Source organism: Electrophorus electricus, chromosome 6 (genome assembly GCF_041902795.1).
Source record: "Electrophorus electricus isolate QZ-2024a chromosome 6, ASM4190279v1, whole genome shotgun sequence".
NCBI lineage: Eukaryota > Metazoa > Chordata > Actinopteri > Gymnotiformes > Gymnotidae > Electrophorus > Electrophorus electricus.
The window spans coordinates 29829843-29974021 of NC_137502.1; the positions used below are offsets into that span (position 1 = coordinate 29829843).

Consider the following 144179-nt stretch of genomic DNA (forward strand, 5'->3'; position numbering starts at 1 on the left):
CCTGCACCTCGCTGCCTGAGCCACAGGTCACAACCAAACATTTTCGTTCCAAGCCAAAGAGCGAGCCCGTTCCAACGACCTGGCGAAAGAAGAAAGCCTTCCTGGCTTCCACAGGGCCAAACATGGCCCTCACTGTCTCTGGCCTCTCAGGCACAGCACTCACACACAGAGCTCACACATGACTGCAGCCAGCACAGACGAGATGAGGCCACAGTCATCAATAAACGACATTATGTTTATTGATGCCTGTCTAATTCAATTTCGCCCAGATTTCATTACGCGCGGCGTGAACCCTCCCCCTGGGGCATCTCTATAATGAGGAAATGATGGATTTCTGGGGCTGCAGCACTTCCAGTTAAGCTGTCACTCATGTCGTCGTTTCAGTAATAAAGGGCTGTGCGCTGTGGCATAGAAATCAATGGGGTCTATGGCTTTGCCACTAGGCCACCATGTTGCTGGAACAGAATACATGCAACTCACAGACCACACACACACATTCATGCTCACAACCACATATGCACATAGTTCTCTTTAACAATAAAGTGGAAGAATCACTGTTCATTATTATTAATGTGGAACTTTATTACACACTTACACCTTGCCTTTAATTCTATAGTCCATCTGTTGCCGCGCCACTTTGTGTTCAGTGCGAGGTCTGTGTGTGAAGGCGGAGATCACATGACCAGAGGACAGAAGAACCAAGCTTTCTGTGTTTTACTGCTGTCTCACCTGCGCGTGGGACTGCACAATGTGGCTCTGGACTTCGTCCATGGTATCCGTCCCGTATGACACCGTGCCCAGGTGGAGGCGCTTGAACACCATCTCGTTCTGCGTGAGGGTGCCTGGGGGGGGGGGGGGGACACGCCCGTGAGCGTAAGGGAGAAACGCGGGAGCAACGCATTAGCAGCAGCCGAGCGCGTAGTGACAGAGGCCCAAAGGCCGCCCCCCCCGGGGCGCTTGGGTGCTACTCGGGGAGCCCCTCCCTCAGACAAGGCCTGTGCATTGCAGCCGTACCCGTCTTGTCGGTGAGCAGGTAGACCAGGCGGCCCAGCTCTTCGGGGATGGTGCTGGTCCGCACCACGGTACCAGGGATGTTCTCGTCTTTCATGATAATCCAGCCGTACGCCGACTTGCCCATGTCCAGATTCACCCGCAGGCTGGTTGTGGAGCGCACACACACACACGCACGTGGAGTCTTAATTTCTAACACCAGCCAGATTTATAAAACTCACTTTCAGTTCTTTTACTGGCTGTGTTCATGGTTCATACAGATTGTGGCCCTGTCTTGGCCTAACAGTTCTGTGGATGTGTAGGTGGAGGGCGTGTAACCAAAGCCGTCTACCTGATGGGGATGATGTAGGAAAACAAAACCACAAAGCGGAACAGGTTCCGGAACCAGGGTCCGACGAAGCCCTGCAGTGCTACCATGACAACGGACAGCACCACCTGGGCCAGAAACAGTGCCTTGGTCAGACGGTTCAGCTCCAGATCCAGCAAGCCTACCTGAGAGAGGGAAAGAGAGTGGGATGGAGGGAGGGAGAGAGAGAGAGAGAGAGAGAGAGAGAGAGAGGGAGGGAGGGCAGGCGTGTACAAAGCTTTTACTTCTTTTCATGGCCACTTTAACATATGGATAATTCTGAAAGCACCAGGTATGTACCAAGTCAGCTTAAAGAATGCAGCTCAAATTCCAGCTCACTCACTCTCCCTGTCTGGGTGATGTGGAATTACGGTATGAATGTCTAAAAAAATTCTTCCCAACAGAATTAATCATCTTTCAAAACACATAAAGAAAAAGCCACTTATAACACATCCCCATACAATGAGTCCATCAACAACTCAGTCAAGTGCAAAACCTCAGAATTTCTCATGCTCTGTGTGTGTGTGTGTGTGTGTGTGTGTGTGTGTGTGTGTGTGTATAGGCGCGCTCGCACGCATATGTGTTTGTGTGCATAAAGACGCAGATGAGTGGCATTTCTGCATAAACCTCCCGCTTGTTGCTCAATCTCAATGAAAAGTACTAGAGGCAAAACAGGCAAAAAATAAAAAGTGGAACGCTTCCATATAGAGACGGCCCTTCCGACAAAAGCACTCGAGCTTCCCCTTTCATTTTCAAGTGCGCCCCTCAGCCAATGGAATATGTGGGAAAATTATGTCAAAAAGAAGTCCTTCCTCCGGCTGCACGGCCTCCCAACAACACAGGGCTCTTTCATCCTAGCATGCCAATAAAAACAGCAACACACAACGTGGCTCTCTGGGGGGAAGGAAAAAAACAACCCAAAAACAACAAAAAAAGAAGCTTCTTGAAAATGAGGGGGAGACAGGGTAGGACAAAAAAAGGGGGGTTGCTACTGGTGGCGTCCCAGTCTGAGCCGGGCGAGCTCGGGAGAGAGGTGTTGGCTGCAGGCGCACGCTGAGCGGCCCCTTCCTGCCTGCACCATGTTACAAGCTGGGGGTGGTGGTAGAGAGACAGGGAGGGCGGGGGTGGTGGGGAGAGACAGGGCGGGCGGGGGTGGTGGTAGAGAGACAGGGCGGGCGGGGGTGGGGATGGTGGTAGAGAGACAGGGCGGGCGGGGGTGGTGGGGGGGAGAGACAGGGAGGGCGGGGGTGGTGGTAGAGAGACAGGGAGGGCGGGGGTGGTGCGGGGGAGAGACAGGGAGGGCGGGGGTGGTGGTAGAGAGACAGGGAGGGCGGGGGTGGTGGTAGAGAGACAGGGAGGGCGGGGGTGGTGCGGGGGAGATACAGGGAGGGCGGGGGTGGTGCGGGGGAGATACAGGGAGGGCGGGGGTGGTGCGGGGGAGAGACAGGGAGGGCGGGGGTGGGGGGGGGAGAGACAAGGCGGGTGGGGATGGTGGTAGAGAGACAGGGAGGGCGGGGGTGGTGGTAGAGAGACAGGGAGGGCGGGGGTGGTGCGGGGGAGAGACAGGGAGGGCGGGGGTGGTGGTAGAGAGACAGGGAGGGCGGGGGTGGTGGTAGAGAGACAGGGAGGGCGGGGGTGGTGGTAGAGAGACAGGGAGGGCGGGGGTGGTGGTAGAGAGACAGGGAGGGCGGGGGTGGTGGTAGAGAGACAGGGAGGGCGGGGGAGATACAGGGAGGGCGGGGGTGGTGCGGGGGAGATACAGGGAGGGCGGGGGTGGTGCGGGGGAGAGACAGGGAGGGCGGGGGTGGTGCGGGGGAGAGACAGGGAGGGTGGGGTGGGGGGGGAGGATTAGAATGAAGCAAAATTAAGACACAAGACGCAGTTCCCGGCTGAAAGCGAGGAATCCCCCTTTATGAAGCCGAAACAATAAATCCTGGCGAGGCTGGGATCGGGATCGGATGAAGTCATTATTCATGCGGCCCGAGTTGAAGAAAGAGTCTCCATTACCTCGAGCTAAAGATGCTATCAATGAGCGCAGAGCGCATATTCCTCCCCATTCATAGCAGGCCGAATTCGAGTGAAAGGAACGGCCCGGCCCCCGCCCGCGCTCCTCATGTGTGAAATCCGATGACGACTTGATGCCGCATGAATATTCACGAGCTGAAATCCATCAACTATATTGGGCCTGAGAGTGTGTTGCAACAATATGGCATTGAACTAGTGAACAAGCAAAGTGTTGTGGATGTACAAGCGGATAATGATATGGTACACATCCTGAGGTCTGCACGACTGGGACAAGTCAGCTTATGGGGAGACCTATTGGACTACAATTTGCAAAAAAACCACAAACTTTATATATATATATATATATATATATATATATATATATATATATATATATATATATATATATATATATATAAAGTTTATATATATATATATATATAGGCTCAGTGTGTGGTCTGGGGAAATGTCTTGACCAAAATGTGTTGTGTTCACTTCAAACATTTCTCAGGTCAGTGTTCTGCAATCCTCAGTTCTGGCATCATGTGTATTCATGAGCACTTAAGTGGTAAACCAGAACTACGTCCACATTTCTTTCCAGTATTTTTCTTTTCCTTCGTTGCAGGTTTTTGAATGCTTTAAACGAATGTTTAAACCTGAATTTAAGTTTAGCATTTACTACTTCCCCTTTGGAGAAGCGCGGAGCCTCTGTAAAAGATAGCCATGCGTACAGTACCCACATTATGACACATTATGCGTGTGAGTGACTCCTAGAGTGACAAAACCACCCCACAAAAAGTTCTCAGCGGTTGTAGAGAACTGCAAAAGTGTCACGTCAATGATAAGCAGCAGGCTAAGACTGCACAGCCCTGTTTACTCACTCTCTTGTGACGAACAGACACTCTACCTAGAGCATGGTCATGTCACTCAAACTGATGGCAGCATGATCCTTATCACAGAGAACACCCTTCCATATTAAAGAAGCCACACACACACACACACACACACACACACACACACACACACACACACACACAATGAAGCAAAAGCCAACATGCTGTCAGCAGCTTCACGTGAGAGCTGAGCATGTACAGTGTCAAGACAAATAGTGAGCGGCGGGTGCAACTTCTGTATCGACTGCCGGGCCGCCATTTCGTGCTCCCCGTCGGCACGTCTGACACGGGCTCCCTGAGATATTGAATTCCACTCAGTCGGAATTCGTGGGGTGGTGCACCCCTCAACAGACCCCCAACCTCAGCGATTCAGCTGAAGTCTTTGCTGTCAACATAGACCCGACCATGGTGGGGGGGATGAGAAACGTGGATTCCATCCAGACCTATAGCATGCTACACTACACAGACAGGCACCGCTGTAACAGTTCCACAACCTATGTAGAACTTTTTGATCTCTGCAGTACATCTGAGACTGTCCTCGTCTAAATCTATCATTAAACGCAAGGACAGAACACCTGTCCAGACATTCTAGCTACTGACTCGGTTCCAGTGCAAGCTTACTGTGTTCTCTTTTGGCGAGAGGGCTCAGTGGCGGTGTGTGAAATACATGGGTGGACAACGCGGTAATATGATTGTTGTTGTGACGACCTGTCATGAGATGCTTTTCTTAGCATTTCGTGAACACGGTCAGTAGTTCTACAAACACTGACTATCAGCAAGTTTAATTCTGAAAGAATTACAGAAAGACTGTAAACAGAGATTTCACACCATCAAACTGAAACTGGATAGCAACCAAGTAGCCAACTGGATATATCTGGATTATGTCAATATTATATTTAGTTTATTTTTGTTGTGTATTTATTTGTTGTTTTACTTTTCCATGAATTTCATAAATAGCACTGTTATGTATACCTTATTAAATTCATAGCATTTTTTTATGTGACACTAAAACGCTACCTTTTTTTCTTGGTGCAAAGTATCCAATTTATTAGATCAACTCAGAAGAATTTAATATTGTAAAACAAATCCTGCATCGTGAAAATTAGTATATGATGTTTTTGTCAAATCACCTATCTGTAGTGAAATGGTAGTGAATCCACATAGAGAAAATACTTAATTAAAGATGTACCCCAACTGCCCCTGACATTCATTTGCAGACACCCTCATTTGTGAATACACACAAAAATGAAAGACCGACCTTGTTCTTTGACTGAGATGTGTTCAGCACACTCCTCGTCTCTTTTCCTGTATATATTACAACGCCTATTACAGTACCTGAGAGGGAGAGAACAAGAAAAAAAAACAGCAGACAACAAGAATTAATCAAAGTTCTCCAATTAGCTGATAGAAAAAGCATTTGGGTCAACAAACCATTTTGTAACAGCTGTTCCAGAGGCTGAGATGAAAACAAATGATCCAACAGGCCTGAGTCCTAAAATTGAGCAATTATGAAACAAGCCTAATAAAAGTCAAATCAATACTGCAGTGTGGTACTTGACAGATTCATTAGAGGAAACAAGTAGCAGATGAAACAAGTGACACCATTATCAAACCAAACACAAACGGAGCCCTTCAATCTATCCACTGCACTTTCCGAAACACAGAAGCCTTTGTCTTTGGTGTAATCCGCAGACAAATGTCTATTCTTTTTTCCAGGGTCTGACACCTTCAGCTGTACGCCAGCATGCACCGGAGTCGATCCCACAGGTTTTTTTTTTTTTAATGGCGCAGGACTGCAGGGAATATCGCTTTCCATCTGCAGGGATCTTGTGTTGAGTCTGCATGGAAGAAAGGATGATGTCAGGTGTCCAACTGTGAGGATGGAACGAGGGAGAGGGGGGCGGGGGCGACTCCGTCCAAGGACAGGGCAAGGAACGGGGGACTGGGGCGAGGAGAAACCTCAAGGCCCTGGAGAACCGAGCAAGAAGCAACCACGGGTCGATGTAAAGGTGATCTCTGACACAAGTAGGAGGGCTTCGGGGAGCGGCAGAGCTTTACTGGTCGATTGGGGTCGGGTTCCCCCTTCGCGGCCCTTGTAGGCAGCAGTGAAAGCGGAGTGGCCAGGCTGATCCCAGATCAGCGCTCTGGGGAGAAGAGGCAGCGGTGGCAGTGGCGGCGAGGGCGCTGCTTCAGCACCCATTAGCAGCTCATCATGTTTCTCTGGCTTAATGCCGAGCAGTCTGCGCTGAAGAGTCACGATCGTCTGTGAAACGCAGACGATTATGAAACCTTTCAAGACGCGCCGCATTGTCCTCAAGAAAACAACAAACAGACAGCAACTTGACCAATGCCGCCCATTCCACGACCCCGTGTTTCTGAAACTGAAAAGCACACCGGACTGTTTGCTTCCCTTTGTATGCTGGTATGAACGTGGTCGGCGTGTGTATGTGAGAGGAGGAGAGGAAGGGGTGTATGCTTACCAGATGCCACCACAGTACTAGCCCAAAGAGTGTTCTCAATACTCAGGCTCTCATGAACGGGAGGGTCACAGTCCTCCTGCAGGGCGAAACGAGAATGATTAAACAGCGCCGGCATCACAAGGGAGAGACTACCAATACAAGAGCACTTATGATTTCCAGAGTGTGCACTGCTAACCAGAATAGAAACACAATCCATTCAAAAGAAAAAGGAAGTTTATTTTACTTTTTTACTTCCATTTGCCTTGTTTACAATAGTGGCAAAGATTATCTTGGAAAGGATTCTTTAGCACAGCCCCATTGAGTTGGGCAGTTCATAAGTTTACTGCACGAACAGAAATATACTGTTAAATTACATTGTGTAATTAATCTGTCCACACAACATGCTGTGGATGGATGAACCCAAATGATCTCTAATTAGCAAGTGTCAAAAGGCTTATAATAGATAGTGAGAATGAGGCATACACACACTGTTATTTAGATACAAATACACCGACCCAGAGCGACCCGCCCACACACACACACACCCATACACACAAACACACACTCACACACCCATACACACAAACACACACTCACAAACACACACACACAGAAATGCACAGCTTTCCTCCTCTGCCTATATCTGGTCAGCAGATGTAGTAATCTCCTACTGTCAAATAACAAAGCTTCTTTGATGCCAAGTTTATGTCCAGCTAAATGAGAAGTTAATTCTGTTGTGCTCGCATTATGTTTCGGGGAACTGCGACTGACTAAAGCAGAGGTTGGCAAAAAGAAATGAAAGAAAGTCCTGACACAGAAGCTACAGACTTAAGACAAATTTTAAAAAGCTGCACAAAACAGTCAATATCTAAAGCAGAAATTCACACACATGAAAATATCCCTTTACAGGAAAAGAACCTCTTGGAGTCCTACAAGAAGGTCAAAACCCATCAAATGACAAAAGGGTTTCAAATATCGTATTTTATCGTGATATAAGTAAACCTTATCACCCAACCCTCTTATAAACCTGGTTATACCCATGATTAAGTCATACAAGATAGCAGTAACCTAGAGGAAGACTAAAGGGCATAACCCATGGAATCAACCCATACTAACATCCCCCCACCACACACACACACACACACACAACCTCTTAAATGCAGGAATCTGAAGAGAAAGCATCTGGTTCATTCAGGTTACAGATCGAATGGCCTGTCTGATATGATAACTATGACAGCTCAGCAGACATATACTGCTTATGCTCAAAACCATGAAGAGGGGAAAAAACAGTGAGGGACAGCTATGGGGATGGATGGCCACTGACATTCACGCTAATACAAAGACAATGAGCCGTCACCTCTGTACCATCAACACAAGGACGATGAGCCGTCACCTCTGTACCATCAACACAAGGACAATGAGCCGTCACCTCTGTACCATCAACACAAGGACAATGAGCCGTCACCTCTGTACCATCAACACAAGGACAATGAGCCGTCACCTCTGTACCATCAACACAAGGACAATGAGCCGTCACCTCTGTACCATCAACACAAGGACAATGAGCCGTCACCCCTGTACCATCAACACAAGGACAATGAACCGTCACCTCTGTACTATGAACACAGACAATGAACCGTCACCTCTGTACCATCAACACAAGGACAATGAACAGTCACCTCTGTACTATGAACACAGACAATGGACCGTCACCTCTGTACCATCAACACATGAAACACTACACTATAATGCAAATAGTCAACAATAAGGCTGCATTAAAAGGTGTTCTCGTGCGATTCTGTCCACCCTGTTACAAATAAGCACGGATGGCTGAAACCAAAGAGGTGAAGAACATCATGAAGGGGGTTGTGAGGGACTTGTGTGAGTACCCATGTGGGGCAGTAGGCAGCCGTGATGCAGAAGCAGACCAAGAGGTGTCGTGTGTGGGTTGTGCGGGCGCCAGGTCAGGACGGGGCGAGTGCTAGGCTGGCGACAACCTGAACCTGGGCTGCTGCCTTTTGCTTGGAGCTGACCGATATGGGCTCAGGGAGGGTGAATTAACACAGGAAATAACCTCCATCCTCTGCTTTCTGTGTGGCCAAGAGGAAAGACTCCACACAAAGCTTGGCTTTGTGTGCGGAGGCTGCCTCTCTCTCTCTCTCCTCAGCACTAATCTGCTGTTAATAAGCAGCACTGCTTAGATAATGGGACGGGGGGAAAACAGATGCCAAAGAACTCTGTCGCAGTTTAACATTCCTGGCATATTGTATAACTGATGACACACCAATTACAGTGCAACTGGTAAAAGTTGTTTTGTCGTTTAAGGCAAGGAGGGAAAAGTGTGATCTTCCTTACCCGAGTAAAGTTCCCTTCAAAACTGTGAATGTCCAGCTCAGGCTGCTGAGCATAAACATATGCTGTGATGGAGAACAAATCCTGCAGGAATACAAACACACATGCAAGCACACACACACAAGCACACACAAAGCAAGGAGACACACACAACAGTGAACATGTGCATGTGAATAAAACTCAAATCTGAAGCAGTTACCTTATCACTCCCTCTGTGGCTTTCGTCAGGTTTTAAATGACTGGCCAGTCAGACTAAAGACACAAGTCTGATTTACACTGCCTTGTTTCATAGAGCCGCACAGGGTTGCACTACCAAGCGTCCAAAATCTTCATCGGGGGGGAGTGTAGTGACCATATCTCACATCCTGCATCATAATAGTCAACTGTAGCAAAAATATAGCTAATGATTAAATAATAAACATCACAAGTAATGAGTAATTCTGAGCAAAGCAGCTTCAAAGCCAAGATGAAAGAAGCCAAAGCGAATAAAATCTAAAGCCCATCTTAAAAACCAAACCAAACAAAAAAGGTTTCCACCTTGAGAATATTTAAGCGTAAAGGCCTACAGAAACCCGACCTGTCCATTGCAGCTCCTACACAGCAGCAACCATTCGATGACTTGCTGAAATTTTAATTCTGTGATCACATTAAGTGGTTTCGGAAAGCCAAATACAAATCTGAACTCGTGCTCCAGGCGGGTGTCGTCTCCACGCGGGTGGCACAGTGAAGACGGCCGCTTCAACAGAATCTGGTTGTCTCTTTGGATAAAGTTACCGGCCCGTGTGGAATCATTCCGACTCTGGCCACCGAATCAGATCCACGGTGATATCAGACACGAACCCGGCCAGGTAAATGTGCAATGGAGGGCGCGAGAGCGCAAGAGCTGCGATAAAGTTACTGCGAAAAGCGGCCATGGCACCTAGCCGTTGCGTTACCGTGCTCGCAGCGTTAGTGCTGGGACGAGTCACGGATAAGTAGTGTCACCGACAGCACTAGTATATGGCTGAGTGATGGTGAGTTCTTGCTCAATTGTTAGCGGTGCCATCCACGAAAGCTGAGGGTGCAGTGACAATCTCAGGTCGTTACTGCACAAGAAAGGTACGCACCCCAACTGCAGGCAGCCTCTGAGTACAGGCTACGGCAACTTTCAGCTTCCAGTCTGTTTCTCCATCAAGCTGGTCCGTTCTGATAAAGCATGCACCTGGAACACACACACACACACACACACACACACAAACTTTATTCCTGTATCTTTATATTTATGCAGTTATGCAGTGATCTGCTCTGTCTCTGAAATTAAACATATATCAAGCCACAGTAAAGTTCTTGAGAGTGGATTGCCCTGTGAAAGCTTGTGAGTTCACACACCAAAGAGCTTCAACTCTGACCTGTCCACACACCAAAAAGACCTTCAACTCTGACCTGTCCACACACCAAAAAGACCTTCAACTCTGACCTGTCCACACACCGCAAAGACCTTCAACACGGAACCGCCCTATATTCTTGATATCACTCACAATTCCTGAAGAAGCCAGACAAAGAAAGATTCCAGATAGTCCAGACTAAAGAACAGTTTAAACCTCCCCTATGGAGTAGCCTGTAGCACTATTATGACAGACAAATGAAGAATAAACACATGCCACAAACATTCGGTTCCCAAGGCATCATCATGTGACACTGAGCCATTATAATTAACAGTTAAACAGAAATATGACAAGCAGCTATTTATAGATTTATCTATTAAAAACACTTCAGTGATGACTACATGAGTACAGTCTAAACCATCAAGGTCATCATAACTACTGTAAATCATGTCGATGTGCAGAAGTAGAATAACTTCATCACACTGCAGCCATATTGGCACTTGAAAGACTGATTGAAAAAGCTATAATCCCTTCCTTTGCAATAGTCCTCAATATAATTTATAGGAGTTTACTCTGCTATAAATTTACCAGAGGTTTTGCATTTTAGTCCCCTCTACTTCGGTTTCTGAATACAAAGCGATTGACTGTACCGGGGAAAAAGAACCAAGGACCCGTGTGTCCGTACAGAATGCTGATGGGCTGATTTTCAGTGAAGAGGCAACAGACCCTCAAAATGCACACTGGCACTTTTATCCATCTCTGTCCCTTTTTTCCGGAGCACTTCTACAAACACTCTGATGGGCTGAGAGCATGAAAACTATATTAGATGACCATAAAAAGAGCAAATGGGCTTGATCCTAATACATCATCACGATTGATTTACCATTCTCTGCTAATGCTACTGCAACGCAATAATCGCCGCAATAATAAGGCCACCTGGTGATATTTCACCAGTACAGAAAACATAGACGGAACAGGGTATTATGATTTAGTGGGTGTAAGAGAGGCCAATACAAGGCTTACCAGTCTTCTCTGAGGTTCTTAGAAAGATCATGTCAGCTGGAACTCTTTGATTCTGCGCAACAAAACCACATGGCACAGAGCTCATCAGTATAAGCCCTTCAAATACATACACAGAAAAAAGTACAATATATCACTTACTAATCATTATCGCAATACCTTCAACAGGTTGTGATATGAAAATGAGAATTCTTAAGGCTCGCTAAGTACTTCATTAGGACTGTGAACATCTTGTTTACACCAGTGCCAAGTGTTCTTAAGGACAGCTACGTGGCATTAAGCTGCTTCAACATCATGAAACAAATGAAATTACTTTTTCGCCCACCATTGTGTCAATCACTCATCTTTATATCATCACTAATTATGACCCAAACGATCAAATCGGTGGCACGGATGTCAATGTTCACCATTTTCTGAGTCAGAAACACTTGCTGGGCCATAGGTGTGGGATCAGCACAGTAACTTTAGTTACTATAGCATAGGTCGCTTTTGAATAATTGAACAAGGTCATGTGGCCCGCAAGCAATTAAAGTGACTGGGCCACGTGCCGTGAGAAACACGATGCACAACAAAAAGAATGACAGGTTGTCATGTGACGGATCGCATGGCATGACATAACGGCCCACGCTGACAGCATGGGGGGAGGGAGCCGGCAATGGACCTTCTCGACGATGATGAGGTCTCCAACCTGAATGTCTGAGCTCTTCACTTGGACTTTACCTGAGAAGAATCCAAAACACGCCATGAGACAATGTTAAGACCTTTTCACCAACTCCGCATGACTGAAAACCTGTTTCACAGTGATCATCCTCTCCAAGGCTAATGGTCATAGCATCGTTGTTATGACTACCATAAAGTGGAGCAAAAAAATGACTGTCACCCTTAATAATGGAAAATCAATACAAAGAGCTCTCAGTGTACATAACACAAACAAGGACAATGTTTAGAATCTGATCAGAATAGACATGTGTCAGACCCAGCATGTTCACTGTTCACTAGCAGGTTCAGGAAAATGCCATCAGACATGAGACAGTAACCATGGGGAATCACTGGCTGGCCCCGAGGCTGCCACCTTGGGCTGTAGTCAGTTAGTGAGTCACCTCGGACCGTGAGTTTGCTGTACAGCTGCGAGTTCATCTCTTTGTCCCTCCGATGGCGGCGCACCTCGTCGACGGCCTCCCTCACCATGGTGACGGCCAGCACGAAGCCCTGGGCGACGGGGGGAGGGGAGGAGAAATAAAGCATTAAACCTGTAAATAAGGGGCAGGCCTGTGTTAGACAGTGAGGAGTTCCAGTGAATGCTGGGTTAGCTGAACTCACCAGTGGGGCCCAGTAGGTATACAGGTAGCCAATCTTCAGCGATGGAACAAATTGGGAGCAAGCCACCACCAAAAAATACAAGTTGAGGAAAAATTTGAACTGCTGGTACAAAACCTAGAAGTCGGAAGACAAGGACAAACAAATGACTGCATTTAAATTTTATTTTTTAATTTTCGCCAAATTTGAAATTTGGCACCCCGTTGTCCAACAGCAGGACTGCATTGGAAAAACCCTTCACATACACTTATTTTCCTTTGCGTTTAAGAGCCGACCGGACTAAAGCTCTCTATCCCACCTGCTCCATTCACACGCTGTTCAGTTATGTTCTGCCTGCTGTTCCTGGCCCCCTCAGCTACAACAGCATCCCTGGCACTGCTTCACTCGAATAGCTGCTCTCCTCATACAAAATTCATAGTACAAGCTGAAAATAAAGTTGCCGGCCAGCGCATACTGGATGAGAGGAGCAGGGCTTTGAATAAGACATCAGCCAGCAGTCATAACATAGCAGATCGGTTACACACATTGGGCGGAAAAAGATCTGTTAGAGTGTCGCTGCCTCTTCAGTTCACAGATAGTTGCACATTAACCTGATTACAGGGGAAATCTGTTCTGAGCACGACGGGTAGAGATTTCACTCTAAACAGTGGTAGGAGGGCGAGGGCCTTGCATTAGCTAGCTACTGGGTCATGAGACTTACCCCCGGTACGAAGGTGAGGATGTTGTATTTCTGGTTCTTGATGCCATTTTTTGGGTACTTCTCCTCGCACTTCTCCGGGCAGCCGAGCCACACCGTGCGGGCCTTCAGCTCTTTCCTCCTGCGGCACGTGCGGAGCAGGCAGTCGCAGCAGCTGAGGTTAGAAAGGGCAAGAGAAAGCACAGCGTCCAATCAGGAAGCCCGAACACAGACTTAAAATATGCAAACTATAGCATCCAATCAGGAATCCAGAACAGGGACTTAAAATATGCAACATCTCCTTAGAAAGTAAAAAGCTAGAAATGTAAAGATGGGTGCTGACGAACAGTAGTCCTGATTTGCAGAACAACTGCAGTGACGTAGGATCTCCTTCAGCCAAGATCTAAAGGCCTCCAAGACACCTCATGTTGTGTGGGCTGAAAGTGGGAGTGGGGCAAAACCCTCAAGTTCAAGAGAAGTCATGTCAAAGGTCACACACCAAGCACACCTCCATTTCTACAAGCTGCCTTATTTTGCCCCCTTATTTGTTTTGTTTTATAGCAATGAACAAAACTAACTGTCAATGCCCAAATATTATTTGTCAAAGGCCTCTTAACCGACATTCCCTGCCGGCTGTTCGGCAATGCTTTACCGCCTGCACTAAAATAACCAGCTCACACTTTGAAGGTCAAACGGCAGGCCGAGCACTGCGTTTGTTGACCTTTTCGATCTGTTTTACATTCTACCTGAAGTCTGCCGCACGCTCTCCTGCTGCTGGCATCGGGAGCCAGCCCACTGGATAGTGTACACAGTCATGCTGATTGGTTTGGCTGGCATTAAAATAAATTACATCGACTCTGAAAAAATACGATAATATTTGCATTGGCCTATCTGCCCTCTGTCTGCAAGTGCCAGTGCCCTGATTCATAAGAGAGATTATTTGCTCAAATGAACGTTGTTCAAATAATTGGCCCGTTTAAATAAGCAGAATCACTCTGCTTGAATTATTTGTTCGTTTCATAATCCTTTGCCTAAGCACAGAAAATTACTGGAAAGCATCAAACTGGTGAGCTGTGCGAAATCCGATTTGTTCATTACAGGGGGAAAAAAAAAATCTATACGCAGCTTACAACTGAGATGCAGAACTGATAACCACGCACAGAGTCAGTCGCGTTACTTGAAGGAAAATACGAATCTCCTTAAATTCGGTAATTTTTCAATATTCAGTAAAACCGAAAAAGTCATAATCAGTAATTCAATATTGTAAACTTGAGTGGATAGGCACAACCTTTCACTTTAATTTCAGTCCCAGTACTGGGGCCAAGAGTCTCTTTTGACTGACGGGGGCTAAACCAAAAACATGACCTTAGCTTGTGTGTGCGTACTGCATGCACAGTTACCGGTGCATTGTAGAGGTTCACAGCCAACCTGGCCCTAGCTCGGCCTCTCTCTCTCTCACACACACACACACACACACACACTCACACACTCACACACACACACACACACACACACACACAAGGATGAGGACATTTATCATTCCAGGTAGAGTATTGAGAACAGAGTAATGTAATAAAACACAATGATGTTCATCTGCAAAGCCATAACTGGACCAGCACCCACATACCTAAAAACACCCATCACACCCTGTTCTGTACAATGCTGCCATCGAGTCCTCTCGTAGTGCTTGATATGAACCACCATCCCCCAAACATAAAGAAGACATGCAAAAAGACTTGACCGACCAGGTACCTAGGTGGTGGCATGAACTTCCACAGGCCAGCCGTCTTCAAAAGGAAGACTGCCGACTCACCTCTTCTCTGAGTCACTAAGCACGACCTTTCCTGTCTTCTCTTTCACTCTAGCCAGGGCTTTAGCGTGATAGCATTTTTGACACTGACCTATATACGCTCACATGAGGAACTGTATTTGACTACAAAGCATTTCTGTAAACTGCTCTGCACAATAGTGTCTGTCAAATGCTGTAAATGTAAATGCAGCGTCATAGACCCAAATTCCAATGCCATATTTAAGCTACCATAACGTCATCTGCATAAACCTCTAAAAATAAGGGTCCTTAGAATTAATTTTCCACACATCATCTTCCCTCTGTGAACCTCTCCCTGCCCCATGTAGATTCCAAGTTTTCATTTTACTCAGTGGTGCTGAGGCTACCTTCCACACAGGACCTTCCAGCCTCCGCAGAGGAACCAGCCCAGGCCTCTACGTCTGTGGCCGACCCTGGCTCGGGGCAGCGTGTGGTAGTCGCTCTCCTCATTCTCGAAGGCCTCCTCAGACATCATTAGGGGCATCTCATCCAGGTTGGAAATGTCGTCTTCGCTCTGGTACCTGCAAAGAGAGCATGGCGCACGAGTCACTCGCGCTTCAGCTGAAGAACAACATCTCAGTTGACCTTCAACCAATATGTGTAGGCAAATTATTGAAGATCAATAGCTTGGTTGCAATATCCTTGAATTTTGCAAGAATATTTGTATCTAGGTCAGTTGTACTCTGGAATTATGAGAAGTGAATGCACCTCGCAGCACAGTAAAACTGCTGACCGGCAGTAATATCGACCTATGCCCTGGTAGAATGAGGTAAAACTATTTTTTTAATGAACATGGTATTTGAAACATGATCTGACTCCTCTAACATGGCTCCCCCAACATCATGTCCTCGTTATCTTATGACAACCAAGGTTGTTTTTCAGCCCCGCATAATGCAGTCTCGTTTGTTGTTTGCAGATGGTGCTAATAAATCTAGGAGCTAAAGGAGGCCTCACAAACCCAGGCCTGTTTCTCTAATCCTCAGGCACGAGAATACAAGTTGTCCTCATCCAGCAGCAACCCCTGCAGAAAGACCTAGTCTCCTGAAAGTGTAACCTCCGTGAAGTCTTGCGTTTTGCCCTTTGTGCTACCCACAGAATCGCTCATTCCGAAACATCGCTTGGATTAAGAACGGCGAAGTAGGCAGATTTAAATACTCTACATTTAGCAGACAAAGAGAAACAAAACAAGGGGGGAAAAAGGAAAAAAGAAGAGACGCTCGAGTGTTAATTTGAGAGCACTTTGCACACACTCTCACACACATCTCCAGCATCGTGCGGCAGAAAGCTATTGTGACACAATGAGACAAGCCAGAGTCTCCCGAGGATATCAGATTCCAGCCACACATCAGCCTACCGATTAGAGCGTTGCCTCCACTTAAGTCCTGTAGTTCTGCTCTCACTTAAAGCAGACCAACTCTCTATTAGCTCAATTTAAATAACCGCCACAGACAGCTTTCTCACAGACCATGGAGAAACTGGACAAACTGATTTGAATAGATGCGTAAAGGTGCAAATTGGCCACCTCAAACAACAATAACTGCATAGAACAAGAAACAAGCAAAAATAAATAAATCAAAGAACATTTATGGCCTCAACCACCATTATCCTAGGTACAGTGTAGGTGCCGTAGTGTACATCCTTACATTTGGGCCTATATTTCAATATTGCATCCAATTATTCAGTCTCTGACCTCCTTCTACTGTGATTTTATTCAATAGGCATGTGAAATATCAATGTCAATTCCTCTGAAAATTTTATATTAGAACAGATAAACCAATTTGAAGTCACAAAAATGACTCAGGCAAACACTTAAGGTAAACATCAACAAGTTCTGGACCACCCCTTAGTCACAACATTTAGCCCAGATTGGAATTCCTTTCACCATTTATCTAGCAAAAGCTCAACAAATGCCTTTATCAAATATGATCAGAGTCAGTTTGGTACACTGTGATCAGTAGTTCTTTCCAAGCAACAAAAGAGCGCATACCGACGTAGTTTCACAGCAACAGGCAGAACACTCCACATGATCAGACAAGACACTGACTTCACCCTGCTATAATGCTATGATGAGCTGTACTAGACTGCTGACTTTGGAGCGGTCGCTAGTGAAAAGCTTCTTTCTTGATATTGGAACCTACTGCGATGGGTGTGGAAGCATACATTGGCCTTTGCCAGATAAATGGTGAAGGAAGTTCTGATCTAAATTTTGCACCATACTGGTGGCATGGCTGCATGCCCCTTGCTACCATGTGTACGTAAAAGAGCTGCACCGCATATCAGACAGTACATTCGTGTAGACAGCTCAAAGTCTCAGCCGTCTGGCTGCTTTTCAAGAAAAAAAAAAAAAGCTTGCAGGCTTAGCATTAACCATAGCTCAGGTGCGGTGGCAGCTGTAGAATATCCTAGCATTGTTAAAGAGTGCAAGCTAGCTATCTAATTACACCAAACATGATGGAAACTGAAATGAAATTTGAAAACCAACTATACATTAGGCCCACTGTCAGGAGTACAAGCTCTACAACTGACCTTTTCAAAATGTTAGTCTACATCTTGCCTTCAAAATGAGTGCATCCACATCCAGACTGTAGCTGAACTGTCCAAGATTACATTGACTTTTCCCAGGGTTGTAACTCTGTTGAGCAGGTAGTTCAGTGTAGTCAGTGAGGGTGGGATGCCCTCAAGACGGAACGAGGCTTCAGTGTGGTATGACTGTCACCCCTCCAAAAAGGCCACAAGCAGAGGAGTGGACACAACCAGTAGTCCACAAAAGCACAAGTGGCTGTGTTGTCGCTGGGTGAAAAAAAAAAAAGTTTCTCCCTCCGTATGGATTCAGAGCGATGCCAGCCAACTGCAGTCAGTCACCATAAAGCATGCTGTCATACGAAAGTATCTGAGTGCCAGCTGTAGAAGAAGGCATGGCTGGCAATGTGCATGTTTGACACTACTCTGAGAGCATTCTGGCATCAAAGGTGATGTCTTACATGACAATATTCCCCTCCACTAAGGCTCGACAATAAGAATAAAACTCATATCAGCAATAAAGAAGCCTGATGTTTTCATGGCAAAACATACAAATAAATGACATTCAACTTTTTAGGAAGAGCTCTGTTTTGAGCAACACAGGGTCAAACATATGACACTGACAAATAATTTATCCTTAAGTTTACAATGAAATACAGTTTATCAAGTTGTCAGACACACAACAAATAATGATACAAATTGAAAAGATGATTTAAGATCTTCAAATTACAAGATGCAGATTAATTTCTTCTCTCCTTTGAACACATCAATAAAATTGGCTTGTGCAAAAGCGGATCAAACCAGTAATTGAGAAAAAGAACAAAAGATTAGCCCATAGGTCTACAAAAACACTCCTAGTGTTGCAGATACAGACATACTACATGCCTGCATCTTATGAGAAACATAGTCTGCATGTTAGATCTGCATGCATTAGTACTATAGGGTCACTATAGATGCACTTTATTTAGCTAGCTAGAATAAATCTAGCACCAGCTGCTTCTCGTTTAAGACCTTAGCAATTTATAAACGACGCATCATTCACAAGGCATCCATGCAATCAGAAAAACGTAGGGCCAACACGTGCTCCTTGCTTTGGTGCTACACAACAATAACATGATCCGTTTATTTATTTTTTGTCGTCTACAGCACGAGATGAGGCCCGAGTACGACGTCTTATCATTTGTGCAAGTAATGGTCCGTTGAAGAAATTCAATCTCAAATGCTACCCTCGACTAAAGTTGAACGCCTCACTGTCTTGTCCTCAATCACAGTACGGCCAGGTAGTTAACTACCTATCTACCTACCTAGCAGTAGCACACTATATACTACATACTTGTGCGAAAGGTGTAAGTATGGTCTTTGGCAAGCGACAGTTGTAATGACAACTCATGTGACACTCTAGGATAGCTAGTTAGCTAGCTAATAATACTCGAAAAAAAGACATTAATCACAAATATACTGCGAAATGTATTGAACTATATTGCCTAGTATGAACTTGGGTGGTCTGACAGCTGGACGTGTTGTGAGCGGATACCGAGCCAGATGAAGCCAGCAACGGCTATAGCTTAGCCAGCAAGCTAGCACCCCGGAACCGCAACAAACACTCTTCAGTGGCGGTATAGCAACATTTAAATGTATTACAACCCAGAAACACATTCAACATGTGTTTTCTCGGTAATAAAAAAAAAACATGTGGTTCTAACCTGACAGGTCTAGCAGCATTGTAATAGGCGGCTTTCTTTGAATTGTTTCGTACTGGATTCAAGGGAATGCTGTCAGCCATCTTGGCTGCGTACGGAATTACGTCATGTGGACGTTCCCGTGACAACTCCTCTCCCTCAGACGAGCAAAGGTTTGTTCTGCGGGCAGACTGAACATTTCTGTCGTTACTCTATCGTTTGCTGTGTGTTAGGGAAACTAATAATAAAAAGGCTGTTAGATTTGATCCTAAATGTAATTGTATCTTAAATCTAGCGTTAGATTTTATCCTATATATAGTGTTAAATGTAGGATAAAATCTAACAATAAGTAATAAGTAAGTAAAACTAAGTACAATCTGCTTCCAGAACAAACTTTTCCTTGGCTCATCTTAAAGAAGTTGCTTCCAGAGTTACTGTCTTACATGGAGCTTCAAGTATGACGATAATAAACTGAGAAAAGCTATCAATCAGCATACACATTTGGACAGGTTCTGCAATAACATCTCTATTAATGTAAGATCTGGCATTTTATTCAAAACGGACCAAACTGTCCGACGGATGTGGTGGCTGTGGTATCTGTGTCAAGCATTACTGCTTGTGGCTTTAAAATAATCTTAGACCACTTACTGTCTTTGTTGGTGAGGTTGCCTGAAGAGGCTACACTGTTGCTGGTTTGACACAGGGCTGTAATATATTTTTAAAAATAATTAATTAATTTTTTAAAAATGTTGTTTTAGAAAGCTTATTTTGTTTATTATTTGGGCTAATAATTATTAACTTGATTATGATGTTTTAACACACCCAAAGTACAAATCAGTTTTAAAAACATATTTACTGTAAACCAGACATTTTTATTGAAGAAGGCAACATTATAGCAACCTAGAAATAAATCTGATTCAGCAAAAAGGTTTGATTTTTGCCTCATCATGTAAAAATACTGTCAGTCCAGCAAAAATAACAATATGCTGCTCCTTCCCGAATCCATGTAAATATGCTGTAATATAAAAATAGTGTCTCGTTTCATTCAAAGGACACAGCAAATATGGTTTTATTGAAACTGTGCCTTTGGTTTTGGAGTTAAATCTAATAACAATGTAATCTAAGAGCACAAAATATTACTATAATGTAATCAGCACTTAAATAATCAAAACAACTGCATCAATACATATAAAGTAAAAAGCAAAGTCTCTACAAATTATTCCGACTTCTTTCACCACATATTCTTAATTTTGTGCTATAAATCTTTTGATAGAGCTTTTCCTCCAGGCACAGGCAGGAAAACATATTTACACATTTGAAAGATAGAGAATCCTAACATATGTAACTGTACAGTAGTCACGAAAGAATCCCAGTTTCTTTTTCCGACAGAGAGCATTATGCTCTGTGTTGTAGAGCACCACAACTGGAAAGTCATTTGCAGGGATTCCTGATTGGGGCTTTAAGACTATACTTAACGTCCCATGCGTCAGTGTTAATCTTCAACGTGAACTAAAAAGGCAGGCCACTATTGAAAAATGTGTATTTTCCCAATAAGCATCAGTGCATTATGATGTGCCATCTTTTATTTTGTTAATCACAATCAGCATAGTGATGCTGCCTTATATTAAAGATCAATTCTACATGAAAAATAACAGGATCACAAAAGATGAAGTCTTTATTTTGAACCTTAACTCTGCTAGCTTACCAAATATACACTAAATTATTTTTAAACTTTTTTTACTACAACCTTACATATGTATTTTTTACTGAAAGTAATCCTGTCAAGTGCAACCTTCATACTCATTGGATTGTAAACCAACATGAGAATAAATTATTCCTTGAATATAGAAGTACATTATCTGCCATCCCAACCTTCATCCAGACCAACGTCAGGTACAACTGCTCACTGTAAATCAGTGAAAACCCAGCACATATACTGAATGATCACCTTAGCACCACTTTCTCTCAGCAAAACTCACAAAGTATCTATTTATTTTACTTTCATCCAAGGAATATTACAACTAAAAACAACAATTCACCTCTCATTTAACTTAATTTAATTCTGATTACTGGGCTGTTTATTGTCACTATTTTTGTGTTTTAAATGTTGTAACTGACAAAGATACCTGTGACATGAGAAGAAAGTATTTTAAAAGACAAAAAAAATTCCCTTAGTAATTATCAGTAAAGCCTGATAATAATAAGTATCTGTTTCAGTGTGTGACTCTCAGTACTAATTGTAGATGTCCTCCTTAAATGTTACTTAGCAAAAAGGAAAAAACTGATTTAGTAAAAATGCTCTTATTGAGAATGTTGGATGACAATTAAGTGGAGTTCTAAATTACATAAGTAGACATTGAACAGCAAGAATGCTTTCTTTTCACCTTTAGAATGTGGCCTCAACTTTATTGTAGTAAAATCACAAAGTGGACCTTTAGCATGGGGGACATACTGAACACATTTGTTTTCAGTAGTAACTAGATCATTGCTATACAATCAGAATCATTTGATTTTGATTTCCTTCATAGATTGTACACCCTTTCTTAACTTGTATTCAATACAAAGTTTAAATTGAGCTGCATTTTGCTTATAAATTATATTCTGTGTTACTGCTGGTAACATGTTTGTTCACTTTTACACTTCCCAACCATAGATTTTTGTACCATTAAGTGCTCACAAGAAGGAGCTCACAAGAAGGAGCCATACCTAACCAGGAAATTGAGTAAAATTTTAAACATCTGAAAATCATCCATTCAGATTAAGTACTCCATGTATCTCTTTTCATATGAGAATATTTCTACCCTATTGAATTCAGTTGATTCTAATCTCTTTATTTTCATCTATCAGCATAGAAAAGTGCCGTCCAGTCCCGAGATCTACACTCGTTTTTCCCAGTGTTGTGATTGGTGGGCTGTTGCCAGTGCTGGCCTTGTCCATGGCCATGGTTATGGCAGGGAGCTGACCCAGTCCTCCATTCTGAATGACTGATATTTCGTTATTCTTCATGGCTAAGCCATTGCTAATGGCCGCAGCATATTGACTCCAAAAGTTCTGGTCTACGTTCATGGCCCGTGCTGCTAAGTCCTTCTGAAGCACTTCACTGAATTTAAGGGCCTCGCCACCCAGAAAGGCCAGCGGGTTTTCCACTGACAAACGCCTGCCTCTGCGGGCAGGTGTATTATTCCACATGTGGGTGCCCATGTGCACCTGCGGTTTAACAAGAAAAGAAACCATAAGCAAAGATCATCATTTGCTTGTCACACGGATATACAGTATACAGTATATATTTACATAGTAGGAATATGTCAGTGTATGAACAGTACATAAATGAATATAACCCTTGTCTCTTACATTTAGGAAGTGCATGGATAATTTATAAGCATTTTTTTTTCTTTTTGAGAATCATAAAAGATTAGGTTAAACATGTCAGTGTCAAATAATGTTACAAGGTTCTAAGCGGTCTTCTACATTTCTCTGTTCCCTGCCTCGTGGAGAACAGTTTGGCACTGCATGTTAACATACCTTGAGGTTTCCCTTTGTTGTGAAAGCCCGGCCACAAACGGAGCACGCAAATGGTTTTTCACCGGTGTGTGTGCGCTCGTGGATCTGCAGGGCACTCGCTGAGGAGAAGTTCTTCCCGCATACATTGCAGTTGTGTTGCTTAGAGGTTCGTCGAGGTGGTGGATTTCCGAGGAGTGAAGTGATGCCTGGGATGGTTGCTTCAGAGGCTCTATGTGAAGACGGAATGGGTCCAAATGGGGAAAAAGTTCCTTCTTTCAATCCAAATGACCTACTGTAGCCTTCCACTTCCATTTTAAAAGAGGCCTGAATGTTGTTAGTATCCATATCAGAGGACCTCTGGCTTCCTCCTGAGAAAGCAGCAATACACCATAAATGTACACTACATTAAAAATCATTATCAACATGTACAAGTTAAAGATTGCAAAAAAAGCAATGAATTGGCTACTGCATTACCTTGATGCTTACTGGAAGTATTATCTGTTATTATATAAATGTTTTCAAATATTCTTTGGATAAATATGTATCATTGCAACATATACTATTAAAAAATACTATCATCTTACCATGCTCCTTGCTGAAATACTGCACATTAAAACTACTCTCCTTTTTAACTGAAGACTTGTTCATATGATCAAGGAAAGCTCCATTCATAATATTTGGGACAGGGGATTCTGACATTTCACATTTAATTGTAGCCACCTTCTCTTGGGTATCTGAGGTGAAAAGCAAAGCTGGGAAATTGCGATGGCACTCAGACTGCGGTTCAGCTGGGGGGAGAGGCCTATGAATGGAAGTGGCTGAATCTGGCATGAGAGGTCTCTCTAAGTCTTCTACAAAAGGTGAGCCATTAGTTGGACGATCATTGTCCAAAAAGTCACTCATTACTGACTTGTGTCCAGTAAAATGCTTGAGACTAACAGCTGAGTCACTGGTTGATGTGTTCATTTCATATACAGCAGGGGGTATTGGTGAAATTGGTGATGAACTGTCTGAAAAAGAGTTAAATGGGTCTGCAATATCCCCCTCCTCTTCATATGAAATGTCATCAAGGCTATCATCCTCATAATCATTAATGCTGTCAAAACTCTTCTCGTCAAAAGTCAAGTCAGAGTCTTTTTCCAGGACAGTGTCTGGTGGGAGAGTTTGAAGGTTATTGGGAATCTGGCCCCCCATGTGCATGCGGATGTGCTGCTGCAGCACAACAGCGTTGGTAAACTTCTTCTGACAAATGGGGCAGGAATGCTGCACCTGAAGAGGAGGTTTCACCCGGTGAACGCCACAGTGGGTCTTCAGGTTCCCCTTTGTTGTAAAGGCACGGCCACATACCTTGCATTTGAAGGGCCTCTCCCCAGTGTGGATGCGATAATGCATCTTCAGTGCACTCTGACAACTGAGCACACGGTGGCAAATTATACACTGATTGGGGTCCTTCATCTTTTTGTCAATGTTCTCCACAAGCTGCTGAAGTTTTGACGTCTCTGATGTGTGGACAGAGTCTGGGATGATGCCTCCAAAAGGAAACCCAGATTTGAACTGTTCTGAGTTTAGAGGAGGCGTAGAGGATTTCATCACCGATGTGATCACATTAGCAGTCTCTGATGTATTTGTTGTAGTGTGGATTTCTGGAGATATAGATTTGGGGGAAGTGTTGCAATTTACAGAAAGGTAATTTTCTGCTTGCCTGGTTATAGATTTTGTGGCCTGGTGAAAATCCTCTACTTTTGAAACTGGTGTGGTCTCTCCTCCCTTGTTTGACTGGAGGGTAGCAGTCACCTTAGGTACACCTGCCTCATTGTCTGACTGAGTGTATATATTTGATTCATGGCCTAGAGCCTTCGGTGACAAAGATCCACTTTCATTTCTGGCTGGTGAAATCCTTTTTGGAAATCTATCTGAGGGCACATTAAATGAATCTTTGAAGTTTTCTGCACTGGTCACTGTTATGGGCAGCTGCCGGCCCACCATAGCAGGTAGTGTTGGTAGAACAGGTTTGCTGTCAAGCCATGTTGACCCTGCTTTCTCTGGAGGCAAAGACATTCCATAAGGTATACCAGAACTGGTGGGAATATTATCGAGATACTCTGGCACTGGATATGGGTTCATCTGAACATGAGGGTATTTTTCCTTGTGCCTTTGGAAGTGAACTTTAAGGTTTCCTTTCGTGGAGAAACGGTTGCCACATATGTTGCATTTAAAGGGTCTCTCACCTGTGTGAGAGCGTAAGTGGATCTGCAAGGCACTGTCACTGCCAAAAACCTTAGCACAGAACCTGCATTTGTGTTTAAAGAAGGGGTCTTCAGAGCTCGGCTTTGTGTCAAATATGGAGACGCTTGCCATTTTGCCCTTGCGATGCTTCATCATAGCAGTCAGTGGGTCTAATGCATTAGTGGTAGCTGCAATGCTGGCAAGTGGGTTAGGGAAGATTACTCCACTAGGAGGGCTTTGAGGTAGTAGTGGCAGGTTGGCAGAAGGGGTTACAGACAGTGGACCAGGAGGGGTCAGAGGCTGCGTATGACTAGCATTGGAAAGAATACCATTATAGGATGGCATTTGTGAAGATATCGCTGTGTATTTGGACAGAGGAGGTTTGGGGTTTGTTAAGGAAATGGAGGTACTGTCAGTATTTTTAGTGATGGACTGTTCACCACTTGACTGTGAAGGTAGACATGGTGGGTCCTCAAGTATGGATGTGTGGGTTATAGAGGCCTGATCAGTCACAGTGCAAGGCATGACTCCAGATAATGGAAGTACAGGAGGAGGGGTCATGCCTTGCAAATGGTAGGTGGAAGAGGCAGAGGCCAGTCCCTTGGAAGCTGGATTTAGTGCGGCCTGTGTAGGCTGCCTGTTCATCACAGCAACCTGACTGCGAATCTGTTCAATGAGTTGCAGCTGGTGGACCTGCTGCTGCTGTAAAGCCATCAGCTGCTCTAGAATCATGGGTATTGCCAGTGAGCTCGTCTTACCACCAGATCCATCACCTGGAATACTCTGGGAAAACTGGGCAACAGCCACTCTGGTACTATGGAGGATCTCTAAGGTTACATTTGTGCTGGGGATACCATAGTTTGTGCTTAGAGAAGATAACGGTAGAGAAGTGGCACTCTCATTGGAACCAGATGGAAGAGAGCTGATGGAAGGATCTGATGCTTTATCCACAGGTGCATTAGTTTCCATAGGCTCATCTGCCCCTGCTGCATAAGTCCCCTCAGGAACACTGAGGTTTCTTTCACCCTTTTCAGCTAATTCAGACTCCTGCTCCATGTTTTCATTCTCAGCCAGGTCACTTTGAGCACTTAATGGGGATTCCGTAGGAGACCCCTGAGGAACAGGAAATCCTTCATCCTCTTGCACGATCAGCACAGGGGGCTCCTCCGTACACTTTCTCTGGTGCTCCAGCAGCTCTGACCACTTGAAGAACTCGGCACAGCACTTCGGGCAGACGTGAATTTCCTCGCTCCCACTCTGGCTCTCGCTGACACTGCTGTTGTCACCCCTTTTCCTCAAGAGCTCTGTTGAGGAGAACCAGAGAGACAAAAGAGTATGAATGGAAATTCCTACGGTAATGGATTCCTCACAGCTTTTTCTTCTGAGCGAACACTACAGATAAAACTAATCAATTGTACCATTTGACCAATTACAGTGGCTCTCACTCGGCATTGTCATGTGCCCAAGACCCAGCTGATAATTTTCTGTGCACAATCCATTAAATTATGTGACTTATTTATTAAGGATCCTGAAGCTTAATGAAATTCCATAGGAACTATTGATTTCCAATGTTTTCATACAATTCACAGCCATCCAGTAGGTCCAGAACAAATTGAGTCTTTGATTGACCAATCAGCATCTCCATTGCCATCAAACACTCTCATTTCCTGGATAATGTGAAGAACTAATTCTGAAATTCTCAACATTGGTAAACCAGATATGAAATCCTCTGTGCCTGAATTACATAACCTTGACCTCATTGTTTTCATTTAAAAATAAACAAAGACACAAAATAAATTCTAAATCATTCTAAATTATTTAATGTCTTGAAATACTTCAGAATGAGAATGAATAATGTCCCTTAGAGAAAAGTTTGCATATCTATTGCAAAATGTCACTACTCTTACACAATAAGAGATAATACCTATTAGCCACATGTAAAGAGATTAAAGAAAGCCACTATCCAGATTCATAGGATATAAGATAGGTTTATTCAGATTTTGAAACTTATTTGTAATATTTGGTTCAAAATGACCTCAGTGCTATACCAGTTAAATTAAAAAATGTTGAAATAGCTAAGCCATGAGGTCAATGTAAAAATATTCCCAAAGGCAAATGAAAGGGCCATATTTTTTTTCTATCACAGGTCACATTAGCGATATTCAGTGTTATGCAGTAATACATTTTATTTTAAAAAATTATACATAAAATTGATTCAATTCATTTTAATTTTATTTGTGAATATTTCAAATGAAGTTAATTTTATTTTAAATCAAAAGAACACAGATCAATCATTCATTTAACCATTTTTCTTTCTTTCTTTTCATCTTTCTTTCAGATTACACACTTTGCTTTCCCAACTTGGCACTACCAGCCAAAAACGAGAGAGAAAAAGAAAGATTTTTTCAGCCTGTATTGTGATCCCTCTTCACTTTACTCACACATAGCATTTACAGTGTGGGTCACTGGCTCATCTCATTCCCTTAAGCGTGTGGGTGGTCCGGCATAACTCTTTACCACAGAAAGGTGAGACCAGACTGCAGACTGAAGAATGCACGAGCATCTCAAATGAAGCCCCATTAGCGAATGAAGCAAGCCAACGCTCCAGTCATTCAAATTATAATGGCAACGCTCACTGGAGCCTACCAAATTAATGATTTGTTCACCTTACTGTCGTACTAAGTGTTGTTAACTGCCTGGTGCGTACTATCTCTCAACACACAAATCAAGGGGAAAAACATCCTATAGGCATGCAAAACGTTAGCCTGTGTCCGAGTTGGGTAAATGCACCCAAACAAGTCAACACGTCAAGGAGATGGTTTTTTTTCTGTAACGGGCACTATAAAGATATAAGTTTGAAACCGTGAATTTGACGTTTAACGCTGGATAAGGATGCTATGATAATGATATGCAAAGACATCTTTGCAGAAGATGTCTCAATAAACGAGCCTTTACAAGAGAATACCGTCGGCGTTAGGGTTTCACTATTACATTTAAGTTTACATAAAACCTAATTATAAAACATAGAAAACTCTCTTAGTAATTAATTCTAAACTGTTGATGAACAGCCAAAAACAGGGAAAACTACATGACATGACTGAAAAGCAGATTACTAAAGTCTTTCAGCCTAGCATGTTCCCACTTAAAATATCTTCAAACGTGAACGCGAAAAACGTGAACCTAAAGAGTGTAAAAACTAGATGTACCGAAAAGCTGTGTTTTTCCGTGTAATCTTTGTTTTCCCGACATAAGCATAAATATCGGAATGTGTTTTCAGGCTTGGCTGAGACAAGACAAGTGGCTTGTTAAACAAGGCCTGTTGTTGATGGCGCAGCAATAGAACTAAAGCCATTACCCTAATAAGCTTAGTGACTGCTCCCCGTGCATATTTTACTGAATCAAAGGCGTTTTAGAATCTATGGATGCATCGTATTTTTCAGTAAACAATATTAAAAACGCTCTTCGAAAATATACGTCTGAATTTGTGCTTTTTTTTGTCTTACGTACGAACTGATGAAACAGCAACTTATACACATATCTGGCACATATCTGAATATACCACGACCTAACCAAGGTCATATTAGTTGCACACCCAGTTAGACGTAGCCTACAAGCATTGTTTGTGCTATTATTTGACTATTTCGTTTGAGGCATTAGCAGTAAAATATATAAAGATCATCGAACGTACACTCTCGAGGAGTTTTAGGCCTGAGTATGGAATGATTGGTTCATTCGGGCTAATTAAAACCCATCTGAAACTCAACCACAGAAAATCTGTATTTTAACAAAATACCATAGTTTGTTGGGCTAAACATAGCTGGTTTATGTATAATCTCTTATACGGTTACCATGGGTGCACTTCCAAGGACGTCTGAGCAATTTGTGAAGTCTAAAAAGACGTAAAACTATTTGAACTGATCTATTATTAATTTATATATAAATTATTTCAAAATTCTAAGTTGGCCATTATATCAGCATCAACAGCAATGCGAATCAACCTAAGATATGCACATATAATTTCCATTAAGCCTTTAAAAATGTTATATATAAATATTAATAATGTACACGCTACTTTTATTCTTATTCTTAGTTTCATTCGAATGAATATTAGAGTTGTTAAATATCGCTAGAAGACCTAAAAAAATCTAAACGTTGATTATTATTATTATAATTCCATTCTTCTTTTTCTTCTTCTTCTTCTTGTAAAAATATTTGTAGATCTCAGATGGATCACACAAATTGGACTTCGGGAGAATTAGGGAACACACGCATACGAGATTAACACAAGCGAAAAGAAAATAAATAATTTAGGCTACAAGATGGTGACTGATGGAAAACCAAACATGGAAAGTTAGAAAAGGTCGTCTCCCATTAAATGTGTATTCAGAATCTCAAAACAAATAAAATATTAATAAGCCATAATAATTCTGTATTCGCACAATATCGTATACCATCTCACTGGATTGATACTTGTTCATATTTTCTATTTATCATAATTTCTTTCTTGTCTGCATATACGTCTAGGAATTTATATGCTGCTATTAAAAAGTTTTTTTTTGGTTGAAAACTTTTTCCCTTGGTCTGTAGTCCCACTTATTCAAACTCCATGTCCACGTCTCCCAAAAGAATGTCAGATAATTGTAATAAGAACCGGTCATGAATTATTGCACCTAGACAGATGCTATAACATATAACATAAGGACATTTGTTAGGGCTAACCGATCCGCACATATCATACGTTTTGCCATTACCGCAATAACCATTACACCCGGAGCGCACGTACCGTTGTCTGGACTGCTCTGTGATTGTGTTCCTTCCTCGTCCGATTTGAGATGCTGAGGGTTAGCTTGCTTGCGCCGGGACATTCTGGTGCGCTGCGCGTCGGCACGGGTATCTCTAGATACATCGGTGCTGGACGGATGCAATACGTACAGTACCGGGTCAGTGAATATGGGATATTAGATGTTGTTACCGATGTGCAGTTTGCGCATGTCGGAGGTCTATCCCGTGAATTTGCACTGCCCTGCGCGCGCAGAGGGATTGGCTGCGTTCCAGCGGACACACTCAGGATATGGAAATGAAGGATGGACTGGCTAATTAGCCGTTCCGCTTCCTCGCCCCTGCCTCTGCTCTCTGCCCACGTACCAAAGAGCGACGGTATACATGGGACACAAACAAGCACCTCAGACGCCAAAGTGGTCCTCATTTCATGTCGCAGAGAGTTTGTTCTTTAAATGTAACAGCAAACATAGTCTTAAACTGCATTTATACTCCACTTCATTTCTCAACCCCTTTAAAAATTGCGTTTGGTTACTTCACCGATCTGCAACTTTCTGTCGAAATTACATCGACATTAAACTGACTCTGAAACTGAATTCGTCACTGTTGCAGTCGAGTATCTTCCTTCGGGCTATGTAAAATATAATTAAATTTTAATGTCGATGCTCATAGTAGTGGGCAACAGAACCAATATATGATGGACACAAGTCAACAGTCTCTGACAGTTTGTTGTTCAAAGTAATCCACGGCGGCCATAGCGCTCATATCCACTTTCAAACACCGCGTGGGGGTTCGTGCGCTCTTGACTGTCGGTTAAGGAGAGGACGATTTTATACCCGGCTTTGCTGCTTTCCAAAAGTGATCTTAGACTTCAGAGTTTCATGGCTACAGTGAATCTCAGCACAGAAGCTTCTGTCACAAGGGGATGTTCGCTGCCTTTTGTTCGTCTCTTTGTGCATAAAAGCGGGCATAAGTCCCTGAGAGCTGCGCCGGGCTTCATCGGTCTCAACCTATTGCGCAAGGCGACCACTAGGACTCATCGTCACAGAAACCGTTAGACCGTTCTGTAACATTCTTTTATGGGTGCGTTCACTTTTCAATTAATGTTCAGGAGTAGCCTATATACAGAACTGCACTTATGATATGACTCACAACTAAGAATACAAAAAACAAAAACAAAAACAAACAAAAAATTAAACCTAAAACTTGAAAATAGACTAAATTGTTGTTAAATGATCACACGAGATCAAAAATCACTCCTATTGTTGTTGTTTCCCAGGATTCAAAAGACCGTAAATCAGAATCAGACCGTTTCGTTACAACACACTTGCAACAATATGTAAGCTCATTGATCCGCGTCTCTGTTACTCTCCTGCCGTTGGGAGATAAGAGAACCCTCTGAAGCAATATAATTCTGTTTGACCTATCTGTACGGCCAAATGATGGATTGCCAGGATGAGTAAAAGACCAGCTTATATAACACAACATTTCCAATGATGCATTATCGATTCCCTCTAACTAGCTCTGCTCTCAAAAATCACAAGTGCCTTGTTTAACCATCTTTTTTGTCATTAATCACAGAAGAGCTAGGAACGATCTTCTTCCGCTTCCAAGAGAGGACTCGCAGTCGGCATTTGGGTTATCTGGAGAGATGCCCTTGGAAAGTTGAGAAAGCTGCTATGGCTAGGAAATTACTCATATCAATTTTTGTTTAACAATGTTTTCAAAATTTAACAGTGAAAAGTTAAAACACTGTCATTTCTGAATAGCTGAGGAAACTTGTTATTAAGTTCACCTAAGTGATATAATCAGTATGTTCTCATGCGTGACTAGGACCACAGCTACATCTGCCTGGATTTGGGCATTTTAATATTTGTTAAAACTATATTAGTCTATAAAGGATGTGATTTTCTATACAGTGAAGTTCACCATGCATGAAATAATATTTTCTGGGATGTAGACAGAAGTTTCTGTCAGGAGTCAGGTATCGGATTTCTGGTAATTCTGTAATATATAATGTTTAAGTATTACTTTGAACATTTTAAAGGTAGAGTTAAGATAATCTTACAGTGATTTTAGAGAGATCACTGAGCACATTGTTTCTAGTTCCCAGTTCTATGTTTAAAAACACCACATCAAATGTAAATGTGTTTTGTTTGGAAAGTGTTATTTTCATGAACCAAAGTGATTGATTTTAAATTTGTTCAGCAGGAAAAAATATAACATGGGCTACTTCAGCAGACCTTAGACCTCAACACACATCACTGCTTCTCTTAAAACAAAAAGGTCTGAAGGAACAAAACCCTTTTTCATTTTGTATTCATACAAGAATCATTTTGATTTACAACACATACCAAAGCCTTTTTCATTTAGTATACATACCAAACCCTTTTTCATTTTAGTATACATGACCAAAAATGTGGCAAAATGGTTTCTGATCAGTTTGCGTAGTGTACACCCTCATATCCACATGCTTGAACTGAAACAGGCCCTCAGCATAATTGCACAAGTTATGGTGCTCCGACCAGGTGAAGAGCACAAGGCCAGCCAGGGATGGCGACAGCTGTGACACCGAGCTGTTTTATGTGCTGAGAGGCTGGGGGTTATTCCCGCTCGCTTTGATTCCCCACGTCTAGCACGGCTGCTCTCCTTGCCGACTGCTTTTATCTAACTCACCGAGCTTCCATTGATTTCTTCTCTTTATCTTTAATGCAGGACAGGGACACAGAAGGCAGCAAGAGAGGCGAGGCTGAATGGAAGACTAGCCCGAGATGGCGGCTATTCTCCGCCTTATTGCCTCCTGTCGACCGCGGTTTCACATGACGTCCACCGAGTCAGGGCAGCTTCCCTGCAATAAAGGCTGAGATTGACAACAAAGAGCAGAGAGTAAAAGTAAAGCGGCAGCCCCTAGATGGGTGAGAGGGGATTCAAACCAAAGTATGAAACGGATGGAAAATGGCTAACCCCTGGCTCAAAATGGAACTTATGGAATAAGCAACTTTTTGCAGATGCGTGTAATGTGGAATTTCTCACCTCCTTTCTTTCTTTCTTTCTTTCTTTCTTTCTTTCTTTCTTTCTTTCTTTCTTTCTTTCTTTCTTTCTTTCTTTCCTCAGACCATTTAATCCCAGATACCTGGTCAGTGAAATCATACCCGACTTCATCTGCCATATGTGCTGCTTACTTTACCTTGTAAATAAAACATGTTTGCCACAAGCTGCCATGGCAATGAGCATGTTTTGTTTTTTTTTTGTTTTTTTTTCATAAAAGAATTTGTGGATTGCAGGCACAAACAGGATACTGCGTATTCCACCCAATCCCCATTAATAGGCAATCACAACAGAGGGGCCATAAAAAACAGTGGTTAAGTGTGGCATGTGTGTCGACTGGGAGGTGGGGGAGAGAAGGTGGTTACAGAGATTACATACATTACATTTATGACCTGAAAAAGAACAGATCCTGTTATTGTCTTTTAGCTGAGCTAAAGGAAAATGCAGAGGAAGAATGAACGAGACATTCAATTATGGCCGGCTAATTTATATGGAAAAAGCAGCTCAAGTTTCTCACATGCAGTGTCTCTACATCTAATGTGATGTGAGGCAAAATCCCATGATGAGCAAATAATCTTACAGATTATGATGGAAAAACAAAGGTTAACTTTCTAAATCCAGTATTACATGCCCTGCTGGAGTTTCGGGATGAGAGAAGTTGTAGGAAGCACTCTGGCCAGACATGCTGAGGCAGCCCCAGAACTGAGCCGAGATGCCCATCCATCACCCACATGCTAACAGGCAGAGCATCGTCACATTGCAACAGGCGCGTGAAGTGGCATATCCCCTTGCCTGTCGTCACAAACTTTTGAACTACTTCCAAGCTGTCGGCGTGTTCGTGATCGAGTAAAAGTGACATTTGTTGACCTCTAACATCTGTCAGACCACTGGAGCACAATGATTTTGCTTCCTTTCTGTTCCGTCTGACAGAATCTGGGTGTGTGTCACCGCTGTTTACGCGCCGCTGGCCTTAAATCACTGACGCCTGTGACTTTTACAGTTAGGACGGATTGGACAAAGTCGTTTGAAATAAACTAGACACTGATGACCATATGTCTGGGCAGACTTTATGAGTCCGCCTCCCCTAGGAAGTTCCCACTACCATGCTGTAAAGTCTAGAGATGAGGTCTTGTAAAATAAGAGGCACTAATTCAGAACACTCAAATGCTACAGTTGTCAAGTGTAACTTGTTATGAACCTAAAAATGCTCAGAATTAGTTGGAAACCACTTGTTTTAAAGTTTCAGGCAGCAGTGGATAAACACGATATACCAGGGTTTGCTCAAAATGAACTAGATGAGGACACGGGGAACATGCACGTTCTACAGTGTGCCTCAACTCACAAATAATAACAATTACAATAATGAATGACAAATCATTTTTTGTTTGCTTCTGTTGGAGCAGTCAATTGCAGAATCAATTACAGCATTTTAAGGGAAGGGCCGATGGCTAAGTCTTGTCTTTGAACCTCAGTATCTAAAAAATGGCCAAGTAAACTACACTAAAATGAATAAAAACAAATCTTTGCTGCAATTGTTTTGTGAGCTTTCACTGAGGAACGGATTCCATCTGTGTAAACTCTCGAAGACGAACTCTTCCCCCCTGCTTTTAGCCCCGGGCCTGAGCTTATCCTCTATGGAAAAGAACTACAGAGAGTGTCTTCAGAACACTCCAGTTGCCTTCTCAGATATCACCGGAGCCATTTAAAATGACAGGCTTTTGGCCATTCTGCCACTGCCCCAGAGATCAAGTGTTCGTGTTGCTGCAGTAGCCTATAGCAAACTCTTGCATATTAGGATGTACCAGTCTGCTTTTTGCATGTTTAAAAATTTTATCTAAATGGGACAGTTATCTGGTTTATGGCTATTTAAGCGCTTCGAATGATTTCTTTCTGTCCTTTGGAAATCAAGAAGTGTTATGACTTTGTTCTTAAAGAGTTTGCATCCTCGTTCATCAAGTGAAATCTATAAAGCAAAAGCCATCAGAGGTCAAAGGGCTGGGGACATAAACATGCCAGTCCCTCTGTTTGTTACTCTACTGTCTGAAATGTGGAAAACATTGTTTATTTTATGAGCATAAATGTTCAATTTTCCTTGGAAAAAAAACTGAAAGGAAAAAAATGACGGTTTTACTGTGTCCGCCTTCAAAATGAGCCTTTGACCTTTGTGGTTAAATAAGGCTCATGTGTGGGTCTAGTGGGACGTTCTATCATGAACAAATTCTTAAGCATATAATTTATGTTGTGTGCATACATTTACCTTTCACATGCGGATTACACTGGATGGTTCCTAGTGCTCTGCAACACGCAGCATTTAGCAAATAAGCTGTCAAACAGTGCAAACCTGCTTAGACGCAGTAAATCAACAGTGTGCTGTTTGTCCTGTGTCTGGTTCTGTTGTAAACTGGCAAGCCGTGGTCATATCAAACTGTCCCTAACACTATCGACAAGTCACACACTTCACTGGCTTGTCAGTATGGTGCCGTACCTCATTTTACCCCAGAATGAAGTCCCACACGCAAGACACATTCGTGGTGTAGATGGGCGAATAATCACTGTCAGTCTCATAGAAGGACATTTGGAAGGAGAAGCTTTTCAGAATCTAAAAGTATTTATCAGAACCCTCTAGGGAGGCCTGGTGTGCCAGCAGGTCTGTGTAAGGTTTGATAATTAGTAAGTGGTATCATTTCAGCAGATGATCAGTGTAAACTGCAGTAGGATTCAGTGTACGTGATCTCATAAAGGTAAACGGCCTGATTAACGTTTTTAAAATTCTTACATTTTTCGATTATTATTGCAAAGGAACTGCATATAACTGAATCTAAATAAAATATTCAATTTTCTCTTTCTTTTGCTCTTTCATTTTCACACACGTGCACACACACACACACACACACACACACGCATAGACACCTGCACACACTCACACACATGACCACCCTGCTCACACACATACAGGACAAACAGCAGTGAGGGCTTTGAGCTCTTCAGGCCTACTTGAAGCAACTCTTTAATCGCTGCCTTGGCTTTGACTTCCTAATGGCTGTAAACAAATGCAGTTTTGCATTTCCTGCAGTCTAGACACACCAAAGAACCAAAGAGAGCCCTGGCAAACCAAGCCTGAACATATGGCGTTTGTGTAGCCAGAAACCAGCTATCTGGAAGTGAGCTTTAAAGGTTGAGCCACAGGCTGTTTTGTGCTCAGTATACCATTTCCTCATCTGGGTAACTGTGCTTCTAAAGCACCTTAGATTTACTGACCAGTGACTCACAAAAATTTACATATTCAAGAACAAGGAACGCTTTTTGGTGGACTGAGAAGACACTACTGAATGAAGCTATTAGATCCCAGCAATCTCAATTTGATTTTGAGCATGACTATAAAGCTGGGTTCTCTCAGCCACTGCTGTGGTAGTGGTATTTGTGACAACACAAGTTTAAAGACTGCCTCCTTTCCCCTGTTCTCCATGGTTGTGCATGACTCAGTATGGAGGCATGCGTCCCTATGGTGAAATATGTCCCTACTGCGCAATTAGCGATATTGACTTTACCCACCATGCCCCCGAGTTCTATGGTGGAACCTTTAAAGAGTATGTATATGTACCAGTTTTACATAAGAGAGCAACCTGTGTCCGTCTGAATTATCTCTGACAATCTCAGCTCAGCACTGAGCTCATATGATGATACGGTGCAGTGCATTCTGGAACGGAATTATCTTAATGACCAGTTAGACCAAGAATGAGTACAATGCAAGATTGTGAGATGAAGTTTTTACTCTCAAAAGTATGCAATAGTACACATAAAATCATCTACAATTACACAGCCACAAGACCGATTCTCTGGCTCCCATCTTAACACATTAATTGAGTGCAAATATATTAATTAATTATAGTGGTCCTCAGATTTCTAAGAAACTACTGAAAGATCTCCAGTTTAATTTCTATCCTACACTATGATACTGCTAAATCATAAAGTGGATTATATTATATTCACTTTTTTCAGTCATTCTGCTATTATTGTTTTCCAACTGTCTTTATTATGCTGATTTAGAAAGATATCTTGCCAGATTAATTTTATGCTTGTATTGCCATAAGACTATATTATGTTAATTACATGTTAAAGTTCTATGACTCAGAGATTTATGAGATCACCAAATGTTTATCAAGCTTAAACAGGTTATTTAGAGATAAACATTTTGGCTGAGGTATTTTAACCTGAATTAACAACAGAGACTATAGTACCACAATTGCCATAATCACAAATGCTAATAAACCCGTTTCACATTACACCCATCCTCTGTGATATGGGTGAATGGCTTAATTAGATAAAGCCTTTTCTTCCATTGTTCAGTTAGATTTGGAATTGTGATTGTGTTCATTGCAGAAAAATATTCTAAAAATGTAATGAACAAAAAAACCCCAACCCAAAACCACATGAGTTATTACACTTATACGGACCAGAAAGAAGTAGCTGCTATGGAGAAGCTGAACGCCACCTGATGATGCGCAGAATTCCAGCTCACACAGAACTACACCACTTCCCAAGACCTTTGGACATTAACATTATAACTGTATAGGACCAACAGTGAAAGGTAGAAGAGCGCGTTCACCTTTCTTTGGGCCCACAAACAGAGAAAACGAAAGCCTCTTGGGTGGAAAATATAGCCCTGGGAAAGCTTAAGCTAATATCGGCCATCAAGAGCACAAGTATTTTTTTGGAACAGCTCTGCGTTGTGCCTGAACAGAAAAACTAAGAGAGAAAAAAACGGAGCTCTCCGGTTTGGAGGACAAAGCCATGCTGCGGCTGTACATCTGTGAGTTTTGAAACAAAGCTTTGTTTGTAGGCCTCAATCACTTGCGTTCATGAAAGCAGACACTTGCTTGAAAAACTTCTCTTTTTTCAGGGAAACACTCTAAACCAACATCCTGGTATAAATTTGCACAACGTAATACTGGCCCAATTGTGTACGGGAAAGACGCGGCACGCATACAAATAACGCCCCCCCCCCCCCCCCCCACCAAACCATAAATCATTTTGTTGTAAATTAACAAAAGAGCATTAAAACCACCATTCTGTACTTTTTTTTACAGTATTTAATCAGAAGGTCCCCTTGAAATCTTACACTCCTTCTTCAGATGACTTCTCTCCTAAATCTAAGAAAAGATTGATAAGAATTTCTTTCTTCCCTACCTTAAATCTCCATAGCCCCCCCCCCCCCCCCCGTTCTCTCTCTTTCACGATACACTGATTTTTTTCCCCCCTCTACCGAAGGGAGAATAAAGTTTCAAGTGTGTGGCATTTGGAGGTAAGAGAGTGTAATCGGAGGCTTCTTGGTAAGGATAAGACCAGGCTGGGAAAGAGGGAAGCTGGCAACAGTGGCAGGTCAGCATCCTACCCCCTGAGCCCACCCCCCCGTACACCAGGTGTCTGCTACATTTAAATGATACTATTATTCATAGACAAGAGAGCAGGGTATTAAAAGTCCCCCCAAAAATCATTTGCAATTGAATACAGATATAATCCTGGAAATATAAGTCTCCATTTAGGTCCCGCCATTAAGCTAACAAGGAGCCCTTTGTGCAACATGTGTGTATTAATCACGGTCGGGGGGAAAGGGGCAGGAAGAGAGAGGGAGAGAAGGAGAGAGAGAAAGAGAGAGAGAGGGAGAGAGAGAAAGAAAGAGAGAGAGAGTTCCTTTTGCAAGTGTTCAGATGCAAATTGAAACGCAGCTCCGACTGTCTTTACGCCCTTATCACTTTGCCACTTGTTCCTGCCAAGCTTGGGGATGGATATGAATTTAAAGCGTTTGCGCTGTGGAGAAACGCATGCATCTCGTAAAAACCCGCACTCAGCTGAGAGAGTTTACAAGTGCTCTGGAAGCCATAATCTGTAATCTGCATCTTGGTGGCACGGAAATAAGAAGTCATCAAAGAAGTCATCATTTATTTATTATGTAATTGATATAAAAATCAGAACAAAAATAAAGGAGACTTTGGGATCTGAGTTCTGGTTTTTGAGTCAGATCTTGAGCCAGTTTTCTTTTGCACCTCACAGTCTTCACTCCAGTGCGGTAAACTGAAGCGGCGACAAGCCCTCTGTTTGGTGCAGCCTGTTTGTCCTCTTTGCTAAAATCTCTTCTCCATCAGGCATTACATCACTCTGCCTCTAAGCTAATTTGCAGAAACCTGGCCTCAGTTAATAAAATCATAATTATTTTTGCTGGCCTGTTAAAAAAATTTTTTTTCCAAGGGCTTCTGGGAAGACTGAAGAAATCTATCCCCCAATCCTCAGGAGTCCTGTTTAGCAAGTGTGTTTTGATGACTGAGTAAAGTCAGGTGAGACCTCCTGATCAATCAGGATCCATGTGAGGAGCATTTGATGGTCCGGGGTCATGCACCGGAGCTGACTGACAATATGCCTTACCAAGCTTTAATTCAGAACTGCCAAAACTGAACATCTCAGGGGCAGTTGGTGGACAACGTAAAGGAATCACAGATCCTATCCAGACAAGCAAAAAATGTTCTCCCGAAGAAAATATATGTGACAATATAGTGTATAGCAGTTATAAATTACTTTTGTCAATGTGCCCTTTTCACCTGCTAGGACTAACTGAACTTATGTTTGAGCAACTAAAAAAAAACAAAACACTGAACATAAAAATATGATTTGATGTCTTGGTGCCTTGTAGAACATTTCAGACTTGGTCCAAGTGTGAGTCACTGCCTCTATGTCCATGGAAGTACAAATTCAATTACAAACTATGTCCCTCCTCATGTAAAATATAACAGGTTGCATCAAGCCTATAAGTTCTGCTTGGCGGGGGACTCCAGAGTGGACTTAAGCAAATCTGGGATTGAGTCCAAACCAACGAGTGCAGCTCTTGAAACGCAGTGCCGAACTGGGACGGCAAACGGAAGAGGTCAAAAAGTGAAGGCTGGGCCTTAGGGGTGGGGGTCAGCGATGAGAATGTGGACCTTTCCATGTGAGAGCCTTTTCCTTGGAGCACCCAGTCATGTTTGAAATCCAGGCTGGAGAAGATTGTGGGCAAACACAAATGGATAAAAGTTGACTTTGGGGCCCCTGGAGCGTCTTGGGCATCCCATCCACCAATAAGACGCCATTGTGAAGCCCTGAGAATGATGGGCCGAAGTCTTTCAAAACGATGTTTGCACAAGTGCAGTTATGCTAGAAATGTTCAGGGAAACAAAACACAGAGAGGGATATTATTGTCGTGGTGCATCTGAACACAGATGGAAAGTCCCCGGCGTTATGATGGACGTTCTGTTTGACTTCATGGATTTAGTCAGCTGGTGTGTTGGAAAGAAAGACAGAAAAAATAACAAGTGAGAAAACATTTGCCTTGCTCTAGCATTAAGTTTGTTTTTTTCCACACACTACTTACTGCTGAAGGAATAAATCTGGTCTGTGTCAGGCCAGGATGAGCATCCCTGACATTTACCAAGATCTATAGTGTCAGAAACACAGCATTATTTTTAAATGTAGCCATATCTGTTTCTAAAACACACATTACAAACGCTCTTTGCCTTTTTTTTTCTTTGGAGACGACATTCATCTTTCATGATATCGAAAAAAAATATAGTAGCACTGTCATTATTTATTTGTAACCATGCTTGGATAAATACCCAGGCCAGACATGGATAGCCTAGTTGTGTCTAAAGAAGGCCTTCAATTCAATTGCGCCTCAATCAGCATGTGGGAAAAAGTACTTAAGTATGAAATTTTTCAAACTTTCACCTCTTTGCCCCAAGATTATTACTTTTCCCCCTCACATCGGGTGCTGGCAAAATGGGGGGAGGGGGGCACTTGGGGTGCTGTTGGGGGTCAATCACTGTGAGGCCAGGACAGCAGTCACTGAAGGTTTTAAAAAGGCCTCCTCAAGCAGAAATATCTGATCTCCTTTCAGAAATAAAAGAAAGAGAAAAAAGGATGACAGAAAAAGACGACTATCAGTGGGTGTGTTCCATTCTTTGTTACACCTAATCAAAGAGGTGAATGTCATATTTAGCTTGGTACAGTTTTCAGTAATTTTAAAAATAATAGTTTTTTTTGTATGGAAAAAAAATAGATAATTGTTTGGAGCTCGAACTACTGACTTGAAAGTAGATCCAGCACTGAATTCGAACACTTGACCTAAGACACAGTGCTTTGGACACACAGGCTTAGAATGAACCATGAGCCAGACTAACAGTGCCAAACAGAAGCACAACATGGCAATTTAAGATTTTAATTTTTACCAAGTCTAGGGAAAACTCATCTGTGTTCTCAAGGAATAATTCTAAATGCGATTTGTTTCCATATGATGTCTCATCTTCTCTACCTGCTGATGTTTGAAAATCCTGTTATGGGTGCCACAGGGTGTGGCAGAGTCACTAAATGTAAACTATAACTATATTTAGTTTATCATGTTATATAAATATAAACTGAAATATAAACCAGAGCACTCACTTTATGCCTTGTTTAGTATGAATGACATTTTGGGAGGCTCACCACTTATCTTTATGATGTTTCGACTTTCAGTAACTTCATTATTAAAAACACAGTTAGTGAGGACCATGAAGTAAGTGTCATGTGATGTTCAGTTTCACTCCCTGAGACGGACGATTTACCCTTAGAACAGCTGTTTCATTCTTTCTCCTAGAGTCAGAACATTTACCAGGGTCATTGCAGACATGTTTCACCAGTACGTTCGGGCCTGCCAGCACCATTAATGGCCACCATGGACATAAACACTCTGGTGGCTGCCAGACCCCCAACTCGCTTGGCACCGCGGCACGGGGTGCGGTCAAAGTCTTGCCGTTTGGGCCAATAGGAAGTAGGCAGATCCTGAAAGAGGGCATCGCTACGCCCAATGCCAAGGAACAGCTGGCGGCAAGCCTGCAAAGGTGGGAGGGTTGTGTACCACTGAGCGTTGGTGGCGGGCGGAGTTCCTGCCCCGGTGGAAGCCTCCGCTCCACTAACAACCTTGAACTACTTTACAATGTTTAAAACACAACAGAAAAGCTTTTATGTCCACAAACTATTTTGGGTAGAAATATAATTGGCAATAAATATTCTGTGGAGGTGCAAAATATATGTTTGAGTAGATATCGAAAAATAATGGCCATATATTTCTGAGATCTTTCATAAATGCCACAGATATTATAGATATTGGATAGATGTCTTAGCTATCGTAAACATTTTTTGATATAATTATGAAATGATCACTCAATAATGTACCGTTTAATTAGTAGATGACCACATTACCACAGCTACTGTAGCTAAATTCATCTTATGAGATGAATGAACATAAATCTGCCATCTAACATCTGTGCAGACATGCCTACACCCTGTGCACTGTCTATGGTCAATTTAACACAGACAGAATCTCTCTCGCTTTCTCTCTCTCTCTCTTCCTCTCCCTCTCTAGCTGTGTCTACAACATTTTGTAATTAGATGTGTCATCAGGCTCTCTGAACGTCTAATCGGTAAACACATTTCTACACATTAGCCAGTGCAGACAGCTTTGGAAGGCTTCCCTTACCAGAGCCTAATAGCCCTTTTAATAAAATAAACTGATACTAATGGAAAAGGTGCAAGCCGAGGGCAGAGGGAGAGGCTAACAGATTAGCCCCGAGTTTGGATTGATCATCCACACGGTGTTGTAATTAGAGTGATTATGAGGACGCAGTGCCCTGCTGGAGACCAGGCCCAATTCAGTGTGAGGCCAGAAAGGGTTTAACAACTCTAAGAACAGTCTACTTCAGTTGAAATTTTGAGGAAAAGACAAAGGGGGCAAAATTAAGGTGCTTTTATGTTACGAAATGTTACAAAAAGGACTCAGCGTTTAAAAAAAATGCAACTGAGTATGATCCATATTAAAGTGGAAATGGCCATGAAAAATGTCAGTTCTAGAATGAGTCTATGAAAGATTTTCAAGATTTTTGCCTATATGAAAGATTTATTTAAATAAGCAGTTTTTTTTTTTTGTTTTTTTTTACATATAATGATCACAGATAGTGTCTAGCACTTCATCAGTGTGACATGATTCGATGCAATCGTCTCCTGGGTGAATGGGTCCAGGGGTGGGGTGGGGGATCCAGGGGGCCGGTGCAGCCCATGGAAATGAGCCCCATTCACGGCTGGGCGCGGGGCATATGGCACTGTTTTGTCCCTGGCCACTGAAGCAGAAGTGATGCAATTTGTTGGCATGTCCCGTCATTTCAGCGGCTCCCCCTGCACCGCCACAAGTCCTGGCGAAACAACAGCAGTGGGGTGGACGTCGGGGGAGGCTGGGGGGGTGGGGAAGGGGTCATACTCACGCTGCCTGCAAGCCTAATGAGGGGGAACACACGGGGAGCAGGGCACTGGAACTACAGCTGGCTTCCTCGCCCTCTCTCTATCTCTCTGTCTCTCCTTTGCTCTCTCTCTCTCTCTCTCCTCCTCTCTATGTTTGTGCCGGGATTGGTGCCTGTCCGGGAACACACATCACACCTGGGCAGAACTGCAGACCGAAAGAAAGGGAGGTGCAAAGAATGAAAACTTGGTTGTGAGAGTGGGAGGTACTTCGGTTTCACTCCGCTTTCTGCTCGCTCGGGCAACAATTGGAAATTCAAGCATTCCGTCATCAAAACTAGCAGCTGCAAAAAAGTGAACTCTTACTCCATACTCACTTCTTTCCTATAATGCAAATGTGATCAATTTGCAAAACTATATATTCTGTATGCTTTATAACATAGCATAGGGCAGACAACAGGAACACAGTCAGGACTTCTTTCTGATTAAGATTATAAAACCTCCTCGAGCAAAGTGTGAGAGCTTGATGACCATTGTACTCTGGGAAAATGGAGAATGCTTTGTGAAACATTAAATCCACTTTGAACCATTACTGGGGCGGGGGTGTTTGCTCATAGTTGACCTCACCTTCTGGCTGGATCCTTACCCTGGGAGAATGTCTCCAGAGGCTGTGAGAATAAAGAGGATCTCTCCCTGGGACGCCCTGAGCTTTGAATGGCTCCTGGCAGGATGTGTCTCGTATAAACGACATTAGGTCTGCTTGTGGTGATTCTAGAACCAATATAACTTAGCGGCAAGAGAAAACTTCAAAAGCAGCCCTTCAGGCCTGAATTCCCAATAAGCCTGCAAGAAGAGGAGTGGTGATCATGCAATCAACCACTCTGTGAACTGCTGAACTGTTTAATTACAGCGCTGTTGAATTAAAAATGTCCAGAGGCACTTAAAAAACAGATCATCAACTTGGTGATCATCTTCCAGCAACCAAAAAGGTCGCAGGTGTTTGACTGGATGCCACTGTCTAACTGTGCCCTCATCACTCCCAGTGAAAAAGGAAAGAGATGTGTTGAGCCCTGGGCTTGTCTGACAGCAGATGGACGAACGAGCGGGAGACAAATGGCTTTGCTTTGTGCTCTGAATGACCACTGGGTGCCACGGCACTAGTCTCTGTGGCACCAGGACGCGAAAGAGCCAATCAGAGGGTCATTGTTCAGGATCACTGCCTGGCAGCACTTGAACCTGACCACGAGCCTTTTGCACGTAGAACAGAAATATAATATGACAAGTTATTTTCCTGTTCTTGAGTATGTGCGTGAATCCGCAAAAAGCTCCAGGTGGATCCATTGAGTCTAAAGAATATATTTTTCATGCCAAAACAAGTAAGTGTGTATGTAAGCAAACTTAATAAATAAAAAGGGTTTAGAAACTTATATTGGCAAAATTTCAGTTTTCAGATTCAGATTTCAGCCTATCATATCAAACCAATCAGGAGCATTATGAGACTTGACTAGGTAGTTCTAGAAGTATTATTATTATTATTGTTGTTGTTGTTGAAGTATTATTATTGTTGCTGTTGTTGCTGTCTCTAAGGACTACGCTACGATAGCCTTTAAAAAAATAGCCTGGGAAAAAATCCATTAGGAGAGCCAGTGGAAAGTGTTCAGACATGGAACAGGCAGAGGGACGCCCGTTCAGTGCGCTGTCCTGTTTTCTCATGACGGACGGCTGCTGCGCATGCATTTCCGGTTTTTTTGGAAGAATATGCTGATCACTCTCGAGAGTTTTATTGCACATTCTGAGCAAAAACGGGAGGTTCGTGGAGACAGCAGTGAAGGGTTGGGGGTCTTGTAAGTCATATGGAATGTGACAGACCGCTCTGATTAATGGAGTCCCATTGCGCCACTTTGTATGGTAATCAACAAACAACCAGGCCCCGTTACCCACCCGCCGGGCTCTTTCACAATTCACGCAGGCGCTCGGCATCTTAGCGCCTTGTCAGGCAGCATGGAGACGGGCTCACCGTCAGGGACAGGAACGATCACGGCAACACGGTATCCCGAGGAGCAAATTCTGTGTGAGAGTTAGAGAAATCATAACCCTAATCCTAATTTTAATCTTGTACGCATACCTCTCTTTGCTTTGCAGGCACAGTGCTGTGTGAAATAATCTGAACAAGTCTTGAAGATACTTTTTTGGCAGATTTGGTAGTGGAATTACTATGATCACGTACCTCTCTAAACGTATGTGACAAAAATCACTTAATCAGTTAATATTTTTGGTTTTCATCTTAATTTAATTTCATATTAATTAAACTACAATGATGTTGAATTTCTAAATTACTAAATAATTAAAATAACTGGCACAGAAAACAAGGAACTGGCGTAACTTTCTTTATAGCGGGATACAGCACAGCCCGTCAAATCTCAGCTAAGAGTGAGACTGCAGCGCCATCATATGGTATGAACAATTCTTACGTCCATATTTTTATCGGCTGTGAGAAGATATCTGATAGCTTCACTAAGTCAAACCGTTTATCTCTTGGTAAAAGAGGCGAAAGTAAAAGGTGAATTGAATTGTCAAAAGTAACTTTTAAAACACAGACTGCTAAAAGCATCTATGGTTTCCGGTGACTGCTGCATATTTAGTTGTTTTTAAGTTTTTACTTTACATTTTAGACACCAATTATCTATTGTTCTCTAAAAGCAGCTTGTGATTTGAAGAAGTTATAAGTTTCATTTATAATTTTTGCTCCGTATTTATTCTTTAAAAAGGGTTTTATATTGTAGCATGTATAATAATAATAATTAGTCCAGTGGTTTTATGTGCTTGCTCATATAATTAAAAAAAAAATTTTTAAACATAATTTGGAATACATATATAGCCCCTCGCGTAGACTGAATCCTGAGACTGTCATAGGCATCCAGTAGCCACTGTGTGTTTAACGTGCGAGTCATTACTTTAATTTGATAAAGGGCGGAGGTTATATTTGTGTCCGTTAATGGATGCGCAAATGGTGCACAGCTACAACAAAACAAAATGTCGACTAAATTATTTGATTTTTTTGTTGTTATAAAGTAGTACGTGGTAGTTAAACGTAAGAATGTGTCATGCCTGTACACTCCCAGCCTGGCTCCAGTGAGAAAGCGTGCTCAGTCACAGGAGGGACGGGAAAGACTCCGGGGCTTTATCCATTAAATTGAATCCAATTTTTTTATGTCAATATGCACAACATCTGATTCATCTTTCCCTGGTGTGTTACATTGATTTCTTGCATTTTGGATGACTTTATTTTAGAGATCATCGGTCCTTCGATGTGACCTCACAAAAGTATTGACTTAATTTTCAAACTTGAAAATATAACCAATAAATCCCACGTGTTAGTTTCACGTTTCGCATCCTAGATTGTCACACGAAATTGATCGGACTGGTTCATGACCTTCAGGGTCATCAGAGCGACTAAATGTCCCCGAGAAACCTCTGCATCTCAGCCGTACTCTGAGTGGGATAATGTTTGTGGAGCACTAGTCATCTCCGTAGGAAAATATATGTTAGCTGGTGTTTAAAGCTAAAACCACGATGCGTGGGGTGGTTGGATCTGGGAGTATATCACAATGGAAGCCTCAGTAAAGGTCTTCCAGAGCTTTAATTCCAGTATTTCACTAATATGTGAAATCAAACATGCTTTGAAAAAAATAATTCCCTTGTTAGGGGTCTTTAAGTGAGTTATACTTTGCTGGGTGGCCAGGGCATCAAAGCTACTTAAAAGTGCATTAGAAGAGCATTATCAAATGGGACTCCATATAAACCCAGGGGGCCATTTCAAACTGATCAGAGAGGGTTTATGAGTATGGCTGTTTAATTCCAACGCAGCTTTTAGATAGTGTCAATCCTTTACAGCGCTAAATACCTCACGGAGGTAATGAGAGTCCGATCCCAGCGTGTTACATAGGGTGAAGGGCTCCTTGTTCGCCTCATTCGGAACGGTGACCCTAATTAATAACGATCAGTCTGTCCGAAAGGTGCAAATGGAACAATAAATACAGATCACTAATTAACCGCAGCCGCTTTCTGCTAATCGTGAGTAAACATTCTCACTTTGTCACTGTTACGTGAAGGTGCGTGAGGAGGCTAATGAAACTGGGTCAGCTCGTTGTAGGACATAAATCCGGCAGTCATATTGTCGTTTACAGAAAGGCCAAACGTGGCGAAATGAGGCGAGAGAGAAAGATAAGCTCCTTTAGACGCTGCACACAGCCATAGACTAAATGTTATAGCGGCACGTGGAAATCAGAATGTATTCTACAAATAGGCATGGAGCGTAAATCTTTTTTTCTTGGCAATAACTGCATACAAGGCAAAGTCAAACACAGAGATTCGTTAAATAATGATGACCATTTGGACTTCGATTACCCTAAATCAGTGCCACTTTAGAACAGTGACATTGACACAAAGAGTGACGAGTTTAAGAAGTTAAAAATGGTGAACCTAGTACGTAAATGGCAATTAAAGGGCAAATAGTGCTCCAGGCACTGGCCTTGTGTTAAGTGTTTAGACAGAAGTCCAAACGCAGCTGCCTAGTGCAGTCATTTACCAAAACAGAGAAAAAACATCCTAAATCCTATCAGCACAATCTAATCAATCATGCATAATGGACACAGTGTTTTGGCCAGTGACTGCATATGAGAGAACTGACCTATGCAATGTCATTTCTCCAGCTGAATCCAATTAGCGGATCTTTAAAACCCCCATGTCTGCACTGTAGACAATAGTCACCGACATCATCACTTAACAGCAAATGCCCTCATCGGCTATTGCACAACTTCGCGTAGGTACATCGGCAAGCATTTATGAAATGGTGCTTTACTCTGATGCTTGTGAAATAAAATAGCATTTTAGAATCTGAGTTGTTTTACATCTTCTGCAGTACAAAGCTCAATTAATTAGGCCTGGTTGCATATTTCCAACCATTATCACGTGCGTTCGTTTGGAAAATCGTTGTGGTAAGGGACTGAGCGTAAACCAACAACAGCTTGTATACAAGCTCAACACAGCATTTTCCCTCGTCCTACGCAAAGGCCAGAGGCACGAGCTTCTTAGTAGGGCCTCGATAAGAGAAGGTGGTTGGAGGCGGACTATGCAGGAACAGCAGGGTCAGGGATTCGGACACAGTTCACGTGCCCAGAGACGCCATGGTCAACACGGAGCCCATCGAATCACCCCGAACGCTGCATATCACTATGCACCGCAAGTTAAAGGTGGCCCCGGCAGTGCTCTCTCTCGTCCGCGCCTTTTATGTACACGCTGTGCAGTTGCGGGAGTCTAACTACCTCGATAACCTCCAGCCTCCTCAGCACTGACCTCAATGATTTCCCTATCAAGAGCGGCTTGATGTACTGCTCCATCTGCACCCAATCCCTCCGCGCTATCGATCGCTCACAAATGAGCCTTCCCAAGCGGGGCCCACGAGCAGTAATTCAAAAGAGCGGCGCATTGATTGAACCTAATGTTATGAGACCTGGATGTGCACATGCTAACAAAACAAAGTGCTAACAATGGCACTTCGGCTGATGCCCCCAGGATAACATCGGTGCGCGTCTGAGTTGTTCAGCCTGAGAAAGGGGCGTGCGTGCATGGTTTAACCCTTCACCCTCCTGCGCCTCCGTCCCCCCACCCCCATACATGTTTGCGTTTGGAGCAGATGAAAATTCTGCACATTAGAAGAAAAAAGGAGCAAAACATTGTTCTGTTTCCTAAATTCTACAAAGGATTATATGCAAAATCTCAACTAGATTGGACAAAGTATAAAAAATATTAACCATATTATCCAATATTCTAAAAATGGGGGCAGTGGAACTATTTAATCAACTTTGCCATGCTGAAAGAAAATCAGACCCAAGGACAAAATATTCAGAATAACAGCTCACACTGATATGATGAAAAATGTATTTCTGTTTCTCTGGAAACCATGGGTACTACACTGAAATGTTTACTAATTCTCTCTTTATATATATTTTGATATATATTACAAGATGCAACATGTTTAGGCCTAGTGTTAAAGAAAGAAGGTCCAGATTTCCCAAGAGCACCAAAAAGGAATTTTAAGATTCCTAATTTCTTTTTCACTTCAGAAGTTATTTTCCAGAAAGCTTTTTATGACACTGTTCATGAATAACAAAGTAATCTTCTGCAGAGTTTTTCCTTTGCCTGCCTACATGAACAAACGGGCAAGCGACTCCGTGGAAGAGATATTCCTAGATGGAACTTCTGTCAGGTTAAAATGACCCCACTTGGTTCAAAATAGGTATATCTCTTTCGAAAAAGGCCCATCAAATTGCTCCATGAATCACTGTGATTATGATTTAGTTGAGCTATCGTACTTGTTCTAGGGCCGAGTGGTGCATCTTCCATTTTGCACGCTGCGTGGTGCATATTCTCCATTTCCTGGAAAGCACAGCAGCAGTGAAGCAGGTGAGCGGAATGTCCCGCTTCCCCGGAGTAGATGAAGTGTCATATCTGGCTCTCAAAGCACCCAGCAGGGTGCAGGCATGCATTTAAGGAGGTTGGTGAAAGGGCTTGGTTGTGATGTCATGGGTCACATCTATGAGCCCCATCTGAGGTTTGAATATCATAAGTGCTTCTTTTTTACTTGCTCGTTTGTCTACAGAGGTGAATATATCATTTATTAAGTAGTGTTTTATTGCAAAAAGGATGAATGTAAGTGGATGTGTGCTGTGTAAGGTATTGACATGTTATGTAAACTATCTGTACTGAGCAAAGTAAAACCGATGATCTGAACAAGGTCATCTGACAGGTCACAATTGGCGAACCAACCCCAACACAAACATACACTCTTTTTTTAAATTTAATTTATCAGGCCAAAATAGCCAGGACCAAAAGCCACCAGCTTAACCTGGAAGTGAAACAGGAAAGATCTGCTGCTTTCCCCAGTAAATAACAGACTCTGGGAGCTCAGCCTAAGGGCTCCTTTCAGAACCTTCCAGAAGAGCGTGGTTCTACGGCTGGGTAATGTTTGTGTTTGACTTCATTGTTCATAGTTGATGGGATGTCTACTGTTATCTGATGTAATTCAACAGTGGGAGAATAAAGTACTCTTGATTGATTCGTGGAAGAAATCCCCCTTAGTCAACACTTTCTGAATTTGTCAGTGTCTTAAGAGATGATGGGCATAATCACAGCTAAGGGAGACAGACAGCACACTGCAGAAATCAATATTTACAATTTACTTCTTTCAAAGTTTGTTCAGGGATACATGAGCATGTTATCCTTCCTAAGATTAGCTGACCATATCTCTGTCAGCTCTGAAATAAGGCTTCCTATTCTCTCTCTCTCTTGCTCTTATACACACACACACACACACACACACACACACACACCGCACACACGCACACACACACGCACACATGCCCACACACACACACGCACACACACCCACGCACGCACGCACGCACACACACACACACACACAGACACACACACACACACACACACACACACACACACACACACATTCTTTCTTTCTCAGCCATCCAGCATCTGACATCTGTGTGTGTGTTCTATTCTGGCCTTTGATGTAAATGTTTATCTTAGAAGTGACACCATTTTCTTTGTGAGTAAAGGCAGATCACTAAAATCTCTCTCTCTCGCTCTCTCTCTCTCTCTCTCTCTCTCTCTCTCTCGCTCTCTCTCACACACACACATACACATTTCATGTTTGATTAGACATTCAGCAATTTGCTGCATATCTTCATGGGAATGATTTTTCATTTGTTTTGTTTTATAATTGACTCAGAAGATAGAAGGCAACTTGTCTTTCTCTTGTGTGCCTCACACATTAATTGCACTACACTCAAAGTCAGAACCCTCATTTGACTGTACATTGAAATATAAGCATTAGACAATAACATCGTGTGATATCTAAGTGCTGCCACAGATTACTGGACCTGCAGTCCCAGAGCCACATGTGCAGGGAGTCAAGCAGCAAAAGCTGTTATTTGTTGTGAGAGCTCTTCATGCTGAGAACGATTGGATGGGCATCTATACTTTTAACTTGCAGGATGAAAATAGCACCCTCCCACATGGAATCAATTCATATCGTGTTAGTGTTTATTATTTATGGCAGTGGTAATGAAAACAGGAGGGCTCCCTAAAGGAAAATATAGGGCTCAGTTGGGGACCAGTGTAATGACAGATACTCCAGCTAGTATCAGCAAAGATGCACAAGGTATAGGTAAGCTTGGAGAGCTATTGATTTACATGGCTGTAACACAGAGTATGGAGTAACACACAGAGTAGGGAGTAACACACAGAGTAGGGAGTAACACATGGAGCATGAAGTAACACAGAGTATGGAGTAACAGTATGGAATAACACACAGAGTATGGAGTAACACAGAGTAGGGAGTAACACATGGAGTATGAAGTAACACAGAGTATGGAGTAACAGAGAAGGACTCCATACTCTCCATACTCACACATGGAGTATGGGGTAACACAGAGTATGGAGTAACACAGAGTATGGAGTAACAGAGTATGCAGTAACACACGGAGTATGAAGTAATGCATGGAGTATGGAGTAACACACGGAGTATGGAGTAACACACAGAGTAAGGAGTAACACATTAGTCTGGCATGAGTTTTTGTATACTATAATTTTTTTTCTTTTCAAAAGCTTTTCAAACAATATATTTCATTCAAGGGAATCTCAGACCAGGTTCTGTGTTATGTAATTAGTAACTGGTAAAATAATAGTGAACACTGAAATAAAATAATGGTGACATACAAAAAGTATTTGGTTTTAATTTAGTATAAGGCTGCCCTCTGCTGTTAGAGAGTGTATATCGCGGTCACACAAATAAATAAATAAATAATTAGACAGATACTTTCTCATTTCTATTATTTCTGTAAAAACATATATATAAAAGTTTTATCTGTCTGCTCTTATGGTACTTGTAAAAAAAGTGACATTTGTGTTTCATTTGCTGGATGGCATTCGATTACAATCAGTGTGCTGTGTACTAAATACCAGGCAACAGTGAACACTGTGCTAACCGACGTGTCTTGTGGCGCGGGAAGTCTTATTCCTTGCTTTTCCTACGCAATAAATATCTGTAAATCCCGCGTGAAAGTTGCACTGTTTGCCTGCTTGTTTGGACCGGTGTGTTTGTCCCTGCAACGCATCAAAATCCAACGAGTTCTTGATTGTTTGGTTTTGTTCTTGACGTGCACGCAGACCTGTCACACCGGATTGCATAAAGCGATTTTTAAAGCCAAAAATCATCTCGTCTCGTTTGTACGGTCTGCTAGCCAGGCCTGGACCGGTGCCAAGGACACGGCACTCTCGGTGCGACAACGGGGAGCGGTGTTTAAGTGCACCTGAAAATGGTGCTTCTACCCCTGTGGTTATCAGTAGGTAACTCACGCTCGCCGTGACATCACAGTAATCACAGGCCTCCTGCATTTCTGATGAGAGCGACCTGGGGCTACCTTTCAAAGCACGGGGAAGTTACATAATCTATTATACTCCATCAGAGAAGAGGGGAAAAACGGCTATTTAGGGCCTTCAGTTACTTAGTGACTTTTTTCCCTTACTATTTCTGGTTCAAAGAAAAATAATTTAAGTAATTTATCTTAATGGACAGAGCATATTAATGAAACGAAAGTTCATATTCTCTACCGAATGAGGATCAAGTGCTAATAACAAGCCACTGGAGCAGAAAACACAGATAATTACGTTCAGACTGACATTTTAGACTCATGTATTGGTTATTGTCTTTGTTCATTTTAGGATTAAATTGTGTGAATGGTGTAGGTCTATTATAATACTATAATACACAAACAATTTATTTTTAACTGTAAAAAAATGAATGTATATATTAACAAAAGTGAACCAAAAATATGAGCAATTGTGAGGACTTGCGGTTTGTTGTGTGGATTACAATTTTATAAGGTCTATGCCATAGTGACCATTTTGGCACTGACAGAGCGAACCGGGTTAAAAATCTCTTCCATTTTTGAATCATGTTTTCCTTAGGGCTACATGTGCATGATTCATTTGTTTCAAAATGAGGCTTGACTTTGATGGTAAAAAGCCCTGCAATGCACTCGTGATTTGTAGAATGTTCAGGGGAACACAGTGACCCATTGCTCGCACCCTCACACACACATACACACATTTTAACTGTCCTGCTGCTGTTCACTCTAAAGCCTGAGAACACAGGGCTCTGAACTCCAAGCTTCCATCCAACTCCACGCACGTATCCATGACAACGAGTTGCAGGATATCTCAAGACAGGATCTCTACACACTCCACAAACATGAACTTTAGTATAGTGCACAACAGCACATAAAAAGTGTTACCAAACAAAAATCAGTGTGCTCTGGGAAACTCTTATATGTACTGCATTCACAACTTTTATCCATTCTTGCAGATACAGTTTAATGAAGATTGAAGGATTGCACTATTTTTTACTTCTGTTTTGTGCATAATGATATAACAACGTTAATTAAATGTTACTCACGTGTAATAGCAAAACTCCACTCTAGTATTCAAATCAGATATCTAAATAATGACACCAGTTGCAAAAAAAAAAAAAAAATTAGATTTTTTTTTAAGACTTGCATATGGCACAAAGAGTATAGAAGAAAGTGTACACACACCCAGATATACACATTTCAGACACACGCTCACACCTACACGCACACAAACACATGACCACTCTATCAATGGGCACATTCTTTCATCAGTTGTGACTGAAGCTCTGAATAAGTTTGACTTCTTTTTTAAAGAATCCTATATATATATATATATATGTATTTTTGTATTCCCTTTTTTAAACAATACACATAATCAGCAAAGACCAACTCAAATACACATCAAGCTTAGTCAAAATGTCCGTCTAAACTAATCTAGTGCAATGTCTGAGTAAAATCAAGCTATCTAATATTCAAGCTAATGTCCTTAGTGGCTAAATACAGTACAGATAACATTTCTCCACTCTGTTTGGCCACAGCATCATACACACACACACACACACACACACACAGAGTAAATCACAGGTATCCACAGGAGTAGGCTATAGGCTATTGGGGGAAATGTAATGGTTGTAGGCTTGACTGTAGGGCCAAGGAGGAATTCCTAGGGCCTTTATTACATCTACTTTGCATGGGTCTGCACCAGTCTCATTTCCCTGCTGCATCAGGGCAAAGCCTCACTAATGCAGAGTTGCAGGGGGGCGTGCTCAGACCCGTGCCGACGTAGGCAGCTGTGGGAAATCAGACGGTGGTGCAGTTGGTGGAGAGTACTGCCTCCGCCTTGTCCCTCATCTCCTGGGCAACGCGCACGGGGCACTCGCTGCCCACCTGGCAGCGGAACACCTGCCGGTAAGCCTGCCGGAAGTTCTCTGACAGGAAGGCATAGATGACGGGATTGACAGATGAGTTGCTGTAGGCCAGGCAGTGGGCGGCCACCCGCAAGAGGAAGGAGGCCTGGGTGAGGGGGAAGGAGCCAAACTCCACCCACAGGTGCACCACATGGTGGGGCAACCAGGACAGGCAGAAGACCACCACCACCACCAGAACCGTCTGCGCCGTCTGAGGACGTGTTCACACACACACACACACACACACACACACACACACACACACACACACACACACACAGAGACAGAGAAATGCATGGCTTGTGAAACACCCAGCCATTTGAAGCTCAATGCTAAGATAATGCTAAGATCACTCATTCAACACTATTGATTCATGTGATGCAGTGACTTAAAAAACTAAGAGGGGGGATGTAAACTACGCATGACTGTGTGTGGTTATACTCATGCCCACATCCTTCTTACCTTCTTTTTGGATACATCAGACTTCTTTGATATATTCTTTAGCTTTTTGTGTAGGTGATTCAGTACCTGTACAAATATTGATTACATTGAAATTTATGAAAGCGCCTGACTCAGAAGTTTTACAGTGATATCTGTAAATGCACAAACTGACATCAACACAGTTCTAAACGCATTCAGGACTCACCTTTGCATAACAAAAAGAGATCAGAATTAAAGGTAGCAGGTATCCAAAGATAAACGTGAACACCACGTAGATTTTTCTCCGATTGTGATCGGGCCACACTTCCCAGCAAAATGTACTGTTATCGTTACTTTCAACGATGCTCTGGTGGTAGGCGACCGGTGCAGCCATGGCCAAAGACAGTACCCATATAACGACCACTCCAATCAGCGCGTGTCTCACAACCCTGATGGAAGACGACTTCCTGCAGTGCACAATGGCGATATATCGATCCACGGACATAGCCGACAGTGTAAAGATACTAACCAACATGGACACCGTGAAAAAGTAGTGGATGAACTTGCAGATGAACTCTCCGAGGATCCACGTCGGTAGCATATACACGGTGGACTGAAAGGGGATGCAAAACAGAAGATAAAAGAGATCAGCGATGCTGAGGTTGAGGATGAAAATGTTGGTGGTGCTGCGTTGTTGGCCAGGTCTGCGCCGTGCCAGAACGGTGATGACCAACGAGTTTCCCAGGACGCCAAGAGTGAAAATTAGTCCAAAAATAAGAAGCGTAACAAGATTGTCCGTTCCGATGCCGAATATTATTTTTTTCGGCGCCTCCAGGTCTGTATGGCTTTCGGGCATATCTGTGCCACTTTTGTTGTGTATATTCATTTTCCTTGAGCAAACTAAAGAAAAGCGCAAAAATGTTTTGCTGTTGCTTTGCGTGGCCAAACAGGCTCAAGTTTTGCCAGCGACTCAAATAAGCCTTTTCCCACCGAAAACACGTGTGGCAGATCCAGGAATTATTTGATTGAACGGGAACCCGTGCGCTTTCACGCACGCGCATTACAAAAGACGCACGGTATGTCCAGCGGTTGATTTGAATAAAGAAATAAGAAAAGGAACGTCAACTGCTCGCATTCATGAATCAGTTTCTGCTCTATGGTGTGCGAGATGCTTTTTGGAACGCACTCTTGGCATGCGCACACTGGTTCTGAGAGCAATCAAATATCATCGCCTCGGCTCTACTACGAGGACGTCACAGAGAGTAATGCCTCGCAGCTCGACAGCACACCCACCCATAGCCTCAAATTATATGCAAAAGCAGATAATGCAAAAAATTACGATCTGTTGTGAAAAAACAAAAAACAAAAACAACCACAACAAAAAACTTGCTGGCTTGGCTATGCATTTTGCAACACTGTGAAACAATTGATGGGAGATCCTACTTCTGTCCGGAATGATCGCCACTGGTAAAGCAAGATATGAAAAAAAGTGAGAAAACTCCAATCTCAGAGTAAGGAAAAAATATTTAAGAAAAAAAAAAGTCTATTGAACATAATTAATGGCATCATTTGAAATTCTTATGAGCAAAATCTAAAATTTTGACATATTTGATATTTCTTTTAAAGATCTGGAGATATTAAGCTTAGGTCATTAGTAAACCTACCAGATCATTAGTGAGTTTAGGTCCTTACTGAATCTCCCAGGAGGACAGTGTTCCGAAGCAGACCTCTCAGTGCACCCATACAGTGGTCCGCTTAGCACAAACTCAAGCTTTTGCAATTGAAAAAGTGAGATGAGATGGCAAGGAGAGTCCACAGGTCTTTTTGTTCAGGTTTATCAAAAGTATCTGTAATTCTATAGGCAACTGCAAGGGGTCATGTTATGAGGATTGAGGACACGCTCACTAATTAATAACCCTCAGCACATGTAACACGGTATCTGAACCCTGACTGACTACAAACCGAGCAGCACTACGCCCTCAGCAACCGACCCCCGGCTTTGATGGAAACCCTGACCTGGTGTTTAGAGCCTGTGTTGAACAGATGGCTGGGGTTCTCACTGATATTTTCAACCTTTGCCTAAACCAAGCAGTGGTCCCCACATGCTTAAAGACAGTGGCAGCTATGCCAGTTTCAAAACATTCTTGTGCTTCTACCCTTAATGGCTTCTGTCCTGTTGTGTTCACGAAGGGTTTCCCATCTGAAATCCTGCCTGCCATCTACATTGGACCCTTATCGGTTCACCTGCCACTGCAACACGTCTACTTGAATGCCATCACATCTGCCCACCTGAACAATGAGCAACTCCTATGTTAGCATACTATTAATGGATTTCAGCTCTGTCTTTAACAAGGTCAACCGTTCCAAACTGATTTCCAAGCACGCAGATCTGGGCATCAGCTCCGTTCTTTGTAATTGGACTCTGGACTTTCTTACCAACAGGTCACAGTCTGTTAAGCTTGACAGCCACAGCTCCTCCACCCTTGTACTGAATACCAGTGTGCTTTTCCCCTTCTTGTTTTACCAAACAACTGGGTACCTGTTTGTGGATTTAATGCCATAATCAAATTTGCAGATCACACCACAGTGATAGGCTTGATCAGGAATGATGACGAGAAGAGGTCCATCACCTGGCGATGTGCTGACAATAACCTGACCACCAAGTCAAGAGTCAAGTCAAGTGGCTTTTTGTAATGATGAGACGTGATGAAGAAGTGGGTTGCCAAGGCAAGTCTCTATGATAAATATATTTATTTACAAAACAAAACAAAACCAAAACAAATCAAAAAGAACAAAAACAAAGCACACTAGATCTAACCAATGTAGCAAACAGCAAACCTGGAAACACTTGTGATGAATAGAACATGTAGAACACAAGGGGTCAAACACAGACAAAGCACAACAAAAAAACACGGCACATAATACACAATGTTATACACATAATACACATAATAACAAGGAATAAAAATAGTCAAAGTCAAAGTCATATTTATTTATATGGTGCTTTTTACAACAGATGGTGCCACAAAGCAGCTTTACAAATGTTTGAGTCCAAGCCCCCAGTGAGCAAGTAAAGGGTAACACTGCCAAGGAAAAACTCTCTAGAGCATGAGAAACCTTGAAAGGAACCAAGACTCAAAGGGGGGGGGGGGGTCCATCCTCCTCTGGCCAGCAACAGCCACCACAATATTAACAATATAGACAATAAGGAGCAGAATAAATGGTGAAAGTAATAAATAATAGAAAAATAGTGAAATTAATAAACAATAATAAAATGAAAAAAATAAGCGATTCATGTCTACTCCAGTTTTCTAGAAGTCCTAGTCTGGTGCCAATGGTGTGCGTGTGTCCAAAACCCATCACATATGAGAACTTCCATCAAGGGCAACAGAGAAGTAGTTAGCTAGGGTGGAGGTGTGGTGGACTACAGCAGGAGACATCAGGGGGTGGTGGGAGGAGCCATAGCGGCTGAGACGGGTTGAGGCTCAGTAACATCATGACATCAGGTGTAGGTGTACCTCGGCGGAAAGAGAGAATAGATTATTAGGCATGTCCAGGTACAAAGGTGCGAAAATGAGGGAAGTATAATGTGTAAAGATGGATTCTGGCAGATCTAGCTATGGCAGCACAGCTCAAAGGAAAGAGCCAGAAGGAAACACAGACATGAGAGCAAACTGGAGCATCAGCCAACAAACCTGAGTGACAAAAGAGAGGTGCAGTGACAGCATCGTAACATTCCAGTTTACCAGTTACGCTAACTAGGTACAGGTGTGACACATGACCAATCAACAAGTTATGGGTGTGATGATGGCGACACACACACACACACACACACACACACACACACACACACACACACACACACACACACACACACACACACACACACACACACACGTCACTCAAACAGGGAGGAGTCCAGGAGGACGGGGCCATGCTGTGACACTTTGTATTGTCATTCCAGCTATATACAGTTATACAGAGAAACCACATAATGTTGGTTTCCACATGGTGCAATACAAAAGAAAACATAAGTGTAAACAATAAATCTGAAATACAGGGCCAATGATAACATACAGGGCAACGCTGACCAGTGCTCCACACTAAGTAAAGTGATGGATGTGCAAAGGAGGTACCATACTGTGACATTTTAACAGATGCACTTACAGTGCACAGCAGTCACTGGGGTAACAGCCAGTACACTAATCTGCAAGCACAGAATTTGCCAAACACCCAGAAGATCAAGAATTGCATTACATTCATTACATGAGACCATCTCTATGTCTATGTTCTCGTTTATGGTCACTGGTCTGTTTTTGGATTATATTAGTCCAAGTCTCTGGCCTGGGTCACCTGTTTTATCTTGGAACATTTTAATCCAAGTCTCTGGACTCATTTACCATTTGCATGTCATTTACACTTTACTGTCACTCTTCCCCATCGACTTTTGCACTACATAATACTACTTGTTATTTTGCACTTCGAGTTAGATGCTAACTATATTCCATTGGCTTTTTTTTTTTTTTTTGTATCCTGGTAAATGACAACAAAGTTGGACTTAATTGAATATAATCTAAAATAAATACCTTTGAATTAACACTCACATTCTGCAACCGTAACCTCATTATCACTGTTTCATTGCAAACCCCGCATGCTAGAGGAAAGAGTCAAATCAAACAAATTATGTAATTTTGCTACAAATACCACCATTAGCTGTTCACATATGTGTCATATAATTCAAACAGTCAGGGAGGCTCGGACACAGTTATAGGAGAAAAATGGAGCGAAGACTGATTCTCTACAATCCATTTGTTCCACAGCAGCAGACACAATCCGTGGACTTGTGTCTAAAGGCACCCTTGTGAATAATTTCTTCTGAGCTGATTGGCAGTGCCCTACACTTGAGTGATTAATTACTATATCTGTGATCTGTTTTATGTACCTCTGAAATACACAATCCTCCTGTACACTGACAATGGCTTGATGCTGAAATGTTTTCTTTTTGTCTGCTGCCATGGATTAAACTTGTTGAAGGTAGCTAAGGCTGGTTTTCCCTCATTCAGAACTCATGAGCTGACCTTTAATTGTTTTTTAATTGTTGAAATGTGTGATACACCTGCTTGCCTTGAGAACAGTGCAGCTTTAGATACACACACACTGTCATACTTATAATACCACAGCAAACACATGAAATGTGTGCGCATACACACACACACACACACACACACACACACACACACACACACACACAGACACACACACACACACACACACAGGTATATGCAATGGGTCATTTTTGGGTCATCCAAAAACTATAAGGTATTCATCTGGTCAGTATATAAACATTTCTAGATATTTCTAGAAAACATAAATTGGGATTTTTTTTCTTTTCTTTTTTTCTTTATAATATTGTAGTTTTACTTTGTAAATTACATTAAGTAAATTCAAATGCACATTTCCTGTGTGGTTTAACTGACTTTGGTAACTGCATTGCAATTTAACAGCAACATTAAGAAAAATGGGGCAAAAAATGGATAAGCGCTATTGTATAAGTAACAGTGTGTTTGATAGATACCTGTACATTGGGGCTGTCACCATACGGAGCAGTGGTGCTTTTGTAATAGGCCTGGAGGAGGTGAAAAAAAAAAACTTTCATGGTTTCACAGCAGTGGAATTGTAGTTCTATTTTTGGCCGGTTCAAAGCTGCAAACCACTCTAAGGCCCCGCACTCCTGGGCCCCGTCTTGCAGGCACGGCAGGGAACAGGCTGCTAGGGGGCAGGTCTTCATTTGAATGATGCGGGGGTCGGGGGAGGGGCATGGGGGGGGGGCGTGATGAAAACACCTGTGATTCATGAACAAGAAACGAGCTGAGAACATCGATAAAGGTCACAGCAGCCGCGTCGAGCTCCAGGAACAGTGCGCTGGTGCTCGAGGCTAACCGCTGGGGCTGCGACGTGCTACGTCTGTCCTGCCATTATGTGTACCTAGATAATCTCTCCTGCTCTCCAGCGGAAGATTGCCAGTCATTAGTCATTAGTGATTTATTTCAGTTTGTTTTTTCCATCGTGTCATTTATTACATTGGTTCTGGATTTTAATAAGCATATTACAAAAAGAAGCTATAATGTAATACATTTTATGAAACTATTAATTGTTTATTAAACTATTTTGATTGAAATGAGAGTCATATATTCATATATCCCCTCCCCCATATGCTTCCACAGTCAGGATCCAGATCTACACCCCAATGATACGGATCACCACAGCAGTGCTTTTGCTTTTGAGTAAAGTTTTAATATATTTCTGTAGAAACAGAAAGAGACCCACAACTGTAAAGAGAGAAAGAGCTTGTTACAAGAACCTTTGTAATATTACAGCCAGCCATGGTTGGATTCAAGAACTAACTGGAAAAGTAACTTGGAATCCTTTGGAATCTTTACTCACATTGTTTCTTTTGTTTTGTAAAAACCTTGAATAACAAACTGCAGTATTATGTAAGCTTCTCAATGAAAACACATCAAGTGATTCATTTGGCACATCTTTTTAATAAGTGAATGCCGGTTTCCATGTGCACATTCGATGGCTATTAAGCTCCTGTTTTACTCCATTGAGTCCTTCAGCCTTTTGTATTGGATCTCTGCAAGGTAGTGATGTTAGTCTTGATGTACTGATGTTACCATGGTGACCAGTTGCCTCTTGTCTGAGATCAAAACTCTCTCTCTCTCTCTCTCACACACACACACACACACACACACACACACACACATGTATGCGTGTTTGGTGTGTTGTGTGCAATACAGATCCTGAAGGAGCTGATCATGTTTTTCTGGGTCAAGTGAATCACATAGAATGGATCTAAACTGTTTAAGAAGTCATTACTCATACAAGGACCCGTTATAATCTAGGCCTTATTCAAATGTGAGGAAAATGGTTGCTTTTGGGTTGTAATCATTCCTTAGAATTAATAATTAATAATATTTCTGAGTATTTTGAGGCTTGTGCCTGTTTCAGCACCATGGACAGTGTCTGTGCATGGCGCATCCTCCCAAGGTGACATGCTCCTAGATAATCTTTTTTTTCTTTTTTTTTTTCTTTCTGCAAATAGCTTGATGTCTGAGCTCCAAGGCAGCACTTATAAAAGGCTTGCAGCATAGATGCTTCGCCCACTGTGGTCGTCATATATTTCTTGCCTTGAAGTAAATGATTATTAAACTTCACGCCCTATTCCCACGAAAGATGAACATGCAATCAGCAATACTGCATTTTGAGTGAATGCATATTATATGATCTGTATGAAAAATGGGTACAAAGCTAACAAGCAAACTCTGAATAAAGTCTATGTAGTACATTTCATTTTTTTTGCATAAATGAATAACACATTCATTAAAAATTGCATAAATGTGAAATGGCCAGGCCTTTCACCGGCTCTTTTGAGATGAGATCATTTCTCAGCTCCTGTATTCTGAGCTGCAATTCTGACATAGCCTCTTGTTAAGAGCAGGGCATTATGGGCCATTGGAAGGTTATGTGAAGAGAGGATGGAGTCCCCGCCAGAGCCACCAAGAGGCCCTGTGCTGCAGATCCTCAGTCAGACAGCAGAGGGAGTCAGCGAGTAGCACCGGACACCGGTGTCCATGCAATCATATTCTCTTCAGTTCAAGGTCCACACCTCTTTATGGAGAGAGATCCAGGTAACGAGACTGTGATAGACAGAGAGAGCCAGAAAGGGAGAAAAGCAGAGAGAGAGAGAGAGAGAGAGAGAGAGAGAGAGAGAGAAAGAGAGTCAATATTATGCTGAAGTTTTTCATCTATTCTTACACTTGGGTGTCTGTGTCTAGCTAACTTACACCAGCCTGCCATAATTTGAAATTATGAATAGGCCACCAGCCTCCCAGTGTTTTCCTGGACAAATAGTCTCCCTGCACAATACCAACATGTCTCATATTGTCTCATGTAATACCATTACCCAAAGAGTTAATGTTAGAGGAAAGTGTATGGAGTTCAAACAGGCCTGGCTCTTATTTAATCAAATAGATTTATGTTTGAAGGCCCAGACGCACCTTCTCTGCAGCTATGCATCTGGCTGTCTGGGTGAAATCTGATTAATGCCCAGGAAAGACCCGCAGGTCCCCGAAGATATCAGACAGACCAATAGAAATTGGTTTAGCACATTGCAGTTTGGCTTGTTCTATTATGTTCTAGTGCACTAGCAAGTCATAGTCCAAAGATTCAGGATGAGCGCTTATGAAGGCCATTTTAGGCCACAAAGGGTAAATCAATGTGCCCAAGTAACCTACATTACAATGTTAAACATGATGTCTTGCCATGTTTTGTAAGTCATAATTAGAATTCAGAAAGTAAACATATGGGAGCGCTGGGTCGATGCTCAAGGCCATAGGAGTGTACAAACCTCTGCCTCCCTGATGATGTTGTTGTTGCAAATGGGTGGGATGGGTGTGCCTTTTCACATTCAGTGTCTCCAGTTGCAGTATTAACACCCAACTTTCAACTAGATCACCTTTCATTTCATATCTTTTCTCAAGACACATTCTATCCGGTCGGATTAAATGAATGTCTTCTGGGATGATCTTTGAAGCACCGAGTGACAAAGAGAACAGGATAAATGTTACCACAGTGACCACGTTGTGCCTGCGGAGTTAGGCAACATTCAGACACATGGTTTCTTTCTTTGACAAGGGCTGTGGTCCATGGAGCACTCTGTATCCTATAGACATCCTGTAGACAAACTGGTTCTATTCTGACATATGTTACACTGTGCACAGCTCCTGGGTTCCTGTAGTATGTAGTACATCAGGTTTTGATTGGGCGAGCAGGACAACACTGTGGCAACAGACCGGGATGATGTAACTGAAGGGAAACTAAGGTCACACCTCCTGTGTAGATTCTAAACTGTCTTGTGTTTTAAAATAACACCACCACCAGGAAAACAATATTCACAATATTTTAGATTAAATGGTGTTTTTCTGAAAAGGCATAGGATTAGGACAAAAGTCCTGATGTACTATAAGGCATATACTAGCACAGACAAAATGAAAGGTTGAATTGCATAAGACAGAGAGTTGTCATCATGGGTTTGGACAAAGGCATCACAGGTTTTCAACATTTCCATTCAGTAAGCACATACACCCTTCTCAGTTTCTGAAAAACAGCAGCTTCTGATGTCAAGCGACAATCAATAACAGCATGCAGTAAGTCGAGCAAGTCCGGGTGTCTGTGAGTCCTCTCTGCTGTCGTGGTGTCTGATCTCAGTGTGCAAGAGACCTGACCCTGTTGTTCGTGTGGGCTGGTAAACAAGGCGATGCTAATTCCCCTGTGAGAGCCTGCCAGTGATGCCATCAACACTTGGCAGCCACTTTCTGTGCTGGACATAAGTATAATGCCACTATTTGTTTTATGTGGCAACACTATCGTTGCGTCTTGTTTAGCCTTGGAGATCTGCATTGTGATTTCAGAGGAATGTTCACGCAGTGATATGCAATTGCAGGAGTCCTTTCATTCGACATCTTTTTCACACCTATGACCTGTACCTTTTGTCCTTTTTTTGAACCAACATACCAGAAGTGGGTGGTTTGTTGCAAAGTGGTATGTTATAGTAAAGGCTCCCTCCCACAATGATTAAACCGTGCATTAAATGACACCAATAGTTCGGTACTTATATGGTTGGCAGCAAAGTTTGGCGTTCGAGTGAACCACCTCCTCAGAAACACAGAGCACAGGGGACACAAGTACAGAAGCGCTTCATGTTATCCTTACCGCATTCTACACTCCGCCGCAGTCTTCTAATGAGGAGACGTTTCTCCAGCGCTGCCTTGTGCGAGCATTTTCAGCTGCTCCCGTAGGCGGCACGGTCTCGGTCCACATGCTTCTCGTGGTTTCGGGCCAACTCGCCGTGTTTGCCATGCTTGTGTCCCACAGCTCCATGGCCTGTATTGTTTCCTCTCCCGTCCCTTTCACCCCTCGGCGGGTGACAAAGGCCGCCGCCTTCGCCGCACTCGCGCACTCGCGCACTCGCGCTGCAGGCCGCCTACTCCAGGCATTCCCGCTCCTTATCTCTCACGGCTCCGTGGGAGGTTTCGAGATAGTGAGCTATTTGGTCAACAGATGAGCTTCTGTAGGCATGACAGGACGGGGCAAACAGCACGTCGTGGTCCATTTATAGAGCCGTGGAGAGGACTATAAAATGAGCGCGAGGAAGGTTTGGCCGCATGGTTTTGAATAATGGAAGAGCGATGTATCCGTCGCGTGCATGGCAGGTATCTGTGTAAATGAGAGCTTGGTTCAGCCTCGCTGCAACGACCCGGATCGTATACATCTGCTTGCGCCATCACTCGATCCACTGCGTTTACAGCAAAACAGTCATTAAAGCGAATGATACCTACTTCCACGTACAGCTATATCACCTTAGTTCAACCATGTACAAATGCATCACTTCAGTTTAACAGTCTGCGACCAACATGACTGCCTACTGCCATTGGTGTTTCTGATTCTGTGGAAGCACTACTTAAATATTCACCTTTGCTTGGCTCAAACCTTTTTTTGTGTTTGAAATGCTCAAAATCTCCTTTTAAATCTCATACCTAATAACCCATTTACATACACATTAAAACACACTTATTTAAACAGACCTTTTCTTCTTGGTAGCTTGAAAAGAGGAACGAGGTTGGCAGACATTGTTATACTTAAAAATCAAAGTAAAATTCGGAATTAGTAGGGATGAGAAATGGAATCCTTGGCATATAAGATATTTCTTTTTGTCTGGCTGCAGTGTTTGAACTATAGTGGCCTTTGTTAGATAGCAAAAGTCCCAACAAACAAATGGCTAATTGTTTAAAAATATTAATATGCCAGTGTGCCTTAGTAGCACAACTTTTAGTAAATGTCTTAACAACATGCTAATGTAACATCTTGATGAAACTCATAATCAGAAACCTGCAAAAAAATCCAGTGCAGTGCTTAATTACTTCCTTAATATAGTTTTACATTTTAAGACCAAATCAGTCAGGGTGGAAGATGATCACCTTAGTTGCCAAACGATTGCTCTTTTCACCTTTGAAATCTGTCTCCACATCAAACGACTCCACGTCAAAAATCACATAGGGCCCATACGCGTCATATTTCAACATAAACTATTTATCTAAAGGATGCGAATCACTGGGACAATAGTTTGACTGTGCTGAGAGCTGTTTTGCATTGGGCTGCGGCCCTCTCATAGGCAGGCCTTGTTGTGCCCAGGCCATAGTGAGGCAGATGTGGACAAGAACAATAGCATGCCCTTCATCAGCGAGCAGGGCAGTGACTGACTCCAAGGGTACACGGGGCCCCAAAGAATGCCTGGCACTGGCCCAGGCCTACTGACGCTATTACGGACCCACCTCATCTCTCGGGATGGCGTTGAGGGGACCACACCTTCCAAAGGCCAGCCCATCTTCCCCCGAGGTGCAGAAGACCATCCACGAGCTAGGCAAGGGTGCCCTCAGAGCAGAGATCAGATCTTGTTGAGAAGGACACCGGCGTGCCATCCATACCATTGACCCGGGCTCAGAAGACTGACACCGAGAATGGCCACCGCGAGCACCTCTGGACAGAGCCCCTTTGGGCTGGGACGCAGGAAGAGGTCCCCAGGGCTCCTGGATCAGATCAGCAAGTTCTTCGGAGGGGATAAGAAGAAAAGGGGCAAGGTAAGGAATGATGGTTGCGTGACTGCATGAGTTTGACTGGATGTTACGGACCATGACTAAATATGTGCTTGTCAGTTGCTTTTCTTTATAAAACGTCCAGCAGCGGAAGGTTACATAAGAGTGGGACAGTTTTTGGCTGGTTTTCTGCTTCTGGTAAAGAGACTGTGCATAGTTCCAAGTACTGCTCCTGCTCACCTGGTGGAGCTGCAGAAGCCAAAGCCTGAGGTCCAATCATTTTCAAGAATGAAGGCAGAGGAGACTTTGGGTCATTTCCAGTGTTGTATAAAGCACAGCAATGACAGCCTTTGCATTTAATTAACTGTTAATAAGAATGGCTGATGCTGAGGTAAATGCATGTAGTCTTTGCTGGTATCAGTGGGAATACTGAAAACGCCTCTTGCAATAACCATGTTGTAGTAAATATGCATTAATATCCCAACATTTGACAATGTAGATTTAACATGTCCAAAATATTTAACATGTCCATGCAGGTTCAAAGTGACAGAAGTATGCTTTTTTTTGGGGGGGGTCTCATTTTTCATATTACACTGTGCAATTCCTTTCTGATGTGCTGTGGAAGGGATGGTTCTGTTCAAATTAGGATTGCACAGGCTTTGTTATTTATTCTTAAATCCTGTCACTGGCTCCACGTGATTTTTAGATCACGTATTACATATTGTAATTTGCAATTGTAAAAATATATTTTGAAAAGCTTAGGTTGCTGTGGAAACAATATCGGAGCTGCATCTTTGGTAGCTATGGCAATATTCCGTTTGGGTCAGTGCTTTTTGTTTGTCTTTTTTCTTTATTTTTACACCATGTTATTCTGTGTTCTTTTATTCTTTTATCTAATGAAAATACACTAATTTGATAATAAGCCCCCAGTTTCAGCAAAAACAAAAACAAAAACAGCAGCATACAGATCATTGCTCAGATGTTCAGTTTCCTGGCTCTTGTGAAAAATGTTTGGTTGTTTTTAGGGTTCGTTGAGAGGTCACCTCTCCTCTTCACCCCAGAGACCTCTGCACTCCTCTACCCGACGCCGTGGTGATGTGAACCCTGTGCTGCACTTTTTCAGGAGCTTTGTGAGTACACACACACACACACACACACACACACACACACTGCAGGACTGAACTGACCACACCAGTTAATTAGTTAGTGAACCACTTAATTAACAGGTAATGAAAAATTCTATATTTTATATATCCTTTTATATGTTATATATAGATACTATACTAACCTGTATGTTAAATGAAAATTGAAATAAATGAAGAACTGCACCATGTGTTAAATGTCACAGACTCATTAATTAGGCATGTTGCAGGTAGGTATCAGGTGCAAAACGAGGAACACCTGAGCAGCCTTCGCTAAATGACACCGGGACACACTGAGGCCGCTTCTTCCTGAGGGTTGTTCATTTAGATGTTAAGATGAAGTTGCCGTGCTTTTGATTCGATTTGATTAACTTTAGATTTTTAGTACTTCCATGGAGACGCAGCAGCCGCCAGACCTGATATCCTGCAATTGTGACAAACAACATCCAGAAACTCCCACTGCTGCTAAGAGAAATCCTGCATGACTGAGCGTGTCAGCCATGCAGCCTCGCAGTTCAAAGCTGCTGTCATGTTAGACAGTCAGTCCACGTTTATATGTGCACAACAAGCCCAGCTTGTTCGTCCATCAGGCAATATAAAGGGCTACACAGACTACTTATGAGCTTTCCTCTTCGCTATGCAAATGCTTTACATAATGGATTTTAGGGGGTGTGGTGGGGATCTGAGTGTTTGCACCTTGATAAATCACCCTTGTAACTTTGGATATAAAATGGAGTTTATTAAACTGGCACTGCAGTGGAATAGCCAGTGACAGGGCATCGCTATTTAAAACTTCTTGCACGTTTTGTAGACAGTTCAGTCAGGGTATAATGGATTGTATAAAAACAAGGCACGTTCTGCGTTTAAATAATTGAACTACGAATCAAATATTAGTTCTGCAGAAACAAATGATTGGAGAAGACCTGGAGTTAGAAACCTAGAACTGTTTCCCCTCATTACTTCTGTATGGCTTGAGACAAGGCTTGCCCGGAAACCGTAATTGCAGCCGGCGTTTTAACTTCGATGAATTGCTCGTTAGAAAGATACATGAGCAGCTAAATTTACATATTCCGCAGGAATGAAAAAAGAGAAGGCAGCAGCCAGTATTCTCCCGCCATTTTCAAATAAATGGGGTCAAGCTCTTCTCCAGTGTGGCTCGCCTGGATTGCATTCACTACTGAAAGCGTGTTACATGTCTGGATAAACAACCTGTTTTATGACCAGTGATTAAACGTAAGATTTTACAGATTTGTCTTTACCACCCACAGGTGTCCCCTCCTCGTCCCAAGTCAAGGGTGAGTCTCTATTTCAGTCACCATTGTTTTGTTATGTTGGAAATATGTTTATATGTTTGTATATGCCACATGCTTGAAAATGTTCCTCAGTACTTACATACAACATTTATAAACAAAGACCACAAGTTAGAAATATAAATCTCAATTTACCACTAATATTTATTGTACACAATTTCATCTACACTGACGCACTAACCCAGGTCTCACATGGTGTGAAGACTTAGAACCCCTGCTTTAGAATGAATCATTCTAAACACACACACACACACACACACACACAAACACACACACACACACACACACACACACGCGCGCGCGCGCGCGCACACACACACACACACGTACGTTATGCCTAAGGCACAGACAGTAACAGTCAACATGTTTTACTAGTCTACATATTACTAAACTACTAAACTGCATATTTTATGTTTGAACCCAGTTTTTGACCCGGAATTCTATATTACTGCGATCTTGAAAAGAGAGGCTATTTCTGACCAGAATTGCAGTAAATTATGGTGTAAACTAAATTGTGTATTGCGTAAACTAAATGCCAGTGATATAAGAATATATTAAATATGTAAAGGTGCTTATTCATATTATTCAGTTCTTTTTGCAGTCTGAGATTCATTTTTGCCTCTGCAGTATCTTTTTTCAATACCCAGTCAGCCTTTATGTGTATTGGCCATGTAGGACAGTTAAAAGTGCCTAAGGAGAGTTTTCATCTCCGTTATCATGTAAAAGCCCACATCTTCACGGCTCACCCATCAACTTTCATAAAAAGAACACCTGAGGGTGCTTGGAATTCGCCTTCCAATGAATATGCAATAGTGAGATCCTGTTGACATGGCAGACAGCATTCTACTCAGAAAGGGGTGTTTTTCCCCCTCACTATGCTGAATCTTAATCACCATATCTCACCATATATTCTTTCTTTCTTTCTTTCTTTCTCCATGTGCAGTGGAGGGATCTCTTGGGTCTGGTACGTCACACGTGTTTGACTCGAGCCGTGTTTGCGTTCGTTACCTTTGGCATGCCTTTGGGAGACACTCTCCTCTGTTCTACTAGATTTGTCCTCCTCCTTAACACTCTCTCTACCCTGTGTAACTGATTAGCAATTGCAGGAATACTGTCCTGTCCACATCCCTCTGGAGCGCTCGTCAACTGGACACATAAGATCATTTTCAGGCCTCTTTACTAGGTTGAGCTTATTCACTCATGAAGATTCTTTCACCTTTACCAAAGAAATACCTGTCATATGTTATGTTCAGTCCTTACCAGCATCCAGACACCGGTGCAATGTAAATTGTCATTCTGATATCTGGGTCGATTTGTCAAGCAGCAACAAAACTTTTGTAGACATTTCTGTACTATACTAATACTCGTTTCCAAATTCCCAAGGAGGGAAAAAGTCGTTATCTGTAGTGAAAGAAGTGATCTTTTTGATCAGTGTTGTCAGATGGCTGCATAACGCTTAACCGTAAAACATCTGGCATAACCCTGCAGTGTCTCATAATGCAGCAAACATACCTGCTGAGGGGCTGACCTGACACCAGTGTGGAACATTACAGCAAGACTTTATGTGCTGGTGGTGTTAGTTTGACACTGTCGACCGAAGTTCAGTTACAGGATGAGCCAAAGTGTCCTTGATAACCATATGCTGTGTTTGAATTGAACCGAATTTGTCTTCTGACACTTTGATCCAGAGCGACTCTGTGCTTCTGCGTGACGTTGAGACAGCGCGGCCTTTTCTGTCCCCAGGCCGGTAAAGCAGCTTTCTCCTCCAGGGACATAGAGCTCACTGTCTGATTAAACCACCCCACTCCTCATCCTATCTCTCTCCTCACCAGTGCATGTCCGTGCGTCTGTCTCTGAGTCCTTCACTCACCAGCGCGTGTCCCTGACTCTGAGTCTTTCACTCACCAGTGCGTGTCCATGCGTCTGTCTCTGAGTCCTTCACTCACCAGCGCGTGTCCTTGACTCTGAGTCCTTCACTCACCAGCGCGTGTCCCTGACTCTGAGTCCTTCACTCACCAGTGCGTGTCCCTGACTCTGAGTCCTTCACTCACCAGTGCGTGTCCATGACTCTGAGTCCTTCACTCACCAGTGCGTGTCCATGACTCTGAGTCCTTCACTCACCAGCGCGTGTCCCTGACTCTGAGTCCTTCACTCACCAGCGTGTGTCCCTGACTCTGAGTCCTTCACTCACCAGTGCGTGTCCCTGACTCTGAGTCCTTCACTCACCAGTGCGTGTCCCTGACTCTGAGTCTTTCACTCACCAGTGCGTGTCCCTGACTCTGAGTCCTTCACTTACCAGTGCGTGTCCCTGACTCTGAGTCTTTCACTCACCAGTGCGTGTCCCTGACTCTGAGTCCTTCACTCACCAGTGCGTGTCCCTGACTCTGAGTCTTTCACTCACCAGTGCGTGTCCCTGACTCTGAGTCCTTCGCTCACCTGCGCCCCCTTCTGTCATAATCTTGCACCATCTAGGTCTACAGTCTTCTTTAGAGGTTTATGTAGCCAAATGAAAGCAGGAGCATGGCAGTAAGAGACAGTGTACCAAGCTATATAGATAACAACAAGATTAAAGTTATTTCATAAGGATATGCATTTCTCATTACTCTTTCATTGATCATAAAGCAGCCTGGAATCATTTACCACGCAGGAGAAATCTATGCAGAAACAGTTTTTGCAAATCAACAGCTTTCCTTCGATAAACAGAAGTGTTAGGTGACATCAGGTGATGGCTCAGCAGACATTCTGCTGTGCTGGTTTCTAATCTGCCATGCTTTTGATTTCTGTAACTCAGTCCTGTTTGGTGGGATTTATTTTGCATGCATATTAATAAGCTCCATGTCTGGATTCATGAGTATCACTTTTCCTCCTCTGGTTAATTAGGGACGGGACTGTAGTTTGATCCCTTAATGCTGTCTATTAGCTTTTAGCATGTTATTGAAATGTTTTACTGTACAACGAAAGAGCCACTAATGAAGTCTTGTTGTGCTTTTATAGTCATCTACAACCAGCCATAACAATGACAATAAATGCCCTACCAATACATCTCATAATGTATTTTACACTTAAATTTTCATATATACATTTTCAATACGTTTAATGCCCATTAATTGCCCATAAATGCCTATAAAGACATTTTGACAGTTACAACGTGACATTTTGTTGTAGAAAGTTTTAAAGCCTATAAAAAGTTATGGAAAATCACAGAATTTCCTATTGTGGAATGTGTTGTTCATCCAATTCATACAGACCAGTTGTGCAAAGTCATGGTGTGACCTACTATTCATAGCCATGTGGAATATTCTGCCGAACCTTATTTTGTTACAGAATAACGCTTGTGACATAACCGGTTCCCACACCTCAGTGAAGGCCAGGCAGAATTGCTGGCCCTTTTGTTGCTCTTAATGTGTTGATGTAGGATATTTTTGTAGGCTTCATCATCACCTCGTGGCTCAGAGAGCATCAGATCCCCGCACAGACGGCGTAGGGACCAGAACACACTCTCCAGAATCTTCAGCCTGGTGAGCTACAGCGGCACTTTAGCTGACTTAAAAAAACACCTGAACGAGAGGATAAAACCCCTGAAACACTGAACGAATCCTAGTGGCTGGATATGTTTGAAATGTCCACCCTGCGTCACGCCTGAGCCTGAGTCTGCTGGTGCAGCCTGTGCGTTTTGTGCTGACCTCCGATCACTCCTGTTCTCTCACTCACCTGCAGTGACCCTGCTCTCTCATATTCATCATTCATCAGGTCATCTCTTCTCTCTCTCTCTCTCTGGAGTGACTTGTGCGTCACAGTTGTTTCGTTATCGTGCCCTATCTTCACATTTTCATTACTTATCTCTTATCTAAATCCTCCACTACCCACTGGGGCACCTGCTCTGCAAAAAAAAAAAAAAGGGAAAAAATGATTTCCTCAGTTGACATAAAAATGAGTCTGTCCTCATATAATGCAGAATTTCATTCATCGTAATCCCAATTGTTCATAACCCTGATGCTTTCACCTAGACTCTCTGGGCACTCTAATAGGTACACCTGTCCTGGAGGTGCATATAGAGACAATGGTAGCAGCCACCCTCTACCCCATTCATCCCTCACTAGTTTCTGACCGCAGGACCAGTCGTGACTGGACATTATTTTCAACATAGCACTCAGCACAGATATGGCAGGGGCCTGGGATTTGGTGCTGTCCTCGTGTGAGGGTATCGGGGACAGATTTGTGGGTTGAAGGTGGGGAGGCAACCCAAAAACATCTGGCGGACAGCAGCTGCGGGGTAAGACCCTGCCCTGAGCTAAAGAACTTGAGCACTGCTGAAACAGATGATAGTCTGTATTTGTACACCTACCAGGTGTTTTCTTCTAAATGTTCTAAGAAAGTAAGCCATGAGTGTAACCAGTTGTCCAATGCATGAATCTCCTAACAGGGTTCAAAGGATCGAAGAGCTCTATTGCACTGGCGTGAACCAGAGGACAACAGTGCCGTGCTTCTGGGTCCTAAAATGTGCCGTGCTTCTGGGTCCTAAAATGTGCCGTGCTTCTGGGTCTTAAAATGTGCCGTGCTTCTGGGTCTTTGGCCTTGGTGCTTCTGTAAAGCTACACTGTGAAATTACTGTAAATAGCACCCTTCAAATGAGCTAAAGTTAATCGATTATAGGCTACCATAGCAACACTGCAAATTTTGAGATTCAAGTTGACCAATCACAATATAACCTGTTTATGGACATCTAGGAATTAACCTTTGCAAAGTCCTAAAATGTGAATCATCCTCCCAAAAGAGTGAGCTTAACTGAGTCAACTTTTAAAAACATTTTTGCCTGAATGTCACAAAATGGTTTCAGCATGATGGAAGTAATGAGATTTGTTACAATGCTTCTATGAGAGCTGTACTGGGTAATAGGAAATAGATTTTTATCATGCGTAAAAGACCAGGAAAAGCTGCAAAGCAATGTTCTACTTACATCACCACAGACAAGTGATTGAAAGATGTGTTTGATTTGCTATGTGTCACTGATGAAAGCAATGAATTTTCAACATTCCACCATCAAGTCTCAAACTTAAGCATGTGAATTACTAGATTCAGTCACATCTTCTTGCTTACAGACCATCATATTCATGTTCATACTCATATTCATGCCCCTTTAGATCGGCAACATAATGAAATCAGTTTTTGTCGGATGTCTCTAGGTAGTTTGAACTGGATCATATGTATACAAATGTAGATATTCCTTATGACTCAAACCATGTGCAATATGTCAGATATATCTCTTCTCATAAATCCATGCCTCTCTTTCAGTTTGGAAATCCAGCAAAATAGCTGGATCATGACATTCAGATTTGGATAACGTCTAGATCTACCTCAATGTCTAATTCATTTCCTCCCACTAACAGGACAATCTGTGGCTATTCCCTTGTCGCATGTCATACGACCGCACAGTGATAGCCCCAATGAACCTCACACATATCACTCAAGAAGAATGATCAAAGTAATGCCGTGTAATTTCCTCTTTTCTTCACTCGAGTTTGCGATGCCTGCAGCTAAAAGAAGGCGTTTATGATCCAGGACGCATCGTGCGTCATGTACTTTTCTGTCCGCGCCATAGTCCACGCACTTCACGAGGAGGCCGCTCTACGGAGAGGCACGGTAACAGTCTCTCCACCTGTGCCCTTTTCTGCTCGCAGGGAGAAAGCAGATCTCGCTCTCCCCCCAAACGCTGGAGCACCATCTTCTGAGCCCACCTCCGACGCGAGAGAGAGCCGGGTGGAGGAGCGAGGAGAGAAGGATGAGGAGGAGACGGGGAGCGCCGAAGCCGAGTGCGCCCGCCCCACACACTCACATGTCACTGAGTTTAACCGACTAACACCGGCCACCTCCGCCCGTTAGACAGAGATGCAATCCTGGTATCTGAAATTAGACGCCTGCAGGGTTCCAAGGGGACCGCGAGAAACACCGCGCATGCCAAAGTGCTTTTGAGACGTTAGACGGTTATTCAGATCTTGTTAGACTTCTTTCTCATTGTCTTTCACTGTTTCTCCTACTCATTGAACACATATGCTTTTGAATGATTAGGAAAAAAAACCTCAGCAGAGTGTGCCAGAGCAGCATAAATTATTGCCTAAAAATTGAATCTCTTACGCTCGGTCTGACTCTAGCAGCAGCTAAGATGGCCATCCCATACTTGATTTGATCCTGACCGTAATGCGTTGCTGTTGTCTGCGACGGCACTCTGTCATTGGCACTTCTGTCCCATGGTGTCTAGAGTAGTTTCATCCCTGAAATGTTGAGCTGTATCTTTTAAGGCATCAAATCTTGCAGTCAGCACTCTGTTTCATCAAAGCTTGCTTTCACCGTTTCCATTCTTGGCCTTTTATTTCTCTGTTATCATATTTGAAGTGTATTTGCCTTCGACGTGTTACTCAGTGTCTGTGCAGTGATCTCTAATCTGTGTAACACAGTGAGGAACCTTCCCCAGAGCATAGTGTTTTCATGTGCAGCGTATTTGTGGAAATCTGCGTGTTCTTCATAGTTGTAAAGTGTTGTGATATGTACAGTTTGTTTCTTCTATGTCGACGTGTGCATATAAGATGTTGAGTGGTTTTTTTTAGCTACTTTTGAAGGTTATTATCTACTTTAACAGTCAGTATTGTATATTGATAATGTGATATCATTTTTGAAATATTATTTGATTATTAAACAGGGGGGAATTAAATTTACAGTTACAATAAATACTAAAGTTGAAGTCTTTTAAGTTCGGATTGAGAATGATTGCCCTTAGATTGCACTGATGGAGTAAAATGCTAACCATGACCATTTATTTTAATGTCTTAGAAGAAGTATGCAAAAATGCTATATTGTAAATGCTTCATATATTTACTGGGAAAAAAAGTATTTATTCTTGATTAATTATGAGTGTATAATATATTCCAAAGAGGAGAGAGGTGGACATCTGAAACGGCGGGGTTTGACGCTGGGAGCGAAAGTGTGGGATGGGGACAGAAAGTAGAAAATGGGTCGGAGAAAGCCGACGTAAGGGAAGCATGGAAGAGAGACGCAGACTTCACTTAGCCCATGTGATGTATAAGCTATTGTTTATAATGTGTCCTGATACTGTGTATTGTTTTGTGTCTTGTAGACCAATTATGTGTGTGCTGTTCCTGATTGAGTGCTGAATACACAATAAACGCCAGTTAAACTCCCCTTCAGGGCTGGATATATCCCAAATGGTGCTAAAGATTTATACGGCGGAGAATATTTTAGTGGCAAAGTTTCCAGTTTACAATGTGTAATACTTTTAACGATCACACAATAAGTAACAACAAATAAAGACTCCTAAATGTATTTATCTACGTTAAGCGTGTCTGTTATTAAATATTCATGGCGTTTAAAAGGAATCCATGTACCAGCCAATGAGCACAACATGAAGCTTGAATGAAGATAATTTGAATTTGAATTTGAATCTTGCGCATACAGAGAGGCTCCTCTAGAATTGAGTAACTGAATTTAATCCCAAAAGAGCCTTTCATCTTATAAAGGAACATCTGAGCTGTTTCTTTAAGTCAACATGTCGAATGTAAAGGCATTTATTAAAATTTTGCCTTGATTTTTAACTGTTGGATGTTTCTATTCACTTGTAATTACGACTGACGGTCTGAAAAGTATTTTTAATGATTTCAAATCTAAGTATTTTAATATCGCAGGGGAAACATTTGTTGATTTTCAAAATATTGACTGAGTATCTGAATAGATTCGTATATACCTGGCCTGAGGAATATTTGTTTTATATATATATATATATATATATATATATATATATATATATATATATATATATATATTTATTTATTTGTGTGTGTGTGTGTGTGTGTGTGTGTGTGTGTGTGTGTGTGTGTGTGTGTGTGTGTGTGTGTGTGTGGTTTAAAAAGGTACTACAACAGTTATTCGTGGTTTTGCAAAATATGCCAACTATAATGTGACATCAGAAATGTTTTGTAGATATCTGCACAGTGACCTAAAAAGGTATCCTTCCTCTGATCTGTAAACAAAAGGCCATATTTCTTTTGGATATTTTTTTAATAACACAAGCCCTCTGAATCCTATTCTCCATTCTTTCAAAGACGAGACGCACCGTGGTGTCCAATAGAAGACCTGCAGCTACTGTGAGACATGCGGGGACTATGCTTTGCACATACTGTCACGCCCACCAAACGCCCCACGACTTTGACTGTTGAGTTCCTCTCTTTATCGAAGACACGGCACGTGTAGGGACACGCACGCAGGATCCATAAAGAGCACACGTAACGTCGTACGAACCAAAACAGAAGATTATGGGTAAGATTATGAAGCGTGAGCGCCCTCTTGTGATCTTTCAGAGTAGCAGCAATGGACTTTTTTTCAAGAATCTGGTTTACTCATAGAAGTGCTATAGAATAGGATTTACTTTTCACAGCGTGACTCAAGTCAGTGATTGTCTTGAGACGTGGTGCACTGAGCATATAAGGATCATCTATATGCCATTTGTTTGAGTGGCATCTCTTTCAGTGTACATGAAACAAGAACGCCCTTATGCACAAGCTCATACCCTGCCACCAGAAGTGTAAAGTTTCAGATTTACAAAATAAAAGTTGAGCCATCTCCCAGCTGGGTTCACTAATTAATTCTACCTGATGGCTTGATCTAATTAGCAGAGCAAGTTGACTGGACTAAAATCCTGGAGAGGATCTTTCTAAACTTGAACTTTACACCCCTGCTTGGAACAAGGGGCCAAAATTATGTCAATAGCAAATGAATGTCTTCAAGGCCAACAATATAAGCCATAAACTGCAATTGAATGACTGACAGAAAAAACACAAAGACAATGTTTACATGATTGCTTATGACATCATCACCTACTACGGCAACATTACTTTCTGCCCCGTACTTAGCTGCCAAGGCTTGCTTAACTTCTGAGACAAGATGGAGATAACGAGTCTGGTCTCGCAGGGCTCGTAATGTGACATTGCCAACATATTAGAGGTTGGCCGGCTCGCAGCTCCAGAAAGTTGAACTGCAACGCTCTTCACATGATTCTGGAGTTTAGAAGAACACCTGCCCTGCACTCCCTAACTCCCTGATTAATGTATCACTAGTAACAACTGTTAAATTTGTTTCCATTTTTCCGAACCATAGGTACTAAAAGCACGGTTCTACCATGCAGTCATGCGGCCGGTCCTCACATCCTCAGCACATCCATTAATGGTCTGGTTCGTTTCAAACACGACACAGGAGAAGGTGAATCTGCAGTGCATCAGCCAGCTGGCAGAGGAGATCACCAGCTGCAGCCTGGCCTTGCCTCGAGGACCTCTACTCCAACACATCCCGAACACGAGGGGGAGAGAGTGTCAGCCACTGCTAACATCCTGCACACTCCAATTCTCCAGCACCTTCACTCAGCGTCAGCTTCAAGACAACAAACAAACAAACAGACACAGTTGATACAGTCTCTTCCCCAGAGCTGTAATCCTGTTCAGGAATGGGCTGCAGGTTTACATAAGTACTGCTACTACTTAAGTAGATGTTAGCTACCACTCACAAAAAAGGTCTGACTTTGTCCCTCTTATTTAGCTTACATTTTAGGCATTTAGATGACAATTTTTATCCAAAGCAACTTAGAATTATAACTGAGTACCACTTGAGCCTTAAGGGCCTTGCTGGGGGGCCCAACAGTGGCAACTATACAGCATTAGGGCTTGAACCAGCAACCTTCTGATTACAAGTCAAGGACCTTCATCACTGAGCTACCTATGTTTAACTTGAGGTGCTACTAAGATAAATGCTTGTAAGTAATATTTTAAATGCTTTTAAAAATATAGAAAAAATCAGAATCATTTTATCCTCTATAGGCCTAGCAGGCTTCAAGCAAATTGACAACTCTCCAGTTAGATGGTGACATAACCTGCCATGTAGAGTATCATTTCATCCAGCAGAGGGCATCAGTGAGTCTGCAAAGCAGAGAGAGGCTTATTTCCTGAGTCTAAAAGCTGCACACTGCACTTCTCTTTTCGTTCAGTTTTAATCAGTTGGTTCCCCATTAATGTACATGCGTTGTGTGCGTCTTTGTGCACACAGTGCATGTGCCAGAAAATATATGCATAAGGCGTGCTTGTGTATGGATCTCATCTCCGAGAGAGCCATCTCCGTGTGTACCTGTTCTGTGACTGGTAGGTGCATGAAAAGGGTGGTGAGTTCCTCTGGGCTCAACTCTGGGGCCACTGACGTTTGCATGTAGCACCAGTGGGGATATGAGGGGGTGGGTGTGGTGGGAGTTGTTGTCATGGTGCATCTCTCCCCAGTGGAGGATGGGTTAAGCACTCAGGGATTTCCAGCAGAACAAGACTTCGCACCAGCCGGACCATCTGCCTGCCTCCCTCTCTCCCTCCCTCCCTCCCTCCCTCTCTCCCTCCCTCCCTCTCTCCCTCCCTCTGTCACTCCTCTCTTCACTCTCCTCCTCCTTCTCGTCTGTCTCCATGAGGGGTGACTTGGATTATGCCTAATGAATGCAATATTAAGACTACGAAAGAGCAGCCTGCACACGCACATGCACGCAACGCACCCAACACTGACTATACGGGTCGATCGGGCGCGCTGAAGGCGCTATCTACACTAGTAGTACTAAAGGCCACAAACGCCTTAATTAAATGCTGCAGGCTTTTGCCTCTGTGCTAAAGTGGAGGAAACACATGTGGCGCTCTTCTTGTCGGAGACGTTACGGACGAAGGGGCACAAATCCATCAGGTGGCTTTAGAGCATGGGGAGTAGAGTTCGGGAGGCAGTGCCGGCAGCCATGCAGCAGGAATCAAACATGAAAGCCCTCCCAGCGCCCGTGGCCGAGCCCCGGCCTGCGCTCTGCTCGGAAGTAATGACATTTAAACGCTGCAGACTCACGTGCTTCGCATGGCCTAACGAAAGCGGCGCTATTAGACAGTGCTCCTGAGCAGACTCAACGAGGAAATATGACCTCGTGCATTCCTCTTACGTAGCTCTAATGAAGTCTATCTCCTGTCCCAAAACTAATTACAGGTACAAAGAGACCCTGGCACATGAAAGAACCTATGCCCTGATGAATGGTGTGGGATGCACAAACGTGATTTTGGTTATAATTGACAACAGAGGAGCATGTGTAGCTTTTGCAGGTTTTGTTGCAGAGCGTTCAACAGTGATACTGTTATGTAGGTGGCTTACAATTGTGGAACACACACACACACACACAAAACAAACAACGCAGTTTGCAGTATTGGAAGAACAGTTCTGGCAGAGTTCCATAGGCCCATGCATGTTATCCTGAAAGGAATTTTCATTCTTTGTGAATACCATGAAATAGTGTCATCTAATTTAGTGTCAAAAATGTAAATTACAACATATTTACTTATTTGAAATGTCTCAAGGCTCAACTGTTTAAACAGGCCATTAATCTTTTTGTCACTTATTTTGAGAGCTTTTTGAATTCCATGGTGTGCCAAAGTACATTGCTGTAATTTCTATTATAGTCCATCTCTTAATTTAAAATAGAGCAAACATGCTTCTATGTGATGTATTTTGATCAATTAAATTGTACAGCATATCAGTTCTGCTGCTGAAACAAGAGAAAGATTATGTTGCACCATTTCCCAGGGTTCAAGCCTAGTGTGTGGAGCTAGATCAGTCCTCAGGGCGAAGCGTGAGGTCTGAACCCTCCCCCACTCCATATGATGAGACACTCCCAACTTTCTGCTGTCACAACAACAGGCCAGACTAAGGCAGTCAACATTAGAAAATAAGGGGACTGATTGAGTTGCGGGGAGCTGGGGGAGGGGCATTGTAGTGGTCATGTGCAGAATGATGTATTTTAGACACCGCATATTTTAGAAACAATTTACGATGCTAAAGCTACAACCTGTGCTTTATGTGAGCAAAACAACAGATGATGTTGTTGGCAGTGAGTACAACCGATCCTGAAAAGAAATGTGTATAATATTTAAGATGAATTTCTGTAACATCTGGTTTTATTTTGGTCTCTGTAGTCTCTGTGTGATGCATTAATCTTTTTTAGGTTTACGGGACTGATGTAATATTAGCAGGAACTGGCTGTAAAGTCAACAAAGAAAGCAACGGTGTGTTAAATGTCACTTTGCTTAGCTTCTGGGAGAAATGTGATGCGCAATAGTGATGACGTTTGAGTTGGGATGGAATACATTGCGAAATTTGAACGAGCCCAGAGAAGAAGTCTAAAGTTGAAACATTATAGTTGCCCTCAGAACCTTGAAGGCTCTGAGGTGGACAGGAAAACACATCACACATAGGCACAGGAGCCCCTGAACTCTGACCTGAAGGCGGAGCATTCTCAGACCGTTTCCCCTGTTCGTCCCCCATTCTCCCATCACCATAAGAAAGACCTTAAAGTCAAAGCAGACACCCCCCACAGAAAAAAGAACAAAACAGTAAATTGTTATAGAGGACAGCAAGCTGCAGTTTGATGGTTTATTTATATCAGGGATCCAAACAAGGGGTTACGGAGAAAAATAGATCATTCATCAAGATGAACTAGATGGAGTTCAACGAATAAGTTACAAACCAGTGCTAATAAAACATGTCTTCTCTTTTTTCCTTACGGCAGTGTGTGAGAAACTGCTAACTTGTGGAGAATCAATAGTGCAATGGATAAAAGATTCACACTTTTATACATCCTAACATCCCACTTAAAACTTCAGACGCGTGGCACGTTTCCAGAGATACGTTAATGGATGGGACGTTAACGAACACAACCTTGGGATACATTTATAAAACATTTGAGATCATCTTCCTTTGTAAACTGCAGTGCTCACTGCTGGACACCACAGCTACTCACCCTCATCGCCGTCCTCCTGTACCCAGACCAGAGGCCACACATTCGTCTGAGCTTTTGTGTTTGCTCGTAAGGAAGGGAGGGGGTGAAGGAGTTCAGATTCCCCTCCCCACCCCACCCCCGCCCCCACCCTGGCAGGAAGAAAAAAAACCATCAATCTACTCATGTTCACACTCCCAAGTACATCCAAACACAAGCCTGTAAAGCCCCCCACCCCACTCCCCACCACACACACACACACACACACACACACACACCCATCCCCAGTTCGTGGAACTGATCATAATTTTTTGGTGTCATACATACTTGTATAGACCGAGAATAAAGATAATAAAGTCTTAAGAATAATTACAAAAAATAAAATCATACAATAAAAGGGAGGGTTTGATAAGCAGAGGTAAAATTGTACAGATGGGTTGATTAATGACTAAAGCTACACCGGTACAGTGTGCTTGGTGAATAATGATGTGGGTTAATGATGCCGTGGCATTAAGTGTCGGTGTGGTAACTGGAGAGCGTGGAGTCAGGTTGCATGCCGTTTCAGACACATGGCTCATACTAGAGTATTGTTTAATGTCAGGGCGAGGCGCACAGCTCCAGCAGCCGCGGCGACAGCTGTCACGGCCATTGGCGAAGGCTCGATAATGACGCTCCCGAGACATATCGGATCGCTCCTGTAATTCTGCTGCACAACCTGAGGAGCCACTGTATCTTCCACCTCGATAACGGGCGGCATGAGATGCTGGAAATGTACAATATGGCAGTTCAGGGAAAGGGAAATTGTATTTATATATATTTATTTATTTTTTTAACATTTGTGTTAAAAATGGACATTTCAACAGGCTTTTCCATAGTTTGATTTGAAAGCAGGATGTAATAATGGGGTTTTATGAAAATAAATCAAATAAAACACTAGTAAAAAAACACAGCGCTATCATTAAAGTCACTAATATCTACAAGGATGTTCCTTGTTGGTTTCTTTTTCATAGTAAAAGTACCTATGCTGGGTGTTTCTTTGAAGCAAACCGTGTATATTACAGATAATTACATAAGAAAAACGGGCATGCAGCCACGTGTAATTGCTATGTATAGCAAAGTAACTAGCCTACCTACGCTCTCGGGAGGAAAAAAAAAGTTGGAACAGATGCTGAATAAGCTGCACCTTCCTAATCTAATTACAAATGCATTACGAATAAACTTCCTATTTATATTTCGTAATCACACATGTTTGAGCCAAAACAGCGGTAGAACTACGATCGATCCAAATCTGAAGACAAAAAGACCACTCGTGATTTTCCTCCATCTCCACACTTTCCGCATCACAACTTTCTGCTGAGCAGACAATAGTAGGTGGAAACAGGGAGGAACCATTGCCGCTCCAGGTGTCGCACTAAACACGGAGCAGTTCGCTGTCGATCTGCCTGAGATTATCGTTGGCGTGATCACGGCGAATCCTCCGTGTGGAAGTTCAAGTCGGACGACTGTCGCGGCGGTTTGCAGTTTTACTGATTAGCGGACTTAGGAAAAGAGCGCCTTGGAAACTGGATGCGGCTCAGTTTGTCATTTCCATCCAAACCCCCGGAGTGTCACCTTGCATTTGTTGTTAGGCTACCTCTCTGAACTTCATTACGTCATTTGCATGCCCCGAGGTAAGTTTTACGATCATATTGCTTATGTAGACTACTTTAAGAAACACTGCGTTATAAATTGGCAGACCCTTGATCTTCGTTATGAGGACCACTCATAACCTACTTTGAGGGGGAAATCGCAATGGATGATTTTGAAGTGAGTAGCGGCAGTGGCAGTCACTCGGTGATGTGAATAGCTTATATTGTTCAAATGAGAGAGACAGCGGCGATGGAAATGGTATTCAGATAAAATGCTTGTTTCAAACTTATGTCAAACGAAGCTCATTAGATGTATATGCCGTTAACTACACACGAAGCCCGTGCTGTCGCCTGTAGCGCGTAGCCTCTACCATACGCTATTCTGTTTCCTGATGCGCTATTTTTAGGAAGTTTTCCTTGTCTGTATGGCTACAATGATTGAGCTGTTTCAGGCGAATCGCTGTCCGTGAACACCGAACAGTGTAACTTGCACCGTGCATTCAAGATGTAGGATAGAGAACGAGACTGATTAAACGGAGTGCAGTGCCTATTTATAGTCTAACTTTAAGAGTTTAATGGAACCTAATGCCCCATCAGTTATCTCGTTTTCAGTGGGGTGAAATATGTCCAGAATCTATGCTACAACACAACGCACTTTCTGCCTCCGACACCTTTTCACGTTCACCTCTGCCATTGTTGTCAGCGAGATATACTATATGGATTGCAGATAGTTTTTTTTTTCTTCCATTTTCTCCGAAGACAGGCAAGTTATGTGATTGCATTTGGCTAGGCCCGACAATCTGCATCGACGACCTAAAGTTCGAGAACAGATAATCAGAGAATTCATTTTGCTATCCAAAATTGTTTGGTGGGGGTGGACGATGGAGGTTCCGTGGGCTTAACGTCGATCATAATAGGGTCACATGTGAACATCAGATCAGGTTGTGCAGGCTGCGCGGCCACTTCTTCGATCGCAACTATTAATAGTTCAGAAACAGCATCAAGTGCTTTTTCCCATTCTACAGAAGGCTTCAATAGAGATCAAGGGCCTTTGATGCCCAAGGCAAATAAATCTGTCATAGCGCTTTCCAGTCTATTACAATTCCAGGGCGGGGCTTCATCCTTACTTTTGTTTTGTTTTGTTCAGTTTTTCATCTCTCCTAAAGCCCCGATGCCTATCAGTTCGATTTGACCATTATCAAGGCACTCAAATCCTTCGCGGAGAGACATCAGGCTGCGACGCTGCGATTTGAGAGTGACCGGAGGAGCGTCATTACTAAGTTAAGAGCTGAACTCGAGGAATATAGCGTTATTCGCGCGGACAGCGTTAGGGAAACCGGGGAAAGAGGAAAACAACACTGCGGAGGATGTTCGCGCTACCGAAACAATGCGCGTAACCGCCTCAACTCAGCAGTGATTCCAGGCGAAATCATTTAACAGACACATATGGTAAGAAGGACCGAGTACAACTAATTCTCCTACTGGATACACCTTAATGCCAGTGCTCTAAAACGTAGCTGGTTTACTTTATGTAAACAGACCCATGCTTTGCCTTTTCCTTTTTCATTGGAACGTTTTAACATTTGAAAAGCGGTGTTTCAATTATGTCCTAATGATGATGGTAACAGAGTCTGAAATGATTGAGATTATGAGGATGTTATTAATGATGATGACCTAGAACAAACTACAAGGTTCCTGTAAACTTCCACGTTCAGGAAATGATACAGCTACACACTAGCCGGTCAGTTAGCTGTGTTGCATCATCAGGTGATCTTGCTTGGATCAGGTCTCAGAGGAGAGAGGGGGGGAGGTGTGTGTGTGTGAGAGAGAGAGAGAGAGAGAGAGAGAGAGAGAGAGAGAGAGAGAGAGAGAGAGAGAGAGATGGTAGCGTCAGCACACTGGCTAGTACAGTCTCCTCTTAGATGGGAGCTCCTGTGTCCAACCAACATGATTTTTTAAAACTGCAACTAGAGGGCTTTTAAATGTGTTAAGTAATTGCACGTCCACGAAGGTAACATGATTATCGTGTGGTTATAAAGTGCAATTGCAACAAGGAAATATGTGTCAATTATTGGCCTTTTGTTTCGGGACACAGTTTAACAGTTAACAGTTCTGAAATAATCTGTCATGAAGAACGATGCAGTTTGTTCTGTTCCAAGCCTTACGATTTAGATAAACTTTGTTTTTTGCTAATGTATAAAACATGAAAGATTTTTATCTTTTTTTTCGTGCGGTTTGATAAATTACACCCAGCCACAGCAGTTAGGAATTTCCATGGGCCAGCTCTCGAGTTAAAAGTTCACTTCCCTCTTATTTACAGCTGGTCACATCTGGGCCGCGTTCCCGTCAGCGAGCCGCGTTCCCGTCTCCCACCGCACACCTCTTGAGCAGCCTAATCAAGGCAGCTCATCTGTGTCCGACTTGTCTTTTGCCTTGCGAAGCACCCGACCTGTCTCAGGCCGCGGTAGTGTCTGGTTTTAATCTGAGGGGGAAACGCTGGCAGCTCCATGGAGATAGGGGGTGATAGAAGGAGGCCGAGCAGTCCTTGAGCGTGTGATTAATTGCGGAGTCACAGGAAGCCGTACAATTATCCGTGCTAAAGCTGAGGAAGAAGTCGCGGTTCTCTGTGAGCAACTTAGATCGAGGTCAACCAGAGAACCGCTCTAAGAAAACGCCGGCTCTTACAGTCTCACTTTCTCATCTCACTTAGATAAACGACAGTACGTGCCGTTCATATTCGATGAATGCAGCGCTTATCCAGTAGGTCACTATCTGAATTGTTTGCCTGTAGTCCACAGCTTGAACTTGTAGTGACCCATGTACTAGTATTTCCTCCGTGCCTGATTAGCGCCTGTACATGGATAACCACCGTACCTCCTGACCATTCGCTTCTCCAACGTGGACATCTTGGGAATAGACAATTAGTATTGCCACTGTCATTGAGAATGGATATAGTACTGGTGACTGGCGACTGGCCAAAACAAAAGGCACAAGGGTGGCATTGTGAAGGATCAACAGCAGATTACTGGAATTCCTTTTTTTCCACTGGTTGAATAGGCTTTCATTCTCCTCCCCCCACCACATCCCATCTGGATGCACGAAAAAAAAAAAAAAGCTTGCATTGGCAACTTTAATATTTTAATGCTATTGTTGTCCTCAAGCAATTTGGGCCTGTTTAGCAGTTATTACCTTCAGGGCCCATGCAGACGCAACAAGCCAGTGGTTTCAGAGTCAAGATGAGGTTTGTGCCGCACTGCTGAGATGACTGGTAATTACATTTGTTTTATGAAATTAGAAAAATGCCGTGCACTATGAGAAAGTGCAGTGAGAGGCAGGGCAGAAGACAGTCAGTGAGGGGACCACGGCGTCAGTTTGAGGGTTATTTGAATAACTTGCTGGGTGATAAAGAGCTGGCTGTACTGCGCCCGGCCTGGCCACACAATGCCAACTGTAACATCGACTCAGCTCCCAGCCACTGCTAGGCAAACAAATCCACAACCTCCTTCCACGGGTGAAAAGAAACCCCATTGTTCACGCGCACATCTGACCTTACTCAAGGAATTAACTCAAGATGCGGTAAATCTGTCCCCGCAAGCGTTGACACTCTCAATTTGTCCTACTTGGCACTTATGTTCATAGCTCTGCTTTTTCTTACACACAAAAAAAGTAAAAATCATATAACGAGACACAGTGTTTCAGCCACACCTCAGACATTGCTGTGGCTGGCACAGTCTGTGGGCTCGTACCTGTTATCTCCAATGCCAGCCTGTACTAATTGGACAGCGTGTACCAAGTGTCGCAAAGTTTCGGACCACGCTTGGCCAACGTGTGGGCAGTAATCCTGCTGTAGGGATAATCTGTTCAGGCCACTGATCAATGGCGAACAGGCCCAAGCCAAAAGGCTGGGAAAGATGGCCAATGGGAAAGGCCAGAACAGCAGGTGTGTGATTTGCGCTGAGGTGTGTGTGTGTGTGTGTGTGTGTGTGTGTGTGTGTGTGTGTGTGTGTGTGTGTGTGTGTGTGTGTGTGTGTGTGTGTGTGTGTATGTATATATATATATATATGAGAAAGGTAAACTGCTGACTAAACAATATATATAGATATACACAAAACAATCAACTCTGCTTATACCACCAGTTGCATAGAATGTTGAACACACAGGACAGCTGATATGCAAATGTTTTATGCGCTCAGTTGTCTGTTTAATGAGGAGTGCGTGCCTCTTCTGCAGGACGAGCAGATAATCAAATCACATGGTAATTCAGGCTACTAATGAATCAGCAGGCAAAACTCACAATGCAAACACAATTTTACTTGCATTAAAGTAATTAATCTGGCATTGAACCTTATTATAGTGCTACTGGAAAAACCGCAGAAGGTTTGAGGGGAGTCCATACGTGTTTATTGTTGTATCTTTCCCAGCTTTCAAGTTATTGATTAATTCTGTGTCAGATTTCCTCAGTGTTTAGAGTAGGGTGCTGTATGTTAATGAGGGTAACTGGTAGATGCTATAAAACGAACAAACAAGTACCTGCTGCCACTGTACGCAAACCATAAATCTGCTTTCGTACAAAATAGGTCTGACAGCTCCTGCTGAAAATAAAACAAATGCACTGTCACTCACAGGGTAACTTAGCAAGAAAGCGCGCTGGTACAGATCTGTCACCATCCATGTTACAAATCTGTCAGCATTGCTGCGTGTGTTTTTTTCTGTAATATAATTGTACCAGATGTAAGCCCAGTAAGCGGAATCTATTCGTGTGTCTCTGAAGTGTAATGTCCTTATTTGTTGAGCCTTGCTGTATTTGTTGTGGTATGTGGCATGTCAGAGTTTGTGCAGCGTCCATGTGATCACGTATTAGCCTACAACACGAACTCTGGGAGCAGGGGCAGGCCAGGCCATTGTGGATCACTGTAAGAGCCTCATTTGCATTCCCCTTGAAATGAGACTGCCTGTCGACTTGCACGCTGCCCTGTACGCGTTAACGGAGCTCATGTTCCCGCGTCATATTGTCAGTCTGTTATAGAGAAGTAGATTTGCTGGCGATAGTGAGACACAAGCCAAGCGGCATTATTGTTACTGTATGAACACTATTCATGTTGTATGAACATTATTATTACTGTATGTCTGTCATAAGATTGTATGTCCTTTGTTTTTTTTCTCAGCTTTTTGTGATATAGTCATGATGTGTATTATGATTGATTTTTGTGTGTGTGTGTGTGTGTGTGCGTGTGTGTGTGCATGCATATGTGTGTGTGTGTGTGTGTGCGCATGTTTGTGTGTTGGATCTGCTATCAGCTGTGTTGGGCACTTGGTCAGGCCGGTAACTGGTGGTGGCCTTGGCGCTGGTGGGTTGGCAGCAGTGAACAGAGAGGGAGGATAAGAGAGAGGGAGAGGGAGAGAGAGGGATAAGAGAGAGGGAGAGGGAGAGAGAGGGATAAGAGAGAGGGAGAGAGAGAGAGAGGGATAAGAGAGAGGGAGAGGGAGAGAGAGGGATAAGAGAGAGTTGGTAAAGCAGGCCACAGCAGTAGGTCACACAACAAAGCATGGCTGCGTGGAGATGTCTTCCTGTTTCAGTGTTCCAAGCGAGACCGGCTGGCACTGCCTCCACTGTGTGGCCCTTTCTCAGCCATGTCAAATGACTTCACCACAGACGTCACTCACTCCACCGGTGCATCACTTACAGTTCTTGCCTGGTCAGTGGGGTTGGACCTCTAATAGCAGCTCTGCACGGAACTGTCTGTCAACTGAAATTACGTTCATTTGGGCCCTCGCTGCTTGGGCGTTCAGCTAGTGTCTGAACCTTCCGCTGCCGTTGTGCAGGAGCTGGGCAGCAGAATCATGCCAAGCAGATGCGATGTTATCTAACGCCTCGCTTGGCGAGTTGCCAGAAGGGTCCATGTAATGTGCTTTGCGCTTTTGTTTTTACTACGACCATTAAGTGGCCCTTCCTGCTTAACTAGACCACTGTTACGCTGTCCACAGATAAAAAAAACCCCACAGCTCTTATTCTGGTTAAAGAAGCTTCCTGGAGCCTCACTAACGCTTGGTTCCGGATGAAGCAGCATCCATAACTATATTTCGAAGGCCTGCTCTTAATATTTACTTCTGGTGTTTCTGTTGCACAGTGGATGTGATTGCGTGTGGACATGAGCTATTCAGATCTTGGGGATGTCGAGGGTGTGTTCCCTTAAATTATTCAGAGTTTGGCTTGTCCACAAAGGAACATGGTAACATACAAGACAGTTCACCTGTTTACTTTGTTGCTGGCGCCACTGTAATGCATTTATGGGTACACACAAATAATAATCCACAGAAGTATGTTGTATTCTAAGAGTGGTCAGGGTCAAGCAAAAGCAGACTACTAATTCGGTCAGTTGAGGGTTTACTGGATTAAACATTAGAACTGTGCAGTATATTGCATAATAATCGTAAGATTGGCCTTTGTGATGTTGACCTGGTATTATGTAAATGGACGCTCTAACAAATTGGAGGCCGTGAATGTCTCGTCCAACCTGAGATGTTCCTGGTGGGTGTTCTGTGTGAGTTTTGATTAATCAAGGCATATGCTTGGTCCAGTGAATGTAGATCATTTTGGTTAAAATAACATAGACGTCATTAGCAGTATCACATTAGATCTTCACAGTAAATAGGCATATCAATGTCACATTCATAGTGGTATCAGAGTGGAATCAGTATTACAATCATAATGGTATATCGTGGTGCAAATTTTTTTTGTCCATAGCATGCCGCGCTACTAACTAAATTCCCAACATGACAAACTGATACGCAACACCAACAAATCTGTACAGCTCAACATCTGTCTCTGTGAGAAAGCATGCAGAGGTTATTAATAGCACCAGCCCAGGGACTTCCCTTGTTCAAAGGAATAAAGTCACCATTCAGAGCCAAATGTCCCATGTCAAGATTGGTGCTTTCTGGAACACAGAACCTCCTGCTAATTGCTCAAGGTTGTTTGTAGTGGTGTTCATTTAAAAATCTAAGCACGCCTATGGCAGACTTCTAGAAATATAACCAGTCGTTGTCTCCCTCTGTGAAGAGTAGTCTTCTGTTCATGTACAGTTCTATCAGTCATTCATCAGTTCACGTACTGGTGAATTTGCCTTAGCTTTCAAAACGCTACTAGTGGAATCAAAGCCCTTGCTTGTCTGGCCTGCTGGTTTCAATGTTGGGATTGTGTGTGTTTGCCTCCATGCTAGCTGAAACCTCAGTCCTCTGAAAACCAAGAGCTTCTCAATTGTGATTCTTTGAATTAACTGCATCTCTGTTCTGGCAGTTGTCCATTCTTGGGGCGACACAGCGCTACCAGTGTCCAGCCTGTGGCCTGCCAGCTGTGTCTCCTTTGGCCAAGCCTGAACTACTGTTTCTGTAGAAAAGGAGCAGGAGCAGCATTAGCTCCCCACGCTCAGCGGTGGAGATTAAATCCCTCTGATAATCCCACTGACTTTGGAAGCAGCCATCCAGCTGGAGCTGCCTCAGGGCCTGATGTGCAGGGACTGTCATGTACGAGATAGTCCTTGGGCTATCTGAATTAAGGCACCAGTGGCCATCCTCATTCTTTTGAACATCTTCTGCTCATCAGCCCAACATTCTGTGAGAGGCCCTTCTGCGTTCAGAACTGTTTAGATCATTTAAAATAGAATCCACCAGTGTCTGGGCTGATTTGGAGATGTGTCATTTGGGAGGCATTGTGTGGGTGGAAAACCACACGTGTTCGGCTAGGATATTTGGTGCTGGCTTTCTTTTGTGAGCGCAGTGCCTGTACATTGCCCTGGGCTGCTTTGTTTAATTTCTGATCAGGCATTGTTCAGAGGCATCCCTGTTCTTTGACAGGAGGGGCTACTGTCTCTGACAAAGGATTATGCTTCAGTGCTCAAGGAACGTAGTATTATCCAGTAATACTCTTTGAAATAAATAACCTAATGGATAATGAAGAATACGAATGTACATGAGAAGCACATTTTTAGTCAACTGTTTGTTTGTTTTTTTGCCTTGTTGGATAAGGTAGTGCCATGGAAAAGAGGCTCAAATGTCCTGTTACTCTAGCCTACTCTAGCCTAGAAATGCCTGTCCGAATTGCCTGTGGTCGGGGCATTTAATTAATAACCACCAATATGTCAACACAACATTGTAATTTCACTCTAGGGATTGCTGTTCCTGTGGTATTGTCAAAAAAGTGACAAACTGAAAATCTCTTTCAGGAGGATGTGTGGTAGGCATCCTCTCTACTGCCAGATCAAAATTCCACCCTATTGTTGCACTCTGCTGCTCGCTTCATAAACAGGAAGTCAAAACTCTCAACTGAGAGCAAAGTGAAATTACCACACGCGCGTGCGCGCGCGCACACACACACACACACACACACACACACACACACACACAAAAAGACAGATGGGAGATAGGGTGAGATGCTTGAGAAAGATAGACCCTCTGTGGACAGAGTAGAAACAGGAACAGAGAGAGAGAGAGAGAGCGATGGCTCTCAGGGTATTAGATTACTGTTTCTTACTAGGCCTACTAAAAAGCTCTTATGGGACATAAGTCTTCCTCCACACAGAGCAACGGTGGATCTTGAGCCCAAACAATCTTGAGGGACAAAGGAAGAGGTCCCAATTCTTCAACAATCACACTTTCAAAATCTTCTGAGTCTTTCATGTAGCACTAATCCATGGGGAGGAAATGCCATTTTGTTATGATTGGGAGCACTTGTATCATTTGTCTGTTTCCCCACGGCCAAATGCATTGTTCTGCTGGGATAAACAGTATTTGCTGCGCAAGAGACGCCAACGTGTGACTTGGCATTAATAAATAAGTGCCGAGCGGAACAATGCGGCATCTGGCTGCTGGCCCGCCCTCCACCTCCGTGACCGCTGTCGCCGCCGCCAAGGTCAGACGCTCTCACGGAGGAACGCTGGGGCAGCTCGTCCGTCTTCGGCTCTGTGGACGGGGCGGAGGTTCGCCACTCTGGCCGAGCCATGGCTAAAGCGTCCTAGTCCTGTTTTTAGGAAGACTTAGGAATAATGTTCCACTCCGGTGTAATTGTGCTTTCGGCCAGTTGTGTTTTCGTGTGTGGTTTGCTTTTTTGCTGTGATCACCCTTGCTATATCTATATCTGGGTCAAACTTAAGAGTATAAACTGCTGTTCGGCTGGACAGATGAAAGGCCATTTACCTCAAACTGAAGCAGAAGTGATGGTGTGCACTTTTTTCGTTTCTTACTTTTTAAGTGAAAGCTCTCCCCTGTCTACAGCCCACATGACAAAAATAGCCAAAATCTTTCTGCTCATGCTGGTTTCTGGTTTGGGTGTGTTAATAGCAGTTCACACTCATCCAGCAATGAATGACAGTGATGTCTATATTCAAACTGGTGCCATGTAGGCAGTGCAGTTTTTGATTCAGTTTCAGTGTAAACATGCTTCAGCACCTGTGTGCCGAAATGACAACTGATGGAGTAATGCTGGCCATAAATGAAGAGCCTTGATACCAACAAGTTCCCAACCGATTCAGTTCCAGTTTCCTGTCTACACTACAGTGTTCGGGAGGCCTACATTTGGTGTGGAGAAGAACAGAACAAGCCTGAGTCCAGTGGTTAATATAGCAGTTAAAATGCTTTCTTCTTTAGATTCGGCGCGAGCTATTTCTAAAATAGACATGCTAATTTCTGGAGTAGACACGGTGTTGCCAAGATGAGTGTCTGGAGAGAGCGTGAGAGAAAGCATCTGAGCTGACCTCAGCGTGATAATCTAATCCCTGTTGAGAGATCTTTTTTTAGAGAGCAAATTAATGCGACCAGATTATAGTCCACCTTCGAACCACACCAACCAGAGCAGAGGATCAACCAGATATTCTCTGTCTGTAACCTTCAGAGGCGAAGCGAACGGAAGGAGCTGATAAAAAAAGATTGCCAGTGCATTTCAGAACAGATGTGTCAGACGCGGCGCTCCAGATGGGCGAACAGGTGCATACAGTGAATATATATTTCAACAATCAGGATCAGACTAGGTTACGTTTGTAAAAGAGATGTGTCTCTTTTATTTCGTAATGATTACTTAAAACTGAGGTCATATTTTTCATAGCTGGAGAAAAATCCTCAGTTGAATTTGAAATATTTTTGAATTCTCCATTTATACACCATTCACTTCATTTTTAGAAACTCGTTTTGATGCCATATTGGTAAGTCTTATCTCTTATCCTTCTAACTTTGTACTGGCGTCTGAAACCACTAAAATCCGATATTAGTACCAGATGCTGATTGTGTTCCGGTGTCCACAGTTAAAACAGGAACACTGAAGAAGTACTCCTGTGGGAAAATATTTTCCAGCTGTTTGTTTCAGTTGCAGAGGAGCTTATTAAAGCTTCTCGAGGCCAGTTTCTCTTGCGCTGTGCTGAACAGTACTGGCGTTTTCAGTTCTTGGTAGTGTATCCAGACTGTACGGCACATGTATACATGTGCACTTAAGACATGTGCTTATAACAGGGCATGCCGGTGTTACAGCATGACCTCATGCTGTCATCAGCAGAGGAGAGACTCAGTGTTACATAAGATTGATGGCTGGCTTTCCTCCTGCCCAGCAGACGCGTAATTCCCACTCTGACCCGCTCTGTCCCACTCTCTCCCGCCTGTTTCCGCCTTCACACTTAAATCACAATGCTTAGAGCTTTCATTCAGCTGCAGGCTTGGTCTTTCCGCAGCACTGCGAGTGTAGTCGAAGGCAACTGCGAGGATAGCAGGGTGTGAACTCCCAGGCAGTAGGCACGATGGCCACTGGGCTGACCTACTAGGCTATTGGCCAGGGATAAGGCACTTTATGGATCTTGGAATACCAACTGGAACAGGAATAGCTGTCAGAAGTGAAATGACCTAGAAGGACCTGGTCATGGGAAAAAAAAAAAAAAAAAAATTCTTAGTGATCTGTTTGATGTCAGCTGGTGCTGTTATAGTCACACATGTGGGCTGTGTTTCCAGATCACATGCATCAGACAGCACGTACGCAGGCTGGTGAAGGGAATAATCCCTTCTTATTGCTTGCGTAACAGCACTGGGGAGTGGTTGCAGTGCTGTAGAACGGAGGCAGGAGGCGCGGTCTTGCACGTCCTCCTGCCTAATCCAAAGCGAGAGAGCCCAGGGTCCTGCACTCACACACAGGCTCTGTGCAGGGCACACTCTGCTCAGGTCTCACTCATGAAGGAGCTTCTGTAAGGCACCCCCGGGCGTAGATCGGGCCTTCATCCCCTACGGGCACCTGAAACAAGCATCTCAGACCCGGGAAAGCCTGGAGAGGTTTGCTCGCTTTGGGAATCTGTGATGGAGGGCAAGTCACTGAGAGGGCTGGTATTATCAGATGATGAGCAGATCTCTTCCTGCGTGACAGGCGGGGGGAGGAGCTTCCAGGGCCTCCGGGGCCACACTGGCTCACATCATTACTTTCCATCACCTTTGGGTTAATCGTCCTTTATTTGAAGGCCACAGCATTGAAGCAGGGAATGGAGTGTTGGTTGGACCTCCATCCGGTCCTACTGTTAGGTAATGCAACTGTAGTTCATGAGTTGGCATTGTTCGTTCTTTTTTTATGTTTTTTGTGTTATATATGTGTGTGTGTGTGTGTGTGAGAGTGTGTCTGTGAGAGGGAACATATGTGTGACTCGGTGGTAGCACCCACCCACCCACACACACACACACACACACACACACACACACACACACACAGTTGGCTTCTCTTCTATTTATCTTGTTCTTTCTCACTTATGCACAATGACATGATCCACAAAGACCCTCACATATACACACTCACTCACATGCACACGTGTACACACACACACACACACACACACACACACACACACACACACCTACACACACACACACTGGCTTGGAGCAGAGGAGCAGCATCCAGAGCATGGGGCGTTTGTGCTGAGTTGGTCTGGCCGTCAGGTTGAATAAACGTGTGGACAGCTGACTGGCTGCGGCTATTCATCAGCGGGAGAAAAGAGGCGGAGAGAGAGAGAGAATGGAGAGAATTGCTCAGGGCTGCATGTCACAGATATGGCCCTGCGTGTGTCGTTATTTCCTTCTCTCAACCGATAATCCCTGTGCGGTTGCGTGCGTGCGTGCGTGACTGTGTGTTTGTGTGTGTGTGCTATATTTGTTAGTGTGTTACTGTTGGGTTGTTAAAAATAATCTAGGCTCAGAGATCTCAGTTCTGTGCAGCTTATTTTCTTTGTAAATGATTTTCGTCAAGCATATGGCATGTGATTAAAGTTTTATCATTTAATTATGATTTAATGACTTGCTCAGCAGATGTATAGGGTGCATCAGAAATGCAGGTCCAGTCAGGACAGCTGAAACTGATTTGCTGAGCGAAACAAAGAGAGAGAGAGTGAGTGAGAGAGAGAGAAAGAGCGCGAGAGAGCGGGGAGTTGCTGCTGCAGATGTATCAGATGAAGTGCAGAGCTAAGACCAGTGGGGAGGGTGCATGCTTCCCTAAGTAACAGCTACCGTGGAAACCGTTATAATCACAAACATCCCATCATACCCCAAACAGTCACCAAGGACATGAGTGTGCGAAAGGAGCCGACGTCCTAGTCTTACTGATGTGACGTTACAGTATTCTGTACTTAAATAAAAACATGTCTGAGGTACTTAGCTGTAGGGTGCAATAACAGTAATCCATTCAGATTTCATCTTAAAATGACATGAGTTCGTATTTTTGGCTATAAAGTACTCAGCCGAGATATATTACATCCTTTTTGGGCATCCAGGCATAATAAGTAAATACATAAGTAAATAAATAAGATTCCATGTGGGGCAGTAGTGCTCGTGGTTTCCACACCGCAGTTGAGCTCACATGAGGGCACATCAAATGTTGCGGCAGGACAAAAGGCTCATCCATCTCTTCTCACGGTTTTCTGTGAACTGTTGAGCGCACAAAACAAAATAACAACCCAAACCAAACGAACGTAAAAATAAATGTGCTTGATTCTGTGCAAGTGCGACTCTTGTAACCGGAGCCATGGTTTTATTCAGATTCTCACTGAGCTAACTATAGTGTTGTGACATTGCCTAATAAAACATGGGAGCACACTGTGAGATGTGTTGTTTTTTTTTTTTAATGTTTCAACTCTGAGTTTTAAACTCAGATGGACGGTGTGAACGAGTGATTTATCAGTATTAAAACTGTAGGTGCGGTCGTGTGACTTGTAAACAGACTGGGTTGTCCTGTAATGGTGGTGTGCTGTGAACTGTACGCCCTCCACATGACTGCTCACATGCTGTCCGATCGCTCGGATCACGAGTGCTGTTCCTGACACCACTGCCCTTGGCTCATAAACTGGTAAACCTGATTCGGTACATTTTTGGCCATAGTTTTTGTCATTTGCGGATCGCATAATGCTCCCCATCTGGATGCAGATGTGATGGTGATGTCCCCACTCTGCTGCAGGGTGACGGTGACAGTGATGACCCCCTCTGTTGCAAGGTGACAGTGATGGTGATGTCCCGCCTCAGTTGAAGGGTGACAGTGATGGGGATGTCCCGCCTCAGTTGCAGGGTCTCCCTAAAAGTTAATTGAGAGTAAGCTAGTATTATTATTGCTGTCTCAAATAACTAAAATCAAACTAAGCAAACAACAAACAAAAAAACCCAGTTCCTTTGAAGTCTCCTCAAATAATTTTGCGATGTGAATGTTTCATTCCGGCACGTGTGGAATGCATGAAGGTTCAAAGCTCAGTTTTGTATGTTCTGTGTGGAATGAACAAACAGCGCGGAACAAAGGACCCCTTCAGCGCTGAGCTTCGCGTGCTGGATGAATGGGAAGGGCTGTGTCTCATCCCTTCTCTCTGTTATCTCCTGATTGCATCAGTTTTAAACTCATGCTGAAATTCTTTCCTTCTTGCTGGCCATTCCGAAGCAGGAGCGCGGCTGTCGCGGTGCCCTCCATGTCCCGGCCTCCTTCCCGGGAAGCTCTGCAGCGATGCCAGCGCGCCACGGCTATAATCTGACCCGACAGCGTGGACCCAGACCACCTGCTGTTGTCCAGGGCGACCCAGCTCCAGGGTACCGGGGCCCCATCTAGATCTCCACCGACCAGGGGCTGCAGGGTACCCGACTAGGGCCTTGTAGAGAAGTGGGGTGGGGGGATGGCGTGGGGAGACGTGGGTGGGGGTGGGGGTGGACGCTGGCTTTGTCTCCCCCCCCCCCCCGCAAAGACGAGCTCCTGGCTCCGGTCCCCGACAATACCCCCACACCCACTCCCCCACCTGCCTCGCTTTTGGGAAGAGGCAGGGACATGAACCATAGTGACAGCTTTGGCGCGCCTCGCACAATGCCATCGCCGGCCCTGGTGGGGGTGGGGGGTTGAGCCCCTCCGAACGGCTTCAGAAATGCAAAGGGGGTGTACACGGGAAGGGCACGTTCCCCGGAGAAGGTTTTACACGTTCACCGGTGCAGAGCACGTCCTTGTAGTGAGAGCCGATCGACAGAGAATGAAACATCACAGGATGTTAATTAGAAGCAGGACTGCAATAGGCTTAGTGCTGATCACTGGAGTGCACAAGCTCCTTAAAGCCACAGTCCAGAAGGGCTAAGACAGCAAATCAGAGCCCTCGGAGTAGCTGCAGGTCCGCTGACAGAACATGCGGTTCAGACGTACTGCACATTTCAGCAGGAGCAAGGTTGTTTGCAGTGCTTGTCGCCGTGCTAAGAACTAATGTGCAAGTTGCAGCGACTGTAATTTTGCTGATGCAACACAGGATTTCTTGTTGATTTGGATTTTATGAAAACAAAGCGATAAATCTGCTCAGATGCTACCCTGCATCAGCGCAGAAATCCTCCAGTATCTCCAGAGTGGCTGCACTAATTTGCTTTCCTGTTGTCTGGCATGTCCTGGGCCGTCACTTTTGTAGTCGGCTAACTCTCCCTGAGCGTCTGGGTAAACAGAGCATTTGGTGGAGGACGAGTGCACACACATATGAGCACAGACACACACACACACACACACACATACATGAGCACACACACACACGCACACACGAGCACACATACACATACATGAGCACACACGCACACACACACACACACACACACACACACACACACACACACACACACACACACACATACATGAGCACACACACACGCACACACACACACACATACATGAGCACACACACACACACACACGCACACACGAGCACACATACACATACATGAGCACACACACACACACACACATACATGAGCACACACGCACACACACACGCACACACACACACACATACATGAGCACACACACACACACGCACACACGAGCACACACACACATACATGAGCACACACACACACAAACACACACACATGCACACACGAGCACACATACACATACATGAACACACACGCGCACACACACACACACACACACACACACACACACACACACACACACACACACACTCATACCCATGATAGAGCCCCAAGATGAGTTCAACTGTCTGGGGATAAGTAGGTCAACAGAGCTGAGGTAAGCCCTCTGAGAACAAGCACATTTCAATAATAACCCCACTGCTGTAGTGGAGTGTGGTGTGTGTGTGAGTGTGTGTGTGAGTGTGTGAGTGTGTGTGTGTGTGTGTGTGTGTGTGTGTGTGTGTGAGTGTGTGTGTGTGTGTGTGTGTGTGTGTGTGTGTGTGTGTGTGTGCGTGTGTGAGTGTGTGTACTCATGTATGTGTGTGTGTGTGTGTGCGTGTGTGAGTGTGTGTGCTCATGTATGTGTGTGTGTGTGTGTGTGTGTCTGTGTCGGTCTGTTTGTCTGTCTGCCTGACTCTGTGCGTGCTCTGTGCATTTGCCTTTTGTACACACCTTCCAAACGCCCCAATAGCGTTGTGACTGAACTCATTGCTTTGTCTGTAAAAAACCAACATGCACTATGAATAAAATGATCAGTTTCCATTATTAGACAGCTGCACTGTAGAAAGTATTCACACACAGCCCGTGACAGTCCACCTAGCAATGACTGAGCAATGACTGTGCGTGAGTGTGTGGGGGGGGACATGCAGTTGTTTTATAATGGGTTATTGATTGTTGGGAACGAGAGGGGGTCGGCCCTGAGGGTTTGCCCCAGCAAGCTTCTCTCCTGTCCAGAGTGAATTCAGCTCTTAACGCTCCAGCACGCGTGCACGCACGCACACATACACACACACACACACACACACATGCACAGTCATATACACACCCATGCGCATGGACATACATACACACACAGACACAGACACACACACACACACATGCCCATGCACATTCACACACACACAAATGCACATCGACACACACGCACGCGCGTACACACGCACACACACACACACACACACACACGCCTGCACGTACACACGTGTACACGCACACACTCTCTTGATGTCGGTCAGTGAGCAGCCATTGCTCACTCTGACTGGAGAAAGGGGCTGAAGCAGTACGAGACTGACACCACCGTCCTTAAGACCAGGACCTTAAACACACACCCACACACACACACACACACACATGCCCGTTCGTGTAGAGTTCCGCACACGAGTAATCATTCCTGCACCATACTCCTAATCATAACTGGTAATATGAGACAGTATTCTGTCTGTTGGTCTTGCTGTATTGGTTTACAATCTAGGACACTTTCCCTAGAAAATGAGAAAGCTTCAGTACGTTCAGAACCGATGGAAAGCAAAACAGAATGGCAGGAAATCCGGACTCCAGGCTGGGGGCGGCGCGTCCTCGTCTGAGGACTGGGCTGCAGTCATCTTCAGTGTGACTGTAAACAAATCTTACAAGGTGCTCACTTGGGCATGGACAGGTGGCTTAAATCACCCCGTCTGATATACTCCGGAAAAGTGTGTTTTCCTATCGGACTCCCTGTGTGCCAACGCTCAGAGCTGCCTGCTTCATGAAAGCTTCATGCTTCATGCTTTGAATGCAAACAGCACCTTGTCCAGTCCCTAAAGGAAGCTCCCATAATTACACCCTTGACATTGTAATGATATTTCTCTCTCTCTCGTTCTCTCACTCTCTCGCTCTCTCTTTCTTTCTGTGGTGGGGCGGTATGCTTAGCACCCCGTGTGCAGTCAAACTGCCCTGATCCTATCTTAAAAGTGTTTAGGGGAAAGAAAAAAATAAACAAGACACCGGCGACGCACGTGGATGTGCCCGCGTGCGCCAAGGTCACGCGCACATCCTCGCTGCCGCACAAGAAAGCCCGGGTCGGCGTACAAAGGGAACACGCGCAGGCGGGGCGGCCTTATGGGCGGGCGTGGGCTCTGAGCAGGCGTAGGCCCGGCCGGGATTGCGCAGGGGTTCTTGTCATTCAGGGAACGCGTCGGTATAGCCGTTATGAGTGCAGGGACTCGCTAGTGTTGAAATGGAGACGATGGATCCACGCCGTTCTTGTGTGCTTTTAATAGAAGTGCTTACTTATCAGTTCTTGCAAACTTATATTTAGTTGCTGGGCTTGGCCCTCTCTTTAAAAACGCTCTTTCCTTTCTTTCGCTTCTCTGCAGGTCAGACAATGAGGAGGGTCTCCTGGTGGGGCAATGATTGGTAGCGGAAGGTGTCCCGGCCACAGTCAAGCGGAAAAGCCCACCAAAGTCGGATTGCAGTCGGCAGCAGCGCTCCCGGTGACGACACCTGCCAGCCGGGACGTATGACTACAGCGGACGCATATTCTCTAGGATATAACCAGTTGGTCAACAGATAGCACTGCAGCGTTACCATGGAGGTGGAGAGGCAGGAAATCCCAGTGGACAGCTCTCCCTCCCAGGTTGCCCGCGGTGACGTGGACGAGGAGAAGGCCCAGGGCCACAACTGCGAGCTATGCGGCCGCACGTTCCCTTTCCTCAGCTCGCTGTCGCAGCACATGAGGAAGCACACTGGCGAGAAGCCCTACAAGTGCCCGTACTGCCAGCACCGGGCGGCGCAGAAGGGAAGCCTGAAGGCCCACATCCGCAGCCACAAGCTCGACGGCGTAAGTCCGAGCGAGGTCGCCTCGGCCGAGGACGAGGGCGTCGACAAGGAAGGGGGCGTGCCCGAGGAGCAGTGCTCCAGCCCGACGGAGAGCACCTCCGCCTGCAACAGGGTGGTGGACGGCGAGGAGGCAGCCAAGGCCAGGAAGAAAGCGGTTAAGAAGGAGAGGCCGGCCGGCGAGGGGGGCAGGCAGTGCTCGCTGTGCCGGAAGCGACTGCGGAGTCAGGCGGAGCTGGAGCAGCACATGCAGGAGCTCCACGACGCCGCGGCGGAGGAGCAGCCGCCGGCCCGGCCCGAGAGGGCGCTGCCCACCGGGGAGGATGCGGAGGATGGCACTGGGGCGGAGGAGGCCGAGGAGGAGGGAGGCGAGTTCGGTGCTCCGGCGTGGTCCCTGAGAGCGCATGAGAAGAAGCACCAGGGTGCTCCGCACCACGGCTGCCGCATCTGCGGCCGGCGTTTCCGGGAGCCCTGGTTCCTGCGCAGCCACATGAAGACGCACGCGGGCAGGGCGCGGCCCAAGAGCGACTCGGAGCAGACGGCCACCGTCAACGAGGTGCCACAGGACGAGGGGGCGCTGGCCCGCGCCGCGTGCCTGTACGAGCTGTGCGGCAAGTGCGGCAACTTCTTCCACAGCCGCAAGAGTCTGCGGCTGCATGAGCGGGTACACAAGAGGGCGGGGCAGGGGGTGGGGCAAGCGGCCGGCGACGCCCACGACTCCTCCTCCCCGCTCACCAAGAGGCGGTTCCTCGAACGGCTGAGCCTAAAGGCGGCGGGGGACGCGGAGAAGGTTTCGGCGGGGGATCTCGGCAAGCGGATCCCAGAGCTGGATCCAGTGAGCAGCTACCAGGCCTGGCAGCTGGCCACCAGGGGCAGGGTGGTGGAGGTCTCCGAGAAAGGCCTGGGCTGGGATGAGCGGCTGGCCGATGCCGACGTGGCCTACGACAGGGAGAAGGGCGAGTATGTGCTGCTCAGGCAAGACAAGCGGAAGAAGCAGCTCGACGCCTCGCCGGGAATCCCCAGCAAGAAGAAGCGGGGCGCGGCCACCCTGGGCAGCGCGGCCGCCTTCCCCGAACACCCACGTGGCGGCGGGCAGGTGCCGACCATGGACGGAAGCGCTGCGGAAAGCAGCGGTGACTCTGGATACCGCCCCTCTCCCCGCCATGGCCGGAAGAACTCCCAGAGCAAGACCTCGGAATGCTTGGAGTGTGGGAAAGGCTTCCGAACGCAGCAACAGATGGTGATACACATGCTCATAAGACATGGTGGTATGAGTAACTGCATCAACGGGGTCTCGCTGCAAGATCTCTTCAGTAAAAAACAGTCCGGTCTTCCTAAACCTGCGGACTCAACAACCACCTCAAACCACCTCAACGACCAAAGTCACCAGGACGGTACAGGTAAGGGAATTCCCCGTTTTATCCCGAAAATCTTTAGGCTGTGTCGGATCACTTGAAATGTAACGGAAACGCCCTGGAATGTTCTACAGTACATACAAAGCCTATACAATGCCAATGGGCACAAAAGGCCCCGACATCATGCCATTTCATGGTCAGTTCAAAGAGCTTTAATTATTTCATGTAAAGAGGGTGTTTTGCTGCACTTCAGATCTGTTTACACATGTCTTTTTTTTCCCTGTATGAGAATTGTTTCGCAAGCAGTCTGAGGCAGGGAGAATTGGCTGAATTATGGAAAAGGCAGGAGTGAAATCTGTACACTAGAGGGATTACAAGAGGAGTGCAAACAACAGAGAGGATATGTACTCCACTATATTACGCCCTGGTCGACCGGAGATGACACTAAAGTGAGGGATTACTGATGGCTAATATGGAGGAGGATTAGCAGTCCCATATCTACAGGCAGTACAGTTTAGAAGTACGCCAAGATTCCCTACGGGCAGTAGAGAGTTCCCTCTGTGAAACAAAGCAGTCATGGTATCAGTGAATGGACTTCTCCATTCGGTCTCCATTTGGTTAATGAGGATGAAGGACCTTAATAGTCATTCAGACACTGAGTACAGTTATGCCAAAGCTCTTATGTGTGCAAGCGTTTGGAAATTTGGGCCGCATTCACTGACTGTGTAATCCGTGCTCCTGAATGGTGGAGCAGGGAGACCTCTTGTGGGAAAAGCCTGAAGAGCAGTCAGGTCTACGAGGGGCTCGCTGTTTGTGCATGTGGTGCATGTTTGTGCGTGTGGAACGTTGGCCTGCGTCGTGGCAAAGGGCATTCTCTCGGACTCGACAGCCTCAGCCATGTACCGCTGCGTCCTGTTCAGCGAGGCCATTGAGGGGAAAAGGGGAGCTTCAGCCCAGGACCAGCAGACATGCGGCTCAACGCCACACTTCGGCGCCGTCCAGAACTAACGTAAAGATTCGGGTCCTTTTCTAGCAAGCCTGTGTCATTTTCCTTTTTACCTTGTCCTGGCGTGATGGGGTTGTTCGCTGACCCAGCTCTGCCTCTCACTTCTCTTTACGCACCAACGCCAAGTGAAACAGCTGCAGCCGGTTCTGCTCATAATGCCGGGCTGACAGACCGGGACCTGTGCTAAACCCTCGCAGCTGGTTGGCCGGTTAGCGGTGATTGCAGGGCATTAGCAGCTCCTGATTTGTCTGATTTTCTGCTTGTTTGACTGCAGGCTGGCAGGCCCTATTTGCATGCTGCTATTTCAGGACTTCCTGTCTCAACCCCTGAAGATTTTTGTGTCCTTTTATTCCTGCTCTTTCCTTTTTTATGCAGACCTTTTGTGAAATGCATGCAGCCTTCAAGGACAGAATCATGCGAAACTGAATTTCTCTCAGTTCAGCCAAGGAAAAAGCATGCAAAGGAATCATTCCTGTCACAGGTGGACACCAAATTCATTGTAAATCTTCTGTACAGGCATGAGGTACAGGGTCGGTGTCCTGGCGCTACAGAAGCCTCATTCACTGTTGTAGTGTGTGGGACAGAGTTATTTTCTACAATGAGCCTGCCACGAGACACACACACACATACCACACACACACTACAAATAACAGAAGCATTTGTTCCATCACAAAACTGCGATTCTCAAGCTAATCGGTCACGCATGACCTAGTTAATCATGTATGACCCCTCACCGTGTGCACATGCGTACTAAAACAGATACCGTTGGCATTTTATTTAGCTGTGTTGCGTATAACTCGGCAGAATGTACATTCTGGGTAATGCACCGTGTGGAGCAAAGTTCAAGGCACACAAAATGGAATGTGACATGCTGACCGTTTTTCAGCTTCTGTTCATATGTGCAGTTTTGTCAAAAAAGTGACACGTATGAGTTTATAGCCCAGGAACTGAGTCCTCTCGCTTGGATTTTTGTTTTTTGCTTGGTAATGACCAAAAACAGCCCTAGTCATCAAACAGCCAGTGGTACGAATGTCAAAAATGAATATTAGAGATGTCTTTTGTGTGTTTGTTTGTTTGTTTGTTGTTTTTAAAATCACAATTATGATCAGTCACAATTAACTATTTATTTATTTATCAATTTATTCAAAATTCCATGAAAAACATATGGTGCTAAAATTTTTAACAACTGATCCAGAATCATATGAAAATGTTTGCCAACAACAAATCCTTCATGCTGGGCAGTGTCTATTATGTATATATACTTAAAATTAAGCACGAGAAATCCGTGCATCCTGCATTTATTTTTTGAAGATAATTTAGTATAAAATACAGAACCAGTATTTAATTGAGCCACCGCTGTGTTCAGGTTCCTGTATTCCTGGCGATTCAGTTCAGTCAGCGGCGATTAAAGTTCTACATGGGCTGGAAGGGAACAGCCCCTGGGGCCTTGAAAAGGAGGGGATGGAAAGGAGAAGTCATTTCACTCTCGGCGTGTGAGAACATTTCGCTGTTGCAGGAGACGAAAACACGCAGCAATATTTGTTTTCTGGCTAGTTGATGCATTAGACCTTCCAGCTCCGTGACTCCCTTCTCTCGATTTGTACCCATCATAAGCAGATTTTGGAGACTTAGCGGTGAGTTGGTACAGGGGTGCGGCTAGGCTGATGCGCGGGAAAGGCCGTGATGATTAAATCTGTGAGAAGTTAATATGAGAGGCCAACACTTGGCTGGGAAGCTGCGCAACGGCCAGTCTGTGCTGCCAAATACAAACCAGATGGCATGAGGAGAGAGAGAGAGAAAGAGAACAAGAATGAAAGAGAGAGAATGAGAGAGTGAGAATGAAAGAGAGAGAATGAGAGAGTGAGAGAGAAAGCTACTGCTGTTTCACGGACAAACTGAACGTAAACAAACATCTCTGACAGATGAGTTGGTGGGGGAGGGGGCGGGGGGTCCAGGCTGTGGGTCCCGGCTGGGTTGCCAGGCGCTGCTCAGCTACTCCCCCGATGCCTTCCGTATGTTCACATGCTCCCTCAGCCGAGCATGTGGGAGGATGCAGCTCCACCTCACACACATGGCACCAGGCTGCAGCTGGGATGCTTGATGCCGTTTCTTGAATGTGACGCACACAGAAACTGTGGCTTTATAGTTATTACTATGAGCATGATTTGTGTTTCCTGAAAATACACTGCTTTATGCAAATGTATTAGTGTGACAGCTTGTGCAAAAATTACTATTTTAATGTGAAATTGGACTTACCATCTTGCAATAAATTTGCCTTTCAAATGTCAGAGAATGAACTTGATCCACACACTTATTCACTGTGAAAATCACGTTATAAAATGAGAGTAAAAGCCCATAGCCTGTATTATGCATTGTAAACAAATAATTACCTTAATAGACCATATAAATAAATAATCAGTAATGAAGGCTTAAATAATCAATAACCAGTGACTGCTTAAGAGGAGGCATAACCTCTCATTAGTGTGAACCCAGAAGCTAGTCTTTCCACAGTGGAGTGCTGCCATCTAGTGACCAAACACAGCACTTAACTCCTGACCGCATAAAGGTATTGCTTTGGTGAAGCTTACTATGCAAAATCATTAACTTTGCTGAGCAGCTTCAGACAATAATTAATCAGTAATGATTGTTTGAAGTGGATCTTGTGGGCACGTGACATATATGTTTCTTTTTGCAATTACATTATCTGAATTTTGCAGATGCTCTGATCCAGAGTGAAATGTATATTTAGTAGTATGACAGCATGTGTGTGCCCTGGGAATAGAACCCTCAACCTTGGTGTTACGTGTGCCTTGCTCTGCCTGCTTTTGACAACATTCTCTTTTCATTTGTGAATACTCACATTCACTTTGTGCTCTTTTTGTGCGGGCAGATAAAAAGCCATACGCCTGCGACCACTGTGACTTCAGCGCCTCGGAGCTGTCTGCCATTGCGGCCCACGTACATGTTCAGCACACTGCTGTCAGCGTGTGGGACCAGAGGCCTGAGGCCTTAGCTGACACGCCCAGCCAAAGCCACGCCCCTTCCACCAGCCATTCTGGCTTCCCCCGCCTGAGGAATGCCCTGCTCCAGCAGACCCGCTGGCCGAGCTTCTCCCCCACCCATCCGGAGAGCCCCGCCGAAGGGAAGAGCAAAGGGCACAGAGGGGCTGTCGCAGACAGATTGGACGCTGGCCTGCTGAACCTGTCCGTGGAGGTGGACGGCCCGAAAGAAGCCGCTCCGGCATCGGGTCAGAACGGGCTGGTGCGACACCAGTGCCCGTACTGTGCCCACGCCACTCTGTACCCCGAGGTGCTGTGGATCCACCAGAGGGTGGCGCACCGAGTGGACAGCGCCGCGCTGGCCCCCAAGTGGGCCCCCAGGAACAGCCTCGGCAGGCCCAAGTCGGCCCTCGACTTCAAGAGGCGCACGGGACCGCCGCCGTTCCTGGAGGGTAAGGACTGTCCGTCACTTCCCCAGGCGCGCGCTTTCCGCACCAGCTCCCCCGGGCCGAGCCGCACGGGGCCGCACAGGGACGACCCGCAGAGGGACAGCTTGGAGCTCGCGCAAGGCAAGTGCCAGCACGACGGCCCACCAGCGCGACCTGCCAAACACAAGGCCGGCAGGTCCCGGGTGGATGAGGTCCGGGTGCCCAGAAGCGATGCGGAGGCCCGCCGGAGGGTCGCCACGGGGGCGAGCGCAGTGGGACCAGCCGCGAGTCCCCAGAAGACTGGAAGCCCAAAGACAGGCAGCAGAACAGGGGAGAGTAGTCTCTTCCCCCATGAGGGACTTCGCTCCATGCTCTCCAGCAAGCACAACGCCTCGGGCCACAGAAGCCCAGCCCACCAGGCTCCGCAGGCTCCCAATAGAGCCCAACCCCGAGCCCAGGACACGCAGGCCTCAGTTGGGTATGACCCCTGGAGTAGGCTGGGCCTTGCTAAACCGTCCTCCCACTCCCAACCCAAGAGGCAGCAGGCGGCGGATGGTGCAGAAGCTCTGACAGACATATTCAGCTTCTTAAAGAAGTGCAGCCCTCATGACCTGGCCACTCTCTACCAGCATTGGGGCTTCAGTAACATCATGATGGAGCAGACAGGTAAGAGCTTGTACAGGATGTGGAGGGTTAATTCATGGGGGTTAATTATGTTTGGCAAAATAAGAGTCTTACTTACTACTTAACCTCAAGAGCTTGTATGATTATGTCAGACCTGATAACTGGTAATGCTGACTGGATTGTAAGTGTATATAATAGATAATGAATGCATTGCACCAAAGACTGAATCACAAATACATTTCATGTACTGTAATTAATTGTGTTGCTGATGAATAACAGGTGTCCCAGTGTTGTTTGACTTGTTTTTGCATAGTGAAACTGGTTTTGCAACACATTTCCTACAGCTCAAGCCCACAGAAATGAGCCAGATCTACATTACACCTATTTCTCCTGAAGAGAACGTCTAGGATTTCTTCAGTCGGTGCATTTTTAAAAATGCGATGATTTATGGATTTTGGCCCAACTTGAAATAATATAATATATTGAATATAAGGGATGTTTGTTGGCCTAATGTTTTAGAGGTGTTTATTTTAGTATTTGTGCACAGATTAATATTTACAGCAATTTTGCGGCTAATTAATATAGAATGGATTTTAGATTTTTAGACAAGTGAAGAATGCAATTTTGAAGGAATGTTTCTCAGTTATTCCAAATGTTAGGGGAAAAAACAAAGCATATTTTTCCCAGTTAAAATTAAAAAGTGATGTAGGTTGAAGGACCACCCATCCCAACAACAAATACACCAACACACATACATCGTACAGCTATGCGAACACACGCAGACACGCCCACACACGCATACGAAAGGTTAATGGAACTACTGAGTAATGTCTTCATCTCCATGCAAACTCTTAAAGTGTGCAAAACACTTAAGACGGCTATTGCTGAGAGGCATTTGCAGCTTTAAACAACAGGCTTCCAAGGCCATGGCAGTCAATCTCCATGGGTCCCGAGCGCCTCAGCACCGCAAATATGCAAAGTAACACAGAGAATGGGAGAAAAAAAAAAACAGAGCGAAAGAGCAAGAGGAGTCAAATTAAGCCACCAGCTGCTTTGAATTACTGAATCTCTGTTTCTTTTTGCCAACCAACCACCCCCTTTCCCCCCGGTTCAAAGACAATTTGCCAGGCTGGTGCTGGCTGCCGCCGCCATAGAGCTGAACTGTGGGGAGGCCGAGGAGGCCTTTGTCAGGTGTCCTGCTGGATATCGTCAGGTGTCCTGCTGGATATCGTCAGGTCCCCCTTTAGCCCTTTAAGTCACATACTATCCAGTGACCTTTCCAGCTCCGGGCCTTCCTTTTGTCTGCACTGTGCGCTGCTCTCCCTGTTAGCACAGCTCATGCATGCTAATAGCGCAGAGACTTGCGCTCACGATGAGGCACCCAGACCTCCGCTCTGCCGCCAACAGTCTCAGTCATGGCTCATCGCCACAGCAGCACGGGGCCGCCGGGGTCGGAGCAGGTAGGAGCATAGGCGCAGGTGAAGGACAGGAGCCGGGTTTTTTTTGGGGGGGGGGGAGCGTTTCGGCTGGCGTGACGGCACTCTCTTTTGCGGGCCCTGAGGGGAAGCGGAAAAGGCTCCCCACTTCTGTTCACGTTAGCTCGGTGGGCCCTTATCCTGCCGCACGGGTGTCCTAGCCAATCGCCCGAGCGGCCGACGCTTGACAGAGCCAGAGCGACAGGCGGGAAAAGAGCATCCAGCTGCTCGACTGGAGGAGGAGAGAGAGGGAGCGAGAGAGCAGGAGGCAGGGCAGGGAGAGGGAGAGAAACGCACACCTGACATGTGACATAGTAGCGTAGATGAGGGCACATCACAGGGCGAGGTTTTTAATTCGCGGTAATTTATGCGGCCGTGTGGGGCTGTGTACACGTCAGCCTGTCAGAACTGTTCGCACGATACAGCCAGACAGCTCCTCATCCAGGCCCTGAAGGTAGCTCACATAATGACACATTAGACATACTAATGATGTTTGCTTCTCTCTCTCTCGCTCTCTCCCTCTCCTTCTTTCTCCTCTCTCTCTTTTTTGCTATCTCTCGTGTATTTTTTTTTACATGTTTTCCCTCTCCAACTTAGTTTCTCTTTCTCTTTGTTTATTTGTTTTGTGTGTGTGTGTGTGTGTGTGTGTGTGTGGTAGGGATGGTGAGCTCAGGGCAACATCAGGGGGAGCATGTCTGTCCAGTGTGCGGGAAGAGCTTCAGCCAGCCCAGCCATTACCGCACACACATGAGATCCCACACAGGTAAAAGCGCGCACACACACACACACACACACAGCACATGTGTGAGATTAAAACAACTAAAAACACAGCCAACATCGTAAACATGCACTTAAGACTAACAAACTTTTATTTCTGGCTAAATTGCAAAGTTCAAGCCACTAAATTCAAAGCACTCGCACCTCCCTCTCCCTCTCTGTGTGTGTGGGTGTGTGTGTGTGTATGTATGCATTTGTGAACGATCCCTCTGTCCTTGGATGAGACAGTCTGTTCCTTTTTTTTCTCCTCCACAAACATATTTGTGTGTGACCTGTGAAAAAATTGTATACATTATTAATCAGATGTCACTTATGGAGATGTTTTTGCGCATGCTAATGAGCTCAGCAGTCACTAGTCCAACATGATGTCCGTCAAATGCTCACTGAGCGTATGTCACAGTACGTCCCAGTCAAACCGCCAAGAACATTCTTTAGTGGACACTTGTATTTTCAAACCAGCTTGCCTTAAAATCCTCACAGACTTATACACAACGCAAGTGTAAAAGACTTATGTGCCATCTGTTGTTAGCAGCTCTTTCTGTTAAAAATCAGTTTAAACCACACAGAAAAGTCACTGTTGTGCTCTGACTCTACTTCACTCACAGAGAAGTATTCATTTGCATAAACATACAATTGTCTAAACCGTTACAAGAATAATCAACAAGCTCATGTTGCAATCGCGTGTCTTTAGAATGCGCTAAAGTAGCTTTAATTAAAAATAACGAGGTCGAGTTCAATCAGTAACTTTCCAAATGAACAAGCTTTTCTTCACCGCATTAGACAGGAAGGCAGCACAAGAAATACACAAGTTCCTCAGAAGAACGTGAGAAGGTCGCTGGTGCTAGCCGGCGTGATACCCGGTGACAGAGGCCAAATGCTACATTATACCGAAGGAGGCTTCTCTCCACACATGGAGCGCTAATCAACGCCAGCAGTGATCGCTTGCTTCAGCGTGAGATTCCAAATGAAATGGGGCAGCGGCCCCAGGCCTCCATTAGCATACGCGCTAACTCTGTATGTCAGCCTAAATTGGTAGTTCCAGCTCACTGTCTGCTGCCACTGCGCTAACTGGTGATGCTAATCTGAGGCTAATGCTGGATGAGCGACTGAGGCTTTCCTTCCATCTCACCACTCTTAAAGGGGCTAGATGTCGTAGTTCTGTTTATAAATGATCAGCATGTTCCTAAATTAATGTCATAAACTAGTTAAAAATGTAAAGGGTACCAAATGGAATATGCCAGTTACTTCTGAAGGTGATCTAAGATAACTGCCAGCTCTTGAACAATTGTGTGTTTATGGACATAACCTTGTTTCTGTGAATGAAAGGCTGCCAAACGGAGCTGAAATATTGACCATGTGCATATATTTCTGAAGTAGATTCCACCCAAATCTATGATCCAGTGTGTCATATCAAATTATAAATACATTGTGCAGCACACAGTTTGCATTATTAATCCCACATGTTACATGTGGGGTGTTACATATGAAGTGATGGCAGTCTAGGACCTCTTTTTTGTCATTCAAAGAAAAAGTAAATAATCCCACATTATGTTTCATTCATTAAAGGCTGCCAGAAAGATAGCCCAAAGGAGTGAAATACCATATACCAAAATGTCACACAGGATAACCCATGACTGCCAGCTCAGGTTGTGTAAGGATGCACTACGTGGTCAGTTACAACTTTCAGGGACTTTTATTGAAAAGCATAATAAATCATCTTTGCTGCTCAGACTGAATAAGCTGCTTAAGAAATGTCAGCAAGTACAGAGCCCTCGAGCAAGGCTCGTGAGGTTGCCACACTCCTGGGAGAATGAACAAGAAAGCCGCATGATTCTAGACTTCGCTCATGACCTTAACCACCTCCTGGGACAATCTTGTCCATGTACACTCTTTATATGACAAACAGCTGGTCCGTCAAATGAAAATTATTAATACAGACCACATAAAGCTTTAGTGTCTGCATTGGGCAAAAAAAAACCCCAGAGTCTTTGATCCTACTCTGAAACAAAAGGGCGTGTAACGAAGTCCAGTTCAATGAGCTGACCAAAATCACAAGCAGAGAGAGTTTCTGGCATAACGGCTGGGTTTGTGCACACACAACATCTAGGGCATTAGGTTTAAAATGGTAACAGTCAGCATGCACAGATAAAGTATGAGGCTCCTAAACATATTTTGCTGAAGCTGTAGTAAGCAAGAAGGCAGCTTTCAGTGATAGCTATTTGTGGTCCATCCATATTGTAGGTACGAAGGGAGCTAGAATTATGTCAAGATGCCACATCTTCATATATGGACTTTTTCTCTGCTACAGTCTCTGAGCTACTTTTAGGACTTGGGTAGCCAGGGGATGTACCCCACAGACTCACTAACCACTTTCACATGAGGGCAGATTACTTGGTAGAGGGTGTTTCATATTAATCATAAAGTGGGGCATATTTCTTCTAAGTGACTAGTCCTGAATATGCACCATGCCTGAACGGGGACACAAGAGTGAGTCTCCTGCCTTAAAAAGCAGGTCTGTCTTTGCTGAAGTTTGATGTAGATCTCATACCCAGAGGTTCTGCATCTCCAGAACCCTTGGCCTGTCCCTAGGAAAGATACGGCCAATGTACTAGCTCCTAGTGGAGCAAATTACCTGAGAGCAGACCACCTTGGAGGCTGTTGCACCAAGGTCAAAAAGGGTTTCCAAGTGGTGCATGGAAAAGCATTTGACTATTCATCAGGAGATCATGAGTTTGATGGTGCTACAGCCATCTGTGGTGGGGAGCCTGAGAGAGCAAAATTGGCTTTGCTGTCAGGGAGGGAGATGTGACATAATCTCTCTCTCCCCTGTCAGTCACAGCGACACTGTGACATGGGTGTCTGTGAGCTGATGCATCAGAAGGGTGCAGATAGTGTGATCCTCTGAGTGTGTTGATCTCCACTATGAGGTTGTTTGGGCTGCATCTTGAAAGGATGTAGTGAGTGGTGATTGGAGGATGCATGAGGCAGTCCTTGCCATCCCTGGTTGGCAGCTGTTGTGTGACAGAGGAAAATTAGCTGGCTATGACTAAAATTGGGGAAGAATCAGGGAGAAATAATAAACTGAATAATAATAATACTTGAGAGTAGCACTTTTCAAGAACCCAAAAACACTTACATTCACAGATATACAATACAAGAGGCATCAGGAAACACAACAGACATAGTAATACCAGGATAAGGTTATTGAAATAGACATGGAGATAGCACAGTGGAAAGTCAGGGATACAGTAACCTTGAGAAAGGTCATAGGCTAGGGAACAAAGGTAGGTTTTAAGGATGGATTTATATATTGAGAGGGAAGTAGATTGATGAACATACAAGGGGAGATAATGCTGGAAAATGCTTGGTCAGCGAAGGTGTAAAGGTTAGATGTAGGAACAGTGAGGAGCCCAGCATAAGAAGACCTGAGAGAACAACTGTGCTTATAGTGAAGAAGTTTGTACAGAATGTGGCCTGGGAAGGTGTTCTCCAAGTTATGAGACTGTTCTCCAAGTTATGAGGCCTAGTTTTTATTCCTGTAATCCACAGTGATGTTTTAGCGATTACAGCCTCTATTTGAGCAAGAGTATATGTACCAGTTTACAAGTACCTCAGAATTTGGAGGCCCTTTTGTGGGTTCAAAGCAGCATTGACACACCTTGTGAAGGAGCACAGACCCAGACAGGCCAAATATACCTATTCAAAAAGCTCTGTCATGAAGGCAAACATCGGGAATTTCTTATGGTTCATGTGGATAGGAATATGGAAGTGAAACATGTGCAAGTCTGAACCTCTGTAAAGTCCATGTTTGTGAACCAGTCTCCATTTGACAAAGATTGAAATATTGGCTTGATGGAGAACATCTTAATCTAACTGAATGGAGTTAACAATTCAGCAGTCATGTGCAAGATAGGGTCATAGTCCCCATCCTTTTTTAGAACTAGAAAGTAACTTGAATAGATTCCAGTTTGGGGTTTCTGTTTGAGCTCTTCAAGCTGCCCTATCTCTCTGAGTGCTCACTGTCTTAGGAGCAAGGTTATTTCCTGCTATAGTGTCTGTTACTTCTCTGTGTCTGACATATGAAAAACTAGAACAGCCTTGAACATCTTGAACGTGGGCGGATGGCTCTTCAAATGTAGCAGGCAACCAAAACTCACTGTGGACAGAATCTGCAGAACGGCAGAACACCTCTTACATGTCTCGATCTGACTTTGAGAGAAGCCTTGTGAGTGGGTCTTAAGACAGACAGAAAAATGGGATTGGCTTTGTTGCTGGAGCTTCCCAGTGTCTTTGGCTACATTTAGAGCAAGGCCTTCCAGAACAACCAGACACTGACGTGCAGGACTGAAACTCTGTCATCAGTGTTTCTGGTGTGCCAGGTGCATGATGGCTTGCAAGTCTTTACAAAATAAACATAGCAGTGGTATTCGAGAGGCATACCACTAATATGTTGGCCTGCTAATACACAAAAGACCTTCTTAAGCCATGGATGTTGCATTGCAGTTTGTAGGGCATGAAAGGTCTTGGCCAACTAGGGCTATTGGGAGAAGAACCAAAGCCATGATAGAATCATCCAGTGAGCTTCCTTTGATGTGACTGCTTCTAATTTCTCACCTGCAGAGAGAACTCTTGGTGTTCTGTAGGAACACTGCGCCAACATCTAAACTGGTCCCCAAGAAAGGAGGAGTAGAGGACGTCAAATTGTCAATTCTATTCAGGTTGCTAAAAGCCATCCTTGTCCTCGTGGACATTATAGGGGTCTAGATGAGCTTGCCTGCTCCTCTGACAATGGCTCTTGTTTAACAGGTGGCATACTTCCAGAGCGCTTGACAAGTTGTTTCATCATCCTTCACCTTCACTAGAGAACCCATTGTGACATCGTGACTCTCGTGCTTTCTTTCCTTGCCACACGTCTTGTCTGGAGAGGAGGACTTGGCAGGGCATGAGGCTTTATTGTCAGTATAATCAACAAGGGCCACCTGGGTGGCTGGTGGGATGGCTGAAGCTTCTTAATCGGACAGATGCATTGTCTCCCTCTTCTTTGCTCCCCTTGCACAGTAGTGCACGTGTAAAGAAGGGAAGGCAATGTGGGCAATGTGGGGTCTGCTCTAGCTGCCAGATCATAGTCTCCTCCTAGGCATGTAACACAAGGGAATTATGTAGGTGCCCTCTACCAGGGAATTGGGACTGCAATATTACCACAGAAATCATAGTAAGCTGTTCGGGAGCAATGCTTAACTCTGTGTAGGGTAATGCAAACTACTGTAAACTTTATTAGTGGTTTGAACAAGCCCACTAGTTTAGTTGGACACCAGGAGGCTTAATCTGTTGCTGGAAAACACCAATTAGTGTCACTGGCACCAAGCTATGGTAGCAGTGTAATGGCACCAGACTGTGGTAGCAGGAATTCCAGATGTGGTACCAGACATGGCATATAGGCTTAATTATTTAATTGTTCATCAATTGTTATTCATATTTCTTTACGTATTTATTTTATTATCATTGTTTTTCACTTACCTCACAGGGAGTGGTTTCATGGCTGAGAAATACAGTACAGCATACAGGCTGGAATTGTTGGAGTGAACGAACAGAAACAAAATTATGTCCATGTGTTCTGCTCATAAGTGATTGGCTCACTCTACAAACTTAGAGCAGGGAGTGGGAAATACCACCCTGCAGCCTTGCTTCTTGGATGCTAACCCATTTAGTTAGGCTAGCTATTAGCTGCGTACACAGGTGAAAGAAAGTGCCTTTAAAAGCTTTTTAACTAGAAAATGATGTGGGAAATTGGTAGTAAATTTGTCTACCAGCTTTGTGACCAAAGCCATAGACACCACAGTTCCAGTGAAGAAGACTCTTGAAGTTGACCCAAGTGACATTAGGGATTTTTTTTTTTTAAAAAGGACAATTGATCATTGTTTTGCTATAGTCTAATTCAGATTCTTCACATATGTTTGGGTTAATACTTAAGCCCTTTGGGCTAGCCATCTGGCAGCCTTTCTTGAATGAAACATCTGGAAGCCTGAGAGCAATTATTTGTTTAATTATATAAGTAAAACTTTAATTGGTCTGTATATTTTGTTGTTTATTCTGAAATTAGTAAAATGATGTGGAACAGTGGCTTGAGACATTTCTTTAATGTATAATTGCACTTGCAATACTTATGTAATAGTATCAAGAAAAATAATTTCAACTTAAGTTTTATTTATTTATTTATTCATTTAGTACTTTATTTGTGTTCTTAACTGGGCCCCTTATTCCTGCAGTGTTATTAGAGTCCAATGGACTCAAAGGAACTGAAGTCCAACCTCTGCAGAAGCCCCCCAACAAGTATGTTGCATTTTTCGTTTGGTTGTTTGGGGTGTGTGTGTGTGTGTGTGTGTGTGTGTGTGTGTGTGTGTGAGGGTAGGTGGGAGTGTTTGTGAATAGGTCTCATTCATTTGTATTGTTACCCCTTTTCTACATTCTCCACTGTGCCATGTGCTGTGATGTCACTTGAGCCATTACCCACGACACTATGACCATCACTGGCACAGAACCTTCTAAAAATAAACAGCTTCCATTGTATGTGCCAGGCGTTCCCTGAAAACTGGAAGGACAAATGGATTGCATCTGCCTTAACAATCAAAGATCTGCCCCACTGCAGTGAGGGTGCCTTACTTAATGAATTACTCCCTTTGCATGTGTTGCATACGACGAATGGTGAAATCAGGGAGAGAGGAAAGGTCAAATTAAATATGTATCCTAGCCTCTGTGCAATGTACTGACAATAACCTTTAATGTAATTAAGTGGGTTGTGTTTTGGACGGGATCTCACTTTATTTTCCCCTGGGGAGCTGGGGCGACTGCCCCAGGAGGAGTGCTCAGACCTTATCATCCTGCTACCGAGACTCAGATAGTCTTGATTAATAGTGTCTGTCTCATTTTTTCATGAGACGTGATTTATGATAATGCTCCCTTTTTCAGCCTCTCGGAATGACAATTATTTCCTAGTGGATAATTCATTCATTTTTCAAAAATAATAATATGGAGCAATTGAATGGCAGACCCATTTGTTCTGCGCTGGAGTGGGGGGATATTTTTATGCAATTGCGCAAGGACAACGCTGTGCATCAGTCTAATTAAACAGAGAAAGTGGAACCCGGACAATTAGACTTGTGCCGAGCCTTCGAAAGAGACGGGTGGAGGGGAGAGCAAGGTGTGTGTGTGCTTGTCAAGTTCACCTCTCTTCTGCAAACTTCATGTGCCCAGACTTTCGACATCCGCCGTTGGTATGACGTTTTATGGCTCAGGGGAAGCCAGGCAGTGATACTTGTGTCTGTGGGTTTGTGTGTTTCTACGAGCAGCTGACAGAAACAGAAAACAAAAGGCTGAAGTCCCCTCAGGGGGAACAGTCAACCGTCTCCATATGGCATGTCATCAGCCCATCAATCATGCTCACGGCCCCTCCCCTCCACACTCCCAACCTGCCTCTGTTTTCTCTCTTTTTTTAAAAAAGAGGAAAGAGGAAAGGTATCACTTTGACAACCTGCTCACCAGCCACCGTCTCTCTTCTACTCGCTGTGCCTCGTCCCGTTGCTGACCTCGGCCTGCCCTTGTGTGTGTTTGTTCCAGGTGAGAGACCATTCCGGTGTCAGTACTGTTCCTACAGCGCCACCCAGAAAGGCAACCTGAAGACCCATGTCCAGACAGTGCACCGGCTCACCTTTGACAGCGCCCAGTACCCTGACAGGAATCTCCGGCATGCCCCCTCAGATGACCCCTCACTCCCTTCCAGCCCTGGAACATCGCACACAGCCCCCACCTCCTGAAGAGGGTCAGGAGAATGAGGAGACTTCTGTTACGTGGTTTTAGGAGCGCATATCCATCGAACGCTCTGTCATCTCTTCATGTGGAAGGTGTTTAAGTTTAAAGAATTAACCAAGGAGAGCAGGTTTTCCTAACGTATAACATTTAACTGTACATAACATTGGTTTGTTCAATAGCTCTTAGTTTGTTTCTGTGTTTCAGTCTTGTTTGGAATCTGATGTCAGATTTTCACCTGAGGAATACAAACCTAGCCACTTTTACAGATAAAACAGCAATGACATGTTTACAACATGTCCCCTTTTCTCTTAACCTGAAGCCATTTCATACTTGAGATTAAAAAGACTCATAGAAAGTGCTGTCATTAAGAAATGTCCTAAACCCAGGGACAAGTACATCGGTGGATCTTATACTTGAAATGCTGCTTGCAAATGCCCAGGATGACATGTTATAAATTGAACTGGTAGCCTTAGATATTGTGTGTGTGTGTGTGTGTGTGTGTGTGTGTGTGTGTGTGTGTGTGTGTGTGTGTGTGTGTGTGTGTGTGTGCGCGTGCGTGTGTTCCATGTTCTACTCCTCAGGACTTCAGTTAGATACAGTTCCAAAGTCTGCATTTTTTCCACTAGCCTGGGAGTGAACAGGCAAATAATTTGGTTTGGCATAGACTTGGCATTAAATTCAAAATTTGTCACAACATTGTGTATCATGATTTCAGGGAGTACACAGTGTATACAATCTAAGTACATAAAAATAGTAGGTGAAGGTTTCTTAGTCCATTTAGGGTATTGCCCTGTTTTTCAGAACGGTTGGTTTTCCAGAGACTATTTAAAAGTAGTTTTAAACTTAACGGGACTGGTCCAATACGTTTATTTGTTTCTGAAATGAAAGCTATTAGGTAGATATCTAAGGAACATAAGGAAGAGGTAGATATGTCAAATGTTGTGGTGTGAAATGACCATATGAACAAAATCTGCATCATGCTGCGTTGTCAGTTCTGACTTTGATTTAGCATAGCTGCTTTATTGTTTTTCCCTTGAATTTAGGCAGTTTCCAATTATTGTATCCAAAAAGAGGAAAAAGAAAACACAGTATCAACAGCAACAGGACTCTCCTCTGTCTAAGCTTATGGCAAAATAAAGCCATGGTGGGATTTTTCTCAATATTGCTGGAGGATATTGAATATAAATGTACAGAACTGGGATTTCTCCGTCAATAATCACATTTAAGTTATTGCATTACAGAGACTAGCTTAATAGCTCAGACCAGATCTATAGTTGGAGAGGTAGTGTGTTTTATAATGACTCTAAAAAGCTTTAGAATGCCATATTTTTAGAGGTTAAAGGTTAAAGAAATTCATGGCCATATATTTCTATGAAGGTTGAATAATATAATTAGGCATTTGCATATTTAGTTATACACGTTTGTGTAAGTTTAAACACATCCTTATATTTACAGTAGTCAGTAATGAACATTTATCTTAATATTAAAATCTCCTGATTTCAGTGAATATGCTGAATACTAGAGTTAGAAATAGTTATCGGTCCCACAGTATATAAGTGGTCCTTAAGGTAATGTTTTATGTACACCCATAATGTGAATCTTGGGTACACTACTGCACGGCAGGGGTCTGTGATTAACATGAATTCCCCCATACACATCCTCTGCACACCTGCCCAAAGTTATAATGACAGTGTCTAGGCACAGTCTATTGTAGAGTGGGACACAGTAATCGCAAAGACATCCCCAAATTGAGCATCAAAAACGTCCCTCCCCGTTGGTTGTATGATGAACTAAGACCGATGAGTACTAGAATGCAAGAGTCTAAAGAAGGAAATAGCACCAGTTGAAAGATTGACTAAAAAATGTATTTTTAGTTTTTTTTTCTCTCTTTTATGTAACATTAATTTTGTGCTTTTGAGTAGCTGTAGGTGAATGTATGGACATGTTGTGGTATGAGGGTTTTTTCCTGGATTTATTATAACTCAGTGAAGTACACAAAAGTGTCAGTTATCATCCTTGGATCACTTCTGTTTCGAATAAACTGTCCACTGTTTAAGTTTTAAATCTCCCAAAATAAAGTTTACCTCTGATATTTCATCTGCATGGTTTTTACTATACTATACTATAATTTGTACTAAGAGCCTGGACTATTACTAGTCAGTCTACATGCATCAAGCACCACCAATGCATGTTTGCTACAAAACCTTGCAAGAAAGATCAAACTGTACTCCTGGAAACATGCAACTGCTTATTATGACACTATACATTCGACTCCTCCATCCTTGACCATTTTATGTCACACGTGTTCAATTATATTAGCAATGAAGGCCTTCGCAGTGGGACTGCACTGAATATTGATCTGCTCCACTTGTGCATGCATAGCTTCTGCTACATCTGTGTGCTGTGACAAATAGGTTAGGATTACACTGCTTCTCCCGGTGCACTAGATATCCTAGTTCTAGTTAAGGGGCCTCCAAGGGGTATGCCACCATCTTGACCAAAATAAAACCCAGACTGGGAACTGAATGGTTTAACTCAATGGGTGAAGGACAATCTTATATATGTTCAAATATAGCATCCACTAGGTTGGTCAAACATAGCACTTAGATATTTAAATGTGTGCCTTGGAACTTTAAACTTATCAATGTACTGTGTAATGCTGACTAGGTAGGTAGCTGTATCACACTTTATATCCCCACAAAACAAACTAACAAACAGAAACTGCTTGGATTTACTATATCTAATTTTATTTCATTTGAATTTTGATCAATCTAAATACATTTTAAAATCTTATTGTCTGATTAATATGCTCCAGGAAATAATATGCTCAATTCCACCAAGTCATATGATTCATGTAGCCAATCATGTATTCAAGCCTTGTTTTTAATTGGCTGAGGTTTGAAGGGTGGCTCCACCCATCAACCCATTTGGAGCAAGTTTTATCCACTGCACCGGCCCATAGCTCCCTCCCATATACATCGGAGTTCAGAGGTCGGGGCAGTTCTTTGGAACTCGCAGCAGCAGTCAAGGACATCGTCACTGCATCTGAAGGAGAGAGTGAAGGGATGCTAGGGGGCTGCGCGCAAGGCCTTCATCAGCAGGCCGACAAAAAGGCCAAAGGAATTTACAGCGCTTCAAGTGTTCCCGACACCCCGACGGCTACCGTGGCTGAAATATGTAAATATGACGCTAATCAAACGATCTGGAATTGCAAATGCCACAGAGAGGTCGTGACCCGGAGCCTTGCTAATGGAGGGTTTAGGGCGTCAGCGGAGCAGGCTGGAGTGACGGGTACCGCGGGGTTGGGAGCGGAGAGCAGACCCCTGGCGGACGACCTCTGCCTGCAGGCCCCTCACCACGCTGACAGTAATGAATGGAGAGAGCTGTTTATGCATATCAACGATTATTTACACCCAAACAGCTGAGAGAGCGGACGCAGTCATCAGGGACGCACACGCTCACTTCACTTCACCTCACAGGCCTGCTGTCAAATATGAGGCCAGCAGCCAAGAGGATGGCGCCCTGTGTGTGGAGCCCCTCATTTTCGAAGCTGACACACAGATTGCATTGGTTTCAGATACTAAAAACATCGTTTTATGTTTAACTGTAATCAAAAAAGTAGTTCTGAAAGTTGAGTTTAAAAAAAAATCTACACTTATTTACACCTACTATATACTCAGAATTTCTGTCAAATGGGTCATTTTATAAGGTTTATTTTCTTGTGTTTTTATTTTTTACATGAGAGCACATCTAGTGTGACTTGACAAAAAAAAAATTAACAGCGTGTTAGACAATGAAAAATAAAACAACCTCAAAGTCAAACTCTGATCTTAGCAATCAACATGTTAGGTATTGTTGTAGACATCTAGCAGTCGTTAATGTTCAGCATCTGGGTTTTATAGTTCACCATAACTTGTGACTCATATCGGCACAGGACAGAATTAGGAGGATCTAAAGTATGCTAATCAGAAGCTAGTCACTTGGCCCCTGCTCTTAAAAGTGCAAATGGTTCCCAGGACTTCCAGTGACATTTAACATCGCCTACACTAATTTGTGCTTAATAGGCAAAAAGTGATTAGCGTGAACATTAATGACATTTCATACATTACCCTCCACATTAATTTTTTTTCCCTGATACTTAACTAAAGCGCATGTCAGCCTGGATTCCACAGCTTAGAACTAATGCCACGCTTTGGCAGAAATCCTTCCGTAGTGTAATCTGGACAATGGCCAGAGGAGAAAAGGATGCAACAATGAGAAACCAGGACATTTGAAGAAGTTGTAAAAGTAAATCCACATGGTATCAGTCTTGACACTCAGAGGAATAGCCAGTGCTCTTCCAGTGAACATGCGAGAAGATTACCAGGGAGGGCTATTTCAAGCAGGTCTTGGAATGGAAGCAAAAGATTCATAGGTTATTCCTTATTATCAAACAGTCTTGAATTAATTTACAGAAACCATAGCAAGACTAAGTTTTAGTTGAGCCCTACGTTTTTGTGCCTTGGCCTACAGTTCTATTAAAGGAAGAAGTTTATGTTTCAATAATTTCCAGTTGTTCAACAAATCAGCCTGACAACACAAACCTTTAAGCGTTTTCACGTGTCATTAATTTCCACCACCAGGGCATTTGATATTTGATCTTGTTTTTAGGTCAGTAGAGGCCTTTGTCCCAAAGAGACCACCTGCAGCTCCAACTGTGCCCTACAAGTGATGTTCTCAAAGTCAGAGCAGTACGAGGACAATTCAATCACCTTGCCTTCAATAGCAACGACTGTTCGGCTTTCCTGCGCACTCATGGGAAATGGTCAGGCCCAATGATGATGGACAATCCAATCTTCCAACCAGACACCTTTAAGAGGGACATGACTCCGGCCAACCACCTCTGGCCCATCCAGACCTAAAGGTGCTAAATGTATATTGGCAATGTGTCTGTGCCAATGCTATTAGCCTGAAGGTTTAGACTCCAGTGTAATTTTCTTGGGGGACTTCTTTATTGGCATGGTCTGCGTTATTGGCACCTGGGATGGAGAAAGTATCCCCTACGAAGTGGAGTGGAATTTCTGATCAGGCCTTTTCGCTTGCATTAAATCTGTAATAGACAAATGAAGAAAGGAAGACTAAAGGAAGCCTCCCTAAACACACAACAAAGTTAAGAGTTACACACACATTTACACATAATTTATTCTAATCACGTGAGAGGCCTAGAGCGGTAGGATAAGGATAACTAGACAGACATACCAAGCAGCAGCTAACCCTGACAATGAGATTTAACTTCACCAAGTTGGGCCTCAGTTGATTTTATCCGTGTTCTTTTTTGTAGTTTTTTTTTTTTTTTTTTTTTTTTTAAATCCAGGCAAAGCCAGTTTTCAGTTCACATGCACCAGTATAGGCTACATTAAATTAAGCAATGACATAAATTCTGTAGAGCAAAACAGAAACAGTTTTTAACTGTTAGGTTTACCTGTTAGGACCATTATCTCACTGAATGTTAGTTATTTTCTCTCCTCGCTTCTCACAAGGGAAGAGACTTTGTCAGTCGCAAGATAAATACCCACGCTTTGTGAAAAAGAGGCAAGTAATTTGAGTTTTTGTATTACACTTGACAATCATGCTGGAATCTTTCACCCCAGAAATGCTAATTACTCACAGCGGGAAAGTTATGGAGAAGGGCGACGGAGTTTAATATATTCCAGTGTTACCATGAAGTCGACAAAGCGCTGAATACGATCGGCTCTCCTGAAAGCGCAGATACCTTAAGCCAGCTGCTGAAGGATTATTCTTAATGGGAGAGGTTTTAACGAGCCAAGAACGACTTTACGGAGGTGAACTGCACACAGGAGTGCGTCCGAAGCAGAACGCCGTAATGACTATCATTGTACTGGAATTTTTACATGCTTGTCTTCTGTGGATTAAAAAGTCCCCCTGGTGACGTATGTAAAATAGCTCGCCTTAATTTATTAAACAAACATGACCCTCTTAAACGTTTCATAGGTGTTAGCTGATATAGGTCCACTGGAATTTAAAACCTCATTATTTCAGTAGGTGTCACGAACGACACTGTTTTAAAACTTTGTTATTTGCGACTGTCTAGCCTACTGACGCAAAAATCTAATCAAGGCTGAATAATCCTATACATGTCTAAATAACCCTAAATCACAAAACAGTAACCCATGCATTTACACGTTATTACATCTTCATAATTACTGTAAGTTCTAGCATCAAAAAATAAATAAATAAAGGTAAACTTTAATGGGCATCATCAAAAATGTTGGAATTGTGTTAGAGAGATTAAATCACAAATACACCTCATTGATCGGTTTGGTGTTACTCAGATAACCAGGAGATGGCGCACCATAGCAAGCAGAAGCAATGAGAAGCTCGTCGATCAGAAGGGAAGTTGAGACGAGGCAGTCTCTAGAAACTTCCACAGTTAGGTCAGGCCCCCAGCAAGGCCTTGCTCTTTAACTGTCGCTAAAGCGGCAATAAAGTAGCCTTTAAACGTACTCTTAAATGTGCCTTATGTTCCCAACTGCTGTTTGCATCTGTGTTGTTTTCTAAAGTGGCTGTTGAGGTCAGTGTCTACAGTGGTGCCTGAACCGCGATGAATTCATCCCGTGGCCAGGCCTCCTGGGCATAATCCCATTCTTCTCCCATAAGCCTTTTATGATCTTTCCCCTCTTTTCCCACCCTCCTCATTTCTCCCAGAGCATTCCTAGCTGCCGCTTCCGTGGGGCTGCTGCCTCGTCCGAGCTGCTGAGCATCCGAGTTGCGCGACGGCGTCAGGGTCTGGCTGGCTGACAGCGCCAGTCAGAGGCGCGTTTAACAGACACGGATCATAGGTGCCCTGGCAGACAGCTGAGAAAGCTACCGCTTGTTTGCTACAGGGCTCGGGAAGTAGAGAGCGTTACGGGGGCATATGTTCCTTGGCAGCGAGCATTCTGCTCTCCCTCTCCCGCTCTCTCATTCTCTCTCCTCTCATCCTCTCTCCTCTCCCTCTCTCTCTCCTCTCATTCTCCGTGACTCAGCCAGGCTCTGGTAAAGGAGATGGGCAGCAGGCTGATTAGAATGACAGGCGTCTTGTTCTGTGAAAGGCTGGGCCCCTCTTTCTCTCTCTCTCCCTCTCTCTCTCTCTCTCTCTCTCTCTCTCTCTCTCTCTTTCTCTCCCTCTCACTATCTTTCTCTCCCTCTCACTCACACACTCTCTCACACACACACACACACACATACAATGAATGAAAGAAGGAGAAAGACAGGGGAAGAGAGAAATAAAGGAGAAGAGAGGGGACAGTTGCAGTTGCTACAGAGCTGAATGGGAGAATCTTTACATGCTCCTGTCAGGCAGACATGAAATGATAGTGCACACACACACACACACACACAGACACACACTTAAACACACACACTTAAACACATGTGCACACATACACACACACACACACACACACACACACACACACACTTAAACACACGCGCACACATACACACACACTTAAACACACACACACAAACATACAGACACTCACAAAAACACACTCAAGTACACACACTTTCCACTTTTTCTCACATTTCAATTTGATAAAAGTGCCTAACACTAATAAAACCCACACAAACGCGCTGTTCCATTTACACAACAACAAGAAACCACACTTACTGCATACTCCATTACTGAACACAGTTTGTACCTTAGTGGTTCTTGCTATTACAACATCAGCAAACACAGAGAACAAGCCACTAAATAATAAGGAAACTGAAAATAAAATATTTATATAAACATATTCTGATGTAAGAATTTTAATGTGCGACCACTGTGAAAACAGCAACAAAAAAGTAAAACAAAAAATGTGTTTACTTTTGAGTTTTTAACCAGAGGTCTGTCCATGTAGTTCTGTTTTCCACAATATTTCTGAAATAATATATGTATTCATTAAAAAGAAATCTCATTGCTAACACTTAAGCAATTGGAATCAGGTTGAGGCTAACTGCAATGGACAACTGATATGTAGATGGATTAGCTTTAATGAGTTGGCAAGAATTTATGGTCTTTTTATGCATGAATGCAAGTACTGGCCGTGCAGATATTTTTAGAACTATTTAGTACAGAATGTTGAATGGAAGTTTTAGAAATAACTAAATTATATTGAGCTTTATGTTGGGTAACGCTTTGCAGACTACACTACTCAGTATTCTTTAACATCTAAAATATGTTTCCCATGTATGCTTTACTTTTAAAACCACTAAGCCTTTGTGTGTCTTCAAAAATCAAACAAACATCAAACACCAAAATCAGTTACTATAAAGAACGGTAATCATTAATTATCTGTAAATTGAATGACGTTTTGAATAACTGAAGGCACCTTATACAACGTACTGATGCTAAAGATTTCCAATCGTGTGCTGAACAAAGAAGCGTCTTACCCATTGCACTGCCTGGAGAGAATCAGGACTGCATTCACACGACTTTGGGTAAGTAGAAAGGAGGGGTTTTACACGCTGAGCTATCTCTTTAAACTGGGCGTGTTCAAGATATTTTAGAAAACAATCTACCTTTTAATACTCCGCATTAATCATTAGCAAATGCCACTTAACACAAGGTCAATTATACTCTTAATGGCTCTCATAACCATTCTGAGGCTCAGATCCCTCCTATGTGTGATTTGCTCATCGTAATCTCTACTACAGCACATTTTAAGTATCTGATTGATGGACAGGAAATAGAATCTGCCTATCATATTAAAACATAATAGAACACCATGCAGAACGGGGTCAGGCTGAGGGTGGAAGACTTCCTTCTGACATGATTGGGAAGGAATCTGGACTCAAATGGGGCTTTAATGTTTTACATAGAGAGAGGCCATGGTTATATTTCAGGTAGAGGCTTCTATAAATCCAGATAGTTTGGCCATTTTCATTATTCTACTTCCGAAAAGGAACTAATTTCAGATAAAGACTGAAGGCGACATTGGAGACATAGCAATTTTTCACCTCACTAAATGAATGGGCTTTAACTTACGAAGTTGTCCCGTTCCATTTTTTCTTTAGTTGTTCTATTGCTTCAGAAAATATTGTAATATTGTCCCTTAATAGGACCCGAGTTTATTCCTGCGCCAGTCTCTTCCACTGGCGCTACCATCAGCCATGCTGAAGACATAATCCCAAGATTAATTCCCCCACTGCAATGACCACCGCATTGTTTGAACTAGACCCCAAACTCCGCAACTTTCGATTGAAAATTATTGATTTAAAGTCAGCTTACTGAGGATTTCATTTGTTTGGTGGAGTGAGAGCTGTTAATGCACGGTAATATTTCCATAACTTGTAGGCGTAACTTGCACGATGCCGTCTTGTTTCACATCTACTGTGTGTATGCTTACAGTATTGGTCGAGGAATTTAAAATTTTGCTCATGAATCAAAAATACATTGATCGGCCAGCTGCTCTGGCATTCCACGGTATCAGAGCACAGAGAGTTTGTATACACTTTACTGCCAGATTTACTGGCTTTTTAAAAAAGCTGTAGCTAAAGTCTATCTGGCACAGATCCAAAGAATGTGAAAAAAGGGCTTTTTGGGCCTTATGCCTTTTGGCTCTCTAGCTGTTCCTGGCGGTGCTCGGTGGCACGTTCAGATGTTCAGCGCACGCACGCGGCTGCCATGTAAATGGGCTATCTCTCCCTGCTTGCGTTCGCACCTTTCCTCGTTTTCATTATGCGGGGCTAAGTGGGTGGCGTGGCCGCCCCCCCCTCCCCCTGTGCTCTCTGTCATCTTTATATTATATTTTGGGTAATAATCACTGCTATCAGGCCGTCGTCCCCCCTCTCTCTTTGTTTCATTTCCTGCTCGCTGGCAGCCACGCCGTCTGCTGTCTGCTTATCCCGCTCGTCGGCTTTTGTGAGGCACGGGCCCCTACAATGGGGAGCCGTGGCGGAGGAGGCGTGAGGTGGCGCAGCGTGTCATTAACTCTTTATTGCCGCCTTACGGCGAGCCAGACAGCGGTCCGCCTCGTGGGCACGCCATCCCGCGGCGCTCCCCCACCCCCCACCCGCGTAACCGCGCGCGGCGGTGTCTATTAACACGTCCGTCCTCCTCGCGCGCATCAACAGGTGCTTAAAGTCCTCCGATGCCGCTCGCGTTCCGCGTCGCGCGAACGCCTGCGTTCAGTTGTCACACTGTAACTGTTTCCGCGAGTTAAACGGCCCCTGTTTTGCAGAGTGATATCGTATAAACTGTGCGTGACAGCTGGTTAAAAGATGCACCAATGTGTACTTGCTGTAGACCCGAATAATGCAGCAATTATTTCAATCTAGTGGATTTTGCAATACTACAACACTTTCAGAAATGAGAGGTTAAGCTTGTATTCTTGATGACATTAGTACTGATTTCTTGCTGCATTAAATAACTGATTTCATATCATATTGTTTGTTCATTGTATCAGTGAATGAGTAGCGTGTTGTACTGTTAGCATATAATGTGATGATTTCCTACTGCCAGAGCTAGGCATCAGGAGGCATCAAACAACAAGAATCATTTCAAAAATAGTAATAGGAGACGGGAACACATGGGAGCGCATTTGAAGCATGCCCAATGTAGGCTTTTCCATATCGACTGGCTTTTTCAACTTCTGCAGCCATGTCAAGGCTGCCAACATTACAGCAAATAACCGAACAGAAAATACAGAAGGGAGAGATTTAACATAGAGGAGAATTGATTTTTCCCCCTCCCATGCCCAGGGGAACACTTTACACGAAATCAGACATTTTACAGATCTGTTTAACCACATCTAGGGTGTGCCTTAAAAACAGCGAGGGTTCAAAGCCACCTACAGTGCAATGTTCTTTTTGTTTACAATTTGTGGTGCGACACTGACAGCCATGGAAAAATGTGGCCACCGTGACCGGTAATGAACCAAATGTGCCACAGAGTTCACTAGTAAGTAAGTACTAACAACAACAAAAAAGCCACAGGAATGTATTTAAGGCAAGAAAACAGCGGAATCTGCACCACAAAGGAGCGTGTGGCTCTCCCGTGAACAAGAGGAGGAGGACTTTGGTGAGAACACCACATTCTGGCATTTTACATGTGTAAATTGTCTGTCCTGTCTTCACATCTCCAGGGACCGTGGGACAGGTGGCCATCATATCCATAACAGATGCTGAAGAGAAACACCGCTGATGAGATCTTCTGGCTACGGAGAGAAAGAAGAACGTGAAAATGAAGTCAGCACTTTTGTCTGCAATCATACCCGGGGCCGCTATGTTGGGGTGCTTGTAAACTCTTGTTCCCTGGCGACAAGAGCTGGGGGGGGGGGGGGGGATTTCGGCGATTGCATATTTCTTCAGTCATTGGCATGGATTTGTCTGGTAACATATGAGAGTATTTCTCTAGCATAAAGAAGCGTTCATGAGAAGCAAGATGAGTGGAAGCACCCATGAATAGATCGTTTACAGCATAAACCGTCTCCTTTGTTTGAACCGAAGGCTAACAACAATGCAAAGAACAATAGAACGCAATAGTCCCTTTCTCTGTTGCCTGAGGAAAAGAACTGTGTTACTACAACAGATTTCTATAGCAACACATGATACTGGTTGTTACAGTCTTATTTTTTTTTTTTTTGCTATTGAGCTGAGTTTGATCGCAGAATAAAAGATGGCAATTTAAAAGGTACAGTGCTACCCCCCCCCCATTCACCAGTGAGTATTCAGCTAGTCCATGCCTTTGGCACATTACATGAATAACAAAACAGAAAACAAAGAGGTTCGCAACAGTCGAAGTTGCCTAGACTGATGAGGCTCCTGTTGTATGGGACAAAGACATGCTACATCTGCTTATGCTAATTAACGTGTTAGGCTAAACATGACCATGTATGCCATGAACATTTCGTATCTCTTAATCAGCTACAGTTAAAAGTAATGTTAGACCCTTGACTGCCTCACATTTCTTGTCGTTTCCTCTCCGCTCACTCTGGTTGGCCAGCTGTGCTGTAACATGGCCTGCCGTGTGCGGATGAGAGTTGGAGTGTCTGGGCTGGCGTTCCGGAGCTATGCGGCCGAGGTGATGAATATTAGTGTCTGCTCCACTGGTAAGTTTGAATTAATCATCTTGCGGCTGGAGAGAAGTGCTGCAGTCCAAAAAACACAACCAGCACGCTCACACAACGGTGATGTAGACCAACACAACCAGCACACTCGCACAAAGGCATTATAGACAACCACGGGACGCACCAGACCAGCACAGCACTGTTTTTCCCAAATGTTTGTTTGCCTGTTTATTGGCTGGAATGAAGGAAGATGGAGGCAGGAGGCTGGGTGACCTGCAGATGGAGCTGGGAACAGTGTAGCCACGCAGCCTCTTATCATCTTTCACTCATACAGGGAATCGTTACGAAGGGAAATTGAGATCAGCAGACTTCTGGCCTCCACCGTTTCATTTGGCGGCTGCTCCATGCCCCTAATGATGAGTTTAAAGCATTAGCCGGCATTTTCACGCCATTGCCTCCCTTCGGGCTTCCTCTCGCTCCCCCCCCCCCCCCCCCATATATGCCTCCCTGGCATTCTAGCGTTTCTCTCGCCTCTCCAGTGCGTCGCGGTGATGGATGGACATGTGTCTGGGCGGAGGCGAGTGTGTATCTGGCCCTGGCGCGTCAGCTCACTTTTATCAAAGCAAGCACAGGTATATCCGGCCGCCATGGCTCATTAGTCCAGCGCTCTGTGCCTGAAACGTTTGAACTGCTGCCCGTCGCCCTCATGCAACACCTGCCCACCTCAAAGCATCACCCCCCCCCCACCAACCCCACTCCCACCCCCCACCTCCATCATATCACCGCTGCTCAGCTAACTTTGTAGTGCTTCGGGTAAAGGAGACAATCGAGCGGCAGCTATTAGCCGCTAGCGGGCTCGGTGGGGGGGATGGGCACGGGATGAGTGATTGATGGTGCCGCGGCCGCCGCGGCTGAGGGCAGGTGATCGGCGCTAACGAGGGAGCCATCAGTGCTTGTGCTGACTGATGAGGGCCACGGCGCTAATATTGGCAGGCGATTGACAGTGAGCACGGCGATTAGCGCAGCTGAAAGCCCCTCAACCACTCCACCCTCTTCCCCCATGCACCATCGGCCCCTCCCGCTCTGAGGCTGACCGCTGGATGACTCTGGCCGACTGTATTGACCAAGGGATCAGAGCCCAGGACGATAGAGAATTTTTACTCGGAGAAGATGGCATGTGCTAAGTATTAAAGTGCTTCATCCTTGTGTGTGTACTTCTGTGTGTGTGTGTGTGTGTGTGTGTGTGTGTGTGTGTGTGTGTATATATATATATAATATATATATATATATATATATATATATATATATATATATATTATATATATATATATATATTCCTGCTATGTATTTGAATCCCCACCCACATTCACCTCCTCAGCCTTTGTGCAAATACGTTACATATCCTTTACATGCATCCATCAGAATCTCTACTCACCCACATCCACTGTGAAATTTCATGAGAACACGGTGGTAATAATGCTCTAAACTTTCCAATAACACCGAGGCCCCACCATACTGAGAAGTACTTGCCCGGCAGACAAGGAGATCCATAATAAATCTCGCCATTGTGGTGTGCCGTTCAGCGGAAGCCAGCTCACCTTGTTAGTAGCTAACAAACAGCCTTGGGCCTCCTGGTTAGCTTCACAGGTCTATTACTCTTCTGATGAAGAGCCCATGTCTGATATCAACACAATGGCAAGGCAGGCCGCGCCGTCTTTTACGGAGACAGTCACTCCTCGGCACTCTGCATCCTATCCTGTAAATATGTCGACACATCGGCGAAACTTTTATGAGCACGGGGTGGATGCTAAAGCATCCATATTCATGGGGAAATGTGAAAGGGCTTCAACCACGTGCATGCTGCCTTATGAGCGTTAAGCAGTTGGATCCTGTGACGAATATAAGACATGCATCCGAGTGTGCACGCTGTGTAGCACTGTGTGTGGAAAAGCCTTGTACCTCCTTTCTTCTCTCTAGCCATCTGAACGAGTAAACTCACGGGTCATTTTTGGCATATTATCTTAAACGTCATGTTTGCTGTGCCCAACCGAATATGACTAGCATATATACTAACATTTGTCTTTTAATGCGAACGCTCAGTTTCCTCATGTGTAGTTAATACCAGCATGACAGCTCGCCAGATGCCAGACACCATTTTGTGAAGCACGCCCTTTCCTGAACTGACGCCATCTTCTTGGTCAGTGAATCAGGATAAAGACTTTAAGTCCTGAGATGTGGGGCCACCTAATGAGGCGGATGATCTGCCCCAGCTGGATCTGTCTTTCTTAGTTTGGGACAGACACGAAGACACAGACTTTGGAACCGGCTTCGGAAATGCCAGACATAGAGTCGCGTTGGGTTCGGATCAATGGCTGGTGCCTGGGAGACTTGCTCTTGTTCTGCGCGGGTCAAAGGGGAGAGGAAGCAAGCCTCACAAGCACCGTCTTTTTTGAATCAACATGTAGTTTTCCCTAACCACATGTACAGAGAGTGCACTTCCCTTGTATCTTCGCAATAATTTCTAATTAATTCAAACAAAATGTCACGGCAGCTATGACGTACTAAACCTAACATTTCCTGCATACAAGCCATAAAATGAGAACGAAAACATGACATGTGATGAGAACAGGACAGTAACTGTGTTTGAAGGTCCTCTGGGTTTCTTCATAATCTATTGACGGAAACGTTCCCAGATTAATTTAATCCGTGACTTAACATACAAATGTATAAAAATGACACAACAGTCATTCGCATTCACATTCGTTAAATCCAACTATAACAGGAATCTGCTGTTAAATATGATCCATGGGTCAATACTGTCTGCACTGGTTATTGACTGGCTACCCATAAGCAGATTGGGACTGATTTTTTGTTTGTACAGTGCATCTCTCTAAAGACACTAATTGGGATGTTAGCAGGCTGACAGTGTGTTACTGCGTGGGTGATAAGATGTGAAGAATATAATATCACCTTGGTGTAAAAATAGAGAGATAAAGAGCTAGGCTGAGAGAAAGAATGCAAGGAAGACAGAGACAGAGAGAAAGAGAGAGAGAAGCTATTGGCACTGCTAAAGAAATGGGTTGCCATAAATTCAGTTCGGTGTGATTTCTGCTAAAGCATTGTTATGAAACACAGTTTGTAGAAAGAGGTGGGAGGGGGTGGAAAAAACGACACAGAAATCAAAGATATCCATCAAATTAACACATCAATGACTTGACTGTAATCTCCCGAGCTCTCGGCATGGCAAACACTTGCTTTGCCACTGTCTGGTGATTTATCAATGCAAAGCTAATAGCATCAATATGAATCTAACTAAAAATCAATATTTCATTACTAAATTGTTGGAGGGAATGAAGAGGAATGGAGAGGACCAGGATGGTTCTCTTGGGTAGGAGCATCTGGAGTTCAATGTGACAAGATGAGTGATGCGTGACTCTGGGGCGCTGAGAGAGGACACAGAGAGGACAGGCCCGAGTCGAGGAACAACCACGAAGAGACTGCTCTAACACACACACACACACACACACACACACACACACACACACACACACACACACACACACACACACACACACACACAAACGCACGCGAGTCAGGGAACAACCATGAAGAGACTGCTCTAACACACACACACACACACACACACACACACACACACACACACACACACACAAACGCACGAGTCAGGGAACAACCACGAAGAGACTGCTCTAACACACACACACACACACACACACACACACACACACAAACGCACGCGAGTCAGGGAACAACCACGAAGAGACTGCTCTAACACACACACACACACACACACACACACAAACGCACGCGAGTCAGGGAACAACCACGAAGGCTACTCTCCTTACGCACACCCACCCCACCCACCGCCCACCCCCCCAACCCGCACACACTTTCTTTTTGATCATGCTTTCACTTACATTCATTTACTCACCACCTACTAATAAAGTCCCCTAATTTTTTCCTCTTTCTGTCATGTCTCACATTCTTTTTCTCCTTTGAAAGCCAAACGAAGCAGCCACACTTCTGTTGTTTAGGACACTCTGGGTGCCTCGTACTTATCCTCGCCTCTCAGCTCTTTAAAATGAGTGAACGGACATTTACATGCCCGCACTCGCGTCTCTTGGCAGTGCTTGCAACGGCCTCGTCCCAGACGGCAACTCGTGCATCCACGGCGGTGTTTCCCTCAATGCTCGCGGCCGCTGTGGCTTCCGTGGCAGTGCAGGCCCGGAGGCGGGGTCCCGATCTGCATCCCTGCAGCATCTGATGGGGCGCATTCCTCTGCTCCTTGCATGCCCAACATTTAGTCTGCATACCGTTTAAACGCGCACGCCCCGTCTTTCCTTCTTTCTTTTTAATCTTGCGGCCTTGCGAGACTGCTTTAGACATGCACGGATTGACGTCCCTATGTTTTGAAAGCCCTGGGGGCAAACTCACTGGAGTTCAAAACTAGCAGATTTTCTGGTGATGCTGGAGAGAGAGGAAGAGAGAGAGAGAGAGAGAGAGAGAGAGAGAGAGAGAGAGAGCGCATTTGATCTCTAAAGAAGCAGCAGTCTCACTAATGATGATATGGATGCGCTAACTTCTAGAAGAGAGGGAGGAAAACGAGAGGGAGAGAGAGAAAAAAGCAAAGTATGACAACTCCCAAAGGTGAGATATGCGCCCGTGATATGTTTGCTCTTCCTTCAGGGCTTCAAGAATGAGTTTATTTTTCCTGATATATTTCCATCTTATTAATTCTTCTCTTTTAAGGTCACGCTTGTACTAATATCGCCAAAATAAATGTCCCTGAAGAGGGATGAATATTGCATTTTTCGAGTGTCGATTTCTAAGAGACAGCTGTAGGGACATGCAGTGAAGCTTCGAGAGGCAGGGATGTGGCGTCGAGCTGTCCCAGTCGAGATGCTAGCACCGGGGAGCCACGCTCGGGACCGTAGCGTGGAACTTCCATAGGAGCTGAGCCAAACCCCGCCAACCGCTGTAATCATTAGCTTCAAACAGCCGCAGCTTGTGCGCTATTACAGCGGATTTAAAAAAAAACTAAAGAAAACCCGCTCTCTGGTTATAATTATCAACGGGCCAAAAGCAGGTGTTTAGAAAGTGAATTAACAAAGGAATACAGAGGTGAATCATTCAGGGGACATAGTGATAGAGAGGATGGGGTGTGGTTGGGGAGACCCATCATTAAAATTCTGCAAATTTGTTACTGGACTTTTGGTTCAATTTGGTGTTTTGAGGCTCTATCCATTTAACACGTGATTAAATAGCACGAAAGAAGGGTGGATCTGTTAAAGGAGTTTTGTCGAGGGAACTCTCCTCTCCCACAGCAGATGTTTGTTCATAGGCGGACCAGAGAAGTGGGACCATTTACCCAGGGGAGAAAAGCGTTGAGGTTTTGGAGTGTTAAAAAACAGAGAATGACACACTCCTACAGTGTTGGAGAGTATGTTTATGTTGATTCATTGTTCTTTCTTTCCTGCTTATTCTTTTCATAGTTTAGAAATAAACAACAAATGGACTCTTCTTTTTCTTGTATGACCTGTTGGCATGCACAGATTAAATAGGAATGTGTCAAGCACTGGACTGAGACAACAGTGGGCGGGAGGAACCTAAACAACCATACTGGTGTGAATGTTAAAAGGCTTTAGGAAACAAGATCCGTGGACAGAACGACGGCAACTTCTGAGAGAGTGAAAGGATCCACCTTGACCCTGGAGGCCATGGGGAGCACCAGGCCAGGAGAGGCAGTCTGTGCCTATAGCTCTCTCTGCCCTTGCATGGCAGGTGAACAGACAGGGGCCTCACCCTCATGCTGTAGGACCCCCACTTTACATTCCCTCCAGGGGCACGGCTGCCCTGACGGATGCCCGCTTGCACACCCCGCAATCATGGGCGCACCTGCCCGAGTGCAAACTCCACAACAGGGGTCAGCAGCAAGCCTGATGGGGGTAGGACCCGCCGGCTTTACGGAGGCCAACGTCTCTGGCCGTGCTCCTGCACGGACGCCTCTGTCAACAAACTGGCTCCCAATCTCTCGGTGAAGCCGGACTTGGCCCACGCTTGTCCGTTCCCAGTCTAGACTTTAACTGGCATGTCGGGAGCCAAAGGGCACAGAGCAGCAGACTGGCTGGACGACGAGACGACCGGCTCACCCGGTGCAACACGGCACTCCCAGGCGGGTCCTGACCTACGGCTCTGGGGGTCGAGCAGCTCCTGCTGAAGTTATCCGCGTCAAGTCTTGCTCCACCACCCCCTGCTCTTGCGTATGAAGTAGGCGACGTGTTTACCGAAGCCCTGACCCTGCATGTGACGCTGCGCCTTAATTGCATTAGCCGAGTTACATTAGTAGGTTTGTGTCGTACAACTCGTGTACTGGTCCGTGCACGGATCCAGATTTCCATGAAGGGCATGTGAGGGCGGCGAAGAGTGGACTCTTCTGATCTGACTCTTCCATTGGACTCTTGTTGGTGATGACTTTGAATGTTTCAGAGGTTAAACAGCACTGAGTTTAGCCTACATTTCTATCTTCAAGAGGTAGACGTCATAGCAGCAATTCACTGAAACAAAGCCAAACAAACATCGTACAACCTAAAGAGGTCATGGTGCTAATAATTAGTGAGTTGTTAAAAGCAAGCGCAGAAGCTGAAAACGTGGGGACGGACACGGTCAGGATAACTGGGCAGAGCAAAAGGAAGTGAAAGTGTGATTCTCGCTGTCATCTGAGCTGTCCGTCGTCTTGTATGGAGCGTGTTTTTGGCATCGCACGTTTTTTTTCCTGTGCGCGGAATGGACAAAAGGAGAGGAGAGGAGGCGCGAGGACGAGGGAGGGAGGGAGAACGCGCGAGAGGGAGAGCATCCTCGAGCACAATCGATCTTTGTTGAGCAAACTCTGAGCAGATGGCGTTGTGTGTTTGTGACACACTGCCTCCCACACTGCTGATTGACTCACTGTTTGTCACGATCGTGATAGATTACCCTGCACAAAAGATACTGTACACCAAACAAGAAACAACTAAATATAAACAAGCAAACGATTTGATCCTTTATGCAACTTAAGTATGAAATGCATTTTGAATGTGGAATCATTATATCGATCATATAAAAAAGGTCATATGAAGCGTTCGGAAATTGAAAGTATATAAAATGGCAACAGTTACAGCTGTTTCCGATCAAGTTCATTTTTGTTATTTTATCTTTTTAATAGACTCCATGCTCAAAGTTCATTTTACCCTTCACATAGTTAAATTGTATTTTGTTTAGTTCCCCATGACAAATCCCCAACTCACAGGGTCTTGTCATTGTTAGGTGGGGGCGAGGGGTGGGGGTAAACCTGAATGAACACACTAGTCCACAGAAACAGAGACAGAGCGGAGATATAGGAAGTCTCTATCACTGATGAGTATCAGCTATTAGCAGCTCTCGGCTGGATATTCTCCAGAGCTTTGGTGCTCGCTCCTTATCACGCCTGTCCACCTGTCACACTTGGCCCTCCATCTACTCCCTGCTGTACTCGACGCCACACACACACTGCACCAATAGGCCTCCTGCACACACATGCGTGCACACACCAACATGTGCACAAACACGCGCGCACGCATAGAAGTCCAATTTCACTGATGCGACATTTTGCGTTATGAGCACAGATGATTGCATTTTATGGTTACGATCTCACACTGGCGTTAAGCAATCAAAACTACAAGCTACTGGCACACCGTCTGAGGCTATTGTGTCAAGCCAACTGCTATTTTTATACTCCGCATGGAATAAGCAAAATAGTTGGAAGATGAGGAAAACCCTCCCGACACTTGCTCGGCGAATTGTTAAAACAACAGGTCACTTTCTTATAGTATTAAAAACAAGCAACGCTGTTGTGACACTTTTAGTCAGGATATATAAAACTATCCCTCCTCCTCTTTCCCTACGTGATGTTCCATAAAAGCTCACCCAATTTGACACTAATGTTTTTTATAGCCATCCATTAATGCAGCCGGAATAAAGTCTTTCCCCCCGAGGACACGTTGGCACCAGAGTCAAGCAAAGTCGCGCGAGTGCCACCACCGCGCCACCCGTTCAGCGGTCTCGCGCGCTCTGCTCGCGTTGACCGGCTGGACTGGAGCTGCGTGCGCGCGCCAGACCCTTCCCCTCCTCACCGGAATCCGCAGCAACGGAATGGGGTCACGGACGCGTTAGGAGCGACCTAGCGGAGGGTCGTTAGATCAGATTATTCGGAGTCCTTTGCACGTCGTCCGTTCTGACCACAGCTGTCCTCGAGCCAGGTGGTGATGGCCACTAGGCGACGTGGCGAAAGCAGCGCGTTGGTGTCGATGTGGTGCGGCGTTGCTCTCTGTCTGCAGCGGTTATGTAAATCAACGTGTCGTTCGTCGGGGAAGCGGGGAGAGGGGCTAAAGCTAATTTCAGACCCTCAGTTTCAGATTATGTCAAAGAGAGAACGGTGGAAAAAAAAAAAAAAAAAAAACCACGCGAGTGACCTTTCAGCTGAGGCTGTCTTCTGTGGCTAATTTCCCAGCCCTGTGTTAAAGTCCGAGGTCAGGCGTTTTAAATGGGCAGCGGTTGCTCCATTGTGTGTTTCATTAAAGCGCACTGGGAACTCGCCGACAGAGAGCTCTCTAGATGTGACCTCTGCGGCACGGAGACATGCTCTGTTAAATTAGCGTGATGCGTTGCCCTCAGTCTATTGTCCACCTTCTTCCTGTGTTTAACCCTTCTCTGTTAATAAGATGGATTTTAAGCTACCTTGTGAAAAATAGGAATTTCAAATGCTTAACTGTAACTGTGGGTCTGAACAAATTGCACTTGAAATCCAACCCAACACAGCCATGTTTTGGCTTGCCCCTTTTCTTGCTGGCCAAATGGGGGCTTTGTTTTCCCCTTAATCTCCCCATCCATCCTTTTCCTCCTGTGTTGCTCTCATTTGAAAGAGAGATTTGCATGGCTCTTTTGTGTCTGCTCCATTCTCTTTTGTTCTCTTACTCTTGATTTGACCGGATTGTGGAAGAGTGATGATCGTGTTGCTTTAGGTAAGATTTTGTAGGTTTACATATCAAAGTCACTAAATATCTATATCCCTGACACACGGAAGGAAGGTTGATCCAAGACCTCTTTTTTTTTTTTTTTTTCCTAACGGGGGATTGTTTGCGTAAGAACACGAGAGGAACAAATCCAGCGAAACAAAAGGGATTACGGGGCTCTGTCGCTGTTGTGTTATTTATCTATTTCGTTTTTTTTTGTTTTTTTTCCTTCCAGGGCGAAGTGTCAGTGTCACAGAAATCAACACGCAGCACACTCGGTAACCACAGGGAACAGAAGAAGGTGTTTGCAGCTAAATGGCAGGGTAAGGAGTTGATCTCTCAACTCTTTTGTGTTCACATCACACCATCTTCTCCCTCTCTCCTTTCCTGCAATAGGGCACAATCTTCACCTGAATGAAAATGCAGTTGTAATGATCAGTTTTATTTGTAGCCTCTGTTGGGCTTGACTAGGAGGCTGTTATACTGATTTAAAAGTCTCTAAAATGCCAAATTAACACACAAAAACCCACCAATAGCTACCACACAACAGCAAAATTAACATGTAACATGTAATAACCATCATCTCTACGTCTCTCTTTCTCACTTAATGAATATTTAGCAAGACATTTTTTCCAGGTGTGGAGTAATCATTTTCATCAGTAAGGTAACCCATACCTAAATAAAAGACAGTGATACTTTGTTCCATATATCAAACACTGTGACACTCTGACATTCTCCCTTTCCAACACAGCCCAGTTTATTTCCATGGTCAGCGTACTTCTCGCTGAAGGTGACGGTCATAAACAGAATGTTTTGATGTGCTCGTCAGTTACACAAGTGGAGTTGCCATATAGTGGCAGTGTCTGTATACCAAATCAGAACTTGTTCCGTTGCCTGGTTCTCTGCAGTACTTAGCCGTCAGAGCAGATGTCTTGAAGAGTCCAACACAGGTCTGAGGTCAGAAGGAAGCTAGTGTTAGCAGGATGCTAGCTCTCGTAACACGACAGTGAAAGTGATGTGTTAATGAATCCACGAGCCTGCTGGGATCTTTGATGGACAGGGCCACCTTTCAGATGACTGACTGTTAAGCTCACAACTGCACCTGGAACGCCTGTAGCTGTACAAAGAATTGTACAGGGTCAAAATTAAGCGTACAAAAAAATGGATGGTTTAACACCTGCGTCCTCGGGTGACAAGATACTTTTATGCCGCATTTCAAATGGATTATAAATGACCAATGCCGGAAAAGGCGTTAACACACCTTCATTCCCTGAATCGTTCCCTTTAAATGTAAAGGGTTTAAAACTGGAAACATGTCTCTCCGAGGAGCTACGGGACGGGACACGGGACAAGAGCAGCAGGGTGACACGCTTGCCTCCTTTTAAACCTCAACTTGGCCCGAGATCTTCGCCGAGTGCTTTGGTTTTTGCCTGCATGGAGGGAAACAGAGATAGGGATGTGACAAGGGAAGAAAGCGGCAGCGTCTGGTCCTCGTTGCTGCAGCGTGTTGTTGTGGGTGCGTCTGTGCTCGGCATGCTGGGACGTGTAGTCCCCCGGGCCCAGGCAGGGAGCGTGTTGCCTCTAATTGGGCATGTTAGGGTCAGCAATTAGCGGGCAACCGTCAAGATCCCATGATGGCTCGTGCTTTCATGGCGATGCCAGTCTTTGCAGACGAAAAGAAAGAGAAAAACAGACAGAGAGAGAGAGAGAATGAGAGACAGAGAGAGTGAGAGACAGAGAGACAGGCGTGAAGACAATAAGGGCCAGCCCTGAAAGAATGCTAGCCCAGCAAACGCTGTATTGCTGCATCTATGTGTGTGTGTGAGTGTGTGTGTCTGTGTGGGCATATGCGTACGTGTGCGTGGGTGAGTGTTTGTGTGTGTGTGTGTGTGTGTGTGTGTGTGTGTGTGTGTATGTGTGAACCTAAACAGGGAGGGACGCTGTGATTGAAGGACAGAGCTTAATGGGACATGCTTGTTGCCTAAGGCTCAGAATGTCGCGTCCATCTGTTATTTTATTTATTTTTTTGGTTGCTTTAACCAACCCCAGATAACCTAATAACGTATTTCTTTTTTGTCCTGTGCGTCATACTACATTCTGTTCTAAGACGTGAAAGTGTAGCCTTTTAACCCACAGATTGGCTAGTAGATGATATTTTGCATGTGAGCACATGCGAGTGAGTGTGTGTGTGTGTGTGTGTGTGTGTCTACATGTGTTTGTGTGTTTCAGGTTGGCTCAGCCATCAGGTGGCAGTCAGGAGCAACATAAGGTATGCAGTGGCCTGGTTGCCATGGTGATGTCGAGCCGGACGCTAGTGACACTGCTGTAACCATAGCCTGGAGTCATTAGTGAATCTGCTCCCATTATGGCGGCTGTAAAAACAGCTGTGTACTCCCTGTCATGGATCCTCCCATACAGAGCACCAGAGCCGCTCCTTACCCGAGGCAGCAGATCATATCAACATAGAGGAAAATCTGCAGTTCGATAGAATCCCACAAAGCTCTACACGCTTAACAGTCATTGCTCTGTATTTCAGTCCTTTCTGTTGATGTAAATTTTTTCTGTTGACATTAATGTTTTTATTTATTCATGGCAGAATCAGTGTATGAGGGCCTTGTTTTGGACTGAGTGTCTGGAAAAGCTAAGCCAATCCAGACCTTAACTAATACTGACCCGAACAAAGAGTTTGGGAGTTTAATGTGGTTACCATGGCAACACCCTCAATTTTTGTTGTTTGTTGTTGTGGACCAACCCCCCCCACCCCCCCCACCCCCCCACCCCCCCGCAAACCCCGACACACACACACACTCGTGTGTGCACACACGCACACCCTGTGTAGTCAGTGCTTTGAACTAACTAGTTTAGCTCTGCACTCGACACAAGTGAAAACGTGACTTGTGGATTTATGTCAGATTTACACAGTTTTTTTAACAGAACACAGGCAATTTCAGCCCACTCGGATACATAGACCTCATCTGCAAGCTGACACTCATTACTGTGCTAGTAATTTAATTGTTAATAACTTTGTGCTGCCTATTAACAACAAATTTCACTAATTAAATCACAAATATAACCAATTTATAGTGGTTTATTAAAGATAACAATCAACATATTGATAGGTACAGTAAATAGTTAGATATGGATTTTTTTTTCTTTCATTTTAACAGATATTAAGAATGACCTTTCTAGGGCATGGAGCTGCTGGAACGAGGAGCTGCAAGGTGAAGGAAGACAGCATCCGCACTATGCCAACATCCTCGGCAGCTCCTGTGCGACTGTGGGCCTTCGTCTTTCACGGCCTGCACAACATTCGGCATTGATTTTAAAACCCAAGTTGAAAATAGTCGTCACACGCCCCCGTACTCCCACACTCCCAGCATGCATTGCAGCGGGCCACCTGACCTCCCGCTGCTGCTGGGGAGAGTCACCCACACAGCTGATGTATGTGTGTGTGTGCGTGTGTTCTGTCTGTGTGTGTGTGTGTGTGTGTGTGTGTGTGTGTGTGTGTGTGTGTGTGTGTGTGTGTGTGTGTGTGTGTGTGTGTGTGTGTGAGATGTACGCTAAACACTGGCAGTGGCCCAGGATAAAGTATCTGTTAATGTACTGCCTCCACATCGCGGAAGACCATCGAGGCTGCAGTAGAGAGGCGATGAAGTTTCTGACACGCTCCTGCCACAGGTAGAGGGAAGAGCTGTGCACTTGGCTCACAGCACTGCGCAGAAGGACACCACAAAGCCCAAGATCACAGTTCCCTGTTTTTGACAATTTATGACTAAATTGCAGTTGACAGCTGGTAAGATGGTACATTTTGAAATGACCTGCTGTACCGAAGGCTCTTAAAAACACAAACTGCCAGTTTCACCACCTACACAGACATTAGAATGTGAGATACTTACAAAAGGGAAAAAAAAAAGTTCACGCAGCTTGAGTCACGGAGCCTCCGTCCATCATGAAACGGCGAATGCTTCCAAGTGTGTTTATACAAGCTGTTTCAAACCAAGCTCAACAAGGGACTTCACACTCTCTATACCACTCTCAGAATATCTCGCCGGGAGAACCACTACTACACATACACATACGTTTCTTTCTTTAAGACATATTATTCTCGCCCTACCTATATGTTGTACCTTTGTAACGTGCTCACTGTAACGTGCTCATTGTAACATACTCACTCCCCTTCTCTCTTTCGTGCTCTGCCAGCAGCTTCCAGGTGTGCGTTTTTGAGACGTTGATCGCGCATAGCCAAAAGCTTACTGGAAGGCCTAAAGCCTGCTCCCAGACCGAAGCCACTCCGGCACCACGATACTTCCCTCTCAGGCTTCAGTTACACCAGGCCCAAACCGTCAGACTAGACAAGGAAGGTGCAGGCACCACTAGTTCCACAGCTTATCACCTGTGTCAGCAAGGAGAGGAGAGAGATTGCAGAAAACCGACTCAATTTTATCCACGGCGGGCTGTGTGTGTGTGTGTGTGTGTCTGGGAGAGAGAGAGACAGACAGAGAGGAGAGGTTGGGGGGGAAAAAATGTGGGAGATGTGGACAAATGCTCTCGATTCCTTCCAAGTTAATAATGAGGTGTGTGTGGGGGGTGGTGTGTGTGTGTGTGTGTGTGTGTGTGTGTGTGTGTGTGTGTGTGTCTGTGTCAGCACACTTGTCGCCTTCTCATCCGGGCTGGAAACGCCGGGGTGCACGGCGGGCGAGTTTGCTTGCGAGGGGATGTGCCACCTGTTTGTGGCCGCTCCTGCACGCCGCGCTGTCTTCCCATAAATCCGCGCGCGGGGGAGCTGATTGACACACCTTGCATCCTTAATGGAGGAGTGGCAGAGGCAGACAGCACCACGCAGTTTTTGCCAGGGGGATACGCCGCAGGCGAACACTCACTACTTCACACACCCCCCTTAGAGAGAGAGAGAGAGAGAGAGAGA

The 144179-nt window shown here is 44.3% G+C and overlaps 5 protein-coding genes and 1 long non-coding RNA gene across 19 annotated transcripts in view; 2 read left to right on the top strand and 4 right to left on the bottom strand.

The window, feature by feature from the left end:
• atp9b (ATPase phospholipid transporting 9B) overlaps window positions 1-19592 on the bottom strand; it is a 31817-nt gene extending 12225 nt beyond the window's left edge. For 7 of the 8 annotated variants that reach the window (XR_014124261.1, XM_081716354.1, XM_081716350.1 and 4 more), the window contains exons 1-14: window positions 19494-19592; window positions 15618-15791; window positions 13467-13617; window positions 12770-12883; window positions 12550-12658; window positions 12111-12169; window positions 11453-11504; window positions 10172-10266; window positions 9069-9149; window positions 6735-6810; window positions 5513-5589; window positions 1343-1503; window positions 1015-1157; window positions 730-842 (exon numbers count right to left, since the gene is read on the bottom strand). Coding sequence is in view for 7 of the 8 variants with exons in the window: in XM_081716354.1 (XP_081572480.1) it covers window positions 730-842; window positions 1015-1157; window positions 1343-1503; window positions 5513-5589; window positions 6735-6810; window positions 9069-9149; window positions 10172-10266; window positions 11453-11504; window positions 12111-12169; window positions 12550-12658; window positions 12770-12883; window positions 13467-13617; window positions 15618-15791; window positions 19494-19573 (1485 nt within the window). In the remaining variant the exon portion in view is untranslated. Of the gene's footprint in view, window positions 1-729; window positions 843-1014; window positions 1158-1342; window positions 1504-5512; window positions 5590-6734; window positions 6811-9068; window positions 9150-10171; window positions 10267-11452; window positions 11505-12110; window positions 12170-12549; window positions 12659-12769; window positions 12884-13466; window positions 13618-15617; window positions 15792-17796; window positions 19444-19493 lie in introns of those variants that run through there. The other variant, XM_081716352.1, reaches the window with a different exon arrangement.
• Window positions 19593-20342: 750 nt separating this feature from the next.
• Window positions 20343-30304, bottom strand: sall3b (spalt-like transcription factor 3b). The gene is made up of 4 exons (XM_027019537.3): window positions 29980-30304; window positions 23555-26500; window positions 22992-23338; window positions 20343-22676 (listed from the first exon to the last, which is right to left on the bottom strand). Exons 1-4 carry the CDS (start codon window positions 30059-30061, stop codon window positions 22281-22283), a joined length of 3771 nt encoding a protein of 1256 aa, XP_026875338.2. The 5' UTR covers window positions 30062-30304; the 3' UTR covers window positions 20343-22280.
• Window positions 30305-53745: 23441 nt separating this feature from the next.
• Window positions 53746-56274, bottom strand: galr1a (galanin receptor 1a). Its single transcript, XM_027019573.3, has 3 exons — window positions 55355-56274; window positions 55171-55236; window positions 53746-54919 (listed from the first exon to the last, which is right to left on the bottom strand). The coding sequence occupies exons 1-3, from the start codon at window positions 56012-56014 to the stop codon at window positions 54602-54604; spliced, it is 1044 nt and encodes a 347-aa protein (XP_026875374.1). The 5' UTR covers window positions 56015-56274; the 3' UTR covers window positions 53746-54601.
• A 5126-nt stretch (window positions 56275-61400) lies between these two features.
• Window positions 61401-65368, bottom strand: LOC118241131 (uncharacterized). The gene is made up of 2 exons (XR_004775857.2): window positions 64903-65368; window positions 61401-62828 (listed from the first exon to the last, which is right to left on the bottom strand). It is a non-coding gene; the product is annotated as an uncharacterized LOC118241131 (long non-coding RNA).
• A 1183-nt stretch (window positions 65369-66551) lies between these two features.
• mbpa (myelin basic protein a) lies at window positions 66552-76569 on the top strand. 2 transcript variants are annotated; one of them, XM_027019538.3, is made up of 6 exons: window positions 66554-66827; window positions 67808-67912; window positions 69193-69219; window positions 70178-70198; window positions 72663-72752; window positions 74913-76569. In XM_027019538.3, exons 1-6 carry the CDS (start codon window positions 66708-66710, stop codon window positions 74961-74963), a joined length of 414 nt encoding a protein of 137 aa, XP_026875339.1. In that variant the 5' UTR covers window positions 66554-66707; the 3' UTR covers window positions 74964-76569. The 2 variants fall into 2 exon arrangements, with proteins under 2 accessions (XP_026875341.1, XP_026875339.1); XM_027019540.3 differs by lacking the exon at window positions 70178-70198 and having other exon boundaries at window positions 66552-66827.
• A 6130-nt stretch (window positions 76570-82699) lies between these two features.
• znf516 (zinc finger protein 516) lies at window positions 82700-120268 on the top strand. 6 transcript variants are annotated; one of them, XM_035525352.2, is made up of 6 exons: window positions 82700-83736; window positions 84842-85143; window positions 101247-103106; window positions 106958-108160; window positions 110252-110356; window positions 117985-120268. In XM_035525352.2, the coding sequence occupies exons 3-6, from the start codon at window positions 101459-101461 to the stop codon at window positions 118179-118181; spliced, it is 3153 nt and encodes a 1050-aa protein (XP_035381245.1). In that variant the 5' UTR covers window positions 82700-83736; window positions 84842-85143; window positions 101247-101458; the 3' UTR covers window positions 118182-120268. The 6 variants fall into 6 exon arrangements, with proteins under 6 accessions (XP_035381245.1, XP_026875368.2, XP_035381246.1 ...); XM_035525353.2 differs by lacking the exon at window positions 84842-85143 and adding an exon at window positions 116637-116700 and having other exon boundaries at window positions 82744-83736; window positions 117985-118125; XM_027019567.3 differs by lacking the exon at window positions 84842-85143.
• Window positions 120269-144179: the final 23911 nt, after the last annotated feature.

What these genes read in the sequence shown, in the direction of transcription:
- sall3b (XM_027019537.3), bottom strand. Translation starts at nt 30,061, where the DNA reads ATGTCCCGGCGCAAGCAAGCTAACCCTCAGCATCTCAAATCGGACGAG. An exon ending in ACAGAGCAGTCCAGACAACG is followed by an intron (nt 26,501 to 29,979) that starts GTACGTGCGCTC and finishes TCTCCTCAACAG; the next exon opens with AGCTCTTGAGGAAAAGGGGT. An exon ending in GTATTTCAGCAAGGAGCATG is followed by an intron (nt 23,339 to 23,554) that starts GTAAGATGATAG and finishes CTGCTTTCTCAG; the next exon opens with GAGGAAGCCAGAGGTCCTCT.
- galr1a (XM_027019573.3), bottom strand. Translation starts at nt 56,014, where the DNA reads ATGAATATACACAACAAAAGTGGCACAGATATGCCCGAAAGCCATACA. An exon ending in TCTCTTTTTGTTATGCAAAG is followed by an intron (nt 55,237 to 55,354) that starts GTGAGTCCTGAA and finishes ATATTTGTACAG; the next exon opens with GTACTGAATCACCTACACAA. An exon ending in CTGATGTATCCAAAAAGAAG is followed by an intron (nt 54,920 to 55,170) that starts GTAAGAAGGATG and finishes ACACGTCCTCAG; the next exon opens with ACGGCGCAGACGGTTCTGGT.
- mbpa (XM_027019538.3), top strand. Translation starts at nt 66,708, where the DNA reads ATGGCCACCGCGAGCACCTCTGGACAGAGCCCCTTTGGGCTGGGACGC. An exon ending in TGCACTTTTTCAGGAGCTTT is followed by an intron (nt 67,913 to 69,192) that starts GTGAGTACACAC and finishes TACCACCCACAG; the next exon opens with GTGTCCCCTCCTCGTCCCAA. An exon ending in CTCCTCGTCCCAAGTCAAGG is followed by an intron (nt 69,220 to 70,177) that starts GTGAGTCTCTAT and finishes CTCCATGTGCAG; the next exon opens with TGGAGGGATCTCTTGGGTCT.
- znf516 (XM_035525352.2), top strand. Translation starts at nt 101,459, where the DNA reads ATGGAGGTGGAGAGGCAGGAAATCCCAGTGGACAGCTCTCCCTCCCAG. An exon ending in AAGTCACCAGGACGGTACAG is followed by an intron (nt 103,107 to 106,957) that starts GTAAGGGAATTC and finishes TTGTGCGGGCAG; the next exon opens with ATAAAAAGCCATACGCCTGC. An exon ending in ACACATGAGATCCCACACAG is followed by an intron (nt 110,357 to 117,984) that starts GTAAAAGCGCGC and finishes TGTTTGTTCCAG; the next exon opens with GTGAGAGACCATTCCGGTGT.